We start from the raw sequence: 144,179 nt of genomic DNA, 5'->3' as shown, positions 1-144,179 counted from the left end.
AGGACAGGTGCTGAGCTCCAGGTAAAAAGATTCCCAGCCTCCAAGTGAAATCGCCTGGATTTCAGAACAGAGGTGGTCTGGAAGCAGGAGGGCGCATGGCGAGAGGGACGAGATCCGCAAGAGGATGCAGTCTCCTGCATAGCCCGACAGCATTTATTTTCTTTTACTTCAAAAATACTCTGAATCCTAAGACCAGCAGTGAATTAGGTAGGGGCTCCAGCGCTCTGATTGAAGGACGGGAAATGAGATTTTGGGGCAGGAGTTGGTCACCATTACCTCACCGTGAATCCTGGAAATAACCTTCCACCAACACCTCTGTGCCGCCCACAAATCAGCTGAATGCATCCGACCGCTGACACAGAATCTTGCTTGATCTCCCCCCCCCTTGGAAGACTATTTCATAGAAACGTGTTTGATTTTAAAAAGTGCCGTGCTTGTTTATTCCAACTCCCGCGTTTAAACATTAGAATGACTAGCTTGCAATTTTAATAAATACCGCGTTAAAAATACGCATCCACTTTCAAAACATTGAAACCGGAGACAGTCGTACTTCACCAGTGAGTGCAAACTTTCCAAATTTTTGCCCGTGGAAGGTTCTGAGGAACCGCTTTTCTGAACAGGGTGCGTAACTCACCCAGCTTTGCCAAGCCGCAGACTGAGACAGAACCGGGGACTCTGGACCGCACCACCAGCTCCTCCCCGCCCATTCCCCACCTCCGGTAGCAGGTTCCCCACGCCCCGCCCTCCCCATGGTCCGGCCCTCTCCAGGACTCCGGGGCGGGCCCAAAATGACCATCGCTGATTGGCTATCTTCGCGTAGCTCCGCCCCCAGGGCGCGCGCAGGAAGCGGTGCGGGCACGCGCGGCGCGGCCCCGCAGGAAAGCTTCCGTGACCCTCGTTCGGGTGTCCTGCCGAGGCGTCCTTGAACTGCATCGGGCTAGGCTGGGTCCCGGGGGCCCTCTGCCCTCGCCAACCCCCCGCTTTGCGGACCACCGGGCTCTGGCAGAGGCCGCGGCCCGCGGTGCCCGGATGTCGCAGTCCGGAGAACGTGGGCTTAAAGGGCCAGTGCCGCGCAGCCGCCGCGACTTGCGCTCGGAGTTACCGGCCTGGGCGGCCTGGGAGGCCCGGCTTCCGCAGCCGGCCGGTCCCTGTGATTGGCAGAGGCGCAGAGAATGCTGGACGTCTAAGTCCCGCCCTTCCCGGGTCAAAATGGTGCGGGCGAGGCCCTGCGCCCGACTGCCCCAGCCTTGCGGTCTGGGGACCCCAGAAAGGGAAAGCTAAGTTGTTTGAGGTCGCGGATTTGGGCGAAGGTGTCGAGGTGCGCTTTAAAAAACACACGGTCTTCCAACAGGAAATAAAATTGTTGTGTTCGAGGTAAAGGTTTCTTTTTAAATGGATATTAAGGGAATTAAAAAGGGCCAACTTGTAAAAACAACTCGTTTTGTCTGTAAGGTTAATTAGAACCTGTGACAGTTCGTTTAATTAGGCAAAATTAACTAGTCTATTAAAAAAGCGTGTGGTGTAGAATAGAGGAAGGTTTATCTTGTCTTAATGCTTGTTTTCTACGTGAGTAAAAACTACTAGACTGAATTAGCTTTTTGAGTTTGTTTCCACTGTTAAAATACTGATTCTGATTCTAGATTTAAAATTTTAAGATGTCCTTTTGTGTTTCAAAGCCTTAGAATAGGTGATACCTTTCAAACCGCCCTTGAATTACACTTCTTGTATTTTTTTGAAAAGTATATGGAAATTGTTTTAAGAGTGTTTCTGATTGAGTCTAATATTGGAGTAAAGGGAAATTAGAAAGTACCGAGCAGCCCCGTTTCTGAGCAAACCGAAAGGATTTTCTTTTACCCTACAGACGTTTTCTGGGTACTGGAACAATAAGATAAAGACTAGTTTAGGGAGAACACGGACTAATAACAAGGTATGCTATGTCTGTATGAAATGCAGTAGTGAAATTCAACACAGTGCCTCCTAACTTTGTAAATTAATAAAAGTGCTTGTTCTATTTTACTCAGTGTAGAAGATTTTATTTAAAATGAAGGAATGAAAAGACAACGAAGAAGACAAAAAACACAGGAAATAAGAGATAAGCAAATGGAAAATGTTCAGAGAACTTTGAACAAACTCAGTATTTGCTTGCTAAGAAGCTGGATGGAGGAAAAGTATTCTGAAGTTAAAACGGGCTTGTGTAAACGGTATTTTAGCTTCATTGTCATGCCTTCTTCACAATATACAATAACTGGTTTCATTTAATAGACTACTCAATGAGTATGTTAAGACTAGGGAATGGCAAAGGCAGGGACAGAAACCTCCAAAAAAGAAGATGAAGTTAATGACATGCTTCATTTCAAGAGACATGAGCTCATTTCCTGTTAGAGGGATTTCTACCAAATGAGATTTGGTGCTAAATAAATTTATCTTACAGACCTTCCTTAAATCTGTGCTAGTGTGTTGGGGATGGGAGGGGACAGGCATGGGAAATGGACCAGATAAATGTAAGGGAAAATTTAAAATGTTGTAGCTTCCTCAAATGACAGCCCTGGCCACTGCCGCCTCCTCCCCCCTCTCTCTCACTCCCTCTCCTCCCCCTCCCTCCCCCCTCCTCCTTTTTTCTTCCCCCTCCCTCCCCCCTGCCCCTCTTCTCCCTCCCCCCTCCTCCTTTTTTCTTCCCCCTCCCTCCCCCCTGCCCCCCTTCTCCCTCCCCCCTCCTCCTTTTTTCTTCCCCTTCCCTTCCCCCTCCTCCATTACAATATAGGGATGAAAAAGCAGAAGTGGGCAATGGAGATGGCTCAGTGGGTAAAGGCACCCACCCACCACTAAGTCTACTAAGTCTGTTGATCTGAGTTTGACACTCGGGACTCAAAAGGTAGAAGAGAAAATGGACTCTTCTAAACTTTTCTTCTCTTCCACATGCACACCATGGTATGTGTAGTGCTCATGCATACACACACACACACACACACACACATATCATAATGCCTTGTTTAAATATTTAGTTTTTTAAACTTAGGTGGTGTATGGGTATTTTGCCTGTGTACCACACACATGCATGGTACCAGAAGAGGTAGGTCAGAAGAAGTGTTATATTCCTGGAACTGGGGTTACAAATGGCTTGTGAATTGCAATAAAAGTGCTGGGAATTGAACCTGGGTCCTCTGGAAGAGCAGCCAGCTCCCCAAATAGTGTTTAAAATTCAATTGATATGGACTAGAGAGAAGACTCAGTGGTTAAGAGCACCAAGTACTCTTCTGCAGGTCCTGAGTTCAATTCCCAGCCACTACATGGTGGTTCACAACCATCTGTAATGAGATCTGATGCCCTCCTGTGGTATGTCTGAAGATAGCTGCAGTATACTTATATACATAAAAGAAATCTTAAAAATCAGTAGGTATGCACTCATTTCTTTATATTAAAAAAAAAAAAAGCAGTTGAGTATGGGGTAGTTCACACTTGTAATAACCCAGACATAAACAACAAAATGTTGTAGTTATCCCCAGGAGTGAAACAGGAGGTATTTGAAGGAAGCAAATTTATAAAAATTTCTACCATTTAAATGAATTGGCTTTCGTAGGTGAACTGCTTTTCACTTGTGAGCTTTTGAATGAGTGACTGAATGTAGAGCTGAACCCGAGGGAAATAACCATTGGTAAGTGCAAGCAGCAGCTGATAGGCTACGGTCTACAGTTCGCCCTGAAAATAGGTCTGGACTTGGGTCAGGAACTTGGCCTTGGCAGCTCACATATAACCATGAGTTATAGATAGTAACTTGTATGGAAACTTCGCTGAGTGCCAGATCCTGTGCTAAGCACCCTTTTATACTTCGTCAAGCATTTGAGAGGGCACGCAAGGATTACTGCTCTGCCCTATTGACTCTCAGTTGAAAAGCCCTAGCAGGTAGGTGTGTACCCATGGTTTCGCAGTCAGCGGGTGAAGAGCTGGGATTCCTGTCTCAGGTCCCCCCTCTGACTATATTTTCAACCATTCGCTAAGCAGACATACCTGTAGGAGGGAAGATTTATTTCCCAGTTTAAAGGTTAGCAAATGCTTTAGTTTGGTTTTGATGCTGGACGTATACTCAGGGCCTACCCTTGCTGACTTTACCCTTGATCTCTCCCAGCCAATGACTATGCTTCATTTGGACCTATTGGACAGTTAATACCCTCTGCATTAACCCTTTCATTATTATCTCATGTTTCTATAGAAAGTCAAGCTTCCATATCTTTTGTTGTATTTTCAATTTCTCATTTGTCTCTCTGTATGTATGTGTGCATGTGTGTGTGTATATGATACATATATGTGGGTGCAAATGCTGGCACACATGCAGGGGTCAGAAGTCAACTTTGGAGTGGCTTCTCTCCTTCACCTTGGGTTTTGGTGATCTACTAATTTTCATCTGCTGAACTATTTTGCCTATGACTGAACCTGTTACTGTTTGAGACAGTCTTATTCTATGACCCAGCCTAGCCCAAAACCGTAATCCATGCCTTAAACTTGAGGTGATTTTTCTACATCTGCCTTCTGAGTTCTCTGATCGGGGGAATGTACTGCCACACTTGGCCCTTAGTCATCCATGTTTTTTTGTTTGGCTCTTTGTTTTTAAGAAGTTTGTTTCATCTTCGTAAGGGTGTGTGTGCATGTGTGCATATGTCTGTCACGCACATACTCATGGGAGCCAGTAGTGAAGTTACAGGCCATGTGTAAGTTCTGGTGTCTAAATTCACTTCCTGTGTGAGAGCAGCAAATGCTCATAACTGCTGAGCTCTCTCTCTAGGTTTGTTTGTTTGCTTGAGAGGGATTTATGTAGCTCAGGCTGGCTTCAAACTTTACGTAGCTGAGGACAACAGTGATCTCCCTTTCTCTTGCTTCTGTCTCCAAAGAGCAAGGGTTACAAGCGTACACCACTACCTTTAGTCCTCAAGCATCCATGTAATTTTTCGTACAGGAAGTCCCTTCAGATTAGAATTTTCTAAGATCTTCTAGCACATGGGTCATTTACATGAGTAGAGGCACGCACCAAGTCTTCTTGGTGTCTGGTCAGTTTCCCACCTTCCTCCTGAAGGTTTTTCTCCCTCTCGGTATTTTCTCCTTTCTAGAGAACTGCTCTGTGGAAAGCTGTTCCTCTAGGTCATGCTAAGGGTGGTTGAACCCCATCATTCAGTGTAGGCTGGTGCTCACGGTCAACCACTCTTAAGATGGAGAAAGGGGGAAGAGCCAGGTTTGCTAGGAACGAGTTCAGGAACCATTTGCATTAGCAGACAACAAACATATTTCAGCTGACAAGAGTATTGCCGTTTTTTGAGACAGAGTCTCTTGGATCCCAGGCTGTCCTAGAACTCACCATATGATACAGGCTGCCTTGACATTTCTATTCCCTGCCACAGTCTCCTGAGGACAAGGATTACAGACTTGTACCACCAGGCCTCGCATCCCATTTCTTGTTACCTTGTTTGATTCTGTGTGTCCCTTTGACTAAGTGGCATGTCCCTAGTGACCAGACTAGCAGCAGCTGTGCCTGTATTTCTTTGGTCCCCCATGCTCATGCAAAGTTCTGCCAGAGATGCAGTGAAAGAGGTCGTCTCCAGCCCCTCATGGTGGTTATGTGTTTACAGGGTATGAAAATGGTTAGAAATACAATTGTTCTGAAGGAACTGTTAACTCTCGGACTCACGTGAACTTCTGCTGATCACGAGCTCTAGAAAATGAGTGTTGTTTAACTTTCTTCATTACCTACAATTGTGATAAAATTCCCCGACAGAAGCGGCTTAGAGGAGAAAGAACTTATTTAGCTCCTAGTTCCAGGTCCATCATTGCAGAGAAGTCAAGGCAAGAAGAACCTGAGCATGTTGACATCCCCCATCCAGAGCACATGGTCGCTCATACCCCAGCCCCCCAGTACACTACAGAGCCTTCTTCCCCGGGGAATGGGTCCTCTCACTTTAATTAGTATAATTAAGACAATCTCCCACAGACGTGTCCACAGGCCAATCTGATCTAGAAAGTCCTTCACTCTCTTCAGGTGATTCAAGATGGTGTCAACTTGGTAATTAAAAGTAACCATCACTACTCCACAACTCATCGACTTGTCACACAAATATGCTGCTTTAATACATAACCCACTTCAACTTACTTTCTCCTGTCCCTGAAGTCTCATGTTAATTAATATATAATACAGTCCAACTTTAAAGATTTCAATAGTCTTTAAAAATTCTAACACATTAAAATTAAACTCGTGGGGCTTAGAAAGATGCCTCAGTGGTTAAAAGACCTCGCTGTTCTTAGAAAGGACCAGGGTTTGGTTCTCTGAACGCACGTTGACTAGTTCATAACCACCAGTAATTCAGGCTCCAGGGGAGGGGAGGCGGGTGTTTGACTCCCTCTTCTGGCCTCTGAGGCAACCTGAAGATACTCATACATGTACACATGCACAGAAATAAAAATAGATTTTCATTTTAAAGTTCAAATCTCTTAACTACAAGAAGCTATAAAATAAAAACTCAGTGACATATTTCAACATATAAGGTCACAGAGAAAACTTTCTTGTTCCAAAAGGAAAGAGCTTGGCATAAAACATTCGTATCAGAGCAAAAACAAAGCAGGGTAAATACAAATCCCAAAATTTCCATGTCCAGCACCTGGGACACATGATTAGCTGGGTTCCAAAACGCTTGGACAAAAGGCAGTCCCAATTCTCCATGTCTGCTAGCTAAAGTACACACAATTTCTCTTAGGCCTAAGCCAGCTCCATTCAAATTTGCTGCTTTCCTTGTTAGAGATCTGAGTCCTAAGATCTCCAATAGGTCTCTGTAGGCCTCTCCATAGGAATCTGAGCCAAGCCACACAGTGAACGTTCTTAGCTGTACTCTGTGACCCCCCTCAGTCTTGCATCTTTCATGCATTCAGAACTGTGTGGACAGTGTTTATGGCATCACCAGGTTCTGTTGTCAGAATAAGATGTAGCTTGGTTCACAAAGGTCACCATGGTATCGAATTCTGTTACTGATCCGGAGAAAACACTTTTTTTAGGTAGTTGATTTTGAAGATCAGGGAACTCCTTCCGCTTAGGTGCTCCAGCTTCTTTCTAAGATGGAGCCTTTGGTGGGGTGATCAGGACACCCTTCTTGTTGTCTCAGGGCAACACAGGGTTCACTACAATGGTGCTACCTCTTTGTCGATTATAGCCACTTCTTCAGTGCCAGCCTCAATAGCATCCTACCTTAAAACTTCCTCTGCCAGACAAACCATTCACCTTTCAATTCAAGTTTGTTCAGGTTCTTAGGACATGGGCAGAACAATGCCACATTCTTGGCCAAAACATCACAAGAATAGCTTCAGCCTTGAGTCCTTGTTCCCCTCTGTACACTCATGCGCTAGGTCTGAGTGTCTGCACACCTCTCAGCATTGCTGTCTTCTGAGTTCCCACTAGAATGACCCATTAGGCACCGTTGTTTCTGACATCCAATGGCTTTTCTAGCCCAAGGTACCAAATGCTTCTACAGTCCTCCCACAAAACAGTTCCAACGTTTAGAGGTCACATGGTGAGGTTTATCACAGACACGCTGCCACTCTCAGGTCCAGTTTTTCTTTTTTGCTTAAATCTCTTGCTATGATACTATATTTTAACAAAAGCAAACCTTAAATTAACTCATAATTCCAGGTTGCAGTTAACCATTTCCTGGAAGTCAAATTATCAGGAACATGAAGCAGTTAATTACATCCACAGTCAAGAGAAGAGAGAATAAATGCTTATGGTCAGCTTGCCCCATTGTTATTTTTGGAGACAAGGTCTCACTATATTGCTCTAGATACTATAGAACTCTTTCTATGTAGACCAGGCTGGTCTCAAGCTTACGGAAATACACCTGCCTCTGCCTCTAGAGCACTGGGACTGAAAACAAAAACAAAAACCCACTACCATGCCTCCCTCTTTATTTTTAATATAGTTCAGGATTCTCTGCCTAGGAAATGTTGCCATCACAGTGGGTGGGACTTCTCACTTCAATATAATCAAGACAATTAATCCCCCACAGAGATATCCACAGGCCAAAGTGATCAGGGCAGTCCCTCACTGAGACTCTCTTTCCACGAGGTTCTTAAGTTGAGAAAGAAAGCTAAGCATCATGATGATTAAAAATCAGTGTTAGGATTTGGTGTCCTGGCAGCTGAGAGGATGGGGGCTTGCATTCATTCATGGCTGCTGCCACCTGCACTCATAGATGCAATTTTCATGTTTTGATTTGATATATTAATTACACATGACAATAGGTTGAATTATACACATTTCATATGTGTATGTAAGGTAGTTTGTCCTCTCCTCTGTCCCTCCCCTTCCTGTTGATCCCCTTCCTTTTCCCAACTAGTCTCTCTTCTACTTTCATGGCTTTTCTTTATTCTTTTTTTTTTTTTTTCATTGTGACTCAGTGAGTTCCATTAGGGTTGCTTGCAAGGGCACGGGAAGAGGTTATTTATTGGAACATAGATGCTTTATCAGTGGCTGAACTTCTGAAGAAAAATTTCTCTTTACCCTAGCAACTAGTAACTTCTCATAGATCCTGGGGCTGTGCTCGAATCCCTTCCCCATCCACAGCAGGGTGTATATAGGCCCAGTCTTCTGCAGATAACCATAACTGTTAGAAGTCGAGTGCTATGGCCATGTCATTCCCAGAAGACAGTGTTCTGCAACACTCAACCCTACCCTCAAGCTGTTAGACTTTTCCCATCTCTTTCTGCCATTGTCCCCAAGTCTTGGAGGAGTTGATACACAAGTGCCATTTATAGTTGAGCACTCTAAATAGTCACTTACCCTCAACACTGTGACCAGTTATGAGTCTCTGCAGTAACTGCAACTGCCACCCCTGTGAAAAGAAGCTTCTCTGGTTAGAGCCAAAAACAACATTAATCTTTGGGGCTAAATACATTTTTTTAGAAGGCATAATAGTCAAAACATCAAGTGAACAAAATAACGAATAATAAAAAAGTCAAGTAACATATAAAGGCAGACCTACAACAGAGAGTCTCACCAGAGACTGTGAAAGCCTGAAGATCCTGGACAGATGTCATACAGACCCTAAGAGAACACAAATGCCAGCCCAGGCTACTATATCCAGCAAAACTCTCAATTAATATAGATAGAGAAACCAAGATATTCCATGACAAAACCAAATTTACACCTATCTTTCCACAAATCCAGCCCTACAAAGAATAATAGATGGGAAACTCCAGCACAAGGAGAGAAACTAAACCCTAGAAAAAGCAAGAAAGTAATCTTTCAACTAACCCAAAAGAAGATAGCAACACAAATATAATTCCACCTCTAAGAACAAAAATGACAGGAAACAAAAGTCAATGGTCCCTAATATCTCTTAACATCAATGGACTCAATTCCCCAATAAAAAGACATAGACTAACAGACTGGATACATAAAGAGGAACCAGCATTCTGCTGCCTACAGGAAACAAACCTCAGTGACAAAGACAGACACTACCTCAGAGTACAAGGCTGGAAAATATTTTCCAAGCAAATAGTCCCAAGAAACAAGCTGGAGTAGCCATTCTAATATCGAATAAAATCAACTTTCAACCAAAATTTATCAAAAAAGATAAGGAAGGACACTTCATATTTGTCTTTGTCAGGGTTTCTATTCCTGCACAAACATCATGACCAAGAAGCAAGTTGTCGAGGAAAGGATTTATTCAGCTTACACTTCCACATTGCTGTTTTATCACCAAAGGAAGTCAGGACTGGAACTCAAGCAGGTCAGGAAGCAGGAGCTGATGCAGAGAACATGAAGGGATGTTTCTTACTGGCTTGCTTCCCCTGACTTGCTCAGCTTGCTTTCTTTTTTTTTTTTTTTTTTTTTCCCAGTCATACTATAATTTATTTAACGTTGTAGTGCTATGGCAAGGCAGCGTTGGGAAAGAAAGGAATGGAGCAGGAAAGACCAAAGATCTGAGGCTGAGCATAGAGGACTCTCTCTCCAGTGTACCAAACAAAACTATAGAAGTTTCCAAAGGGAGTGTGTAGTCTGTGTCCACCCACTGCCTGCCTGACTCCAATCAGTAAAGCATCCCAGTAGCTTATGCCTAAGAGCCACTGGGAGTTGCTATCCTTCATCTTACCTTGAAGGTTTTGTCCATGGAAGCAGAGAGAAGCATGTGGCTCTTACTAAAGACCGGACACCACTGAATGCTGTTGACCGGGCCCCTGTGGCCTCGAAGATGGAAAAGCACTTTCTTGGGGACCGTAGTCTCTCTGTACTGACTGTTCAAATATGGCTGGATGAACTCGGACACTGTGGGAGCCACGCAGAGTGGGGCCGGGGCACACCCTGCAGGGGACCCCGGGGGCTCGACATCTCTGCCCCCAGTTGCTTCTGGATTCAGCACTTGCAGCTGCCTTAGTCTCTTGGGGATGTAGGGCAGCACGCAGGCCTCACCTCTCTTCCTCTGAGAGGAGCTGGCATTTCCAGCGGTGCTTTCCAGCTTGCTGTGAGTGTGAGAAGATGTGAAGGCATCCCAGGCAGGTTTTAGTGGCTTAAAGCAGGCAGCTGCTAGGGGCACATGGCCAACTGGGGCTCGGTTCATCCACAAAGAAGGACCAGGAGGCTCACTGGTGGGGAAGGTGCTATCAGGTTCCTTTGAGGGCCACTGTAGCCTCTGGCTGGGACATGACCCCGGGTCACTTCTCCAGAGCCGAGCCAGGGGCAGACGCTGCTTCCCTGGGTCTTCATAAGGAGAGTTCCCTGTATGCTGTGCCCCCTCTTTGGTCACACCTGTGCTAGATGCAAACTCCACCTCAGGTCTGCTGATACCAGAGACGTCGCTCATCTGACCAGCAGCGTCCCCACTTCTGGCAGGGTCAGCTTCCGACTCGGGGTCAGAATCATCATACGCCACCAGCGAGGTCATACGGTCACACGAAGGTGGCTCCCTAGAACTTTTAAAAAGGGAAAACTATAAAGTATATGATGTCTGGGCCAGCAAGAAGCCTCGGTGGATTAAAGGTGCTTGTCGTCAAGCCGAAGCTTGGTCCCTGGAACCTGGTTATCTGCAGGGTCGACTCACAAAAGAGGCCTCTATCAGATCTGAAGACAGTGTGGCCCGTCAGCTCCACAGGAGATAGAAAGTGAATGACAGCAAGACTGGACGCCTGATGCACTGCACCGCATGTAGATTTCATCCACTCACTCAACATCTGCCACCATAGGCAAAAACAGTAAATGAAGCCCTTCACTCAGCACACTCACAAGCTATAGGAAGACAAACACATTCCCCGCTCTACTTGTGAACCTATCTAGAAAGACTATCTTTTTTTTTTCTTTCTTTTTCTTTTTCTTTTTTTCGGAGCTGGGGACCGAACCCAGGGCCTTGCGCTTGCTAGGCAAGCGCTCTACCACTGAGTTAAATCCCCGACCCGAAAGACTATCTTTTTTTATGGAGCTGAGAGAGACTATACCAGTGTGGCACTCTGGAAAGGTTGAAGGAACCAAGCTGATCACAATACTGAGACTAAAACAGAACCAACGCCAATTAAGATGAGTCAAGGGTGATTCAAGAAAACACACATGAGGGGAGAAGGCTGAGGGAGATGCACACAGTTTAGGAGATGGGTTGCCATTTTGTACTCAAGTCCAGAAACTGCCATGGGAAAAGGGGGTGTGGTGAGACCAAGAGGAAGAGGCTAACGGAGAAAAGAGTACTGAGTACTTAAGAATACTAAAAAAGCTAAAGGGAGCAAAGTTACGTGGGGCAGGGTGTCCTGTGTTTTTGTTCACTGTCCGAGAACCCTCAACCTAGATTATTTGTAGACTGCAAGCCGATGGGACAGGGAGTTGAGGAAGTTAAGAAAGACAAAATTTTTCCCGTTCAACAAAAGGGTCCTAGTTTTCTACTCTATGATAGGCACTATGATGGATCTGATGTGAGCAGAAATTAAAACACGGATCTTGCCCCAGAGGCCACGGATACACGGTGGGGAAAGGGGAAAAAAAAAAAAAAGAAAAAAAAAACAAACACAGGTTTTGAAGGATGAAGTTAGCCAAGCTGTCAACACTAATGGGTAAAGAGTTCAGAGCACAGCACTCTAGGGATGAACGGGAAGAAAAGGAAGGCGAGCAGCGAACTGAGCCCGGCGCTAAGAGGCGGGAAGCACGCGGCCGCCAGGTCCCGGCCCCCTCCCGCCCGGGCCCGCCGCTCACCACTCTCAGCTTGCTTTCTTATAGAACCCAAGACCACCAGCCCAGGGATGGTACCACCCATAATGGGCTGGGTCCTCCCCCCTTGATCACTAATTGAGAAAATGCCTCTCATTGAGAAAATGGGTCTCATGGAGGCATTTCCACAATTGAGGCTCCTTTTTCTGTGATAACTTCAGCTTGTGTCAAGTTGACATACAAAACTAACTAACTATTATGTTAGCACAATATTCATCAAAGGAAAAAAATCTACCAAGATGAACTCTCAATTCTGAATATATATGCTCCAAATACAAGGGCACCTACATACATAAAAGAAACCTTATTAAAGCTCAAAGCACACATTGCACCTCACACAATAATAGTGGGAGACTTCAACACCCCACTCCCATCAATGGACAGATCAGGGAAACAGAAACTAAATACAGACACAAAGAAGCCAACAAGTTATTTCATCCTAAAACAAAAGAATATATCTTCTTCTCAGCACCTCATGGTACCGTCTCCAGATTTGACCATATAAATGGTCACAAAACAGGCCTCAACAGATTCAAGAAGATTGAAATAATCCCATGCATCCTATCAGATCACCATGCACTAAGACTGGTCTTCAGTAACAACAATAATGACAGAAAGCCCACAAACACATTGAAGCTGAACAATGCTCTACTCAATGATAGCTTGGTCAAGAAAGAAATAAAGAAATTAAAGACTTTTTAGAATTTAATAAAAATGAAGTCACAACATACCCAAATTTATGGGAAACAATGAAAACAGTGCTAAGAAGAAATCTCATAGCTCTGAGTGCCTCCAAAAAGAAACTGGAGAGAGCATACATTAGCAGCTTGACAGCACACCTAAAAGCTCTAAAACAAAAAGAAGCAAATACATCCAAGAGGAGTAGTCAGCAGGAAATAATCAAACTCAGGGCTGAAATCAACCAAGTAGAAACAAAAAGGACTATAAAAAAAAATCAACAAAACCAGAAGCTGGTTCTTTGAGAAAATCAACAAGATAGATAAACCCTTAGCCAGACTAACCAGAGGGCACAGAGAGGGCAAATTAACAAAACCAGAAATGAAAAGGGAGACATAACAAAACCTGAGGAAATTAAAAAAAAATCATTAGATGCTACTGTAAAACTGGAAAATCTGGATGAAATGGACAATTTTCTAGACAGATACCAGGTACCAAAGTTAAATCAGGATCAGATAAACCATCTAAACAGTCCCATAACTCCCAAAGAAATAGAAGCAGTTATTAAAAGTCTCCCAACCAAAGAAAAAGCCCAGGACCAGATGGGTTTAGTGCAGAATTCTATCAGACCTTCATGGAAAACCTAACACCAATACTGTCCAAACTATTCCACAAAATAGAAACAGACGGAGCGCTACCCAATTCCTTATATGAAGCAACAATTACACTTATACCTAAACCACACTAAGACCCAACAAAGAAAGAGAACTTTAGACCAATTTCCCTTATGAATATTGACGAAAAATACTCAATAAAATTCTTGCAAACCAAATCCAAGAATACATCAAAACAATCATTATGATCAAGTAGGCTTCATCCCAGGGATGCAGGGATGGGTCAATATACAGAAACCCATCAAACTAATCCACTAAATAAACAAACTCAAGGGAAAAACCACATGATCATATTAGATGCTGAGAAAGCATTTGACAAAATTCAACACCCCTTCATGTTAAAAGTGTTGGAAAATCAGGAATTCAAGGTCCATACCTAAACATAGTAAAAGCAATATACAGAAAACCAGTAGCCAAAATCAAACTAATTGGAGAGAAACTTGAAGCAATCCCACTAAAATCAGGGACTAGACAAGGCTGCCCACTCTCTCCCTACCTATTTAATATAGTACTCAAGTCCTAGCCAGAGCAATCAGACAATAAAAGGAGGTCAAAGGGATTCAAATTGGAAAAGAAGAAGTCAAAATATCACTATTTGCAGATGATATGATAGTATACTTAAGTGACCCCAAAAATTCTACCAGAGAACTACTAAGCCTGATAAACAACTTCAACAAAGTGGCTGGGTATAAAATAAACTCAAACAAATCAGTAGCCTTGCTCTACTCAAAGAATAAACAGGCTGAGAAAGAAATTAGGGAAAATGATAGCCTTCACAAGTCACAAATAATAGAAAATACCTTGGTGTGACTCTAACCAAGCAAGTGAAAGATCTGTATGACAAGAACTTCAAGTCTCTGAAGAAAGAACTTGAGGAAGATTTCAGAAGATGGAAAGATCTCTCATGCTCATGGATTGGTAGGATTAATATAGTAAAAATGGCCATTCTTGCCAAAAGAAATCTCCAGATTCAATGCAATCCCCATCAAAGTTCCAACTCCATTCTTCATAGACTTAGAGCAATTTGAAAATTCGTTTCGAATAACAAAAAACCTAGGATAGCAAAAACTATTCTCAACAATAAAAGAACTTCTGGGGGGAATCACCATCCCTGACCTCAAGCTGTATTTACGTGGTATGGACAGGAAATGGACATTTCAAGCTGGAACCAATACAGGTAGAACCCTCAAAGACTCAGCTCTCTGACTACCTTGGACAACTGACTGGCCCCACTTCCTAAGGTCTCCACAACCACTCAAAACAGTAACACCTGCTGAAAGCAAGCATTCACACACATGTGCCCATGGGGTCTTTCCCATGCCAGTCGGAGCCCATCTTCTCCCTTTGCACATCTCTAGTGCTTGGCACAGTCTCATGCAGTAGGATGCCATGAAAGACTGCCTGAGAGACAGTGGAAATTCAGGTTTGTTTCCTCAGATGATTCTCAGGATCCCTTTCTAGCTTTGCAGAATTTAGTCAACCCAAAATTGAAGTATCCTTTATTCCAACCGTCTTCATGTTTAAGTAGATCAAATTACAACCTTTAATTGGTATTTACATGTAGGCATGTTTTTATTGCACAGTACACAGCAGATAAGCTCTTGAAAGTTCAGGGAATCAATGTTGGTAATATTTAAAACGCAGGCTATCTAAGCATGTAATGCAATTTCATCTCCTTGTGAGTTACAAGGCTTCTCTTCTCCCTCTGTTGTGTGGCAAGTAGCCATTCTTTAAGTTATTTATCTTAGAAATATCACTTGGGGCTGGAGAGATGACTCAGTGGTTAAGAGCTCTGGCTGCTCTTCCAGGGGATCTGGGTTCAATTCTCAGCACCCACATGGCAGCTCGCAGGTGTCTGTAATTTCAGTTCTGACATGTCCTCACACAGACATGCAGGCAAAACACCAACACATGTAAAATGAACAAGTAAATGAACAAATAAAGAATTAGTATATTGCTTTGAGGCAGGGAAGGTTTATATCAAATTTAACTTCAAAATTTCCACATTGCCCTCTACTACATTAAAAGATTCACTGAAATATATCATCTCGCTGTCTTTGTTTGTTTGTTTGTTTTATTTTGTTTTTTAAATAAAGACAGTGGCGAGCTGTGGTATTTTTCTCCCATGCGATCCCACCGTCTGTGTTTGGAATGTGTGTAGGGTGAACTTCGGTGTTTTACTTCTGTGTTTGGGACGTGTGTCAGGTGAGGACTGACTTCTCCCAGGCCCACCTCTTGCTTCCCTAGCTCCCACCACATTTTCTGTAATTGGCTTTCCACACTTGCCAAGAGCCTCTTTCCTTTCAACATTCAACATATTTGACAGAAGTGTTGCACGTTCCAAAGATAATAAAGCCAGTCCCAAGAATAAAATGACACGCAGCACATTGGTCTGTTTGGGTTTAGCGGGGCAGCATGGCTTCGGTTTTGTTAAAATCTTTAATTTTTTTTTTTTAGCATCACATCATGTGGTATAAATGAAAATATTTTCTTCACAGTAACGCAGCCAAAGAGCTGTGATCAATGACTCGGGCAGCAGCGGAGGAGGCCTGTTCTTGGACGGGTGCTGCATGGGCCATCTTAGCTGTGATCAATGACTCGGGCAGCAGCGGAGGAGGCCTGTTCTTGGACGGGTGCTGCATGGGCCATCTTAGGGATTGTCTTGAAGACGCTCTCAGATGAGAAGTGCAGGGAGAGATCACCCATACCCCGGCTCTTAGAGGAACCAGAGTCTGTGTGCGATGTATCACAGAGCTGCTCCGAATTCAACGAAATCCATTTCTCTTATTGTTAGACAGTAACGTAAGAAGCAGCATTCCATCATGCTCTATTTCACCGGCTGTCACTTTCAGCAAAATAGTCAAATGGTGCCAACAATAAATGTCTGTGCTTTAGTAATGAAACGTTGATTAGGGTCCCTTGAACAATGCTATTTCCTCTGAGGATCACAATCAAAGCATTCGTGAGTGTTCAGGGTGCCTGTGCTTGGGAGCTTTCCCTAGTGCAGAGAGGGGCAGACACCGCTGGAAAGAAGGCAGCTGGGGAGCTAACAGCAAAATCGTTATGATTTCGTGTGAGACTTTGTTTTCTTCCATTTTTATTAAATTGAGTATTTCTTGTTTACATTTCAATGTTATTCCCTTTCCTGGTTTCCTGTCCATCAGCCCCCTAACCTCTCCCCCTCCCCCTGTCTATGGGTGTTCCCCTTCCCATCCATCCCCCATCACCACTCCCCCCAACAATCCCCTACACTGGGGGTCCAACCTTGGCAGGAGGGCTTCCCCTCCCTTGGTGCCCCAACAAGGCTATTCTCTGCTACATATGCAGTTGGAGCCCTGGGTCAGTCCATGTATAGTCTTTGGGTAGTGGTTTAGTCCCTGGAAGCTCTGGTTGGTTGGCATTGTTGTTCTTGTGGGGTGGCAAGCCCCTTCAGCTCCTTCAGTCCTTTCTCTAATTCCTCCATTTGGGATCCCGTTCTCAGTTCAGTGGTTTACTGCTGGCCTTTGCCTCTATATTCGACATGTTCTGGCTGTGTCTCTCAGGAGAGATCTATATCTGGTTCCTGTCAGCCTGCACTTCTTAGCTTCATCCATCTTTTCTAGTTTTTGTGGCTGTATATATATGGGGCATATGTGGGGCAGGCTCTGAATGGCCGTTCCTTCAGTCTTTGCTCCAAACTTTGCCTCCATATCCCCTCCTATGGATATTTTTGTTCCCCCTCTAAAGAAGGAGTGAAGCATCCACATTTGGTCATCCTTCTTGAGTTTCATGTGGTCTGTGCCGTGTGAAATATTTTAAACTTTCTTCAGCAGTAAATTGGAGTTAAAAATAAATCCTGGTGAAGGAATATGGTCTCTTTTGTCACCATCAACGAAGCATCCCAGAGCCAGCGGGAGTCTATCATCTGATCCACCCGACACAGGCCTTTCACAGACCCATCCTTTGACCAGCAGGACCAGGATGAAGTATGACAGCATGGCCTGAAAGCCAGCAGCATCCACACAGTCGCAGCCTCCAATCTCCCCCGGACCCCCTTAACCCGAGTGTACATCTTAAGGAGTTTCAGGGGCTGCTGAGCACACCTCACCTCGTCCACCAGATGGAGTGCAGCCGTCAGGAGTCCCACAGCTGTCTGGGTTCGTTTCTTAGAGTTCCCAGAACAATGTGTCACATTGGAGAACTAAAAACTACAGAAGTTAATTCTCTCGCACTTCTAAATGCTTGCGCCTGAAACCTAGACGTAGGCAGCCCTGTCCCTCCTGTAAGGTGCTAGGAGAATCCTTTCTGGACTTTTGCTTGCTGCTGTGGTCCCCTGCAAGCCTCGTGTGCCATCACCATGGCTACACCGCTCCAGGGCCGTATACCCTGTTGCTCAGTCAGCCGGCCTCACAGGATGTCTATTTTATTTCTATTTTTAAAATAGAGTCTCACTGTGAGGACCAGGTTGGCCTCAAACTCACAGAAGTCAGCCTACCTCCGACTCTCAAGTGTTAGAATTAAAGACCTGTGCGCTGTCTTCTTATGAGAAAACTACATTGGATGAACCCACCCCAGTATGGTCTTTCAGGCAAGGAGTTTCGCTACATAAGGTCATGTGTTTAGTATAGTATGGATTTTGGAACACCAGTATGTCCTTATGGTGAACACAGCTTTTAAGAGCTCTCTCTTCATGTGAACTTCCACTTAATCTCATCAATTATAGGGATGGAGAGATAACTAGTAACACCAGAGAAAATTGTCCCTGTCTCCTCCATGTGAGAAGTGAGGATCTGCTTCCAGTTCCCAGAGGGTCTAGCCAGGGATGGAGGAGAGCAGTTATAGCAGCTCGGGGATCTCTCCAACTGGACACTAGCTTCCATTCAGGTTCCACAGCCCCAGGATGTGTGGGCAGCAGCCGCCAAGTACAGACAGTGAGATGCAGGGTCCCTTGAACCCATGGCATGAGCATTCGGATACAGGTCAGTCTCCAACCCTCATTCCCCCACAATGCACAGACATTGGGATGCAGGAGTAGTCCCCAGCCCTGCCCCCTCCCTAGCCCTTCCCAGCCCTCACTCCCAGGCATTGCACACTTCAAATATCCATGTAGTCAAGTGGTTAGCAGAGTTGAGAGAATAAGAATCAGAAGCAGGGAAGTTGAGAGAATAAGAATCAGGTGCAGGGAAACAAGAGTTTTCAGGGCCACGAGGAACGCCTTATTTTTTTTATAAAATAACAGTAATAAGTCCTCATCAGGTACTGAGTGCCAAGTGCATGGGTGCCACTTGAGTCAGTTCTTTGGAATTTGGGAACATTTTTATTACTTAAAAATACTCACAAATTAAACAGATGTAGGGCATTAATATTGGAGTTAGACATCTATTTTTGTTCTTGCCAATTAATTATAAGGTGCTGGAGTGACCGGTCCATGGGTAAAGCACGTGTACAGAATCACGAAGGCCGAGGTTTGGGTGGGCATAGCAGCTCACTGTCGTTCTAGCATTCAGCAGGCAGAGACGATGATTTCTGGCCAGGCTGGCTAGCCTGACTGGACACCAACCCTCTGTTTTCCAATCCACTGAGCAATCCAGGCTCAATGAATAAGGTGGATCTCGAGGAAGTCTCTTGAGGCTTGCATGCATTCAGGCGTGTTCACAGACACGGAAACGCACACACAAACATGCTTGGACATTCATAGACATTCATAGACATATAAACACAAATTATGGTTTATAAAATACTTATGGTGCCTTGAATTTTATTTTTAATTGGTATTTATTCCTTCTAGAATGGATGATATGACGGAGCACACAGGGTGTTACAGCCAGAGAGCTCCACAGAAACGATATCTGACGTTAGGAAAGAGCCTATTTAATTTCTCAAACTTACTCTCATTATTGGTGTGTGTGGGTGCAGGCAGGTGCGGTGTGAATGTAGAGACCAGGGCGGGGCTTTTGGGAGAGGTCATCAAACTTGCCGAGCAAGCTGCTGGATTAAGAAGAATCATTTTAATGCTAAAAATGGAAGGGCATGATCCTAGAGAAAAAGGAAATTACGAAAGAAGCAGGCGTGAGGGGCGGGCTTGTGCACGGTCGTGTATCCTCATTCCTTCAATCGCTTGACATCGTTTTCCAACTCCAATGAAGGGCATGTTGTTTTGGGTCCAAGAGACAAAGCTATGCATCCCATAGCTCGCTCTCTCAGAGTTTACACTTTCTCTCAGGGGAGGGAGAATGAAAAAATGGAGGGCCTCGTGGAGGAGCAAGTGAGCAGTGAGGGAAGCTACAGCAGGGGTTGACCAGAGATCCGAGTCCAGGATCCCCAACATAAACTCTATGTAACTCTGCAGAGAAGAGGGTGAGTTAGAAACGGACCACTTGTCTGGCCCACAGCAAGTCAGGGACAAGGCGGGCGGGGCAGCGAGCAGAAGCGTGCACCTGAAGGGTCTGTCCCGAGTGACGGTGTGCGTGGATGGGAAGGACGGGGCAGCAAGAGACCGTCAGGACAGAAGCTTATTTATTTCTGTATGTGCTGTGAAGTGGAAACTTCTAGTTTCTTTGAAAAGTTAGTCATGTTAAATATAGTTTGCTGGGGCACGCAGGTGAGAGAAAGTTTTCCTAAAGCAGACTCAGGTGAAGGAATGCTTGATGAAGGGGTATACATATGACTCCACAGACAGCGGGGAGAAGGCACTGAGTATTAGTTTGGTTTGCTTCGCCTTGCTACTCTTCACCAGTGACACACATGTATTGGTTCATCTACGTATAGTGTGGTCGAGCTCAACTAACTTGTGGTAATGCAGCCACTGAGAGAAACTCACCAAAGAGCTCCCCCGAGGTTCCTGTGGTAGCCTGCCACTTCTGAGGCCTCATCTTAGGCCAGCTAGTGAACCTAAGGGTTCCTTCAGGCGTGAACTACAGCTGCCGGTTCGTGCCCGGTGTCTGCCTGCCTAGAGGACTGGTCTGCAGCCGCCGAGTCGTATTTGGTGTTTGCTGTGGGACTGAACTGATGCCAAAGAAGATTGAGCTCGCCAAAGAACTACTGCTGAACAGGTTCCCTTCCCCGTGTACTCATAACTTTTCTCTTCCATGACCTCTGTTGGGTGGTGGGCTAGAGGAGGGGTTGAACCCTTATTAGAAGTAGGTGGCAAAAAAATTTATTCTACAATGCTATGTAGATCAGGTCATGCAATGTAGACCAGGCTGGCCTCGAATGTACTATTCTTCTGCATGAGCCCACTGAATGTGAGGAATTTAGGGTCACCTAAATGGATGGAAATCTCCCTTATCGATAGGCTTACGTCGTTTTCAGTATTGTGCTGTTGCAGACGGTGGGTGACGTCACAGTAGGATGGCTGGTGAAAAGTGGACTGGAAGTCACATGGAGGGGGATTGTGGGAGTCAGGCAGAGGGAGGAACAGGTGTGGTGTGGGGTGAGGCAGTGAGCACAGTACCAATTGTCTTGGAAACAAGGTTTAAAAAGTCAACAAAGCCAGCCTGCTGTGAGGTGTCTAGGTGGGACACCTGCTTAGTAAGTCGCTCTGATGACAATCATTGGGTTTTAATGGTTCCGTTCTCAATATGAAAAACTGTCACAGGGGTTGGGGATTTGGCTCAGTGGTAGAGCGCTTGCCTAGCAAGCGCAAGGCCCTGGGTTTGGTCCCCAGCTCCGGAAAAAAAGAAAAAAAAAAAAAAAGAAACTAAAAAAGAAAAAAAAAAAGGGTTGGGGATTTAGCTTAGTGGTAGAGCGCTTGCCTAGGAAGCGCAAGGCCCTGGGTTTGATCCCCAGCTCCGAAAAAAAGAAAAAAAAAAAAAAGAAACTAAAAAAAAAAAAGAAAAACTGTCACATATTATCAAACCGTATATTAGTATATTTGCCTGGTGAATGTTCAGTATTTGTTAAATGTTGTTTATTTTAATTGAGTCAAACACACACTAAGACAATAGTTGCTGTTTATCTTATTTAAATTTTGTATGTGTGTGTTTCTCTCTCTCTGTGAGTGTGTGTGTGTGTGTGTGTGTGTGTGTGTGTGTGTTTCAGGTGGGCTTCCTCTGTGTAGCTTTGGCTGCCCGGAACTAGCTTAGACCAGGCCGATTTGGAACTCGGAGACCTTCCTGCCTACCACTTCCTCCCAAGTGCTAGAATGAAAAGCATGCGCCACCACCCCCGGCGGTGTTGCTATTTATTTTTTAGGTACATTTTTATAGCAAAAATAAGAGAAAGTCTATTTTTAAAATTTGTTAAATTACAGTTTTGTGAGGGGGTGGAGGGGTGGGGTGTGAAGAGGGTTTGGGGTGGGGGAGCGTTGGTACAGCAGTCAATCTCAATCTCTTTTTACTGTGTAGGTCCTGGAAGTCAAACTCAGGCGCTGGCCTCGGTGGTCTTTACTCAGAGAACTCTCTAGTAAGGCTGTCTTAGGTAATGAACCAGGAGATTGACAAGAAGATGACTAATGAGACCAGAAAGAGCTGGTGAAAACAGACGTTAGCAGGAACTGTGAGGGGCTTCAGATTCAACCCGACCAAAAAAATAAATAAATAAAATAGTCAGAAATTTCCCTTGTATGAGTGCACTGAACTTGAAAAGGTAGGAGAGAAACAGGGCTTAAAATGGATTTCCTCCAAACAGATGTAATTCTGGAATGAGCCTCCTTACGGCTTCTAAAGCCCCCCAGTGCACTTTGGTGACATCGTTCCCGGATAGCAGTATTTACTACAATATCACATAGTCCCTAAGTTAAACTGTATTCTTGGCTAAATTTTGAAATCTTGGTAGAATTTTGAGGCTCCGAAATCATGGCAATAGAACAGAAATATGGAAATCTGTGACACAAAACCTTTTATAGAACTGGTCATGGTGGTGACCAGTTTGAAACCCTCTCAACACGTTTTTATTTTCAGGAACAGATCCTTTTATGCATATACAGATTTACCCTAAATTGGCAGCATATAAATGTACTGAGGAAAGGGCAAACTCACGGTACAGAGATTTTTTTTTGAAGCACATCAGTTTGTCAGATCTAACTTTCAAATGAAAATTCCCACTGGTGGTAATGAAGGACAGGAGATAGGTCAGCCAAAAGAGCTTGTGGGGACCGACACCTAACTGGCACGTCTCTGGACTAAGTGATGGAGATGTAAAGTCTTTAAACGGTGCTCATGCTCTGTGAACGAGCACGCTCATTTCCGTGTTATACTTCAAGGAAATTATTACTGATTCAGTAATAAGCATGGTAAGATAAACATGGGTTACTTTTGCTTCAAGTATCTGTCATAGAAAGAAATAATGACACTCTCACATAATGAAACACCAAAAGAGCCACAAACAATAGGACAGCATGTGTCACTAGGATTTCTAAGACCTTGATTTGTAACAGAACATTTCACTTTCCCAACCACTCTGTGAGGCACGTGCTTATTACTCGATAAGCATATCGGAGGAATATGAAGAGGGGGGCTCACTGCCTTGTTACTAACTGGAAGAACCAGGATTTCAACCTAGAAGTCCACTCCTGCCTCAACCTCTTACCCATCACAACTAAAATGACTATGTCAAGGTTCTCTTGGGGGACAAAATTTATCAAATTTATTAGAGTGGTTACAGGTTGGGGTCTGATGGTGGGCACTTCTAAACAGAAAGTCCAAGAGATTGGATGTCTCCAAAGTCCCACTTTGGTGCTGGAGTCCTAGAGAGCTGCTAGTCTTCAGTCTGTATTGGAATCCCGAAGAAGCAACAAGGCAGATGTACTTGCTAGTAAGAGTGAAGGCAAGCAGGCAAAAATCAAAAGTTTCCTCCTTCCATGTCCTTTTTTGTGGGCTGCTACCAGATTTGAACCAGATTTTCCACCTCAAATGATCCAATTGAAAAAAAAAAAAATCCCTCACAGGTGTGTGGAGTTGCTTGGGTTTTAGTTGATTCTAGATGTAGTCAAGTTGATAACCAAGATTAGCCATCACCGTAACAACGGAAGGTCTACAATGCAAGAGGTATGCAAAAGTGGAGGCATTCAGCCTCAAAGCCATTTTGATAAATGTATGTGTGCAGAATGTTAGTAAGAACCAAGAAAGAGAGCGTGACCTCTTCTCTTTGAGTTCTTCATCCTTAGTCAAAGAACTGTAGATCAAAGTATTTTTAAAATGTGCATCTATACTGAGCATATGTAGATATTCTCTTCTCCTCATCCCTAAACAGTCCAGCACAACTACTTACAAAGCATTGGCATTGTGTCTAGAGTTATGGGTCCCTTAGAGATGACCTACTGTGCACGGGTGCTGAGTGAGGCTGTGAGCAAGTGTTGTACCAGTTTTCTTGGGGAGTTGGAGCATCATCAGACTATTTTGGCACCCTTGGGGTCTTGGGACCAATTGCTAAGATGTCAGGAGCATTCACTGTCCAGCCACACACTAAATTGTTTTCTGAGTCATGGGATGCTAGGTTTTTTTGGTAAAGTCTAAATTGCCTCAAGTTCTTCTGGTACAGTGTAATGACAATTTTGGAATTTTGGTTCCTTAAAAAAAAAAAAAAACAGAAATATAAGAATGTGTTTGCTTTAATCCCAGGTGTGGGGTGTGGCACAGCATCAGATTGTCCACAGCAGGAGACTGTGATTTGCCTCGTGCTCTGTGAGGGGTGTGATTTTTCCAGCTGCAGATAGTTTTTGCAAATGAGTGACATTTGGGAACTTTTCATAGGGTATGTAAATTTTAGGACCCTGAGGGTCACGTGGGGGTGGATTGCTGGTTGTTGGTTGTGGTTTGTTAAGTAGTCTTGGGCAAAGAATCAAGAAAGGTGAGATGGCTTGGCAATTAAGAACACTGGCCGCTTTTCCAGAGATCCTGAGTTCAATTGCCAAGATGACCATCTATAAAGAGATCTGATGCCTTCTTCTGGCATGTAGGTACACATGCAAACAGAGCATGCCTTTAAAAAATACATAAATAAGATAATTTTTTTTACAAAGGCTTAAAAGAAGAAGAAGAAGAAATTAGATATCCTGACATTAAAGATCAAACTTGCCCCCCAGAAACTTAACACCTCTAATCAGCAGGAAGCAGTCGAATGGTAATAACACCTCTGCGATGGTTTGCATATGTTTGGCCAGGGAGTGGCACTATTAGAAGGTGTGGCCTTGTTGGAGAAAGTCTGTCACTGTGGGGTGGGCTTGGAGACCCTCCTCCTAGCTGCCTGAGGATGCTCAGTCTGTTCTGGCTTCCTTCGGGTGAAGATGTAGAACTCAGCTCCTCCTGCACCATGCCTGCCTGGATGTTGCCATGCTCCCAGTTTGATGATAATGGACTGAACTTCTGAACTTGTAAGCCAGCCCCATTTAAATGTTGTCCTTTATAAAACTTACATTGGTCATGGTGCCTGTTCACAGCAATAAGACCCTAACTAAGACAACCTCTTTCCAACCCCTGAATTTATTCTGAAATCTCTTTTCTTTTTCTTCTATCTTTTTTCTCTTCTATGTAGTGTTAGGGGATTGAAAGGTGGAGAAGGGTGGAAAAAAGAAGAACTCAGAAAGTAGCAAAAGATAGGCTACAAGGGGTGCCCAGACACAGGCAGACTAAATGAGAAATTTGATTTCAAATGTTGTAGAGAAACGGCAGGGGGGTTGGGGATTTAGCTCAGTGGTAGAGCGCTAAGCTGCAAGGCCCTGGGTTCGGTCCCCAGCTCCTGAAAAAAAAAAAAAAAAAAAAAAGAGAGAGAGAGAGAGAGAGAAACGGCAGGGGACAAAGGAATTTTTTTTCCAACATCAGCAAAATTTTTATTGTGACTGCTACCTCTGGGACATCCTCTGCTCTTTCCCTACTGGGGATTCTCTGGTTTTTCTACTTCTTCTTCCTATATTCTGTTTCAAAAAAGATTGGGAGAAAGGCCGTGCAACTGGAAAAATTTCAGGTGGAAAGGGAGGGGCCTGAGAAATAAAAAGTGGTTGGGCTGGGAAAACAAAAGGATTCCCTCTGCTCTCTCATTCCAGAGAGCAAAACTGGAAAAACTGTGGGTGGAGGTGGAAGTGCTAGGGAGGAGAGGAACAGAAAGGCTCAGTCCGGGAGCTTCCTGCAGGAAGAAAGAAGCAGAGAACTGGCCTCAGAGGGCAGTTGGGTCACAAAAAGAAGGCTGTAGGGGCAGGGGGAAAATCTGATGAAACAGCTCATTTAGAGCAAAAAGATTAATCTGGTTCGTTCACACCAGAGTGGGAGGTGGGGTGGCCCAGGGTTAGGAGATCACTCTCAGCTTTCTCAGTAGTTGTACAGAACATACCTGCTACTGACGGGGAACAAGGTTATGAAGAGATAGGATGGCATCCTATAGAAACAATAGACCTAAGACATTTTTTAAAAAGATTTATTCATTTATTATATATAAGTACACTGTGGCTGTCTTCAGACATACCAGAAGAGGGCATCAGATCCCATTACCAGATGGTTGTGAGCCACCATGTGGTTGCTGGGAATTGAACTCAGGACCTCTAGAAGAACAGTCGGGTGCTCTTAGCCACTGAGCCATCTCTCTAGCCCGACCTAAGACATTTTAATCAGGCCATGGTTTCATATAGAATACACACTTGGGAACTCTAAATAACTGGGCTACTCAGAATAAAATTATTCCCCAGGACAAGAAGGAATGGGTGAGAGGGGAACTAGAGACCGATCTGAAGTTCGGATGGTTAACATGGTGGGAGGAGGAAGCTGCCAGTATTGGACAGTGAAACAGAATGAGAAGAATGGATATAGTGAAAGATGGGTTGCTGAGTGAAGGGCGGTGCTTGGACAAACAGGAACAGATCCGATTTGATGGCAACTGCTGTAGAACAACATCACTTAGCGGTTTTAAGAGCTCGGAACAAAGTCGAGTTCAGGAAAAGGTCTCCCTTATTTGTAGAGGATTGTACAGGGCTCTAGAGAAGCCTTTACTGATGTTTTGCAAAGATTAGTCTAAGCTGTGAACAAAGCCACATCAGACCTCGACACAAGGCAGGTGTTGATTCAGACCTTGGCATACGAATATGCAAATACAGAATTAAAAATGTTATTAGACCATTAAAGGGGTACCACTGGTATAGATTCTAATGTGTATCATACTAATATCAGGTCAAGTCATAGCTAGAGGTCTCTGATATCAAAATGCCTGGTGCTTCAGTCGTGGGACATACCCTCATTTGCAAGAAACTAACCAATTTGCTAAAGGTCTCACATCTCAATGCCCAGTGCTTTAACTGTGGAAAATATGGTCATTGCAACAAAACTGTGAACAAGGCATCTCTAAGGGCAATGTTTCTTATAAATATAAACCAGAAAGAAGGCCTAGGCTTCCAGGGCGGTTGCAGGTGATGTGTCAAGGGTTGCCATTGGAGCGATGAGTGTAGGTCTAAGAGAGCAATCCAAGGAAATTTCTTCTGTTTATAGTTTTTTACTACACGCAGCACAATTGACTGTTTAAAACAGAAGTGGCGTGTAGCGACAACTTTAGAATTTTTTGTTTCTTTAACTGAGCTATCGTAAGAATATGTTTTTGATTTAATTCAGGTGTGGGCTGTGGGACTTTTTCAGGCTGTCAACAGTAGCTAACCATGATTTACCTCGGGCATGGTGATTTCTCTGGCTGCAGATCGTTTCTGCAAATGTGTGACATTTGGAATTCCGAGGACTTCTCAGAGGGTACGTAAATGCTAGAGCCCACGAGGTGGGCTAGGTCGTTGGTTAGTTGTTTCATGGTTTGTTAAGCAGTCCTGTGCAAAGAAACAACAAGAAGAAATGGATGGTGAAAGATCAAACTTGCCCCAAGCAACTCAACAATAATGTGGCCTCCTTTCCCACCCCTGACATTATTCAGGGGTATCTTCCATTTCCCCCTCTATCCTTTTTTCTCTCTTATCCAGTATTAAGGGGCTGAACAACTAGAAAAAGGGTGGAGAAGAGAGGAAGAAAGAAGAACCCACAAAATAGCCAAAGACAGTGCAGGCCAAGGATCTCCTGGTCTTTCTGCCTAAGGAAGCTGAAGCCTCCATGCCAACTTTGGAGAAATGTGTAAAAGGAGGAGGGCTGTTACTCTCCGGCAGAGCTTTCTCAAAACTCAGCCAAGCCATTGTAAATACGGAGAACGTGCTCTTTCAGGGTCTCTCTCCAGCTTCTAGCTCATGTCATATGCAGTCTTTCCCAGTCCCACCTTCACCACAATACCTGACAGGGCTCTGGACAAGCGAAGCACCCGGTTTTCCTCGAGAGGCTGCCACCCATAGCCACATGTGCTGTGGTCCAGGCTTAGCCAGCCCCAGACAAAACTCCATGCGTGCAACGCTCACCATTGGTTCCTGAGGGTGACTGGGCCTGGAGGCAGGACTTCGATGGCAATTAAATGAAAAGGTTGTCATTAAGATGGTTGTCCCTAAGCCACTGTGATTGGTACCAGGAAGAGCGGGAAAACTGGATGTAGAAATACATGTAAGGTGAAGATGCTGTGAAGAGACAAGAGATAGGAGGGCAGATGCAAGCCAGGGAGAGGGAAGCTGGGGCAAAGGGATATTACATAGCATAATGCTTTTTGCTGTTAAGCTCCAAAATGGATTCTACCTGACCAATCCTCCTGCATTGGTTGGTCCTGGGATACAAGGCCACAGTCTTCTGTCGTTACACATTTCCCTAGGAAAGATCAGAGTATTCCTCTGAAAGTTCCTGGCTACACACACACACACACACACACACAGAGAGAGAGAGAGAGAGAGAGAGAGAGAGAGAGAGAGAGAGAGAGAGAGAGAGAGAGAGAGATCATCAGTGGTTATGGTCCTTAACGAACACTTAAGCAGTATTCATTGACGAGACCGTGTGAAGATAGTTGCTTCCACTACAGCACCCTCTGCTTGAGAGAAAGGTGGGAAGGGAAGGATTATACCTCATGCCGGGACAGCCCTCAGTTTGCATCCATCTGCGAGAAGGCAGCGCACGTTGCACGGCTGGCTTTCTGGTCCGTCACTGTGCTCCAGGGTTCTCTGCAGCAGGGTTCTCTCAGGAGGGCTGTAAGGTGGCTATTTTAATTCAAAATGAGTTACCAAACATAAGACTGCCTCAGCGTTTCCCAAGGCAGTCAGTTGCCTTGCCTCCAACCCACATCTCTACTCTTGTCTCCAATGCCTGTGCCTACGCAGCCAGATTCAAATCACCCCGAATGATGTTAGGATCTCCAACAAGAACCGTGATACTCGGCCCACAGCCCCTTACGGTTCATCCTTTCTCCTTTCAGTCCTTACAGGATTGAAACAATTTCTCCACTGTCAATGTCCGTTTCCCTTCACTCTGTGCCCTACGGTCACTAAGAAAACACATGGCAACCAGTGGTGGTGAGGAGATGGGCGAGGAATCCCTTAAACACTGCTGATGGGAAAGGAAACTGGACTGACCACTGCGGAAGTCCGTATTCTTATTTTTGAATGTTTCTTTAAAAATGAACAAGCGGTATGCCATTCCTATTTAGCCGAAAGACTCCAAGTTAACACGTGACAGAGACACTTCCCTTCAGTATGGTCTGCGGCGTCATTCACAACGGCTAAGTTACTGAACCAACCTAGGTGGCCACCAACAGAAAAATGGACAGAGAAAATGTGGTCTATATACACTATGCACAATTTGTTTAGCCATAAAGAATGAAGCTTTATCACTTGTAGGGAAACAGCTGAGACTTGAGGTAATCACGGACGTGAATTAAGCCAGTCTCAGAAAAATGTCGGACGCTGCACCACCATATACAGCCTAACTAGGATTTTCTAAAAGCACTTGCAGTTATGTCTTGAAAGGCCTAAAAGCCGCACACCAAGTCTGTGTGGGATCTAATGCAGTCCTCATCCGGGCTCAGGAGGGCGTGGTTTAGCAGGATGCCAGAGCAGTACATGATGAGTCCGCACTGGCTGCACCAATGGGGAGGGCTGTTCTTGGCTCTGCAACTCGACTCCATGACCAAGTTGCCTGCTCTTTCTGCTTAGTCGTCTTATTAGCACTGCACTAAAAGCACACATATACAGATCTACACGAATATGCATGTGTGAAATCGTATCACTTGTTACTATTTTTCTTCGTTGCAGTACTAGTGATTAATCAATCGTAGGGCCTTGCACGTGGCCGAGAAGTACTCTACCACTAGCTACTTTGCAGACCCCTTAAACTTCTCTTGAAATGAGGTATCAGTCACTTGCCCTGCTGGCCTTCGCCTGCTGGTCTTCTCCTGCTGCAGTCTTCCAAGGGGCTGAGATTACAGGTTTGAGCCAGTGACCAGACAAACTAACAGTATTTTAAAATGTATTTATCAAGGAATCCTGTGAGTGCTGGTTTTGTATATCCAATTTGCATATTCTGGGCAAGTACTGTGCCACTGAGTTACACCTCAAGCCTCAAGTTTATCTGTCTTTTGTTATTGTTTAGAGACAGGCTCTTGACAGGTAGCCCAGGCTGACTTTAGTTTCACCAACTACTTCTGCCTTCTAAGTGCTGGTCACAGGCATACATCACCCTGTCTGGCTCAAGTTTAATTTTTAATTATGCAAATATATTCGATGATGCAAACTGCTGAGTAGTTGACTAATTTAATTAGAGACATAGGAAACATTTTCCGTGTTAGCCTTTCTTGTACCCAACAGGAGTTTATTAATTTTATGTGTATGGATAAACATTATGCTTGCATGCGTGTTTGTGCATCAAGTGAAGGCAGTTGTCATGGTGGCCAGAAGCACGTGTCAGATCTCCTGGGCCAGGAGTTGTGAGCCATCATGTGGGTGCCAAGAATAGCCAGAGCTTTTAACGCGAGTTGGTGCTTCAAAACCCCCCTAATGCTAGGACACTTTAATACAGTTCCTCATGTTGTGGTGACCCCCAACCATAAATTATTTTCATTGCTCCTTTGTAACTGTAATTTTGCCGCCGTTATGAATCATAACGTAGATATCTGTGCTTTCCAATGGTTTTAGACAACCTTTGTGAAAGGATTGTTTGACCCCAAAGGGGTGGCGACTCACAGCGTGAGAGGACCCCTGCCCTGAGTCATCTCCCCAGCACCCGTGTACTTACTTTTTAAGATGTTTAATAAGGGCTGGAGGTGTAGCCGAATAAAAGAGCTCAGGGCTCTGGGTTCAATTCCCAGCACTGAAGGAATAAGTAAGTTAATAAAAAAACACTTGCTACATCTTTTGTATCCCTGAGAGGGGTGCTTGAGTGGTCCTCCTTGTTCATCCAATTGCTAGCATGTCATGTGACTTCTCATCTCCTACCCGCACTCTCCTCACCTTTCTATTACAAGGTATCTCTTCTGCCTGTCTCTGGGGCCCCTCCTAGTCAATGGGGGATTAGCTCTATTTTGCAAGGGGCACTGACCCACATGTGTCTTGGTTTTCTGGGCCTTTCCCCTCCATTTATTGTGAGGGACCAGGGCTACATCCACTGCATAGCATGGGTTCCAGCTCCTTTGGTTTGAGAAGCTATTCGTGTGGTGGCACACACCTTAAATCCCAAGACTGGGAAGGCAGAAGCAGGTAGGTTTCTGTGAGTTCAAGGTCAGCCAGTCTACATATGAAGTTCCAGACCCTGCCTCAAACACTAAACAAGAAATAAATTTGCTCACCAGTGGACTTTGAGATGAAAGGATTTTTCTTTGATTACCTGTCTGAATCGATGAGGGTCCTCAGGAGTGAAAGCGAGAAAGAAGAAACAGTATTAGAGAAATGTGGTATGAGAATAATTTAACTGTCCATCAGTGTTTGAACATGGAGGAGAGTATACAAACCAAGAGATGCAAGCTGCCTTTAATACAGAAAGGCAGGAAAATAAACCAGTCCCGAGAACCTCAGAAAGAAACACAAACACCTTGGTTTTAGTTTAATGACAGTTGGAATCTGTAGTCCTGTGTAATGATACATTTGTAGGTATTAAGTCCCACTTCTGGTGATTTATAAGAACAGCAATAGAAAACGACAATACTGGATTTTAACAAAAAAGATGGGAAAACTCATTACACTCTTAGAACAGAATCATGCTAACAATTTAAAGTTCATAAACTCCACTAGGGAAGTACTTTGATTGTACAATACTTGAATTTGTTGCATGTAATTTAAACACACACACACACACACACACACACACACACACACACACACACACACACACACACACTCGCACACTTCCCCCACACTTCCCCCTTCTTGGGAGCTCTGCCTGCGCTCCAGGATAGGCTCAGAGATTTTCACTCAGCTCCGCCAACAGCCAGAGGCCATTTTTCCTCCCTGGAATTGCAACTACTCCCTGCAACCCCTCAGAGATAGCTTCGCCAAGCTGCCAACACCTCTTTCTCCTCCTGCCCACCTCAGTCCCACGGATGGGAGACTACTTTTATTATTTTAAAACTAGCCAGATAGCTCAATGGCTGGGCGAAGAATTTCCCGCCCTAATCTTATCAACTAGATGCCTCCCTCCGTCCTCCTCGGCCCCTGCTCAACAAGGAGGCTACAAACTCTAGGGGCCCTATGACCTACATGACTGCAGCTTCCTCCGGGATCCAAAGCCTGGTCCGAAATCCTCTTTCCCTGTGTCCCTTCCCTTCCATCCTGAAGTCCCACCCTTCCCCCTTCGCCCAGCAATTGGCTTCTGCCTCCTTTATTGACACAATCGAGAACCAATTAGGGAATCGACACCACCTCCCTCTACAGGAACAAGTACTTCCTTTTGTATTGGCCTGTTTTCGTTTACACTGCAGTTCTACTGCACAGAGTGGGGAGTGGGGAGCCCTGAATGAATGATGTCTTGAATGGATCTATGTTGTTGTCATGGCATGACTGTGTTAAGGAATCCCACGCCTCAGCCCAGAGGGCAAATGATCCAAGTGTGGATGTTGATAACATGTGCAGAAAATGTTCACCGTAGCTTTCTCATCCTGATTATTTATTGCCTGAAGACTCCCCTGTATACTGTGCCTACTGAGATTAGCTAAACCTCTCTCTCTCTCTCTCTCTCTCTCTCTCTCTCTCTCTCTCTCTCTCTCTCTGTGTGTGTTTGCATGCGCATGTTGCATTTAATAACCCCACTTCCATGTTTAATTGAAAACAAACACGCTGTCCTTCTGGGGTACTGTGGCTTCCCTATGGGGGAGCCCAGTGTACCGGATCCCAGCTTTTGAGTGTCCATAACTTCCTATTTCTCATTTACTCACTGTGCGGATAGGTCAATCCCTGGAACGGTGTGAGGGTACAGGCAGGAGTCGCTTCTCTCTGCCTATTTACTAATTCATTTGTTTGCATTATTATAAGTTCATAGCTTTTCCTTTCCAGAGTTTACAATCCATTCCCAGCATTAGTTTCTTAACTTGCCCATGTTGGCCAGAAGAAGCAGAGATCACTCCTCCGTCCTTGGGCATGCCCCTCCTCCTCCCATCATCCCTCAAACACTTCCTAATTTGTCCTTCACATCAGATTCCTCACGGTGGAGCCCTACACAGCTGGAGCACCTGATCTCTAGGAACCAGTGGGACTCAAGGAAATACAAATATACCCACTCCTCTGTGCAAAAAAAGGAGTAAGATATTCCAGTGTATTTTGAAAATTTCTCTGCCCAATCCAGGAATCCAGTTTTTTGCTTTGTTTTGTTTTTCCAGACAGGGTTTCTCTGGGTATCCCTGGCTGTCCTGGAACTCTGTAGACCACCAGGCTGCCCTCAAACTCACAGAGATCCACCTGCCTCTGCCTCCCAACTGGGGGAGGCAGCCATATATAAATTCTAATGAGTTCTCTTTACGGGAGGATAATATTTAGAAATTGGCATCCGGACAGGGATGTTACTGGGATGTTTCAGGGGCGTCTTGGTGGACAGAGATGGGAAATGCATATTATTTGCACTTTCGTGGTGTGTGCTCACTCGGTATAACAAAGCTGACGAGTTTGACTAGAAAACTGTGAGAGCCTTCTACCTTCTTCACACTGATACCGCAGGCTCAATTCTGCCCCCGAGTATTTCCCACTCTTCCTGAGAAATCACTCACTACCTGTAATGTTTAATTGATCAGCTATAGGATGATGTCATTATACAGGTGAAGACAGGTAGGACGAGGCCTGTCATTGGACGAAAAGGAAGGATGGGCGGGAGAAAAGTTTTAGTGGGGGAGGAGACTGGAGCAAGGGGAGAGAAGCAGCCCGGAGAACATGGAGGTGGATGTTAAGATTCCAGTCTGTGCATTTACAGGTTGTTATGAATGTTCTTAAGGGATGGGTGTGTACAGGGCTTTGTATGTCTAGGTGGGCAATTACATCTTATCAATTGGATCAGAGGTTACTGTGTTGTGTGTTCTTTCATGTGGCGATTTAAGTTCAAGAGAGTATGTGGTGGCTGGGGACACTGGGCCACCACGAAATTGGGGATGTGTATGTCTGGCATGGTGGCAACCTGCCTTGGGAACTAAGGGGTAGAGAGACTGTTGCCAGGCTCAGAGAGAAGCCATCGGTGTGGTATGGGATGGAGCAGAGCAGGTGAGAGGCTTTGCTGACTGAGATGAAGACGTCCTGGGGCACTGCGGTGCCAGATCTAGTGTGGGGTAAAAGAGTTTTTTTTAAAATGATTTTACAGTAACAGGTGTCGAACCAATGTGGTGGGCAAGAATCCACTAGTAACCCTAAAAGTTGAAAGTTTTATTTTCTAAGTAAGAGGGGGCCAGCGCCATGTTGAATCACATGATGGCCCAAGCTCCGGAACCTTAAACAAAGCAGCCGAGGCTTGCTTGGCTGTGGGTCCCCTGCTGTGTGATAAGTAGTGGCAGCTCAGAGAGTTAGAGATTAAAAATTGCTTTTTTAGAAAGTTGTTTAGAAAGTCTTTCAGGATACTTATATTCCTTCTAACATGGGCTCCACAGGAATTTTGGGTTAAAATCCTAATTAGACAAGCTGCTTCTTAATGGCAGGTATTATTAGAAGGTGATTAAGTTTGTTTTTAAGAAAGAGAGAGTACAGAGATTACCCAAATCACGTGGGGATTTTCACCCATGGTTCAGAATTTAGGGAAAATTAGTCACTGACTCCAAGTAGAGAATTGTGATATTTACAAGTTATTGAAGTTAAATAATAATCTGAGAGACACGCCTGGGAAGCCAGAGGAGACTACTCTCTGCCCACATTTCTGACTCTAGAGGAAAACGCCTAGCGCCATCTGGGCCCCCTGTGCACAGGGACCCAAGAGAAGATGGGGCAGGCCCTTCTGGTTGAAACACAAGGAGAGCTGAAACACAGCTCCCGAGGAGCAACTTCAGGCCCAAGACCAGAGGTAAGACCAACTTTTCTGCTTCAAGTGACCTGCCTGGTGGACTCAGGACACAGGCCCACAGGAACAGCTGAAGACCAGTAGACAGGAACGACTACACGCCTGAAAGCAGAACACTCTGTTCCCATAACTGGCTGAAAGAAAACAGGAAAACAGGTCTACAACACTCCTGACACACAGGCCTATAGGACAGTCTAGTCACTGTCAGAAATAGCAGAATAAGGTAACACCAGAGACAACCTGATGGCAAGAGGCAAGCGCAGGAACCCAAGCAACAGAAATCAAGACTACATGGTATCATCAGAGGCCAATTCTCCCACCAAAGCAAACACTGAATATCCAAACACACCAGAAAAGAAAGATCTAGATTTAAAATCATATTTGATCATGATGATGGAGGACTTCAAGAAAGACATAAAGAACTCCCTTAGAGAAACTCAGGAAAACATAAATAAACAAGTAGAAGTCTATAGAGAGGAATCACAAAAATCCCTGAAAGAATTCCAGGAAAACACAATCAAATAGGTGAAGGAATTAAAAATGGAAATAGAAGCAATAAAGAAAGCACAAAGGGAGACAACCCTGGATATAGAAAGCCAAAGGAAGAGACAAGGAGCCGTAGATACAAGCATCACCAACAGAATACAAGAGATAGAAGAGAGAATCTCAGGAGCAGAAGATTCCATAGAAATCATTGACACAACTGTCAAAGATAATGTAAAATGGAAAAAGCTACTGGTCCAAAACATACAGGATATCCAGGACTCAATGAGAAGATCAAACATAAGGATAATAGGTATAGAAGAGAGCTAAGACTCCCAACTTAAAGGGCCAAAAATATCTTCAACAAAATCATAGAAGAAAACTTCCCTAACCTAAAGAAAGAGATGCCCATAAACATACAAGAAGCCTACAGAACTCCAAATAGATTGGATCAGAAAAGAAACACCTCCCATCACATAATAGTCAAAACACCAAATGCACAAAACTAAGAAAGAATATTAAAAGCAGAAAGGGAAAAAGGTCAAGTAACATACAAAGGCAGACCTATCAGAATCACACCAGACTTCTCGCCAGAAACTATGAAGGCCAGAAGATCCTGGACTGATGTCATACAGACCCTAAGAGAACACAAATGCCAGCCCAGGTTACTGTATCCAGCAAAACTCTCAATTAACATAGATGGAGAAACCAAGATATTCCATGACAAAACCAAATTTACACAGTATCTTTCTACAAATCCAGCGCTACAAAGGATAACAAATGGTAAAGCCCAACACAAGGAGGCATGCTACACCCTAGAAAAAGCAAGAAACTAATCATTTTGCAACAAAACAAAGAGAAGACAAGCACACAAACATAATGTCACATCCAAATTGATCTCTCAACATCAATGGGCTTAATTCCCCAATAAAAAGACACAGATTAACAAACTGGATATGCAATGAGGACCCACCAGTGGAAGGGGAAGCCCTTGGTCCTGACAAGACTGAACCTCCAGTGAACAGGATTGTTGGGGGGAGGGCAGTAGTGGGAGGAGGATGGGGAGGGGAACATCCCCCTAGCCCCTCCCCCTCCCCTTTTGCCTGGAATGTTTGCCTGGAAACCGGGAAAGGTAATAACAATTGAAATGTAAATAAGAAATACCCAAGTTAATAAAGATGGAGAAAAAAAACTACCATGAAATTAATGATTAGTTACTGGATAAAGATAAATAAATCATCTTTTCACTGATACATATGATTATATGTATAAAAATCCTAACACCTGTCACAAAAGAATTTTATGGATGAATAGAAGACATAAAACTTAAAATGAGAATGAAGGATATCTGTTGGGACATCAATATTGGCAGATAATTCTTGTAACTGCCCTGTGTAAAAATGTTAGACCCACTCATGAGCTCATGAGCCCAGAACTTGGTCTTCACTCTCAATATCTATGCCTGCACTGAACCTTCACACTCCTGCTTGGAAGACAACTTTCATTTTTTAAATAAAGATTTGTTTTATTTAAAAAAAAATCTGAGGCTCTGGGTAGAGAGTTTAACAGATGGGATATTTTGGGCTAAAGTCCTGGTTTGATAAGTTGCTTTTTGATATTGGAATTGATAGAAGGTGCTTAGTTTGTTTTATGAATTACCTCACTAAAGGCCATATGGCTCGATGATGCTGGCTAGTGAGGGTTTGTGGTTATTTTTGGTATTTACCACAACAGGAAGCTCCGATTCCCTTAACCTGGGCTCCACAGGAATTTTGGGTTAATTTCCTGATATGACAGGTTAGAACAGCCTAACAGGCTCATGCACTACTGTTTACCTTACTTCCTTCTTTAAACTTGTTAAGTCTTCATAATGGGTGTGACTTTGAGTTTTATGGTTATATTCTTCCTCTGGGAAAGACTGCAAGGTACAAGCTTTTCTGGTTACAGACTGAGGAACACAGTGTTTTGTGAGAAAGGTTTTGTCTTTGTGTTTTTAAAAGGGTGATTAGGCTCTGGACACCTTCCAGAGTTATATTGATCAGATTTGATAGAGGGAGACGGCCTGAAAAACTAGACTCAAGAGAATCAAACAAAAAGACATCTCTATTCTAAACTTTGCCTTGAGAATTATATTTGCAGAGTGTGCCTACTTGGATTGCTGATCTCAAGGACTTTCAGCTGGGTCCAGTCAAGACAGGCACATTAAGCTACAACATGTGCTCCATTTTCCCTACTCCCTACCCCCAAGGGTATCCCAATGCCCACTACAGCTTGAAGAAGTTATGAAAGAGTCGTTGCCCCAATTCCCTGGACTGTTGGGTGGCCGAAAGTGGTTATTCTAAAGCTGTTCTTATGAGGAATTTAGAAATGGTCATAATTTAACATGGAGGAATTCGCTAGATTGAATTGTACAGCTATACTCTCATTTGGTAACTAAACTAAAATCTTACCTTTACTTTGGGATAGAATTTACTTGTTAAAAAATTTTAAAAGTACAAGATTTAGAGCCAGTCCTTCTATTGATGCCATGACAAACTTCTGAGTTGATTACACATGTGAGTTAAGGGCCAAATAGCAAATCCATGGCTCTAAGTTTGTTAGAGTGATTTCAAGATAATATTAAGATAGTTAACAGACAACAGTCCAGATTACCTTATATAGATAGATGGTTTTCAAAAATGTCAGAAATCCACAAAATGTGAGATTTAAAGTTATTTATCTTTGGTTGAGACATATCTGCTCCTAACAGTTCCCCTTTGGTGGATTTAATGAAGAATGTGAACATCTCTATGATCAGGTGAGGCAATACTTTGTGACTAGGCAGTCACTAGACAAAACTGCCTGTTTCATCTGCAGACTAATACTGTCCAAAAAGGGACACCTTATGCAAAATAGTTGATCGATAATCTCTACCGAGCCAGAATTATCAGCTCTTCAGTTTCTGCATTTCAAGAGTCTGCCGGTTGCTTTTGGACCAGGTTGAAGACTTGCACTCACATGTTGCTAACAGAGGACTGTGCTACTGGAGATTTATTTCTACAACCTCAGTTCTGGAAGCCATGTTAGGCTTCCTATGTGTATAGATATTTGGTCATTCTCAGATTTCTGATGGGGTTGAAGACTGATTATAGTCTCATAGCCTATCAGGCTGTTTAACTTTGAAAATACATATTTTATTAGATAGTTATCAGATAGTATACAAGCTAGCCAGAATATAACAGATTTTAAAGCCTTTCTTAAGCTGTAATGAATAACTAAATGTTCTGTTTAACTGATAGTGTTGGACTGGGTGTTAGGTGTATTTTATGCTTTTAATTACAAAATGATAATAGTTGTGCTCAGCTTATATTTGAGAGAAAAAATTTTTTAATTAGACAAAAAGGGCGAAATGTGGGATGATGTCATTATACAGGTGAGGCAGGTACAAGACAGAATGAGGCCTATCATTGGACGAGAAGGAAGGATGGGTGGGAGAAAAGCTTTAGAGAGGGGAGGAGACTGGAGTGAGGGGAGAGAAGCAGCTGAGAGAACATGGAGGCGGATGTTAAGATTCCTCTCTGCATCTTTACAGGTTATGTATATTCTTAACGGATGGATGTGTACAGGGCTTTGTATGTTTAGATGAGCAAATTATATTATCAGTTGGATCAGAGGGTATTGTGTTGTGTGTTCTTTCATGTGGTGATTTAAGTTCAAGAGTGTGTGGTGCTGGAGACCTGTATGTCTGGCACGGTGGCAACCTGCCTTGGGAACTAGATGGGTAGAGAGATTGTCGCCAGGCTCAGAAAGTAGCCATCGGCAGTGTGATATGGGATGGAGCAGAGCCGGTGAGAGGCTTTGCTGACTGAGATGATGATATCTATTGGATATCTTGAGGCACTGTGGTGCTGGATCTGGTGCGGGATAAAAGACAGCATTTTTTATAATTTTACAGTAACAACCAACTCTAGAATTGCCAGCCTACAACTCCTCTGTAAAGTGTTGTCACTGTTCTTAACCTTGTGTGCTAGTTTACTTTCCTACCCTTTCAGTGTGCTAATTCATGCTCCTTTGGACAGTAGCCAGGCTCATACACCTTTCACTTTGCATTCCTGGTGTTAACGTTGGTTTTAGTTATGTTTGGGGGTATCAGAAACATGACCACATTTGAAGTCTGCACTATAGAAAACTGTGAACTGAGATTAGTGCTATTTCCTCTCATCTCCTTTGCCCAGTTCCCAACTCTGACTCTGCACTCTACATGAATCCATCACGTAGGGAACCAGCCTCCGCTTTGTCGTGCTTTTTGCAGAGGAGTGGGTACATTTGTACTTCCTTGAATTGCCTTACTGTAAGGATGGTTCTCACTTTAACAGCGCACACCTGAAGTCACTCTGCTCCCTGGCGATCAGGTGCTCCAGTTGTGGGATGTACTGAGAGAATGCACCTTGCTCAGTTTCCCACTCTTCGAAGCTATTCCCAGTGCCTCAGGGTAGCCTTGTGCATGTGATCTTCTGTGTTGCTAGCACCGTTAAGGTGGGTCTCAGAAGAGATCTGGATTGTGAAGACGACAGCAGTAGACAGTAGCTTTATTACGATTCTCTCCAGAATGGCATAATTTGTTCAGTTTCATGGGAGAAATTGGTAACATGACTTGTCTTTAACATTTTAGGTAAAGGGGCTGGGGATTTAGCTCAGTGGTAGAGCGCTTGCTAGGCAAGCGCAAGGCCCTGGGTTCGGTCCCCAGCTCTGAAAAAAAGAAAAAAAAAAACCATTTTAGGTAAAAATTAAGGCTTAAAGTATATTCTTATTTGTGTGTGCATGTGTGTGCATACACAAATGTGGTGAGAGGGAAAGTTGTAGGAATTCTCTCCTTCGACCATGTGCCACCCGGGGAATGAACTTAAAGTAGCAGGCTTTGTGGTTGGTGCCTTTTTTTTCCTTTTTTCTTTTTCTTTCTTTTTTTTTTCCCGGAGCTGGGGACCGAACCTAGGGCCTTACCACTGAGCTATATCCCCAACCCCAGTGGTCGGTGCCTTTACAAGATGAACCATTTTACTGGTTCTTTTTATTTTAAATAATCATGTGTATACAAGGTATCCAATGTTAGTAGGGTAAAAATGTTGGGGAAGCAAATCAACATATCCATCAACTCATTTTATGCTTAAAAACATTTTCTCTTTTGGGTCCAGGGATGAAAGTCAGGCCTCTGAGCTCCAGCCCTAAGCTCCATTTTGGATTTAATTTTTTTTAAAGGAGTTATTAACGTGTACAGTGTCTCGCTTGCATGTGTGTTTGCAGGCCAGAGGAGGGTATCAGATCCCATTACTGATGGTTGGGAGTCACCATGTTGCTTCATGATGGACTCAGGCAGGACCGCTGGAAGAGCGCCAGTGCTCTTAACCTCGGAGCCACCTCTCCAGCCCTGTTGGCATGCATTTTATGTGCACCAACCTAACGGAGGTCTAGAGAGTATCAGACTCCCTGGGAATGAAGTTCCAGTGGTTGTTAGGGGCCATATAGGTGCTGGAAACTGAATCCAGGTCCTTTGCAGAGCAGTAAATGCTCTTAACTGGTGAGTCATCTCTCCCAACCTCGATGATCACTTTTTAAAAACTAGACTTAATTTCCTTTATGAATTATCTCCTCATTGCTCTCATTTTTCTATCACACTTTTGTTCTTTGCCCTTTTAATATTTAAGAGCAGTTCTCATGACTCCGAAGCTAATGAATACTAAAATGTAGCCGGCATTTCAAATAGTTTCCTATCACAACTTCAAACAAGTAATGTTATCTGCAGCACGGCAAGAGCAGGAGCCCTGCTGGGCTGGCTCTACTAATACCAAATCACATCTAAACTGTGGTCTGTGTGTCTGTCCCGTGTGGTACCGTTTACTCCATTACCTGTTTTAATTTTTAAAGGCTCGTGTGTGAGATGCCGGGGAGCGCTTGTAACCCACAGTCCGTGTGTGAGAGGAGACAGCTTTGGGGGAGGGTGTTCTTCCCTTCCCCTTGTCGAGGCAGCACCAGTGAGCTATCCATGCTAGACGGTCCGTACACTCCCCGGCAATTCTCGGGGACTGAACACAAGTGGTTCCATCTACCGTCTTGTGGACCCTGCTCTTGTGTCTACGGGTTGTTTTAGAATATCCTTAACGACAAACTGAGAACTCCAGGTGAGTGTGTTTACCCGGCTGTAATTCTAGCCAGGCAGGAGGCAGAGTACGAATTCACAGCCAGCCTGAGATATAGTGTAGTGTCTCAAGCAGAACAATGGAAACACTACAGATTCAGTCCAGTTCCGTGCACCACTTGGCTGTCTAAACAGCCAATCTACTGTCTGCTCCTCCTTCATCCGTTCGTCTTTTTTTATTTTTTTTTTATTTATTAACTTGAGTATTTCTTATATACATTTCGAGTGTTATTCCCTTTCCTGGTATCCGGGCAAACATCCCCCTCCCCCAACAAATGAAACTCATCCGTTCGTCTTAAAGTTAGAAGACAAATGGCAACAAGTCTTCATTGAACACTGCCATGTTAGACAGCTACATTTTGATCACTGGAGTTGGATTTGTTTCTATGACTGATTGTTATTCAAATATGACCACATATGCTACAAAAATTGATCCAAGATCAATAAAGCCAGCGTTACAGTCTGATTCAACAGGGTGCCGACACTATATTATCTGCAACAGGACAATAAACGAGCGCTTTCTGTTGAGCCACAGAGTGCTCCTTGGCTCCGAGTTCTGTAGGGAAAATGGCAGCGGATGTTGGCCGGCAGCCCACTGGTGCGCCTGCTGCCATGGCTGAGCCACTCTTAGGCTGTCTCTGGTGGGATTAGATTGCATGCCACACTGGTTCTTGTTCTTAGCCATCACTTCTCTTGTGTCTGATTCAGGAAAGTATTAGGGTTAGAGGAGAAGGGATGCAGAAAAGTATTTCAAGTTGTGATAGTTACCAAAGTTGTTACATATTTGAGGTCCCACTGTCTCCTGGACTACAGCAGAACCCAGGCTGTCTGGACGTTTGCTATACAACAGTAATGGGAAAACAGCACCGTCCATGGGCTGCCCACTTTGAAGGGGAAAGCGCTCAGAAAAAAAAAAAAAATGCTCAGAAAACTACATGTCCTTGCTCCCTTCTCTGTGCCACAAGCAGCCTTATGACAGCATTTGACGATTCCCTGCTACAGCACTGACTGAGCTGTGACAGCAGGCAGCGGGAGTGCAGGGTCTAAGTCAGCTCACATCCTCCTGGCACACACATCTTTTCTGCAAGGTGAACAGCAAGGAGGAGTCCACTGGTGAGTCCTTCCACACTTTCGCAAGGGAGCTCGGTAAGCACTCCGACACTTAGGACAGCACGCCGGAACACACGTAAAAGGGTTAATGTACTTACAAACGATATTTAAAATGTGCTCACCATGAAGAGGACACTTTTATACATAGGATTTTATTTTGCACTGCTGGAACAATTTCATTCTAGACCAAGGGAGAAAAAGAAAGGATAAAACCACCACAGTGAGTAAACAACTAAAACTTTTCTACTTTGAACAGGATTTTCCATCTGGTAGATTTATTTTCGTATCCCCCTCAAACAGACAGTAAGCTTACCATATTTTAAAGATTATAGATAGGTTGCCACTGAAAGAAAAAATTTTACACAGTCACTGTACATCAAGGTTGACAAACTGCCCTGCATGAAAATATACTTAGAAACTGTGTGAATAAAAGGGAACATTATTGTATCTAAGGGAAGGTTAAGTGGCATGGCGTGCCCTCTCCGTGGTCCTCGCTCTAGGGAGTTGCGTAGTGTTGGAGTTTGTGTCTGCCCTTCCCACTCATTACACCGTGTTTTACCCAACAGCACTCATTAAGGCAAACAAATCCTTTTATGAAGTGGTCTCAAGAAACTGTGGACAAAGAGCAAACTTTTGGCATTAACACAGGTTAACACACACAGCCTTAGTAGTACACAGGAAGCGCAGTTTCTTGGACTAGTGACAAGAAAAGATGAACATGCTCGTTAACGATGTCAAAAAGTTTAAAAGTCAGTGTCCAAGCAATTCCTAACAATGCTTCTGTAGCTTTAAGCTCCGAACAGTGGTAGAATTTATGCAAATGCATTAGAGTTCAAGCTTGGCAAATCACACCCAAGCAGGTTATTAAACTATATATACAGAAAGCAAATGATAAATACAGAATTCAAAGAGTTCTGCTTTTCCTTACATCCTTGAAAGTTGACAAACCTTTTGAGGACAGTCCTATAATATTAAACATTAGGTAACCACGGGTGTCGGGAGACCTAACTACACAAACTGATTTAAAATACTCACCATGACTTTGTAGTGTTTTAATACAATTCAGCTCGTAGTTAAGGGCACAAGACAACATTTAACAAAAATAATCACATCAATTGACCTAGAAATCAAATGCAAATAGATATGAATACAATCTCCAAAATCTGTCTTTTTAAGTGAACATTAACCATTTATTCAAAGTTATACAAGAATCTGAAGGATTAAAGTCTCCTGTGACACAAAGCCATTTCAATAGTTTCATGTCTCAGCTGAGCATGAGGAGAGAGGGTGACAGAGTGCGTGGCTCCACTGGGCAGCTAGCCGGCAACAGCAGACTCAGCAGCAGCCTCCCCCTGCCTGCTGCCCTCCTTGGTTGCCTCCGTGAGATGCATTGGTAGCAGCATGCTGAGGGCCAATTTTGATGCCGTTTGCCTGAAGGAGAAGACAGGACGGTAAACAGAAGTGGGCCTGAGCAGGCAGCAGACCAACTAGATTACTCTTTTTTACATTCATGTAATTCTTAGTGACTTAATTGTGCCAACCAACAGTAAAACATATTTTGAGTAGACTTTTGAAACGAGGTGGTTTCTTCTTTAAAAACAACACAGAGGGAATGTTTTGGAAAGAGTTTGCTAGGGAACTGGTCAGCAGAAATCAGATAATGCTGCTTGTCAGGGCTCCATAGTGAGGAGATTACTTGTAACAATTAGTACATGGAGCGATTATTAAAGAATAAAACTACCCAAAGCCTTCACTGCTCTAGCGGATGTAAAATCTTTCTTTTAGACAGCACTTCTGTTCCATGTTGAATCAGCTGTGCAGGCTGAGGGACATAAGTGTTCTGTGTCATCAATAATTTCTGTGATCCCCAAAGACGTGGCAGGTTGCCAAGAACCCACACACAGAGTGGTTCTTTCATTCGTCAAATTCACACTTGTGTCTTAACCCTCACTCCCTCAAGTGGATTTTACCTAAAAATACAACACTTTGAGAAAAGTAATACAGTAGCTCCAGAAATTAAGCTCTTAAGGAAACTTTGCGTCACAGTAAATCTCAGATTTATGGTGCTTGGCAGTTACTCTGTAGCAGTAGGAGCCTTGGGGCTTCTGGCAATAGCACACTATTGACAGTGGCTGATGTGGTTTCTTCTCGCTCTTTTGACTCCTCTTTAATAAAAAGCATGCCCTATGGCTCATTGGTTCTGCCCCCTCTGGGCTGGTAGCAACTTCTTGAGGAATCAAGGAGTCAGGCCTGGCATCAGGCCAAATAAACAGCACGGCCTGCTGGCTTCTGACAGCCATCAGAGCTGCAGAAGGCACGGCAAGGCAGTTAGCTACCGCACGAAACCAGCCAGAAACAGCACACGTGCCCTTTAACCAGAGGGCCAATTACTGTTCAATTTATAGGGTATTAGTCTCCGAATGGTGTCACCTTTAAATTAACTCAAGAAGTGTTGCCATGAAAGTCTAAAGGTAAGATTTAAAGCCACGCTATTCCAAATTTTAAAAATCGAGTGCTTTTTGGAAAGCGAAGGCAAACTGCTGACAGCCTCATGTTGGTACTAGCCAAGAGCATCTCTTAGATGTCTTTAATACAAAGTAACAGAAATGCTTATGTGAAAGTAAATAACATATTCTATTTACTTAAATATTTTGAAATAAGGATAAACACAGAGAGGGGAATTTAGGTCAAAATGACAACTAGCGGACATTTACTATCATCTAAAATGTCACACTTGGTCCTAATCGTGTAGACCAAGTTGGGCTCAAAATAACATTAGAGAAAGCTAGGCCAGCTGTTAGCTATATGTATTTATTTGGCCTTCTGAAAGCTGTGCTTTGCTCTAATGAGACATTTGTGAGTTGGGAATCGCCTTCTCTCTTATATATTTGGTTGTGAGCCTAGCCTTTAACGGCTGAGCCATCTCTCCAGCCCCCCCCCCTTTTTTTCTTTTTTTTCAGAGTGGGGGACCGAACCCAGGGCCTTTCGCTTGCTAGGCAAGCGCTCTACCACTGAGCTAAATCCCCAACCCTGGGAATTGCCTTCTCTCATAACAGAAGAGCGTGCACTGCAGAAGTCCATGGGCCATACATTTACACGCTAGGATATTAACCCCAAAGAATGAGTCCATGTGAAGAAATGCAGGTCTTCTTTGCAACTGAGGGAATTTATATTATTCTCATTGTTAGAGTGAATGCACAGGCCATTCATCCTAACCCCATTTCATAGTGATCCTCTACTGGAATCTGAGCAAACACCAAGCGACATAAGCACCTGCCATGGTGCCATGGACCAGGCTTTCAGACAGATGACTGTTAACTAATGTGGCAATGGATGATCAATTGAACCATGTTAGAAATAAATAACAAAATCATGACTCCAAATCCTAAGTAGATATCAATTCAAAATTAGTGCTTAGTGAACAATATTTGCATATACATACCTCATTATTAATGTCAAAGACCCCTTCTTGGATTTTTTCATAAATTTCTTTTGCTGTGTTAATAAATGCCTGAAATATAAAGTAGAAAAACTGGTTTGTATTATTCGAAATCACAACAGTAAAGGAATATCATATACAAGGTCTATGAGACTGGAGAGATGGCTCAACGGCTAAAAGAACTTACTGCTCTTCCAAAGGACTTGAGTTTGATTCCCACCACTTACACTGGTGGTTCACAACGACCTCAGCTAACCCTAAACCCCAGCTCTAGGGAATGTGATGCCTTCCTCTGGCCTCTGTGGGCACTACTGTCCCACCACGACGCTGATGAAGAGCTCTTGAGGGTTAGATAAGCTGACTCAGACTTAGGGTAAAAGTACTTGCCATAAAACCATGATCTTGGGGGTTGGGGATTTAGCTCAGTGGTAGAGCGCTTGCCTAGCAAGCGCAAGGCCCTGGGTTCGGTCCCCAGCTCCGAAAAAAAAAAAAAAAAAAGAAAAAAAAAACAAAAAAAAAAAACCCTTGATGATCTGAATTTGATCCCCCAAAAAAGAAGACCCCAGAAAGTACCCTCCATATATGTGCCACACGCTAATATAAAAAAATGTTCTTGACAATATCGGAACACTTGGTATATTGGAACACTTTTTGTATATCCTTATTAATGACAAAACCTTGATCATCTCAATAGATGCAGAAAAAGCATTTGATTAAATTCAACAGCCTTTCACCATGAAAACATCCAATGAAGTAGGAATACAATGGAATGCTCTTGAGTAATAAACTATCGAAAGCAGTGGTTCTCAACCTCCCCAATGCTGTAACGACCCTTAGTACAGCTCCTCAGGTTGTGACATTCCACTGCTACTTCAGAACTGCAATTTTGCTACTGTTATGAATCGTAATGTAAATCTCTTATATGCAGCTCTGATATGGGACTCACATAGGGGTTGAGACCCCAAGTAGAGAACTGCTGATCTAGGACAAGGCACACCTGATGACATCTTCATTGCTGGAGACCAAACACTGTCCCTCTAACCCGAGGAAGCAAGTGTGCACACCAAACTCCATTTGAATCATAAATACTGTTTACTCATAATGGCCAAAATACAAAACAACACGAAGGTTTACCCACTAGTGAGTGAAACTCTACGAGCTGCTGATGTAACAATCAGATATGTAAAGGACTGACTGGCAACTAGGATTTCTTTGTGTGGTCTTAAAATATTCTTGAATTATCAGACTGTGGTGATAGCTTTGCAATTCTGTAAGTAATTAAAAGTTAACTAAATGCACATTGGAAAGTGTGGACTTTGTGGAAAGTGAATGTTAACCCCAAAGCAATCATTGCCAAGGAGGGGAAGATGTTTTATAAGTGTGTGCAGGAGAACCCACATCAACTAGGTCCTTCACACACGCCGACATGTTTGCACCAGCTAATTTTAGAGGACAATGTTCCACATGAAACTGCTTTTGCCATATGTAGTCTAAAAGACAGAGTCAGAGTCAGGCCAGGAGATGGCTCAGGAGGTCAAAGTGTTTAATCATAAAATTCTAAAGACTCAAATTCAATCCTAGGAACACATTCCAAAAACCAGATATAGTGGCCCACATGCCAGCATTCCTACAGTAAGGCAGAAGGGAAAGGTACCAACTGGGATCTGTGTGCAGCACAGTGGCACAAAGTGGGACACACATATACATATTGCATGTGCGCTCTCTGTCTTACAATAAATCTTTATCAATGAGAATCAGGGTTTGGACAATAAAGGGACGGACACGGTTCATGTTGAAGAGTTTTGCCGTTTGCTTCACGGTGCACTACTGTACTGCAGAAAATTGGGATGAGTGCGAGAAACCACTCACCAAATTAAGCCTGTAAATTATTCACAAGTACCCCCTATGTTTATGTAGCCTTTTATGTGAATCTCATCAGTGCTACAGAGGGTGCACAAACTGACTGGGTCTAAACTATCAGATTTTGTTAACCAGTATGATGAGGAAAGGCATCTTCAAGTAATCTCTTAGGAAAATTCACAGGAGGTCTTCTGAACCACCGCCAGCACAGATCTAATGGAAATTAAAAAGTAAAGGATCACGGAGAGGTAGAAATCCTAGCACTCCTCTCTCAGACACTGGAAACATTTGACTGCTGACGTTCCTATCATAGCTTTTGCTTCCAATTAACAGGACTGTTACGTTTTCACCTTTAAAGGCCTTACAGCTCCCCAGAGTAATCAATCTACAGCAGCTCAATTACTGTACCAAGCACAGCCCAGTCAGCAAAGGAGACCTGAACGACTGAGCAGGAACACAGAGGTATGAATATGCATACAATCTAAGTGGCCGATCGAATCATCACAGAGGGTCATGAGAATCTGCTGCAAAATAATGAGAAGAATTAACCACTGATGACTCGTAAGGCACTTAGCATGCAAGCATGGTTTTCATGTGTGTCGGCATTAAAGTAAAGGGGAAATGAGTTTTCACCTAAGAACTGATTCAGTCTTCAAAACTGTGGTTATCCTATAGATAAGTAAAAGTTTAACTATTACTAATAACAAGTCGATTACAATAATGGCCTCTGAAACTTGGCTAACTGAATTAAAGACACAGACTTTGTGAGGCTGCAACTCTTCCTGTAGGAGCACCACGTGTGTGCTGACACAAGGCTGGAGTGACTGCGAGGTCCCATATGTAGGCACCATGTGTGACAGTGCTAACATTGCTAGACTTCACAGTAACAAATAGCTCTGACCCTAACCTAGCAACCCTAACACTTACACAAACTGTTGTTCTGCTAACTCGAGAAATCATTTAAAACCTGGCGTAAGAAAGCTATGCTATGTAAAAATTCCATTACTAATTTTATTCCCTAAACAGTATTTACTAATTTATTACACACTTTTAAAAGCATAGTTGTACCACATTCGAGAGGTATTTTATATCTGGAAGGTATGAAATTAATTTTCTTTGAACTGAACTATATAAACGGTTATAAATTTTTCATTGTAATTTGGTCTCTCAATGGAGTAGTTGTTGAATGATGCCACCTCTAACTGTAATTCTCTGATAAAACACTAAAGACATTGAATTTTTTCTCTTTCTGAGTACAATATAGAAAACACTACATAAATGCACTATTTAGATACTTCAAAATTAACATTTACTAGATATTATTAGTCAACTAATGACCGTTTTAATGATTCTTTAGAATGTGAAATCCAGCATGCCTAATGTAGACATCAGTATACCTATTTTAAACTGTAGAACTATTGGCTAGAATGGAAGATTTTCCAAATATAGTGAATATATAATCAACATTATTAAGGGTCAATGGTGGTCAAACTTCCAAGTTAGTACTGGGATCACACACGAATTCTCTCTTCTCAACATTTAAAAATTTCAGTCATGAGAAATATTCAAGGATATAATAATAAACTGGTTGGGATTAAAAACAATAATTTTAATGTGCATGGCTCAATGGTTAAGAGCACTTGGTACCCTTGCAGGGAACCCAGCTTTAATTCCCAGCACATACATGGAAGCTCAGAACTATCTATAATTCTTGATTTCAGGGGATCCAATCTCCTCTTCTGACCTCCACAGGTATCAGCAGCACACATGGTGAACTTACATACATTAATGTAAAATACTCCTACACATAAAATAAGAATATACAGGTCTTTAAAAAATGCTAACTTGACTCTTCATTTCTTACCAATCTTCACAGATATTTTTCAAGTGCTAGTTCATACTGTCAGTTGACAAGATTTAGGGATAACCCAGGAGGCAGGCCTCTGAGCATGCCAGTTAGGGCTCATCCCGATTGGGTTAGACTCTGGAACTGCCTGTGAGGACTGTGTAGGTTAACTGAGGCGGGGAAGTACCATTTTACGGACTATCGTTCTGAATGAAAAGAGAAAGGGGCATAACACATAGCCCTGGTCCGACTCTCCGAGTACCAGCACTGTTCTTTCAGCCTCCTCGTGAGCACAATGTGCCAGGTGCCTCAAGCCTCTGTCACCTAACATCCTCACTATACTGCATTCTTCAACTGTGAACCCAGAAGGTTCCAGGAGGAACCTTCCTCCTTTAAGTTGCTTTTGTTAGGTATTTATTTCCTAGCAGCATGTAAAGTAGCCAATGGTTTTCTTTTCTTTCTTTCTTTATTTTTTTTGAGACAGGGTCTCACTACACAAGCCCAGCAGGCTTCATTCATTCGCTTGCTTCAGCCCCCCTGGGATTACAAGCATATGCCATAGTATCTGGCTGAAATGTTGGTTTCAGTTTATGTAGATCTCTTTGAGGGAAGATTCTTTTAGGACTTTACTAAGAGGAAGGGAGCAAGCAACAAGGCAAAATTGATATTACCATTGGGCAAAACCTTCCTGAGAAACTGATGTCAAGCTGGTTCACCGTAAGTGCTGTAAATCAATGCCCAGGCAGACATGTCTATGAAGCAGAGATAGTTCCTCACAGCCACAGTGGGAATGCAGCTCCTGCGCACTGCTGTCTGAGCACTGTGATCCTGCATCCATCGACACTTGAGCACCAGCCTCCCTTTACCGTCTGTGCTTTGGTAGTTCCTATAGCCGGTCCTTTACATTCATTTTCTTCATAACTCATGAATTTTCTTGCCCTCTACTTCAGGCACTAGGTGCATGGCAACATTTCAAGGCCTGTACAGCCAGCCTAAGTTAAGAGCCCAGCGGATGCAGGGTTGTGGGTGCAGTGACTAGGAGAGAGCATGCCTAGCGTGTACACGGCCCTCGGTTTGACCCTCAGCACCATATAAAGCACATATGCCTGTAGTTCCAGCACATGGGTGGTAGAGGCAGGGGGATCAGGAGTTGAAGGCCATCTTTGGCCTCGTAGTGGGTTTGAGGGCACCCTGGACTACATGAGACCTACAGACAAAACCAACTAACTAACCAACTGCCGCTACAAATGGGGTGTGATTCAAGAGCACGCTCATTGCATCCTATTGCGTGGGGATCACTGACAAGGGGATCTAGTAAGTGCTGAGTACAGGCGTAACAAGAAGGCATAGTTTCCACTGTTGCTGAACTAACACCAGTTGGTTGGGAGAATCTAAGCACAAGAGCTCACATTTTAGGCCAGGACAGAGAACAAGGCTTTCTGCATTAGCTGACAGGAGATGAGTGCTGGGCGGCACTGGGTCCTAACATACAATACACATGGCGCTCTGCGTGTGCACTGGAGAGACGAGGGGCAGGGATGCCGCAGCTCACTTTTTATTATGGCTTTATAGCTTTGATGTGCAAACACTGACAGCTTCAGCAGACTGCTCTGATTTCCTTATGTAACATACTGCCACCTGGTGGCAAGACAGATATGACATCAAGTATCTTGAACAATTTCACTTAAATGTATTAACAAATGCTGGAGAACAAGGTGTTATGCAAGACAAACGGCTTTGTAGTGTTCTCTTTGAGCTGGAAAACATGACATAGGCAGAAGTCTTTAATTTTCTTCTCAAATGCTGAAAGCAACTACAGGTTGCAATAATGTACGAAGTGCTCACTATTGGTACATCACTACACTAAGTATTTATATAGCTTACCCTGTTTCCTCAAAGACATTCAAATTATATTTAGAAAATCAAAAATTTGTTTCTTTCAAGAAAGCTTATAGGTATGGGATGATGTTATGCCTCTGAAACTTGCACACCAGTTACAGGGGAATGAGGTTCTTCTGGTTCAAACTCCGCTCCATGCCTTACTAGTGTGTGGCCTGAGACGCAGTGCTCTCCACAGGAGAAAGGGCGCAGGCAGGTGCGTAAGTCAGCAAACCCTGCAGACACTGCAGAGTAATGATCATGGTCAATGCTCATCAGAAAATTAAAATATCCTGATTTAAAAAAACATGAAAAAGAGCATTAGCCCACAAGCTATGCAGAGTGACACTAAAGAGTAATATATACTGAGAAAACAAGTATACATCCATGGAAAGTCCTATGAAAACACTAAGCAACTCTAGTACTAGGGAGATTAATTCAACACCTCCTTCAGACTCTGTAACTTTATTTGGATGCTATACACTTTACTTTAGTGCAAGAGGCCTCAGATCACAGTAGCTTTCATACCCTATCTCAAGGCAGAGTGCTGGTGGGGCTACTCTTTGGGATGAGGTAAAGCGTAACGGAGGCTAGTCAATCTACCTTAGCTTCTTCAGCTTCCTATGTCACAAGGAGAGGCCCTGCTGCTTGTTATCTGTATCAATAGAAGGGCAGCATGAAATCATGTAAATTAAATGGAAGAAAATCAGGTTGTGCATGGAATGAAAGATACCATGTGGAACTCTAAAGCTGCATGAAAGTCTGCGCAGTCGGTGTTTAGATATATGCATGCTTATAAATAAATGTCCATTTCGGGTGAATGTGAGACACATGAATGCTACCTTGGTTAGCAAAGTAGATGCAACTTCCAAGAGTAACAAGTAGGACCATCTGGGCTGGAGAGATGGCTCAGTGGTTAAGAGCCTTGACTGCTCTTCCAGAGGTCCTGAGTTCAATTCCCAGCAACTACATGGTGGCTCACAACCATCTGTAATGGGATCCGATGCCCTCTTCTGGTGTGTCTGAAGACAGCTACAGTGTGTGTGTGTGTGTGTGTGTGTGTGTGTGTGTGTGTATAAAATAAATAATTCTTTGGATATAAAAAGTAGGACCATCTTTGGCGTTTCCAAGACTGGTGGCCAAACCAGAGGTAGTGAAGCTGAGTCAGCCCTCCTTGATCTGCAAGGAGAGTGGTGGTTATGACAGTAAGCTTCCCTCCAGGGATAGATGATGCTCCAATTGTTTGTGAAGCCATCTTCTTGGGCTTCAGCACAGATCCGTGTGTAGAGGACAAAAACACCTCTAGCTTACAGTCACATGCCAGTTCCCTAAAGTACTTTTTCACTCCCTACGGCCATCACCGAGAAGCACAGCCTCTGATAATTTAAGCAAGGGGCCTCGAAGTGGTCCTCTTCCTACTTAGCACCATCTTCTCAAATCATGTGCTCTCCATGGTCATAGAAATCTGTCTGTCCTGTCTTTTGGTAGCTTGGCAAGTTAGCACCATCAGTCTTAGGAGTCCCCCGCTGTATTTTCAGGTACTTGCTTGGCTCTTTGGTGCCTGAGCAGATGAGCCAAAGATATTTAATCTTGACTTGTCAATAGGTTGAAATATTTTAAGTAATTAATATATTTTTTGTCACTTAATTTTTTCTATTATACTGCATTTTAAAAGTATTTGAAATTTAAAACTTTTAAATTAATTTAGATGAATATGTAAATCCATAAAAATTTCATACACACCACATGTATGGGCATGCTTGTATGTAACACAGTGTAGTGTGGGTTAAGTATGTCAATCTCCTTCTCCTTTCTTGTTTGAGCTGGTTTTAAAACCAGCATATGATGTGATAGGCTTCATGAAATGAACTGTGGAAACAAGCCAGGGAGTTCAGACATCTCCTTGACATGTTAATTTAATTGCCTTTGAATATAGATCAGCAGTAGGATCAATTGCCAGATGATACAGGAGTTCTGCCAAGTTTTTTGAAGACCCCCACCCCCAATATTGTTTGTTCTACAATGGCTACAGTGTCCTACATTCTAACCTGCAGTGTGTGAGGACGCCTTTTCTCCACATATTTACTAGTATCTGCTGTAATATGGTTATATCTATGTTATGAAGATCGAAAGAGATTATGGTAAGTTTGAGAGAGCATTCCTTCGCAGAACTCTAAGGACTTTTGTGCCTTAAGAGTTTTTTCTCCTGGTTTCACACACATCCATAATCTTTTAAGCAAATGAATATAGGGAGAAAAAGAACTATCAAATAGTTCTAAGAAGAAAATTGGGTGGCATATGCTTTTAAATCCAGCACTCAGGAGGTAGAAGCAAGTAATTTCTGAATTCCAGGCCAGCCTGGGTTACAGAGTGAGTTCTAGGACAGCTAGGGTTACATAGAAATACCCTGTCTCAGAGGGAAAAAAAAGTGCTCTTAATCATCCAGCCATCACCTGGCCTCCAAAGACCTCTCAAGTTCTATCAGAGAAGCCCATGTTTACTGGTACACTATTTACAGTAGCCAGGGAATGGACTAGCCTTGGTGTCAATCAACAAAAGAATGAATCACACACACACACACACACACACACACACACACACACAAAAATACAGAATTTTATTCAGCTATTAAGAAAAATAAAATTATGACATCTGTAGGATATAGTTTCTAGATTCAGAAAGACAAATTTTGTGGGTATGTATTTAAATATGCATGGATATGTGGATATAGGTCATGAGGTCAGAAAGGAGACCGAGAGTAGAAAAGTGGTCTTAAGTATGGGGAAAGAGGTTAATAGAATACCTGTGGCACAGAAACCATGGAAAACCTAAAGCCAAATGCTGACTGTGTATGAACTGGCTGATAGTGTGGGGAGACACAGTAAGTATCACAGAGGGCACCCCAAAGAAGGCTGATTGTCTCTGAAGGGTATTTCCAATGAGAGGACACTTCTGTGGAGGAGAGGATACACTTCACAGCTGACTAATTCCTACTTTAATACAGAGAATACATTGTGGGTTGCTGGCAACCAAAGGGCTTTGGCTGTCAAATTATGGAATCCGATGCTCTGACTAGTGGGGTCCACTACACAGTTTTAAAGAAATTGGAGAGCAACAATCATTTTTCACTTTTTGGAAGCTCTCAAACAACAGTGGAAGAGTGAAAAATGAAGACAGGATGTCTTATTAGGAAGCAATTAGGGTCAATAAAGCAACAGGAAGGCAATACAGATTAATGGACGAGTGACTGAAGGGCTAAGCAGACACATAGGCTATTTATAGGAGTAGTCAAAACTATGCAAGAGACTGTTTATGGTAGGTGGAAACCCACTTGTTCGCTATGGCAATCATAACTAGGATGAACTTACCAATGGGGAAAGAATGCAGATGAGAAACTCAGTACAAACAAGGACTAGGAAACTCTCATTGGAAACTGGAAGAGAGCACACACTGAGAACTGGAGGGCAGGTTTTTATTCTGAAGACAGCTGAACCCTGATTATATAATTACATGCTCTTGCCAGGAGTGAATAAAGAAAGGGATGAGGATCACGAGAGGGTGGGAACCCTGTGCTTTGGAAGGGTGGGGGTGCTGTCGGCCTTTCCTGTGAGGTAGCCGAGTACAGCCTGCACTGCAGCAGGAGTCTGTGCAATGTGTGCACAGGATCACGGAGAGCACTCATCTGACAGCCCATTGGAAGAAAAGCCTTCTGCCACATGTCAGGTCAGAAAAAACCTGGAGATACTGGGTGGGCTGTGCTAACAGATGAGCAATTTCTCCAAAATACAGGGGTGGGGGTTGCTTAGAAAATTAGAAGTTAAATAAAACAGCAATTTACTCTGTGCCTAGACCAGCCTCAAACACACAGCAAGCCTCCTGCCCTCAGCCTACTGAGTGCTGACATCACAGGCAAAAGCCACCACACCAGCTTTTTCAGGAGATTTCTCTACAGTGGTTTCTCAAACATTAATATATTACTGTAATTTCTGGTTCTTGAAGAGGAAGCACATCTAATTTCTCCTATACTTGTTTGCCCTTGGAATCCCAAGCCAAACAATCACTATAGGCATTCTCAACTGTGTGGCAGTATAACAGAGAATAAGAACCTGCCCCGCCTTGGTCTGAGCCCTGTGAACAATGACTCTTACACATGAAAGCACTTAGGAGAACACTCTGGATCTGCCTGCAGTATTACTGTAAGCATGTACACTACTTGGGACTTATGTTTAAAAAGACTAGTGACATTTACCAAACTCATCAAAGGTGACTTATTAGGGGCAACAGAACAAGAATATTCTGGTCGAAACTGGTTGTCTTAGGTTTCTTCTGTTGTGATAAATGCCATGAACCTGGGAAAGAACAGGAATCATTTTTTCTCACACTTTCAGACATCAAGCAGCCCATCACTGGGAAGGAGTCAGGGCAGGAGAATCTGGAGCATAGGCCACAGAAGAGTGCTGCTTACTGGCTTTCTCCCCACAGATGACTCAGCTTGCTTGTTTCTGCAACTCAAGTCCACAAGCCCAGGGGCAGCATAGTCCCTTGTGGGCCTAAGGCCCACCTGCATCAATCAGTAAACAAGAATATAGACATGAAAATTTGCCTACCCGCAATCTGATAGATTTTCTCAACTGAGGTTCATTTTCTCAGATAACTTTAACTTGTGTCAAATTGACAGAAAACCAACCAGGACACCGGTCCTTAGATTACACTGCCATATAGGGAAATGAATATGGGTGTATTCCTTCAGTGTTCAGAGTCACCACCACAACCTGTATAGAATCTACTTAATAAAAGCAATGTACTCTCACTATAACCTGCTATATAGAAGTTATAATGTATCATTTGGAAATAAATCCAGAAAACTAGTAGCTTGCTAACAAATACATGTTTATAATAGAAAAGGCTTTCCATGTTTGTGTAATTAATGTTTATGTGTACAAATTATGTGTATGTTAATGTTAATATGTGATTTCTCTACTTGCCTTTTCATATCCATAGATATGTCTGAGAAATTCTTACCTTCATTAGTAATAACTAATTTAGGCAATGGGGTTTCACTTGGTTTCATATTCTTTATAAATTAACTTCAAGTATTTGAATTGTTTTGGCACTGTTTTAAATTTAAGATCCTAGTTCAAGAAAGATGGCCTTAATTCTGGCAAGAGCAAAATGGCTCATCAGAGGCTGTTACTAAAGAAAATACGTAAGAGTAGGGAGGTGCTGAGGAATGACGCTGACGGCTCCTGCACCGGAAAGGGTGAGTGCAGGAGGGCGGGGAACACCAGGGTGTCAGAATACTGAGGTTCCTCACTGTAGCATTTGTCAGAAGCAGCACTGAACACAAGGGATGCTGTCTTTACTTCTTCTTTCAGGCAACAGATGAAAGAGAGCATTTTTAATATCAAAATTATAGTACCACACCTCCTGTTCACTAAGAAGAGTTGCTGCTAATTCAGTTCTTGGAGTTTATGTTCTATTATTCTAACTCAGTAGTTGTCAACCAGGACTAATGACTCTATGGACCAGATTCCCTAATCCTGTTTTGTCCCTAAATACATCTTTTATGAATGAAATCATTAAGCTGACTAATAGTAAACAGTAAATGTACAGATTATATAAGCTTATTTCCAGCTAATCCTGAGACAACAGTGGTATGCTGTTTTAAATAGTCTACTCCCTTCGAGGGAGATATAACCCACATCTCTTGGTTCCTACTTTTATTACAAAAAACACATCTTTGTTAAAATATATAAAAGGAAACAACAGGCCTATTCTAAAGACCAACGGCATTCCACTGGGACTTAGCCAATGCAAAATCATGTAGCCTTAATTTTCTAAAAAGAACTCATAATTAGATGGTCCATTAATCAAAAAATAGGCACATTTATGAATCACTTATCTTTTATCACACATATCTTTAATATACACCATACATGTTAAGGGATGATTCATACGTGAGATATTTACTCATCTGGCTGTTTTTACAGCTGGGACTTTGAGCACAGGGTCTCACAAAGCTAGGACAATGTTCTAAGCACGAGACATACCCTGAGCTTGATGGTGTTACTCTTCCTGTAACACATGAGACTGCTTAGATGGCTGCAGTGGGAATCTACCAAACTGAGCCAATGGGTGAATGTGTTTGGCTTTAAACTGCCTTTTACTGAATGATACAAATAACTGTGCTTAAAAAATCTTATACGTATGGGGGTCGGGGACTGGAGAGATGGCTCAGCAGTTAAAAGCACTTGTTTTTATAGAGGACCTGGGTTTGGATCCAAGCACCCACAAGGCACCTCGAACCATCGAACTCCAGCACCAGGGACACATGTGGGAAATATACATATATGCAGGCAAAATATCACACATAAAAATGTAAAACTGACAATAAAAAAAGTCTGCCATGTAGACAATGAATAAACAGTTGGTTGTTTTACCTTCAAATTAGGTCTCTCTTAGCCATACATACTAGTCCTCTTTTTGTTTTTACGAATTAGTCGTCAAACTTCTTTAATTACTTTGGAGACAGTCTCTCTCTGTCTCTTTCTGTCTCTCTGTCTCTTTCTCTCTGTCTCTCTCCCTCCATAGACATATGTGTGTGTGTGTGTGTGTGTGTATACATATATAAAACAGAAGCCTGAATATTAACTCCATTATGTTTGATACATGGTAAACACAACAATTAAGAGACTGAACTACAGAAAAAGGTACTCTTTTTGCAGAAAGGATACATGAAAACTCTTTTTTTTTTTTTTTTTGGTTCTTTTTTTCGGAGCTGGGGACCGAACCCAGGGGCCTTGCGCTTCCTAGGCAAGCGCTCTACCACTGAGCTAAATCCCCAACTCCATGAAAACTCTTAAGTGTCACACTTAATATAATTTTATTAACTTAGTAATGTGAAAAATAAATTTAGTATTCAAGAATCAAAGTATAATTTAATCTTCAGAGTCTACTAATAAAACTTTATAAAGGATTAAATTTAAAGTTGTTAGTACTTTTTAAAAAGATTTATTTCTATTTTATGTGTTTGTGTGTTTTGCCTGGACGTACATACGTGTACCACATGTGTAGCTGCTCACTGAGGCCAGAATATGCCATCAGTTCCCCTATAACTGGATTGATAGAGGACTGTGAACCATCCTGGGTGTAGGAACTGAACCTGAGTCCTCTGGCAGTGCAGCAAGTGCTTTTAACTATTAAGTGACTTCTCCGGTCACAAAGTTATTTACTTATTTTTTTGAACAACCTTTTTATTTTGAAACAACTGTCATTTGGTATGCAATGTATGAAGTCATACAATCACCCAGTATGGCTTTTCTTTAGTTTTCCCAATGGCGACTTCCTAGAAAACTATAGTACACTGTTACAAAGTATCAAAAGTAAAGTAAAACAAAGATCATCACTGCAGCACACTGTGCGGGCTGAACAGGAGCAGTCCCTCAGGCTCACATATTTGAAGGCTTAGTCTCCAGGAGTGGAACTGTTTGGTAGGATTAGAAGGATTAGATGTGGCCTTCTTGGCGGAAGTGTATCACTGGGAGTTTGAGGTTTGGAAAGCCCACACCAGGCCTAGAGTCAGTGGCTCTCTTCCTGTAGCCTGTGGATCAGGCTTCTCAGGCAGTAGAACTCATGCACTCTCCAGCACCATGTCTACCTGCATGCTGCCGTGCTCCACCATGATGAGACAGACTGAGTCTCTGAAACCATAGCAAACTTCCAATCAACTCCTTTCTTCATGAGCTGCCTCGGTCATAGTATCTCTTCACAGCAATAGAACAGTGACTAAGATAGACTTTTAAGTGTTGTCTTTTTATAGTCTTAACACTTCCTCCCATGCGACACCTTCCTGGGCCCTGGCAGTGATTCATCTGTCCTGTGGACTCTGAGTTCATCACCTCAAGGAAAGGGGGCAGGAGGAAGCACACAGTGGACAGAGCGTGGTGTCTGACTAAGCTCAGTTACCTGGAGCTTCATCCACTATTGTCCATATAACAACATTTTATTTTTTAGTAAGGAAGCGTCCTTAGACTCAAAGGGTGCTAGGTTATTTCTAGCTTGAGACTATTATGAATAAAGGTGTTATGATTATCGGTCTACAGAGTGCTGTGCAGACACTTATTTCTCTTAAGTGCCCACAGGTATAATTGCTAGCTTCTGGTAGCTGCGTTTTAGTGTAGATTGCTGAGCTGTTTTCTAGAGAGGCTGTGTTACTCAGTCCTACCATCCATGTGTGAGTGATGACTCCCCACCAGCATGTGCTGCATGCTGGGCTTTTGTCTGGGCTACTTTGATAGGTATGCAGTGTTATTTCCTTGAGGCCTTATTTGTTTGAGACAAGGTCTCGCTGTGGAGCACGGGCAGGCCTGGAACTCACAATATAGACGAGTCTCGAGAAAGGACCTGCCTGCCTCTGCTTCCTGAGTGTGAGGATGAAGGTGAGCACCAGTACCACATGGCTGAGCTTTTGGTTTTAAGGTCTAGATTTTAGTCTTTTATTGGCCTGGCTTACAGAATGTTTTCTCTTGGTGTGTAGAGCTGTCTTTTATTTTTTTTTTTAAATCTACATAAGAATGCTTTACAGAGCACAAGTTCTGAAAGGTCAATTTATTAATTTTCCTTTTAAGAGTTATTCCTTCGGAGGCAAGTATGCCTATGCCCCTAGTGTCCTTTTTTTTAATCTGCTAAGAGATGAAACAGTTGAAGCTTTTATACTTGCTTTCACAGACCACTTGGAGTTGATTTTCTCATCTAACACGTGAGAATCCTGGGGTTTGCCTTCAGTTGCAGTAGCACTCTTTGTTATTAGGTGGTCTCATCGCTGACGTGCCCTGCGCCTTTGTTAAGTCAGCTGCAGCATCCGTGAACAGATTTCTATGCTACTCATTACTGCTCTCTCCAAATGCAGAGCTAGCCTGCAGGAGCTTAGTGGTCATGGCTATGTGAAACCTGAAGCCAAGTACGAGACACACCCTGTTTTTCCTTCCAGGTTGTTTTAGCTACTGCTGTCCTTCTGCATGTCTGTATGTATTTTATATTTTCTACATTTATTAAAAATGGAATTTGTTTTGATAGAAATACTGTTAAACCTTTGTGCTTTATGTCAATCTGTAAGTGTCATTGTTTTAGTCAGTGTCCTATCGAGAGACTAAGACAAGTCTGTCCTTTTTTCTTTTTGAGGCAGGATTTCTCTATGTAGCCATGTAGTACTAGTTGTCCTGGAACTTGCTCTGTAGACCAGGCTGGCCTTGAACTCCTCTGGGCCTAGTGTAGGCTTTTGAAATCTCAAAGCCCATCCCCCAGTGACAAGGCCATACCTACTCCAACAGGACCAGACCTCCTAATACCGCTCCCTATAAACCTATGGGAGCCATTTTCATTCAAACCACCATAGTCACCACTAAGAAGCTGAACACTTCACACAAGGAACACCCTGTTTCTCCATCTCCTTCTGCCTTTTCCTTCTTTCATTAGCTTTAGTAGTTTTCACTGTATGTTTTACATGTACACAAACTATGGCACATTTAAGTTTGTGTGTTTGGTAATTTACATGTATGGTTACATGTGAGTGTGGAAAGCAGAGGTCAACATTGGCTGTCACCCTTAGTTGCTTTCCCATCTCAGTTTTCAAGTCTTTGTTGAGATGAGGTCTCTATGTAGACCTGGTTGTCCTGGCCTTGCTGTGTAGACCAGACTGGCCTGAAACTGAGATCCTCCTGTCTCTACCTCTCAAGTGCTGAGACTAAAGGTGTCTGTCACCATGCCCAGCTCTACCTTAAATTTGAGACAGTATCTCTCAGTGAACCTGGTACTCACTGATACAACTAGACTGGGTGGCTCCTGGGACCTGATAGTTTTTTGCCTTCCCCAACTCCCAACACTGGGGAAAGCATTTGTGATGTGTCTGGCGTTTTCAGTGGGTGTAGTAATTCCAATGCAGGTTCTTTTGTTTGCAAATCAAGCACACTACACACTGAGCCATATCGCTAGCTCACTATACAGATTTTTAGATTTACATCTAAGTGTTTAATTTTTGTGATTATAGATGGTCTGAAATGTATTCATGTTTTCACTGTTAGAATTTAACAGAAATATAATTGAATTTTGTGTTCATCATGGGTCTAACAACCTTGCTGAAGTACGTTTAATGATTGTAGATGTTTACCTTGTAAATTCCTAGAGATTTTCCTACTAATGTAAAAAGTTTTAATTTTTCTGTCCTGAGCTGTACAGCTTTTTCTTTTTTACATTAGTGCTTTAGTGTGCACACTAGCTTATCATCTATCAACATATTCAATAATGCAATTATGACCAAACACATCTTTTCCTTGTTCCTGAACGAAGGGGCAAGGCATTCAGCTTTTCATTAACTTTAGTTGTAGGGTGTGTGTGTGTGTGTGTGTGTGTGTGTGTGTCCGCGCGCGTACACACATACATACTCTTTACCAAGGTGAGGAAGTTCTCTTCAATTTTATTTTCTGAGAATAAAATGAAAAAGAGCATAGGCAAGTAATGCATTTTTCAAATGCTTTCCATGCATCAACTGCAATGACCAGGTTATAGTGATTCAATTTTGGATACCGAGCAAGCACTGGTTACTTTGCAGAAATTCATTTGGTTGTGATGTATATATCTCATATTTATACGAGTATATGTATGCATACTGAAATTTTACTTGCTAGGATTTTGTTACCCAGATTGATTGTGATCCTCCTGCCTCACTCAGCCTCCCAAGTAGCTGGGATCACAGAAATGAACCACCATGCCCAGTGTTACTGCTTTCTTGTAATTTAAATATTTTTAGACTTATGATTTATAGATAGTTTCTTGTGTATCTCTATAACATCTTTCAAGTACAGCACAGGTACTATATTATACGTACATAAGTAACCACCATCTACTAGTGACCTTGTTTTACCAAACTGAGTGACATTTAGAGACTTTCCTTCCCATGACATTCCTGTGTAATCTTTGGTCCCTCTGACTACACAAGGTCACTTCAACCATCAGACACACTTTACAACATACTCAACAGAGCATCACATTCATCTTTATATTCATCATGATTTTCTTTCTTTTTTTTTAATCATTTTATTTCATATAGATATTCTTCTATGGTAGATCTGCAATTGATAAATTTATTTATCTGACAATGCTTTCATTCCTGAAAGACATTTGTTGTAGCTATAGGATTCTAGGTTAATAATTGTTTGCTTTGAACTCTTGAAAAATGTGTCATTTTCTTCTGGTTCCCATGGTTTCTTGTAAAAAATTCTTATGTGTTTTGCCTGTATGTATGTATGTGTACCACATGTGTGCAATCCTCATGGAGGCCAGATAAGGGCGTGGGAACCCCTGGAACTGGAGCTACAGATATTTGTGAGCTGCCACATAAATGTCAGGAACGGAACCTCAGCCCTCTGCAGGGGCAGCAAGTGCTTTTAGCCACACAGCCATTTCCATCCTGCCGGTCTGATGGTTTTTGATGAGAGAGCGGTCACCCGAATTGCTGTGTCCCAAACTCCAACCCAACTGGGCTTTAAGGTTTCTTTTTCTTTCACTTGCAGAAATTTGACCATATGCAGCTTTCTTTGCTATGGATTTATCTGGTATTATTCTGTTTGGACTGGTTTGACTTGTGTCTGTACCTACCTTTCCCCCATCCTTATAATCAGTCATTTTTCATTTGTTTGTTTTAAATATTTCACATAACTACCTTTGATATGATCCCACAAATCTGTTTGGTACTATTCATTCTTCCTCCCAGGCTATTTTTCCCTGCAGTTCAGAAGCTGCTTTAAAATTTACCTTTTGGGATGCTAGGGGTCAAATCCAGGGTTTAATGTATGCAAGGGAAATGCTATACCATAAGCCACACCCCTAGTCTATCACTGTACTTTAAACTGGGTAGTTTCTATTGTTTTAAAACCTAAAAAAACGGGCTGAAGAGCACTGACTGTTCTTTCAGAGGTCCTGAGTTCAAATTCCAGCAACCACATGGTGGCTCACAACTATCTGTAATGAGATCTGATGCCCTCTTCTGGTGTGTGTGAAGAGAGTGGCAGTGTACTTACGTATAAATAAATTAGTCTTAAAAAAAAAAAAGGAAAAAAAAAAAAAAGAAAACCCAAGAAAAGCCTATGTTCCATTATGTAGAGACGCGTTGCCTCCTTCTATGCATGCACATGTGCACACACTGTCTACAAAGGCCAGAGAGGGTAGCACATTTCCCGGAACGGTAGTTAAAAGGTTAGCTGTCTGTCATGTAGGGGCTGGGAATTGAATCCAGGTCTGCTGGAGGAGCAGCCAGTGCTTGTAAGGCCTGAGCTGTCTCCCCTGATCCAGCTTCTATCATACTATCGCACCATTTGCTATTTCTTTTCTCAGTCCTGCCTCTTTTGGATTTACTAATTTCAATTATTATAGTTTTAAGTTCTAAAAATTATTTTTATAATTTCTAGTAGTCATGCTTCAGGTTTATTTATATAAAAAGCACAGGATTACAAGTGTTCGCCAACAAACCCAGTCTATCCTACTTACTCAACGTGGATCTTCCTGGTGTAGGTATGCTGGGAATCTTCCACTTGGTGCTAGGGATTCTGAGGACTAAGTTCTAAGACTCTGGATTGCATTTAGGCCATTTCTCTACTGGTAAGTAACACTGGGAAATATAGTCTGGTAGTGGATATGGTTCATCTTTTTTCTGTAATGTCTGGTATAGTTTTAGATGGTTGTGGTCTGCTAGCTGGGTGCTGGGAACTGAACTCAGGATCTCTCAAAGAGCAGCCAGTGCTTTTAACCATTGAGCCATCTCTCTAGCCCTGTGTAGCCAGACTGGCTTGAATCTTACCAAGAGCTTCTGTCCCTCCCTTTCCCTTTTCTTTCTTGGTGGTACTGGGGATCTAGCCCAGGCCTTATGTAGGTCAGATAAGCCCTTTATCATACCCCAGCCTAGAACAGCAACTAAGGACTCTCCAGGGTCTGCTGCATCTAAGGGCCCCTCCCCCGACACTTTGGGCTTTTTCTTAGTTGTACATGACAGCAGGAAAAGTTAAGCTAGTCTATCCTCTCAGTAGCAAAAGTTAGCTACTAAGTTAGTATCAAACTCATGGCAATTCTATTTGAAGCAGCGTCCTGAGAGCTGGGATTGCAGTATCAATCCCTGCACCCCTCGATTCCACCTGTTTTTATGTTACAATCATCGTCGTTCATCTTACAATACTTCATCATGACATAGTTAGCTTTTGGGAGGCAAATTAGTTTTCACCATTGTGTAAAAGTGCTATTTTCTTTAAGGCAAATTCCTGCTCAGATGAAATTTAAACATAATTTTAGTCTATAAATCATAAATATAGATTTATAGTCCTGTTCATCTACTTCAGGGACACAGCATTCCTTCAAATACTCAAGCATAAGGACAACAGCAATTTACTGCTTACAAATAAACACTGTATTCGTTAAGACAAAAAGCATGCAAAGGCATTAGAGGCAGAATCAGAAGTTAAAGTGTTTCCATGAATCGATGCCCTGTGTCTGACCTCACAGTGTGATTCTTCATTAATCAGCTACGCCTTAGATGTCTTGAAACCCTTCCTCACCAAAGACTGGCCTTATGATTTCAAGTACACCTCCAATAGAGGAGAAGCTCTCTGAAACAGACAGTTTCTCCTTGAAGACAGACAAAAGTGTGGAAGAGGTTTCTCACTTGGTGTTCTGTGTGAAGAGAGATGTATGTTATCAAGCTGTAAGAAGCACTAGTTAGTGCCTGTAGGAAATGCATTTAGGATCATCACAGGGTTCCTCATCAAGTACAGATCAGCCTATCTCACTAAGGAAGACGTCTTCATTGAATAAACCAGCATCACAGAATCACTACAGTTCATTTTTGCATTCAAGGGTTGTGATGGTTTTATATATTCTTGGCCCAGGGAGTGGCACTATTAGGAGTGTCCTGATTGGATTAGGTGTGTCACTGTGGCCGTGGGCTTTAAGACCCTAGTCCTAGCTGCCTGGAAGTCAGTCAGTCTTCTCCTGTTTGCCTTGGGAACAAGCTGCAGAACTCCCAGCTCCTCCCTATACTCCCACCTTGATGATAATAATAATAATAATGGACTGAACCTCTGAACCTGTAAGCCAGCGCGCATTAAATGCTGTTCTTTATAAGAGCTGCCTTGATCATAGTGTTTGTTCACAGCAGTAAAACCCATACTAAGTAAGGGTTAATTAAAAAACTTAATATTTAATAATAAAATACTTTGTCTAAAGCACTATGCTAGCTGGTGCACAGGGCCTGTCCTCAACTATACTTAATAAGCTTTGCCAGCCACTATTTTCTAGGGCCCCGTTCAGTCATTTTTATAAGCTGTTCTCATCCATGACGAAGAAATTCAAATTCAGCATTATTTCAAGTAAACTTTCTTAGCCTCATTTCCTCTTTTGATAAAATACAAAAATAGAGTAATTCTAAAAACTTCTAGTGCAGTGCATCCAAATAATATAGCATAAAAATGTACTCAGAAAACTAACAGTTCAGGATGATTAGAGCAACAAAAATGAGATAATTTAATTTTCATTCATTAAAGACAGCAGGAGTCTCATGAAGTGACAACTGAACCCAGATATACTGACACATGCAGGCCACGGGCTTCAGAAGACCATGCAAGAAGTCAGATGGCAACTGTTCTATTTTAATATTCAACAACTACTACAACTTAATCTTACAAAACAAAGACCAGTGAATACAGTGTTAAGGTCTGTGGAACAGACTTACAAGCCAATGATGGGCCCTCGCTAACTTACCTCCTCTACATTAGAAGCAGTCTTGGCAGAAGTTTCCATGAAGATAAGTCCATGCTCTCGTGCAAAAGCTTCACCTTCTTCCTTTTTCACTTCTCTCCTAGATTCTAAGTCACTGAGCACAGAAGAGAAAGAGCTGTGTTAGTAACAACACAGTAGAGATAGGAGTCAGGCAGTGGGAAATGTGCCATGGAACTCAACATCATACAGACCGTTTTTATCAACAGTTTCATACATAATAATTAGCTCCATTATTCAGGGTGCTATGAAGGTCAAAATGTTTGAAATACATCGCCTACTTTCAAGTGACTAGAATTCCAGCAGAAAAATATTCCAACTCTGAGCTCCAGACTGTTAAGATGCTTATAGGAGTAGTGGGAAGACAGCTCGGTCTGGAACCCCATCTTCAAACATAGTGGGTTACCAAAGCAGAAAGTTCCTTGGCTAAAAATAATGGTTTAAAAGAGGAGGACTAGCCCATCTCCTCACCCACTGTCCACAGTGCCTGCGCTTCTGAAAAGGAGATAAATAATATCTGCTATCCAACTCCCCAAAGTTGTAGGAAACTGTAAAACCCAAGGTGTTAAAGAAACACAGATTAGATTATTTATCTTGGTTTAATCCTGTTTGTTTTTAAAGCCAAACCAATAGGAAATGGGTAGGGACAAACAGAAGTCTAAGCTACGAGCCTGGGTGGTCTCCTTGCAGTTTCTTTCATAGAGAACTGGATTAGTGCAGGACAGAGCAGGCAGTTCCTGGGAATCCACAGGTCAGGCCAGACAGGGAAGCAGATAGGCTAACAGCAGATCTTCACCTCTCCCTCAGCTCCTCTAAATCCAATCCCTGAGGCATATCCAGACCTCTGTAGCACATCACCTGCTGCAGCCTCTCCTCATTCTCTGACCCCTTCCCCAGAGGATCACACAGATCTTCCCCTCCAAACTGCCCTCTCTTCACTCATTGCTTTATGCCAGCCTCCAACTCCAGGAGGCACTCCTTGGGACCCCAAAGTCCATTCCAGCATGAGAAGCAGAGCTTCACCTCTCCCTCCATTCCTCAAAATCCAATCCACAGCTCCTTAGCAGTCTACCTGTTGTGGTGTCTCCTCACTCTCTGCTCCCATCCCCAAGGAACTAAGTAAACCCTGGCAGAACACCACGTTCCTCCCTTCTATGGACTCCCTCAGCCCTCCACTAGCCCATCCCCATTCCTAAGGGTCAGTTCCCAATACCTAGAAACACATTCTACCTGGAGCCTACAGTGCCATGCCTAAAAAAAGTCCTAAAATTTCCTACCAGGCACCATAAAGCTGCCACTCTTCTAAGAACCAGAGGGCAATAAAAACCAAGGAATAAACACTCAATAACAGTAAGATCTAAATGACATTCAGGATTTAAATAAAACTTTAAATTTAAGAAGCCAGGAATGTTCACACAGACGAATCTACAGGAAAAGTAGTCACAGAGACTAACCACACCGCTCACCATTAATGCAAGTGAAGCTCTCAGTTACCTTTTATTTCCAATAAGCATGATGACCATGTTGGAATTGGAATGCTGACGGGCGTCTTCTAACCAGGTTGTCAAGTGGTTGAACGTGTCTCTCCTAAACATGATGGTATGTGGTTACAGTTTCACCATCTCTCTGCATAGTACACAGTAAAGCAGTCTACACTCCCCAGCATTAGCCATGTTAGCCACAGCCACCCACACCATGAGAACCAGATTTAAAGCACAGTATTTGGGTTTAATGCTCACTGATTACATTTCAGTTAGAATAAGCACAACTGCTAGCAGAGTTTAGAAAATTTATATTATATATTATAATATAATATTACAATTGTAAATATACAATATTATATATTTAAAATATTATATTATACTTATTGTATTATATATAAAATATATAATATTGATCGATCTGGGGTGCTTATTTAAATAAGAAAGAATTGAGATGCAGACTTTGAGAATACATTTACATTTGACTCAAGACACAGTTTTAAGGGTGAGTAGCTAAAGTGTAAAGGTAATACAGTTTTATTATTGGTAGCCACACTTATTTAGAAATAGTCTCCTTGTAGTGAGCTGAAAAACTAGCATATACTTACCTTGTAATATCATACACTAGTAAAGCCCCCGCTGCACCTCTGTAATATGACCTTGTGATAGAACGAAAGGACTCCTGCCCTGCCTGTGAAGGAACAAAAGGTTGAAAAGTTTCCTTTAAAATGATATTCTTCTTACATTTCCATATTACGTGCTAACATATTACATATTAAATATAAAGGAAAGACAGTCATAAGCAGAGGGGAAACTTCACTGGTCTTAGGAGAAATCATACAACAGCACTATTGCTCCACTCACCAGGATGCACAGACGGCAATTCCCACTACCCTCCCTCTCCCAAACAAGACCCCTAACCCTTTTTGGCAATCCCTGACAACCCAATTTACTGAATGGCTTCACAATACATGAATCATTATTAGAGCACAGAATGGACTCCTAGCAACTAAGCCCTGAAGACAAATTTGAAAGGAAGCAAATAACCCAGAGCCTCACATTTGAATTCAATAACCCACTCCCTGGGGCAGCTGTTGACACTAGAATAAATAAAGCCCATTGTAAATAAATGATGAATGACATCTTTACGCCCACCATCTGCTGGTGGAAAGGTTGTCAGAAGGCCAAGGATGCAGATTTTATCAGTTATACCATAAACTGCAGTGGGCTCTCAACAGCCACAAGATGGAATTCTCTGAGCAATCATTTTATTATGAAAAACAGAAAAAGGTTCTGAATTGAATTTATATAATTTTTCTTCACACAATCAATTTCCTCTGCATCTGACATATAATGCTTGTCAAGAGGCAACCGGATGTAAATGTCATCTTTATATCCTGTGAAACAGGCTCCAGAGATTAAGTCCAGTTCAATAATTTTTCTATCTCATAGTATTAACATTCTGCTAAGCAAGGCTGAGGAAGGTTATAACTATAAAATAATTTTTGCACTTAAAATATATGAACGTGAAAATATTTAGGTTTTCATGCTCTGAGTCTTGAGTTTCTGATGCAAATATAAAGTCTTTTTTATCATGTTCTGATTTGTTCCAATAACTTCTCTTGTTGATTCTTCAAGAATATTCCCTGCCTAGAATGTCACTTACTCTCAGTGCCTAGAACTGGGACTGGTCCTCATATGGCACTCAGAGAAAGCATGCTGAAGGGAACTGTGTAATCAAGTGTCTTAGCACATCAATAAAATAGTCAGTATTCCACTGCACACAAGTAGACTCATTCAACAACAATAACGACCAGATCTAAGTTAACAAGCCCTCTCCCAGAAACCAGTTCTAATATTTAAAATGTCTTAAGCTGAATGGGAGCATGGAAAAACAAACAAAACCCAACCAGTTCCTTTCACATAGTATGAGGGTAAACAAACCAACGGAACCAACCAACCCCTAGAAAGTACGACAGCCACGCAACTCATGCCTGCTATTCGAATACCTAGAAGGTTGAGGTAGGAAGATGGCTGTTGAGCTTAGGCTATCCTAGGACAAAAAGTAAGTTCTAGGTTACCCTGGGCTACCCCAGACCATGTCTCAAACACAACAAGAACAAGCAACACACAGCACAACACACACACACACACACACACACACACACACACACACACACACACACTCAGAGCTAATTTTTTCCTACTGGTATCACCAATATTCTATATCTCTCTAACGTTGTTTCTCTTATTCCTTTCCTAAAAACCTATTCTTTGCCTTCCACCTATCCATCCACTTTCTATTCCTTAGAGGATCAGTTCAAACCCTCCAGGGTTTCAAAAAGTGCAAGGGCTTGGCTACTACACTCCACATTCAACCCTTTTGTCCTCACAGATCCAAAAGCACTTCCAAGTGGTTTTGTCTTAACACTATTGATTAAATGAAATGAATCCAATGCTCAAATGCACTTCTTCTTTAGTCCCAGCAGGGCTAACCTAAGTGTGTTTATAGAAGGCACTTTAATGTGTTATCTTGATTGTTCCCAAAGAGCTAGCCATTCAATACTTTAGACTTGTGAGAGTCAGTATTACAGTAATACTTATTTCTGATTGTTAGCCAGTCATTCACCTAACAATAAAACTCTAGCTATGTAAATAAGAACAACATTTTAAAAGGAAGATGAAAATTTTGTAAGAAAAAGTGATTTAGAAGCTGTATGTGTGACCCAGCTGTCACACGACAGGAGAATGGATACAGAAAATGTGGTTTATTTACACAATTGAATACTACTCAGCTATTAAGAATGATGACATCATGAGTTTTGCAGGAAAATGGATGGAACTAGAAAATATCCTGAGTGAGTAACTCAGAGCCAAAAGGACATGCATGGTGTGTACTCACTAATAAGTGGATATTAGCCAAAAAAGTCAGAATGCCCAGGATAAAATCCACAGAACTCAAGAGGTTAACAAGTCGAAGGGCCCACGTGAGGCTACCTCAATCCCATTTGGAAGGGAGAAGAAAGCAATCATGGGGTGGCAGTGGGAGGGGAGAGACCTGGGTGGGAAAGGGGACAGGGAGGGGAAGAGGGGAACATGATCAGGTACTGGAGGTGGTGGTGAGTGAAGCTCTGAGGGCCAGCAGAAAGGATGGAAACAGGCAACCTCAGGAGGTAAGAGGTGGGGGGACCCTCTAGAATATACCAGAGACCTGGGAGGTCAGAGACACTAAGGACTCAAAGGTAGGAACCTTAGATGAAAGGCCCTACAGTGGGGAGAGGGAACTTGTAGAGTACACCTCCAGTAGAAAGATAGGGCATCAAGTGACCCAGAATTGTTCCTGTCTAAAAGAACTGCAGGGACAAAAATGTAGAAGAGCCTGAGGAAAGGAGGTCCAGTGACAGGCCAAGAATAGGATCCAGCTAAAGGAGAGGCCCCAACACAATTAATGATGTCACGGCGTGCTTACAAACAGGAGCCTAGCATGACTCCAAAAGGCCCAACAAGCAGCTGAGTCAGATGCAGATATTTACACCCAATCCATGGACAGAAGCTTCTGGCCCCTGCGGTTGAACTAGGGAAAAGCTGGAAGAAGCTGAAGAGGAGAGCGGCTCCACTGGAGGACCAGCAACCTCAACTAACCTGGACCCCCAAGATTGTTCAGACACTGAGCTACCAACCAGGCAGCATACGCCAGCTGATATGAGGCCCCCAACAATATACAGCGGAGGACTGCCTGGTTCAGCCTCAGTGAGAAGAGATGCGCTTAACACGCAAGAGACTTGGGGTTGGGGATTTAGCTCAGTGGTAGAGCGCTGGCCTAGCAAGCGCAAGGCCCTGGGTTCGGTCCCCAGCTCTGGAAAAAAAGAAAAAAAAAAAAACAAAAAAACAAAAACACTCAAGAGACTTGAGGCCCCAGGGAGTGGGGAGGTTTGGTGGGGTGGGAACGTCCTCTTGGGAGACGGGGGTGGGGGGTGTTGAGGGGGAAGAGGTATGAAATGTGAACAGTCAGAGGGTATACTAAATAACAACATCCTAACACATGGTGACTTAAACACAGGGTGTAGGCAGAAAAAAATTTCTTTTGATTATGAGTCAGTCACCCATAGCCCAGGCTGGCCTTGAACTTCTGATCTTCCTGTCTCAGCTTTCTGCATGCTATGATTATTTTCCTTTCTTCTTTAAGGTATGAAGGCATGCTTAGGAAACACAGCAAGTAGTCTTGATCACATTAAACAATGCCTAATGATGTATGTTGTATAAGGATATCAGTTAAGAAAGCAACCTATTTTATGTAACTCTTTTAGTGAAGCAGAAAATACTTCCTTTTAGTTGGTGTGGTGGTTTGCATATGCTTGGCCCATGGGAAATGGCACTGTTAGGAGGTGTGGCCTTGTTGGAAGAAGTGTGTCACTGTGTAGGTGAGCCCTGAGGTTTCCCAGTGCTCAAGCTCTACCCAATGCAGAAAAGAGACTCTTGGCTATAGGCGGTGTCCCTTCTGCTTCCTGCAGATCAAGATGTAGAACTCTTAGCTCCTCCAGCACTATGCCTGCCTGCATGCTGCCATGCTTCTGACCATGATGATAATGAACTGAACCTCTGAAACTGAAAGCCAGCCCCAATTAAATGTTTGCCTTTATATGAGTTGCCTTGGTCATGGTGTCTGTTCACAGCAATGAAATCCTAACTAAGACAACAGGAGATCATACTCTTAAATGTCTAAGAGAGAAAGACTTTACATATATTATTTTCCTCTTAACATGCTTTTTCTTTCCTGCCTTCTGCCTTTTAAGATGTGAGAGGAAGATTCGAGACTTTTATGCATGCTAGGCAAGCACTTGATCTATGAGATACATACTTTCAAGCCCTTCCATGTAGGGTTTTTTCCTTTCCATTTGTTTCTCTGAGACAAAGTCTAATGTAGTCTATATTGGCCTCTAATTCATATGTAGCCGAGGATGATCTTCAATTCCTGATCTTCCTGCTTCTACCCTCCCAAATGCAAGGTGTAGAGGCATGGGCCACTGCGCCCAGATTATCCATGTAGTTTTGATTTGAAGTCAGGTTACTTGAGAAAAATCTAAGTCAAAAAATGTGTTGGGCCAGGGACACAACTGGTACAGTACCTGTCTCACAAGTATGAGGACCTACACTCAAACACCCGGTCTTCGGGTCAAAGGCTTGGCATGGTGGTGTGCTTATAACCCCAAGGCTTTGGAGGTAAAGTGGGAACTCCCTGGAACTCACTGCCAGCCTAGTACAACTGATGAGCTGAAGACTCTGACACAAACAAAAGGATACCAAGGTGGACCATGATCAAGGAAAATACCTGACATTGACTGCTGGCATCTCCAAACAGTCATATGTACACCAACACATACATGTATCATAGGCAGTGTTAACACATTTTAGGCCGACTCTTTTAGGCTGGCTGTAGAAACCCTTATGAAATAGACACATGCTGGGTGTGTTGGTGCACACCATTAATCCCAGAACTCAAGAGGCACAGGCAGGAAGACCTCTGAGTTCGAGGCTAGCCTAGTCTACAGAGCAGTTCTACAGTTTAGCTCCAGGACAGTCAGGGAGACTCTATCTCAAAACAAAGCACAAATCCAACCGACCAGACAGACAAAAAGGACACGGGTAAGTCAGCTTTCCACTGAGAGGAGGTCAGAAGGCAGAAGAATGCAGTGCAATGGACAACTCCAAGGCAGAGCAGAGCAGAGAGATCTAGTCACCGTGTACCATCTGAAATACAACTGTGGCACACTTGGGAAATAACAGGTAATCCATATACGGCAAACAACCCCCAGCAACCTGCTTGTCCTCAGCAATGCAGTCTGAGAGTGGGTAACTCTCTTTGATTATTTTCTCAAGAGCTTCTGCATGCATTGTCAAGGGAGAAAGTAAAATGAGTGAATGGAGGAAAGGAGAACAGGGCCATATGGAGACTACATCCCCTTGTACTGCGTACGGGGATGCGATCCTCAACTAGCTACTTGCAGGACTTTGTACCCTTTAGCTAAACACATGTGGGACTTGATGTAGGAGGAAACTAGGGATTCCAGTATCTTGTGCTAAGCAGACAGGAGAGATTTTCAAAACCATAACACTACATCAATCTTCTTCCTACAAAAATATAGCTGATTATTTTTGCTTTGGAAAAGTAGAATTAATTTTCATTTATATTGTATTGTTTATGTGCCTTAAAACACTTATTAATATTACTTTAAAATGAATTAGAAACCGAGGATATAGCTCAGTGCTTATCACTTCTACTAATATACTGATGCCTAATATACATCAAGTCTTGTTAGATCCCCTAATACCAGATATGAAAGCAAAAGACCCAAGTATCTAATAAGTTTCCCAATTTTAACTTTTAATATAGTATACTACTTATACTAATAACCCATAAAAGCTGAAGCTCTTCATGGTTTTTTAAATACGTAGGATTTGAAAACTGCTGCCTTATGGTAGCTACTGTAGTTTCACTTTATGCATCTAAAAAATATTCACTCAGAAACAATTTTTTAAAAAGGAAAAATAAGGGCTGGAGTGATGGCTCAGTGGTTAAGAGCACTGACTGCTCTTCCAGAGGTCCTGAGTTCAATTCCCAGCAACCACATGGTGGCTCACAACCATCTGTAATGGGATCCAGTGCCGCCTTCTGGTGTGTCTGAAGACAGCCACAGTGTGCTTATATATAATAAATAAATAAATCTTAAAAAAAAAGGAAAAATAAGTTTCTGAGTATAGTGTAAGATGGTTCACAAAGGTGGGCAGTAATTGGAATAGTGTTTGCAAGTTCAAATCATTTTCTTATTCTGGATTCATATGAGAAAACAACATTTAAAACCATATAGCTTACATGTAGCATTAGTTCATCGAATGGGAAGTGATGGAAATAGGACGGGTTTGTTAAGAGGCTTACAGTAATAAGGACTGAATCAAACAAACTTATAAGTGCTCAGGATCAATATCTACATAATAGTATTTTTATTTTACATCACATTTATTCCTTCTTAAAAATCGAGACTTGGTGATTCTTTTTCTTAAAAATACAGTTGTTAGGAGCTGGAGACATGGCTCCATGGCTGAGAGAAGTTGCTGATTTTACATATGACCCTGAGGTTGGTTCCCAGCACCCATGTGACAGTTCACAACCACCTGTAACTCTAGTGCTAGGGCATCGATGCCCTATTCTGCCTCCATGCGCCCTGCACCTGTGTGGGGTACATAAATACTCATGCAAATACACAGAGACACATAAAAGTAAACATTTAAAAAACTATACATATATACAGTTCCTGGAGTGTTTCTATTCAGATCACAAGGCCTAAGGATTCCCACAGATTTGTCTACCAATACTCAGTTCCTGCAGGCACATTTACCTGTTGAAATCACTAAATATTAAGAAAAATCTTTTCTAGGTCCATTTCATTTCAGGGTTATAGAAATTTGGTGACTGACACATTTAATCTTAACCACAAATGCAAAGGTACTCTCATAAATGCTATACTTACTGTATCCCAGATCTGGAGTTTTATCTGTTTCCCATCAATGGTTATCATTCGAGCACCAAACTCTACACCTGAATAGAACAGAAAACAATGTTAAAAGAACCAAGTAAATACCTCACACCTGACTATTGAACACGGAATGCTTGGTTTGGAGATATCTGATATACATATCTGCTAACCCTGGAAAATATGTAAGTTAAGTCACAGGTACCCTGGAAGTTATCACTGAAACCAAATTGTTATCACCTAGACTCTAGATAACCAAGGCAAGCACATGCCTTCAATCATCCATGGGAGGCAGAAGCAGCTCGACTTTCCTGAGTTCAAAGCTAGCCTGGACTACGAAGTGAGTTCTAGGATAGCTAAGGATATACAGAAAGACCCTGACTCAAAAAAGAAAAGAAAAACAATTCACAATTACAGTTAGGCATGATAGCATATGCTTGTAAAGCCAATATTGAGAGGCTGGAGAATCAAGAGTTCAAGGCCGGGGTTGGGGATTTAGCTCAGCGGTAGAGCGCTTGCCTAAGAAGCGCAAGGCCCTGGGTTCAGTCCCCAGCTCCGAAAAAAAGAACCAAAAAAAAAAAAAAAAAAAAAAAAAAGAGTTCAAGGCCATCCTCAGTTACAAAGTGAGCCTGGAACAGCCTGCGTTAGAAGAGACCGTTTTCCAAAAAGCAAAGCCAACAAGAAAATATATACAGTTTACCACCTTACAATCCTTTATCTGTGATCAGGAGGTAGACAGAAGGAGAATTGATATACAGCGTGCTACGGTTTTCACTTGGCATTTTAATACTTATTCTATTCTTGGGGATACATAACCTAGAAACTAATGGTTATGCTCATGATTTTCAGGTCAGAAATAGTGGAAATCTAGAGAAAAGAGACACAGGAGTCATGAGGTACTAGAATAAAAAATGTAAAACTAAAAATTACGCTACAGAAAACATAGTGTTTTCACATCTGTTCATCTACACACAGATGTACATTCATAGCACGAATACTTTTAAAAATATCTCTTCTGACTAGAGATACACATATACCACCCACCACCCAATGGCATAAAAGCCCTTCAAACAAGTGAACAGATAAGCCAACATCTTTATTCACGTATGTATGTATATATGTATGTATGTATGTATGTATGTATGTATGTATTTATGCATGCATGCACGTGTGTGTGTGTGTGTGTGTGTCTGGATCTCACACAGTGCATGGAGAGGACCAGAGACAACTTCCAGAAGATACTTCTTTCCTTTCACCATGAGTCTTTGGGATCAAACTTGGATCGCTAGGCTTGGCAGCAAGAACCCTTAATTACTGAAACATCTTACAGGTCTACGGAGTATATTCATATTCACAATAGTTATTTAAAAATTGGCAACAACCACTTTTTGTTATTTTGATTGATAAAATTGGAAGAGAGCAAGCTGAATAAAAGCGAGGGTGAAAAGAAAAGGGTTCTTTTACCACACTGATATGGAAGCCATTTGGGATGTGTTAGCTATCTATTCAACATCTAAGAAAGGGACATATTTAGATGTACAGCTTAATAGGCACAGTGGGAGGGGTTAATGAGAGAGTTCAGGAAGGAAAGTGGAAAACTGGATGTAGTGGTACAAACCTATGATTCTTTCACTTGGGAAGTGGAGACAAGACCAAGAGTTCAAGGCCATCCTCAGCTACACATTGAATCTAAGACCACATTGGGCTATATGAGACCTTGTCTCAGAAAAACCAACACTAATACCAAATAAGAGAGGGAAGTAGGAGAGAGGAGGAGGGAAGAGGAGACAGACAGAGACATTAAGGGTAGAAAATACGGATAATTTTTTTGTGAGAAATTTTGTTAAAATGAAGGCAAATTATTGAAAGAAAAAGAGTCATAAAAAGCAATCACTTAAAATGGAAAAGTTAATGATAACTGGAAAGAAAATGAGCCACTAAGGTGGGCAGACATCTGTGAGCATGCTAATCTGCAGAGTTCCTCTACGATGGGCGCGGGGTGAGGGAGGGTAGGCAGTTCCTGGGCACAGGCTTCTCAAGGCGGAGCTGCTGGGAACCTATGAAAAAGTTTCTTGACTTGCCCATTTTTTTTCTGAATGAAATACAAATCAAGGTAATCAAATTAGAGTATTGCATGGCTAAATATATAAAAAAAAATGGTACAGTTTTACAAACGAGGAAATAAGGTACAACTATCAGGCAATACAGCAAGTTCCCTTGAGTTGGGGTCTAAGAAATTAAAAATGAGACTTGCAGCATGTTTGTCTCCAGCCATGTCTAATGGTACGGGAAGATGGAGCAGAGAGTCAGATTTAATCCACAGTTTGCTCAGGGAGGGACGTGAGAGGGAAGAGAAGTGCACGCAGGAGTGGTAATGAGCATGCTGAGCCTGGCAAACAGGACGTGAGCAGACCAGTGACAAGGTAGTGTCACTGTGTCACTGGATTACAGGTGGCACTGGAATCCGAGAAGCTGACTTAGAAGACAGGAGATGTGTGAAACTGAAACTGTTGAGTGGTTTTAAGCACCGGGACGAGCAAGGTCCTGGCTGTGCTTTGGACACTGGGCAGCTGATGTAGAGTATCCGGGTCAACTGCAGTGGAGGAAAAGAGGAGCCGAGAGTGGCAGACCTGATGAAGTCTGTAGTCAGTATTTAACTTATGTTTAAGTTTCTACGTCACATCCACGATGATGGTCCATGCTGGCCTCTAGATTTTATAATGCAATTACATTCATGAAGCTATTTATAAATCGCTGTTTGGGTTTATCTTAACAACTCCCCGAGACAAAGGATAAACAACATATGAGAGTATTCCCTATCTGTGATAGCCATTTTGGTTGTCAATTTAACAACATTTGGAATCAACTAAAATCCCAAAATGGCTGGGCACACCTGTGAGGAAGGAAGGAAGCCTTGCTCTCTCCTACTTGCTCTTGCCCTCACTAACAAGGCCATTCCTTCACTGGCAGTAGAGCCTACCTCTTTGAGATTCCAGCACAGTCTTAAGACCAGCTAAGACACCCAGCCTTGTGGACTGAACAACTACTGGATTCTTGGGCCCATTTGTTGGGTTAGCTGGATCACAGCCTGTAAGTCATTTTATATGTATATATGTGTGTAACCTAATCTTTTATTTCTTTTCTTCTATCACTTAATATTTAACGAAAGACTTGTGTGTGAATGAGTCTGTGAGTGTATTTTGAATAAAACAGATGCACATTCCTGTGTGGGCATGGAGGTCCAAAGAGGCTGTCAGATTCCTCAGAGCTGGGGTTTATGGGTACTGGGATAGAACTCTGGTCCTCATGATTGTACAGCACGCACTCTTCACTATGGAAACACCTCTCAAGCCCTCTACCATTTGACACTTTCTTGGTCACTGTCTTTGTTACTGTTTTATTGCTGTGAGGAAACAGCATGACCAAAGCATCTCTTGTAAGAGAAAGCATTTAACTGGAGGCTTGCTTAATTTAGAAGGTTGGTCCACTATCATCATGGTGGGAAGGAGACACGCATGACATTGGTCAGTAACTGAGAATGTTACATCCTGATCGACAGGCAACCAGCAGGGAGAGGAAGACTTGGCCTGCCATAGGCTTTTGAAACCTCAAAGTCTATCCCCAGACCCACTCTAACGAGGCCACGCCCTCTAGTCTTTATAGTCCTTCTCAAACAATTGTACTCTATGGTGACTAAGTATTCAAATATATAAGCATATGGGGGACATTCTAATTCAAACCACTATAGTGACAGCCTAAACTTAAGTATGTCATATCCAAAGGGCAAACCCACCTGTGCGACAGGATGAAGATACTTAGCAAATATTCCAATCCACTGAATGCAGTTTCCCTGAACAAAGCTCAAAAGCTGAAATGACCACATCCTTCTTCCATAAGGCTTGTTAGCTTTTTAGGAAAAACAATCCTAATCATAAAGTTTTAAAGCAAGACTTACTCATTCACTACCTAAATTGATACTGGGTATCACACCAAAATTCATTTACTCTGGCTGTTTTCTAGCATTTCTGTGTCTTTTCTGAATAAAAATACTTACAGAAATAGATATACAATTTCATTTCCTATAACTGGAAGCTACAGTGTGAGATATGAACAATTTGGAAACAGCAGCAGTGGCAAGCCAATTCCTACTGAGAAGAGGAGCTGTGAGGAATACAAGCTGCTGGGTATTCAGTGGAGAGCAAACAGCTAAGCTTCAACAGTGTACACTGCCTCCATGGCTCAGAAAAAAGCAAGAGACAAGGTTGAGAAAGCAAACTGATAGAAACCATATGCTCAGGAGACAGGGTGTATGAAGAGAATAGAACTGCTTGTCATAAAACTAAGTTAAAAAAAAAGATAGCTAGTGTGGTGGTTTGAATGAGAATGGTCCCCTAAGCCTCATAATTTGAATGCTTGGTTCTAAGGTGGAGGAACTATTTTCAGAAGAATTAAGTGTGGCTTTGTTGAAGGAGGTGTCACTGGGGATGGACTCTGAGGTTTTAAAAGCTACTCCAGGTCTAGTCTCTCTCTCCCCACAACTTGAAAATCAGAATGTAAATGTTTAGCTACTGATCCAATATCATGCCTTCCTGTCTGTCACCATACTCCCCTCAATGATCGTCACAGACTCATCCTCTGACATTCTAAGCAAGCCTACAATTAAATGCTTTCTTTTGTTGTTTTGTTTCTTTTGTTTTTAAGGGTCTATGTAGACCAGGCTGGTCTTGAACTCACAGAGATCCACCTCCCTCTACTTCTCAACTGTTGGGATTAAAGTTATTTGCCATTAGATCCAGCTAAATATTTCATAAGTTGCTTTGGTCATGGTGTCTCTTCACAGCAACAGAAGAGTAAGTAAGGTAAGCAGCTAACATTTAAGGGCTAGGAATTATGTGACTAAGCATCTAAACCCTACTACCAGGACAGTTGGTAAGACGAGCAAGCTGACCCTGGGCCTCTTACCTGAGCTGACCCACATCTGTAGCTCCCAGATATAAGTGGGTCTGTACCAATTGAACCAGTGAACTTTCTTTTGCAAAGAACTTGGATTTACATTTACAAAACTCTTTAATCTTCTGAATGATACAACTTTGGAACTGATTATAGTAACTATTTCTTGTCATAGAGATAGGAAAAAAAACCCCAAAAAACCCCCAAACCAACAACAACAAAAATCCTCCTCCTCCTCTTCCTCCTCCTCCTCCTCTTCCTCCTCCTCCACCACCACCACCACCACCACCACCACCACCACCACCACCACCACCACCACCACCACCACCACCACCACTGCTGCCGCCACCAAAACCCCGAAAATCAACCAACCAACCAACCAACCAACCAATCAACCAACCAACCAACCAACCAACCCATACTCCACTGGGAACAGGCGGAGAAAAATAAAGCCTAGGGGAATGGGTGGCAGAGGCAGACGTTCCATCTCCTTACAGGCTTAAGCTCCTCTTCTGGTGAGACCCAGGTTCTCCCTTCTTCAGTTTTTATGGGACACAAAGAAGTACTTAAAACAATAAAGTTTTGATCTGCTTAATCTGTTAGGTGCATTTTGTTACTTAAGAGGCAACATGAAAACACCCAGTGCCAACAACTCTACTTTCCTAAAGTTGTTGGTAAGGGAGGTGCCAGACCCTTAAAACAGTACAAGCTATTGCCACTGCTCTAGGTACTAGATACTTTGGTCACAGGACATGAATCAATCCAGCTAGAATTGACCTGGAAGCTTTCTTCCCACTGGTTAGCTTACATTGTGCCAAAAGGTGCTACAGAGACCCAGCTGTGACTACTGTCAACTATAAAAATCAACTTGCCTGCCAAGATATGTCTATTGGTAGTGCCATGAAAATTATGTAGATAACTAATTGCTTTTTTGATTGGATTTAAGGCTCACTGCACAGGAGAACACTCACGGCAGGTTCTGTAAACCTGGCCAAGCATACATGACAAAGGAGGCCTAAGGCTGTAAAGGGGAATCTACTCTTATTTAACTGAACGGACAAAACACTTACACTTCTACCTACAGGACAGTGTAGCTTCCAGCCAGCCCTGAACAGATATGCTTCTTTTTGCAGTGCAAAGGGTTAATACAGAGGCTCACGACTGGTCAGAGTACAGAGAATAAATGACTATGGAGTCCCTGATCATAAGTGAGACATATATATCACACCTACCTTCAAGCCTTAGGGAACACTGGCAGAGTGTTGGACAGACAGAAGACAGCTGAGAGACTCACGGACTCACTGCAGCTGTGCTCACTATACATCTATCAAATTTCATCATGGAAGAAGGAAGGGTTCAGGAGGCTCTGCTCCTCCTTGAAGGATAGTTAATGGTGCCTGGAGGCAGGGGTCGCTTTCTTCAGTTTTATCCTAGCAAGTTGCCCATGCTCCAGTAAGTAGCTTCCCACCCATGCTTATGCAGGGAACCTTATTATAACATTAAAAAAGAGATGTGAAAGGAAGAGAGGGGCTTGCTGAGAAGAGTTTCAACGAAAGAAGAGGAATTAACAGTGTTATGGGCAACTGGTGCTAAAATCATACATACATACATACATACATACATACATACATACATACATACATACATCTGACAAAGAATAAAAACAAATTCTAAAATGAAATAAAAATTCTGAGAGTAGGATGTGAAGCAGGAAGGTATACTAAGCAGGGTCTTGGTCAGAAAGGCGGAGACCACACTTAAATACTTAAATGTCTGATATAAAGAATTTGTTATAACACAGAAAGAGGCAAGAGACTCAAAGAAAGGTAGGAACTCCGCTCAGAGATGAACCATAAGAAGAAACTGCTGCTGTTTCTTGACCAGAGGACATGGGGAACATAAGTCAACCCAGGCTAAGAGTGAAATAGAAAAGACCTCTAACTTCTCTTTTCCTTTAGCCTCCAGTCTTCAGTGTCTGCTATCAGCCAACAACCTAGCGTGAAGTCAGCTGGCAGCGTGTGAATTTCCAACAACTTTCTTAGTCTCTCTTCACAGGACAGGGTATGCCATTTTGTGATGGGTTCAGGTCTGTTTACTCTACTGGGTGCACTGCACCAATTTATGTATCTATGCACAGGAGTCAGGCAAGAGGAAGAACAAGTTTTAGAAATACTCTATATTGAAAACAACTGTTTGGCTAGTCATTTTAGGACATACTCTCTCCTACAACTAGTTACCAGGATTCCAAAGCCATTGAGGAAAGAATTTCTTTTTTAAAGCCATGGAACTAGATTTAAACAATATTGCCCATTCCACCCATCATCACTGTATATACTAGAGATTATCCAAACAAGTAGATTATGGGTATATCTGTTGATACAGTCTTTCTGTTGTGATGGTTTGAATGAGAAGAGCCTTCACAGGCTCATATCTGAACACTTGGTCCCTGGTTGGTGTAACTGTTTAGGAAGGATTAGGAAGTAAGGCTTTGAGGTTTATAAAGCTTGTGCCACTCCTAGTGTATTCTCTGCCTCCTGCTTATGATTCAAGAAATGAGCTTCCTGCTGTTCTTGCTATCATGCCTTCACTCCACCATCCGCGACTAACCCTTTGGAACCATAAGCCCAATCAAATGCTTTCTAAGTTCCTTAGTCATGATATTTTATCACAGCAATAAAAAAAGGCAACTACTACATCTTTTTAAAAGTATCTTTTACTCTTTGACAGTTTCATAAATGTAAACTGCTAGTATTTCCTCAATGCTCCGTTAGCTAGCCGCAGCCAGGTGGCTATGCCGTGCCTGGCTCACATTAAAAGGACTGTTTGGCCTGCCTGTCCCCCACCCACCCCCAAGCTTTCCTCTCTCCATCTATTCTCTTTCTTCCCTTGTATCCTCAGCCGGCCTCTTCTCCTCTTTCTCTGTTTTTGTCCTTCTCTGTCCCCTTCCTTTCTCTGCCTCTACTCCCTTCTCCAGACCCCCTTTCCAGGTCCCAAATAAACTTCCTTTTACACTAGTCCTGTCATATGGCTGATACCTCAGGGAGAGGCCTCAGCCAGGGCCTGCTAAGGCACCCTCTCCCGGGGTCTCATATCATGTTTTATAAAACACAACATAAACAATGTATCTTGATCATATACACCTCCAATTCTGTTCCCACTGCCAAACGCATCCCCATTTCAGACGCATGTCCTCTTTATTCTTTAATCTCTAGTCCTAGTTTTAGTGCTGCCTACTGGAATGCTGACATCTTGTTTCTTGCTCTTGTGTAAGTCACCATAGCTGCAGTGAGTTCATGAGTGAATTGGTCATATGGTATCCAGAAGATACCGCTTCCTAGCAATCTTCTCCATCTTCCAATTTTTACCTTCTTTGTACTACCTCTTTTATCGGAGCTTGGGGGTGGATGCCTGATATAGATGTCCTACTAAGGACTGGAAGCTGATAGTCACTTACTTATTCTCAGCACTTGGACCAGTCGTGAAGCTCTGCATTAACTGTTAAGGACAATACTATCTGTACAACTATTTGGAAGGCAGCTTAACATTATGTTCATCTAATAAGACAACAGTAATATATCCAAGGCCTAAGGCGCCTAGGGCCTATGACCTCCCTAGCCATGGGCTTTTGATCAAATTTACAGTTTCAGATATGTGGAGCAGGCCTCACATCTAATCAAAAGGCATTTAGTTGCTGACATAACATTTGTGCCACCGTTGCACAAGTGGGCACACATTGCCTGAAAGGATATTGTAACATGCAGGGTTTGATGCCCAGTAAGAGCCTTGATAGCTTGTCTCCCCCACACAAGCTGCAGCATCTTCCCGCATTACAAACATTAGCCAACACATAAGAAATTTCCAGATCAGTTCTATTTGATTTCTTTGTGTCCTGTAATAATACTGGGTTGTATTTTTAGCATCAGGGTTGGTCTTGTTATTAAGTTCTTGTGGGTAACCAAGAGCAATGGTAACAACCTGAGTTATTGTAGGTACTTCTGGAACTTCCTTGACGAATAAAGACACACAGTGAGAAATCCTATGCCTAGTACTAAGATTTACATTTAATCGCCATGTTGTCTGGGGAAAGCACTATCCATGTAGAACAACTCCAAAAACAAAACCAACCAAACAACAACAACAAAAAAAAAACCCCACAACCACTAAAACAAACAAAAACCAAACCCACACACAAACAAAAGACTTTACAAAGTAGAAGGTTTTAAGAGGTTTTCACACATCCTTATTTTTTTGTTAACCCTCCTCTCACCAGTCCTTTGGTTTTGGTTTTTTGAGATAGGGTTTCATGCTGTCTAGACTAGACTTAAACTCACTACATAGCTGAGGTTGGTTAGCCTTGAACGCCTAGATCCTCCTGTATTCACTGTTAGTAAAGTGTGATGAGTAAATAAAATAATAAAATGAAGAGACTGAGTGTGGTAGGACACAACTGTGACCCAGAATTCAGGAGGTGAAAGCAGAGGACTGCAAAGGACTGTCTGTTTATAATACCTGGAGATCTGTCTTAAACACAACTCACCAGCAGGACCAGGCATCCAGTGAGAGAATGTCACTAAACAAAAGAACTACAACTGCCAAGTACTCCCCCTTTCTCTATTTAATTCAATTCCAGTTGTTAGCAGGTTGCAGAAGAATCATCCAGCTAGATTACTTACCTGTCAGATCCCCCACATCTCCCATGGGTCTCAACCTTCCTAATGCAATGACTCTTAAACCAGTTCCTCAAGTTGTGGGCTGGTAACCTCCAACCATAAAATCATTTTATTCTATTTCATAATTGTATTTTTGTGTGAGAATCCTAATGTAAATGTCTGATATGCAGGATGTCTAATGTTTGAATCCTGTGAAAGGATAGTTCAATCCCCAAAGGGGATTCAAACCACAGGGTGAGAACCACTGCTCTAGATTATCCATCCATCCATCCAACACCCACTCACCCACCCATCCATCTAGTGATAGATAAATTTAATTAATTTTTTAAAGAGACATTTTGCTACATAGCTCTGAACTTGTGGTGAAGCTCCTGTCTCTGTTTCCCAAGTACTGGGTTTGCAAGATCATGCCACCATGCCTGACCAACAATAGAATTTTCAAACAAACTGTGTCTATCTAAAACGTTTAGTTTTTCACTCATTTTAACTTCGAAGCTTTGTGTATTGATAAAAAGTAGTATTTTACACTATGTAAAGTAGTAACTAACACCGATTGACTATTTGTTATTAGTACCTGTCTCATTTACACTTCATAGTGGGCAGTGACTACAGGCCACATGCAGTATGGCCACACTGAGGGCACTGCTCTAGTGCCTTCCATTACAGCTCATTTACTGCTATGGTAACGTGGAGAGGTACTGTTGTTTTCACTGTAGACAAAGAAAAGGTGAAATGGGAAGTGGAGAAATAATTTGACTTGTTTCAGTTTCCAGTAAGCATCCATTGTGGTGCAATTTTGTCTCTTAAAAATATAATTCATAATTAAATAGAACTGAAATTTTAATATTAATGTCCCTCATACTCTAATCCTGTATGAAAAGTTAGTTAATATTTATTTTTATTATGTATTTATTTGTAAAAGGAATAGAGACTACATTTTGCACAACAACAAATCTAGTTTCACTGCTTGTTCAATGGACCCCTAGTATATTATACATAAGTTATTCAAAACATTTAATGTGTTTTCTTTCAGAAAACTTACCAATTGTGAGGTCATGCACCGGCTGAAACCTCTTGTCTGTAAACTGTAGCAATAAGCACGATTTACCAACACCTGGAAATTAAAACATGAATAAACAATCAGAAAAAATATCTCACAGAAATTAAGACTGACTTTAGAAAAGTGGCAGCAAGGGCTTTTGCTGCTGTGAACAGCCAGTCATAATTTGCAGTTCTCAATTTCTTAAAATAACCCTTTGCTCTTACTCACTAGCTTTCTATGCAAAGGAGGCATGGCGGCTGAAGTTCTAGAACAGCAACTAGGTCTTAGCAATCCTTCCACAGCACCCCCCCCCCCCCTGGGAAGATGGATAAGACGTGTGTTGTCCTCTGTGTCATTTATAAAATGGGGATAAGAATGCATGTTTATCACAGAGTTGGGCAAATTAAATCAGTTAACACATAACACACTTAGAACACAGAGTGACTCTAGAACTCATTATCTAATTTAATTAAAAAGTCTAAATCTAAGAGTTTTTTTTACCAAATGTTTCACTTCTTTATGCCAAGCTTCCTTCATGCATCTGCGCTGTCCGAGTCCCTTCAGTCCTAGAGCACCCAGCATCCCTTTTCTTCACAGGTAGGCCCAGGCTTTTCTGTAGGTTCTGAGCAGTAGCCAACCCCGATTACCCCCACGGTTACGCTTCTCTCTGTACTGAATCCTTTCTTCGGTGCACAACCGTCAAGAACCTCACATCTTTCAAGGAGGGTGACTTAGTTTTGTTCAGCAACCTCGCAGTTATCACACAGCAGTTAGTAAGCCAGACTTCCACACTGCCTTTGCTTGAAATGGCTTCAGAAAAAGGAGAAGACCAAGGCAGCGGTATTTTGAGAATGTGGAAACGACAGATGTGTTTAGAAGGCAAAGACTCCTTTCCTCAGCAAACAATTAACGACCATCGTCTCCTACCTCTCCCTGAGCTTGGTGAGGCTGATCACCTCCATTTGTGAAGGCCTTTTTTCCATTAGCTAGATGTGATCTTTAATGGACTTCTATTTCTGAAAAGGCATTTATTACTAATTTTAATTTATACTATCAGTTATTTAAATGGCTATTTCATCTCTTTTATAAACAAAGTTCCTTGGGGAAAGATCTAAAATTTAGTCATCATTTCTTCTTCCAAAACATCTGATGTGGAAAATACTCTTCGTGGTGTGTATGTGTATGTATGTAAAAGTGTGTGCTATGATGCATGGGTGGTGGTCAAAGGACAACTGCAGCAATTAACCAATTCCACCAGAGGGGCTCAGGGCTCAGGGCTCAGAGTCAGGCTAGCAGGCTTCCTGGCAGGGATTCCCACTGCTCCAACTTGACAAGCTGATAAGAAATACTACACTTTAAGGCCTTCATTAGGCTTATGACTTCTCTGTGAACACACATGATGCATGTAATAGTGCTGCGGCCATCTCGTCTGCTTCTCTTCTTTTTTTCCTGTCCTGGTTTATGTAGCAGAGGCTGTCCTTGAACTCAAAACAAAGCAATCCTTCTACCTCAGCCTTTTATTTTAATTTATTTTTTATTTAACTTAGGGTCCAAGTCACTGATTGTTCCCTTTGTAGGACAAAGCACTGTGAGAATCAAGTCCCTAAAGACCGTGTCTGTGGCAAACAATTAACATCAAGGTACATTAAAATTCAAATTCCTGAAGCTCCATCCCAGAGAATCTATAAGGTCGGTCTTAAAGCTTGACGTTTCATCTACTTAGTCCTCAAGAGATTTGGGGCAAGAAACACTTTGCAAGAAACTCGGATTCCTAAGAAATCAATGGGTCGTTTTAGAATTTCTGGTAATTTCAAGAGTCTTAAAAATTGGTGATGATCCTATTTTTCCCAAGCCAAACAATTTACATTCAAAACATGACAGGGGGAAAAGTCACCGGTCTGGAAAGCGCCAGGGCTACTGCTAACTAGTACAGAACAGCATGGAATACTGCTAACTAGTACAAAACAGCATGGAATACTGCTAACTAGTACAAAACAGCATGATATACTGCTAACTAGTTCAGAACAGCGTGGTATACTGCTAACTAGTACAGAACAGTGTTGTACAATGGTCCTACAGGGGAAGAGGAAGAGGGGGAAGGGGTAGGGGTGGGAAACAAAACTCCAGTAAATGAACAGTCTAGGTTTAAGTTTGCTTAATTTTGGTTTTCTAAGACAGTGTCTTGCTATGTCCTTGAACTTACACCAATCTTCCAGTCTCAGTCTTCTGAGAATCTGTGATTAGAACTCTAAATGCTGATACAATTCAAATACAGATCCTATAGTAGAAATTCAAGTATAACTTAAATATTAAAAGTTTATTTTGCAACCAGACAAAAGCTTTTTAGAAACCATTTTGCTATAAACAACTTCATTATAATATTCACTAGTCTTTCCTTTTAACTTTAATTAAAATCTCTTTTAGCTTTTAACTCATAAATCTTGAACAAAAAAGTTATAAAAATTCAGCTCAATTTTTCTGTTTGTAAAATGAGAAAAAGAAAATCCTACAGGACTGTGACTTGAGTGGCTCAGTGGTAGAGCGTTGCCTAACATGCACAAAGCCCTGGTCTGGTACTCCATAATACTAACATACACATACACGGACACACACATGCACAGATTATGCAAAAGAAAAAACGAAAACTAAACAGATAAAGAGAGAACACTATTCCTCCCTCAAAGGAATATCACAGGTTCAAATAACAAAATTTAAAAGTATTCTGAAAATTCAAAACCTTAATACAAGCATTAATAATTCTTCAAGATGAATACAGAAATATAGAAAATAGAAAATGTCTATCAAAATTTATCTGGCCTAGTCAAAAGTTTTAAAGGTATATTTTAAGAATATCTTTAAGCATATCAGCTTCTGGCTAAGGAAAGTGACTTCAGAACTGTTTGCATGCTGTTGGCAGGCCAATATTGTCCAGAAAAGCAATCTTCATTTTTTAAATTAATCTTTTTATTTATTTACTTTACACCCCATTCACTGTCCCCTTCCTGGTCATCCTCTCCCACAATCTTTCCCCCATTCCTCCTTCCCTGGCACTTCAAGTCTCTGTGAGGCTAGGCGCTTCTTCTCCCAGTGGGGCTAGACAAAGCAGCCCAGCTAGAAGAACATGTCCCACATATCAGCAACAGCTTTGGGACAGCCCCCATTCCAGTTGGTCAGAACCCACACGAAGACCAAGCTGCACATCAGCTACATATGTGTGGGAGGCCTAGGTCCAGCCTGTGCATGTTCTTTGATTGGTGGTTCATACTGAGAGCCCCAGCTGTTTTTAAAATTTAACATTATTATTGATTTTGTGTGTCTTTCCATTGTCCCACTGCACACTTCTCTGGTCGCTGATGACAGCAAGCTGAGCAGACAGGGACCCTAAAGACATATGACAGTTTCAATCCACAATCTCATTTGGAAAGAAGGCACTGCAGATGTGTCTTAAGAATTTCAAGATAAACTAATCGGGAACTGAGATGTGGACTAAATCTAAGGGCAGGTGGCCTCATAAAGAACTAAGGCAAATGCAGGATGTATATACATAATGGAGTATTAGTAAAGATTAAGAGGATGACATAACTGGAAAGGACCGTGTTAGACAGAATAAAGCAGACTTAGAAAGAAAAGCTTCACTTCTTTTCTGGAATGCCCTATCTATGGAAAAGAGGGGTGGGGAAGAGGAGGGGGAGGGAGGAGGGAAGGATTATTAGAGAAGAGGAAGAGGGGAACAAGGTAATAGAGGGTGAATATAATCAATGTGTGTTCTATACATATGTGAAAATGCAACAAAATCTGATATTTTATACATTTCTCTGTGTTAATAAAAAGGACAAGGCATGGTGACATACATCAGAAATATCAGCACTAGAGGCAGAAGCAAAAGGATCATGAGTTTAGTTCACTCTTGGTTACAGAGTTTGAGGCCAGCTTGGGTTATAAGAGGCTTTGTCTTAAGGTTAAAGAAACAAAGACATAGGGAAGAAAGTCAGGAAGACAGCCATGCTGCTATAAACAAAACAAAAAACCAACCAGCAACCTAACACCCTGAAAAGGCAATAACCCCACAAAAGGAAGATGGCAGCTGTTTATTGAATGTTCACCTGCTTATGTTCTGAATACTACTACTTGGGCACAGAAATAAAGAAATTAATGCCACATTACCAAAAAACCATAGTTTGAACAATGCAAGACACTCCCCTGAAAAACGGAAAGCAGTAAAAACAAGCACTTTGACAAAGCTGAAAGACTGCTACACAATCAATAAAAAACTGTGCTGGTGATGCCTGTAATTTCATTTTTGTCATGACTAGGTTCAGGTCATGAGTGCTTGAGAGGAAGGCCACAGAGAAGATTTCTATTTTCTAGAAGTAACTTCTATTTCTATGAAGTAACTGTTCATCTTGGTTGAAGCAATTTGTCAGGTTTGTCCACTGCAGAGAAAGTCCCCCACCTACTCCATGCTGTACTCAGTAAAGACTACCATGTGGGCACATGCACTTCGGGAGCTCTATACCTCTCCTGTACAGCGCCATTTTTCATCTCCACAGACAGTTTTCAGACCTTTAATATTTTTGTACTAGTATACACATAACTTTTATTTAAAAATAAAGAGCATACATTTGAAGTGTCCATTCTTTAGAAATTTATTAGCTTACGCAAACAAGGTATTTTCTAACTTTTATCAGTAGTATCCATTTTTTTTATCCAATCTCTACTAGATACAACTGTGCCAGAAATATGGGAGTAAAGAAGTAGAAGGGGAAGGTTATTTTAACATCTGATACTCCTGCTATGCCATTACAAGTATATATTCACTCATAAGCTGGTGTTTCAGAAGATAGTCTATATCCAGTTCCTTGACCAGAGACCTTATCATGGCTCTGTTGACTCTCCTCCACCCCCATCCCCATGTTAAGTACTAAATCCAGAGCCTAATGCTTGCTAGAAAGGCGTATCCTCCACTAAGGTAACTCCCAGTTTCCAGCTCTGTGGATGTTAACTCTGTAGAGCAGGGGGCGTATCTAATTCTTCAAAGTAGTGTCTCTTGTTACTTTTTAAGCATTTGGTGAACCTTCTGTATTTCAGTGATTACTACCATCCAACAAATGTGAGAGGTGCCTACTATTTACTGGACTAGACTTGAATCCTGTACAGCACTGACAAGAAAGACTGCTTTAGGTTTTCAAGCCTTGTTTGCTCATATTACAGTGACCACACTACTGACCTAATGACATCTACTGAGACACATGAAGAAGACACAAAGTGGCAGCAAGCTGGTACTTTTCCTAGAACCTAAAGACAAGCCTGACATTTTGCCCATTCAGGCCTACTTTATCAACCTTTAGCAAACTGTACCTTTACTGTCTGAGTGCAATCGTGCTTCCTTCTTCAGGTGCAGTTAAGATGTACTCTTTGGTCATTTGAAAATTATTCTAATAGTCAACAGCCTCAGAAAGCAGATGCTCAGGGAACGCTGAGTTAATGTTGTGTTTGCATAAAGAGAACAGAGACTACTCATTCCTCTATGATAAATCTAGTCTACACTTCAAGAAAAATGACTACTTTTTCAACTTTTTTCTATGTATATGAGTACACTGTAGCTGTCTTCAGACACACTAGAAGAGGGCATCAGATCTCCTTACAAATGGTTGTGAGCCACTGTGTGGTTGCTGGGAACTGACCTTAGGACCTCTAGAAGAACAGTCAGTGCTCTTAACCACTGAGCCATCTCTCCAGCCTCCCAACATTATTATTATTATTATTATTATTATTTTTTTTTTGGTTCTTTTTTTTCGGAGCTGGGGACCGAACCCAGGGCCTTGCGCTTCCTAGGTAAGCGCTCTACCACTGAGCTAAATCCCCAGCCCCTAACATTATTTTTTAAATGGGACGTTTTCAGACAGGATAGTATTCTAGGGAATAAAGTGTGACTGTGCTACATTAGAATCTCATGTCTGCCATGATCTATCCTGAATTTACATGTGATTTTCCTTTGAAAAGGTAAACTCACAGGAGTATACTAGGATGATAGTCAACTGATAATTGTCTGCTAGTGAGATCAGAGGATCTGCAGCAGGGCACAGCCTAGCTTCCGGACAGCAACAGCATTTGTGCCTCTCTATGGCCAACTCCCCCATTATTGCTTCAGCTGCCTCTGGAGTTCCAGCAGGATCCTACCTATCTAAGCTCCTCAGTAAACTGCTATGGGCTGACCTGAGCCGCAATCCCTCCAAAGACACCTAGGTGCCAGATCTGTTCCATTATGCCCTGCCTCACTACAATGGCAGAGGGAGGGCCTTCTCTCAGTTTTCCCCCACCAGTGTTCTTTCTTTCTGTATTTTTATTGAGGCTGAGTCCAATGTAGTCCAGGCTGGTCTCAAATTTGGTATGTAGATGGGAATGACTTTAAACATTTGGTTTCCTGCTTCTATCTCCTACATGCTGAGATTACAGGTGTGCTGAGATTACACCATGCCTAGCCAGCTTTTATGTGGTGCTGGGGAGTAAACCCAAGGCTTTGTGCATACTAGGCAGCTTTAGTCACCCTCAGTCCTTTCATTGTGTTCCTTAATTTTTTTTCTCTATCCCTTAGCCAGTCTTCTCCCCATCTTGACTCTAATTTCATTACAGTTTAGGATTGCTGATTTTGTTTCTGCTTTGTTCAAATTTTGGGTGATTTCCTGTCAGCCAGGTAAACTCTGGCTAATATACTTGGCATAATTAACAACATCCTCCAGTAAGATAAGCCAAATTCAATTGCTGAAATAGGAAGATCTAGAATATAGGTTAAGTGTAGAAAAGCTTAGCTTAAGTGTAATGTATTCACAAATACAAAGCTAGATATGTTAATTCAAAATCAGAAAATAGGACTAAGAAGGATGGCTCAGTGGTCAGGAGCACTTGTTGCTCTTGTAGAGGACCCAGGCTTAGTTCCCAGCACCCACACAGCAGCTCAGAGCTGTAACTCTGATTCCAGAGGCTCCAATACCTCTTCTGACCATCACAGCCCCTTAGCACGAATGTGATGCAGACAATATACTCAGGCACACACATACACATCTATATGAAATAAAAACAAATGAATAAAAAATGGAAAACAAAAGAAAACATTTAGTACTTTTCTTAGGGAGTAACTTATGTGTTAATCTAATAGCAAGTAGGGCAAATAAGTATTTTCAAAATAATACTATGCCTGTTCCTTTCTTCCTCGCAGCTCATTCTGCTTTCCCCTCTGGTTTGCTTCAATCATAGAAAGTGACCAGTGCTGGGGTAAAATCCGGACAAAGCACACCCTACTTCTCAACACATATGTCTGTCGCTGGAACCAGAGAGTCACTCAGGATAACTGTGGTGGTTTGAATAGGAATGATCCCCCAGAAACTCATGTGTTTGAATATGCTTGGCCTATAGGGAATAGCATTATTAGGAAGAAAGTGTGGTCTTGTTGGAGGAAGTAGTAGGAACAAGGAGACTTTGAAGTCTCCTATGTTCAAGCTACACTGTGTGGCACACAGTCTCTTTCTGGTGAATGCAGATCAAGATATAGAGCTCTCAGCTCCATTTTCTGCACCACAACTGCCTGTACACTGCCATGCTTCTTGACATGATGATAATGGACTAAATCTTTGAAACTATAAGCAAGCTCCAATTAAATTTTAATTAAGCCTCAATTAAATTTCTTTATAAGAGTTACTGTGGTCATAGTATCTCTTCACAGCAATAAAACCCCAAGATAATAACTTTTAAAAATATTTTTTATTATTTTAAATTGTGTTTGCTGTGTATCTGTGTGCAGGTGCTTGAAGATGCCAGAGTTATGAGCTAACTCCTGGAGCTGGAGTTACAGGGAGTTGCAAGCGACCTGATGTGAGCACTGGGAATTACACTTGGGTCCTCTGGAAGAGCAGTATGTGCGCTAACTACTGAACCATCTCTCCAGCCCCAGGATAATGGTCTTAAATTCTGAGTATAGCTAGCTAGGTCATGGGCTCAACTCAGTGAGTCATAGCTAACACAAAATGAACTAGACCAAAACACAGAATGTTAAACCTGACTGCACAAGGTTAGAATATGCTTGCACATACTTCTGAGCCTGAGGCTACTATGTAAAATGTAGCACACCCTGTGCCTTGTCTAAAAGAAACCTTGGAGGGGCTGGGGAGATGGTTCAGTAGGCAAAGTACTTGCAATGGAAACAGGAGAATCTGAGTTCAATCCCAAGCACATACGTAAAAAGTCCAAGTATAGTGGCCTGTGCTTGTAAACCCAGCACTGGAGAGCTAAGGCCAGGAAGCGCTCTGGAGCTGGCTCACTGGATCACTCGCCTAATCAACAAGTTCCAGGTTAGTGAGATCCTTTTTCAAAGGATTCAAAACAAGGGAAGCTCCTGGGGAAGAACACCCAACATTATCCTGACCTTAAACACACACACCATCACAAAGCACAATGGAAATACTTGGATCTAACCCAACTCAGGTACTGGAAGATCTCAGCTACACTACTTTTGCTATGGTTCATGATAAAATGAATCCATCATGAGAAATTCAAACACTTTTCTCTTGCTTATCTGAAACATAGCTGGAGGGCAAAGTACCTGTGAGTCCAGTACCTGGGAGGCAAGGTGGCAAAATTGCAAGTTTGAAGTCTGCCAGGTTACACAGAAAAACCCCATCTCAAAAATAATATGGGGCCAATTAGACAAGATGGATGAAGCAAAGAAAAAAATAATAATATGGGGGCTGGAGAGATGGCTCAGTGGTTAAGAGCACTGACTGCTCTTCCAGAGGTCCTGAGTTCAATTCCCAGCAACCACATGGTGGCTCACAACCATCTGTAAAGAGATCCGATGTCCTCTTCTGCTGTGTGTGAAGACAGCTACAGTGTACTTATATATAATAAATGAATAAATCTTTAAAAAAAATAAAATGGAAAAAAGTGAGGCCAACTGCACTCTACTATAAACCTATTAAATAAAGGCTTCCAGAGTTGGGAAATAAAGCAAAAGTAGACATGGTGCTGCGTTCCTGTAACTTTAGACTACAAGGGACTGGGGTTGAAGGGCCACTGAGGACTTATGGTCAGCCTGGACTAAAGTAAAACACTGTCTCAAAATCAAGTAGTTTAAAAAGAAAACATCCTTTCACAATGCTATGGAAAGAAGGTAGATCATATATTATAACTATGGAATAAAATCTATTATACATAACCTATAAGAAGTATGTTAGGACATAAATGCTTTATTGTAAAGTTTAAAAGCTGTAAGCAAAATAAACTATTTTATGTAACTTACAGATTAAGCTAAGAACCAAAGAAGTAACATTAACAAAAACAAACTGCTAAATTAGGAAAATATAGAGTAGTTAATTAATCCACAGAATTAATGTTAAAATTAGCTTGTTAAATTTAAGACCATAAAATATACAGGGAGTTTAGATTAAACACCCTCAGACTTATGCAGGTCTTCTGGCAACATCTATAAAACTTCAAGTACAAATAGCAGCTGATCCAGAAATGACTTTTGACACAAATGTACAAATTACCATAACAACATTGAAGACAAAAGGTAAAGTGGCTGTGTGTGCTGGCACAGACCTTTGATCCCAGTGCTCTGGAGGCTGAGCATCACTGAGCGCCTTGGAAGCTAAGGTAGAAAACTGACAGAGACCGGGCCAATCAGATACTGCTGCTCAGAACTTGGAATCTTGAGAGGGTGCTACAACCCCAAGGGTCACCGGGAGAACCATCCACAGTTGCCACAGCACAGATGGAAGAGCCGGACAGAGTCGCTGGCACGAGCCCACCATCTTCTTAAGCAGGCTGTATGACAGACCCCACTGTGTCCTACTGTCCTCCATCATGTCCATTTTGAACCTTGGTTCTACTACCTTCCTCCAAATTCTGTGAACTAGCCAAGGTTTTTGCTAAAATCTTGTTTAAGGGGTTGGGGATTTAGCTCAGTGGTAGAGCGCTTGCCTAGCAAGCACAGGGCCCTGGGTTCGGTCCCCAGCTCCGAAAAAAGAAAAAAGAAAAAAGAAAAAGGAAAAAGAAAAAAAAATCTTGTTTAAGTAGAGCTGGTTTCTAATAGAACAGCACAGGGGTAGACTAAGAGCATCAGAAACAGATTTAATTATGATTTAACTATGCAGAGATTTTAAAAACTAAGACTTATACATGGTGTTACAAAGGATTCTGAAAAAAGTATAATAGTAATTACTGTACAATTCCATTGATGAAATTAGGATACAAGGATCAGACATAAAATTATTTGTTCTAATGTCTAACTGGTGGTGAGTCATTCTGTTATTTTAATCTACCGACTGAGGTAAAGTTTTAAGTAGCAGTGATTAGGGCCATGCACACTTTTACTTCCCCCTTTGAAACTGAGGGAATATTACTTTATCTAAACAGATGTGATAGCTCTACCAACAGATTCATTTTTACAAAACAGGTCTGTAAAATTAGCTACAAACCTCCTTCTTTAAAAAAAGGGGTTTAAAAAAAGGGAGAAATCCCTCATGTGATGTCTCATGGTTTCTATTGCTTTAATAAAACCACAAGCAAAAGCAACTAGAGGAGGAAAAGGGATTACTTCATGTTCTAGATTGTTGACACCCAATCTTACTTAAGGTGTTGTCACGTAATCCAGGGAAGGAAGGGCATGAACACAGGTAGGAACCTGGAGACAGGAAGTCATGCAGAGGCCATGGGGGAGCGCTGCCTATTAAAAGGCTTTGCTCCCTCATGGCTTGCTCTGTCTGCTTTCTTACAGTACCCAGTACCACCAGCCTAGAAGTGGCACCATGTAAAATGGGCTGGGCTTGCCCACATCAATTGCTAAGAAAATGCACTATAAACTTCCCTATAAACCAACTGTGTAGAGACCTTTTTCTCAATTGAAAGTTCTGCTTCCTGAGTGATTTTAGCTTGTGCTAAATTGATACAAAAGTAGCCAGCACATCATTAAAATAAGTACAGAAGTCCAGGGAGAAAGTTACTACTGCCCTACCACTGGTTTCCAAAGACTGGTAAAAACTGGGATATCTTCCTCTGATACTCTTTCCAGTCTTGGTAGTTCAGGGAGACACTTGAGACAGAAAAGAACCTTTTCAAGTTTATTAAATACAAAGGACATCAAGATCAAAATAATTTGTGATCATCTTGTTTTCAACTCAAGGAGTTAGACTGCAATCAGTAAACTAGTCTTTTTAAATAGGCAAGGCCTATCCCACTAATTTAATTTTAGGAAGTTCAATGAAGGGAACAATTAACTTTAAGTACTATTATTAGTAAGCCACTTTGTGGTTTATAAAGTACATGTATAGTTTTATATCAAGCTCAAAAGACAAAAAAACCCAGAGACGTATGTAAGTTTGGCATTACATAAGATGCAGAGATCTGAGCTTAAACAAGATCATACAGTGAAGATACCACACCAATCAAAATCTTCTAATTATAAATACTAACTCTTGAAAAGTGTCCAAGAGTGTGGTGTAGGCCAAAATAACCAGAGGGGCTTGTGATACCATTTGACTTCTAGATGCATAGCAGTTAATGCTAAAAATGGACAAATGCCTGTCTTCAACAAAGTTTATTTAATTAACAGTAGCTAATTAATTTTGAGTAAGACCTTGATATAGTCAGGCTTGCCTGACTTTTACTATACACCCTAAACTGGCTTCTAACTCAGAATGTTCCTGTATCAGCTTCTTAGATGTTGGAATTACAGGCATCTGTCAGCATACCAAGCATGAACACACTACTTAGAACAGCATACCAGCAGTATATAAATAAGAGACACATAATTGACACTTGAATTTCAAATACCGCTATGAAGTTAGAGGAAAAAAATGGGACTTATATCAGTTTTACAAACAGAAAATTCAGAAATTTATATTTTAGTCCCACAGAACAATAGCCTTTATAATGTTCTATAATATACAGGTGAAATATCTTGGCAAATGTGATATTCCTATTATTGCTTCCTGTGTGAGATATGTGAAAAAAGCCATATGCTTGTCATCTATGTCTTAATCCCTGTCTATCTAACAGTGTCACCTAGCAGCAGAAATAAATTTAAAATCTTCATTGATTACTATGTATACAAAACATTTCATTTTTCAAATTATAGGCTCAAAATACATTTTAAAATATTGTAATGGGTTATATAAATTACAGGAATCCTTGCAACTTGTCAAAATGAAGACAGCAACTGACCATGAAGTACTCAGTCCCAGCTGATAATATCCACAACATAATCCCTATACCTGAGGCTCAGGGAACATCAAGGAAGAAGGGAGTAGAAAGACTGGCAAGAGCTAGAGGACCAAGAACTAAACCTCCTGGTATGGTGAGAATATATGCAAGGCTGGGGTTGGGGAGAGAGAGACAGCAGAGACGGAGGATTCCTGGAACTTTCTGGCTAACCAGTCTAGCCAATCTGGTGAGCTCCAGCTTCATCAAGAGATCCTGTGTCCAAAAAGACAAACCTAGAAAAACCTAGGTGGACAGAAATGAAGACATCCAATGTTAACCTCTGAATTCCATGTGCATGCGTGCATGAATCTACACATATGTACCCACAGGAATAAATGCACACATACATTGAAAAAAATCACCAGTGGAGTTGTAGATGGATGGATGGACAAAAAGACTATTAACCATCTTAATATAAGGAGATTTATTAAACCATGTAGATACAAAAAAGGAAAAATGCCAAGTACAAGAAAATACACCAGAGGCTGGGAACACTAAAGACGAGCCGCAGCAAACCACTTAAAAAGTGGTCACAAAGAAGGTAAGCAGCAATGTCCTGGGGGCTGGAAAAGGAAATCAATATATCAGGACACACAGAGAGTAAACAATGAACTTGTTTGGTTTTTTAATCTGTATTACTTGGACACTAGGCAGCATGGTCAAATCTGGGTTGGTTTTAAAAACAAATGTAAGATAATTACGGAAATCATTCAAGGAAACAAGACAGAATCATAGTCACACACTGTGGTGGTCTGAATGAGAATGGCACCCATAAGCTTGTATGTTTGAACACTTGGCACCCAGTTGGTGGAACTGTCTGGAAAGGTTTAGGAGGTCTGGCCTTGTTCTTGTTGGAAGGTGGTGGGTGGGGGTGGGGTGGGGGTAGGAGCTGGGGGTGTGTAGGCTCTGAGGTCACAAAAGAAAGACATTCTCAGTGTTCTCTCAGTCTTTGTCTCATAGTTGTGGATCAAAATGTAACTTCCCGGCTGCTCCTGTGGCGATGCCTTTGCTCTGTCATCATGAACTCTAACACTAACTCTCTTAGACAGTAAGCCCAATTAAACGTATTTTTTTCTTCTTTTTTTAAAATTGGTTTTTCAAGACAAGATTTCTCTGTGTAGTCCTGGCCGTCCTGGAAGTCTGTAGACCAGGCCGGCCTTGGCCTCACAGAGATCTGCCTGCCTTGGCCTCCTGAGTGCTTGGATTAGAGGTCACTCCTGGTTTGTATGAGTGCAGATACTGTTTCTTTAAATAAAGGAACTAAAGGACTATGCTGCACCAAACAGCAACTCAACAAACCAAGAGATCAGCAAACTCACGAAAGACTTTGATAAGGAGCTTGGGAGACGCAAAGGAATCTTCACAATACAGGGGAAATGAGAGATTCTGGAGTCAGAAGGCCGGAGTCTAAAATCCAACTTAGTTCTGGGCAGTGTTGTACTATGACACTTCCTAACCCTCAACTAATGAAAACAGAGTGTCTCCATGGACACTTATGTTCAGATACCGTGAGTTACAAAAGCAGAGACACTGCCCTATACAACAGCACAGCAGCTAGATCTGGTGATGAGTGTTAAGGTCAGCACTTGAGCAGCTGAGAAGGCTGAACTGCTACAAGCTCCAGACCAGCATTGACTACATAATGAGACCTAGAAAGTAACATCCAACGACCAAAAGCAAAAACAAAACTCAAGACTGGGAGAAGGAAAGGTTATTTTGGTTATCCAGGTGGACTCATGTAATTATATGCATCTTTAAAAGTCTAGATTAATCAGACATGGAAGACAGAAGAAGATTTAGAAAGGCAGTGCATGGCCTGGCAATGGTGGTGCATAGCTTTAATCCCAGCCATCAGGAGTTAGAGGCAGGTGGATCTCTGTGAGTTTGGGGCCAAGTTCCAGGACAGCCAGAGCTGTTACATAGAGAAACTCTGTCTCAAAACAAAACAAAACAACACCAAAAAAAAAAAAGACCAAAACAAAACCAACCAACCAAAACAACAACAAAACCAAACCAAACAAAAAACCGACCTTCCCCAAACCAAACCAACACACAAAAAAGAAAGACAGGACAGAAGAAAAATGTGGACAACTGTCTGTTACTGCCTTTGAAGATAAGAGAAAAAAACAGTGCATGTACTCTCTCTATCCTATGAATATAGGTATGGTATATCCTATGAATATATGCTTATGGTTATGGATATGAAAAGTTGGGGAAAGCCCTCAAATGACAGCCATCAAAGAGCCCTCCAGCTACCGCTATTGGAACTAAGTTCTGCTGACAACCTATATGAGAAAGGACTTTCCAGAACAAAACCCAGCTTTGCCAAAGGCTTGACTTTTGCCAAGACTTTTGCCATACACCTGAACTGTTGAATGCTAAGATAAATTTATTTTATTTGAGCTGCTAATTTTCTGGTAGCATGTTATAGTAACAACAGGAAATTAATATATCCTATATTCCCCATTTACACAAAACTCACCAGTCTCTGTACCCTTTACAATTTCTAGAAATGAAGAATGGTGAATGCCATGCTGCGTGCCCAGCAAAACCTACATATCACACATTTACCATTCCTGGAAGCTCTGCCCTTGTCAGGCACATCCTGCCTTCAAGGAGTTGGCTGCAACAGCACAGCTATCAATGTTCATCTTCGCTTCCTCTCCCAATTTGCTCACAGACAAAGTCACTAATCAGCTGTCCCCCTGAAGATGAGAGTATTTAAGATAATTGGGAGAATCCTAACTTTATCACAGCTATAAAAAGCAAAATTGAGGGGGCCTAGCATGGTGGTGCACCCCTTTAATTCCAATACTCGGGAAGCAGAGGCAGGCAATCTCTATGAGTTTGAGGTTAGCCTGATCTGTACATCAAGTCCCAGATTATCCAAGATGTATAGTGAGGTAAAGGTAAAACTGAGGTAGGTGGGGATAGATGCCAAATGGGAAGGAAGCAGGCCACCAGTATTGAACAGCCCAAGGTCTTTGTACCACGATTACTAAAAATAAGTCTTTCTAAACATAGCTTACCTTTTTTCATCTGTAAAATGAAACCAAATGAATGTGTTGAAATATTCAAAGCTAACAGACCCAGTGGTACAAGCCAGTAAACCCAGCATTGAGGAAACAGAGACAGGAGAATCTTATGTTACAAAAGGGAGACCTTAACTAAAGATAAATAAATAAATAAATAAATAAATAAATAAATAAGATAAAAAATTGGGCTGTGCAAACTGGTACATGCCTGCTTTGTAATCCCAGCACTTGAGAAGACTAAGCAAGAAGATCATTTCAACATCATCCTTCCCCGTACCAAGAAACTGAGGCCTGCCCGGACTATATAAAATCTGTCTATAAAAACAAATGGCAAAAACAAAATTAACACAGGACACCCTCCCAAAAAAACAGACAGACAAACAAAAAAATAAGGACTAGATAAGTCTGTAATCCCAGCACTGAAGAACCAGGAGCAGAAGAATCATTTCAGAAATGAGAATCTATCTATCTATCTATCTATCTATCTATCTATCTATCTATCTATCTATCTATCTATCTATCTATCTATGCAAGCGAGCAGGCAAGCAAGCAAAAGTGAATAGCCCTGGGGCAGACAACGGGGCACTGATTATACAGAAACCACAAAAAGCCTTAAGAATTCTTTATGGCAATCTACCACCCAGACAGTGCTAAGGTTGATGTGATAGAAAAGTCCATACAAACCAAGTCTTAGTATTCCTCAGGGATTACTTAAACAAAGAAAATAGTAAGAAAAGTGTCAATTTAGAAAAACTAGCATGGGGAGATGGCTCAGCAGTTAAGAGCACTGACTGCTCTTCCAGAGGTCCTGAGTTCAATTCCCAGCACCACATGGTGGCTCACAACCATCTGTAATGGGATCCGATGCCCTCTTCCGGTGTGTCTGAAGACAACGACAGTGTACTCACACACATGAAATAAATAAATCTTTAGAAAAATTAGCATTAAGGACCACCACTGAGCAAGTGAAAGAATAAAAAGTCACCATGGAACTAATAAAATACCATCTCAAGAGATGAAAGGACTCAAGTGCTCTGAATTAAAAAACAAGAAGTAAAAGAAGGTGACCTCCTGGAGTGGCAGCCCAGGGAAACCAGCATCTTTTACTAAGCAAAGAACAGCAGCTAAAATGTAGAGTATTTTAAAGCTTGGAAATAAGCAAAGTGAATGAAATCAAGTAGGTATGTTTAACAGAAAACTGGTAGTTAGAGGTGAGATGAAGAGGCTCTATGTGGCTCTGTCTTCTGCAGTACAGGACACAGCCTCCAAGCCTGAGGAGGAGCAGCCAAATGAAATTGCAGGAACTTTCCTGTGGTAGTAGGTCGTAGCCCATGAGATTTACACAAGGAGTCATTATTGCTAATTGAAAACTTCCCCAAACACTCCAAAACATGAAATACAGTTGACAGCCACTATGGAAACCTGGCTGGGCCATGCACACAGGAAGTAACATGAAGACCAATATTACCGTATTAAAACTTAAGAAAGAAAAGGGGATGCAGGTATAGATTACACTTGTATAACTTGCTTTTTGCATCCATTCATCTCCTAATCCAGCACTCAAACCATTCCACTCCACCAACAGTCCAATTTCTACTGAGTTTAACAGTGGAGACACCTCTGTGGAATCAAGACACCTTACTGCTAGGTGGCTCTTCCTCTCTGCAGGAAGAAGACCTCAGTGTGCTTTCCTCTTGGCTAAAGAAAGAAAGGTCACCACCCACTTCATTCCAGAAGGGCAACTGTCAGATCCCCAGGTGTCAATAGTTTTACATGTGAACCAGTGCACCAGAATAATTTTCACCAAATAAATAAGACCTTGCATTTTGGGGTGCATGATCTGTAATTCTGCACTGCAACTGTCTGACCCATGGTACAGCCATCAAACCTTGATATCAAAGCAGGAGTGTGGAGACAAATGAGAAACTCTGAGGAGTTTCTCACACTAGGAGCTTATTTATAAATGTATTAAGATTTAAATGTATTTGAGACTTTTTTTTTTCTTCCCTACGAGATTTCTTAATTTGGGGACTTAAGAGAGGGCCCAATTGTTGAGGGCACTTGCTGCCCTTTCAGAGATCATGGATTAGCTCCCAAAAACCATATATGGTAGCTCAACTCCAGTTCCAGGTGATTTGATATGACACCTTCTTCTGGCCTCTACAGACATCAGGCAAGTACATGGTATAAACACACACACACACACCCATACACACCCCCAACACACATGCATATACAGTATATGCAGTTACTCATGCACATACATAAAATTTCAAAAAATTAAGACTTCACAATTTTAACAGTTCAAATAATAAAATCTTGGACAAAGAGGACTGCATTCGTGATTAGTTCTCAAATCTCTAACCTAGGTCACCTAACCTGTGCTCATTATTTAACTTCAGCTCAAATGTTACCTCTGCAGTAAGAAGTTCCTCACAAGGTACACAAACTTTTTCACACAATAGTGAGAAGAAAAGCCTTCTAATAAAAAGGATCATTTAAAATCTAGTAGAGTGGGGAAGAAGGGTGGAGGACCAGAGAACGGGGCAGGCGAGGACAAGACCACTGTAATCCAACAGGGAAGGAAGAGAGTTGGTCAGGAAAGGCAGTTTTACCACAATCTAGGCAAAAGAAAAGGGGGCATTTTTAGCTGTGAGTAAACACAAGTGGCTTGTGGACTTTTGTATCTGGATGAGGGACAGAAGGATTGATGATGAGGTTAAAAACTCACAGATGTGTTCGGTTCCTGAAATTGGCTTTTTCTGATAATTATTATGTACTTACATTACTCAGCTAGGCTTGCTCAAAGCAAAAACACTTTACACTTTATAAATCGCATTATACTTGTTAGTACACTCTATGAAATAAAATGGTAGAAATTTTCAAGCAAAAGCACTAAGCAAAAAGGTAGCAGAATTGGAGTTAAAAATTGAAATTATTAATGTATAGTAGTCGAAGTATAGTCCATTTGGCTCCTGATTAACGTAGTTAACTATATAAGGTCTACCTTTGACTAGGTTCATCCTAACGCACAGAACCATACAGCAAACCTTTTCTACCCTCAAGAAGTACATAAGCAAATGCAGATGCCCACACAAACACCTATAAAATAAGTCTGGAATAAACATCAGGAAAATGATATAAATTGAGAACTATAATCCAGAAAATAAGCACTCACTTCTAACCAAGGTACCAGGAGAATACTGGTGTATATAAGAGGTCAAGAGATGTTGATTCTGCAGGCATTATGGAAGGCCTGGGCAAGGCTTTAATTAAAAGACTAACAAAATTTCATAGGGAAAGATAATGGCAGAAGGCAGGCCAACAGAGGGAGAAGGACCGACAAGACAAGCCTCAGAAGGCAACAGCAAGGTGATGCGGTAGGAAAGAATGCTAGAGAAGCAGGAGGTACTTCAGTTCACTGAGGATCAAACTAAAAAGGCAAAGGCATATGAAAGCAAGAGCTTGCCTCTTGACAAGGTAGTTCAGGGTAAACTGATGTTAAACTACACTAGATAAACTGGAGTGTGGACGAAGTGTTACCCTACAGCCCAGTGTCAAGCAGTCAAATGCCAGAACTAGGTCAGACCAGAATGCCAAGAAAGTGTCTTCCCTTCTAAGGCACGCACAGGGACTGTATTTGGATGGGGACGCATTTCCTGAGAACACAGCACCAGCTTGGTAGTATCTGTCCTCCCATTACTCCCTGCACATTACTTTGTCAATCCACAATAGATCCCTCATCAAAACAGGATACCTTGCAAATTCTCAATCTAAATTGTGCTGCTGCTCAGACAACCAAGTGCTTAGTTACTCCCGTTTCACAAACCCAGGCATATTGCAGTTAATCTGACATCTCCAATTTTGCTTTTTTATAACTCAGTGCTTTTATTTTAGATACCACTTTCCCAGTTTACAAAATATGGCTTTACCCAGTACCTTGCATAGAAAACTATCCAGTTTCCTTACACACACACACACACACTCACATCCCTTGCTGAAAAACTGTATTTACAGCAGGAAGTTTTTATTGGGCAGCAATCAACATACTTCCAGAGTTACTTATAGAACCTGCTACATCATAGGGCAACCTCAAACCTGCTTCTACATTTACAAAGTTGTGTAAGGGGTCTAGGTTGTGCAACAGTCAGCACTGAAATCAGACTCTGATGTATTAATAGTTTTAACACCTAAACAAGCTTTACGTTTATTATTAGATTCGAAATGAGGCCCAAATCGCAGGTATTCAAAGTATTTCATGAACAGCTTGCTTATTTGCTTGAGAAACTTATTAGGATGCTATTTTTAAGTGGGGACTGATTTTTTTTTCTTTTTGCTACAAATGTACACGAGGTCACTTGAAAATTAGCAGTTGTGATCTTGGACTTGACACAACTGAAAAAAAGAAAAAAATCAGTAGTCAGTCAGCATACCCACTGTATGCTCACACCCAGAGCACTGACCTGCCTTGCATTACTATCCAATCAAATAATCCCAGCATACACGTGGCAAAAGTCGCCGGAGTCTACAGTGCTTTAATGACCCCGAGAAGAATTGCCCTGCCACTGAATCATGTGACCTGACTTATTAGGACTTGGAGGTTGAGGATGTTTCAAAAAAAAAAAGATTTTTTTTTTCCTTTTTCAATTTTTTTTTCTCCTCAACAGGCTGTCCCACTTCAGGGTGCGCCTTGCCAGGGCCTAGACGGAAGCGTGCAGGTCGGGGAGGTGGGACCAGGGAGAAAAATCCGGACTGGGGCCTGTCACGCTCTAATTCGCTCGGCTTTTCTCTCACTCCCCGGGCCGCAAAGACAGTCGAGGCGGGGCCCCGGGGACAGCCATCCTGCTGTCACACTCTCCGGGAGTGGCAAACGGCTGCCGCTGGCTGGGCTGCAGCGGGCCCGGGCGAAGCGGGGAAGGCCCAGCCAGGCCGCGGCCGCTCGCAGCGCCCACGTCACCAGCGCCAGCACTGCGGAAATGGAGCGGCGGCCAGGGGACCGAGGGAGGAAGGGAGGCGCCGCGCCGCCCGACCCGTGCCTACCGGCGCCACCGCCGTTTGCCCCTCCTGCCCGCTCTGGGTCTCCCAAGCCCGCCGCCGGCCTCACCTGTGTCGCCGATGATGATGTACTTGAAGAGATAGGCGTACGCCATGGCCGCGGCCGCTCCGTGCCAGGCTCACGGCTCCTCCTCCCGCTGTGCGCCTCCTCCGCGCCCTCACCGGCGCCGCTCGGCCGCGAACCCGGGCCCCGCCCGCCGTCGGTCGCCGTCAGAGCCAGCAGCAAGGGCCGAGGGGCAGCGGGACGAACTGACAGCGCCGAGCGCGGATCGCAGCGGCCCAGCCCTTCGGAACAATAACAGCCGCGGCGCCTCCGCCCCGCCTCCGCGCCGACCCGGAAGTGCTGCCGCCGCCGGCGCCGCCGGAGGAGAGGGGAGGAGCCGCGGCCGCGCCCTCCGGTCGGAGTCCCGCCTACCCCGGAGCCCCGCCCACCAGGCTGGGTGTCCGGGAGTCGCGAGGAGCCCAAGCAGGCTAGGTTCAGCTCCGCTCTTTGTGTGTGTGTGTGTGTGTGTGTGTGTGTGTGCGCGTGTGCGTGTGTGTGTGTGTGTGTGTGTGTGTGTGTCTGTCTGTCTGTCTGTCTGTCTGTCTGTCTGTCTGTGTGTCTGTCTGTGTGTCTGTCTGTGTGCGTGCGTGCGTGCGTGCGTGTGTGTGTGTGTGTGTGTGTGTAGTGTTTGGGGAAACTAAATCGGGAGCTAGTAATTGTGGTATGCCCCTATAATGGAATACTATGCTGTTATGCTGTTCCTTAAAATATGTAAAACAAAAAAATCTGTATAAATATTGAAGTAGATATACCTTTGCATGCCATTTATCAGACCATAATTCTAAGTGCCGTGTTGTATATTCATGTAATGTATACGATATGTAGCTTAATCGTGTTCTGTATATGTATTGTATGAAACACTGAAATAAATACCTGATATTAAGTTACACGATGGAATTGATAAGAAGTGTATGTGTGTGTGCAGTTCAAAGTTTTTGCCTTTGACTCTATCCTGTATATATTGTTAGTGGTACCAGCAAGAAGCAGACTTAGTTCTTTAAAAGCCCAGGTTTTGAAGAAGGTGGAGGACAGAGTTTAACTATCTAAACAGTTTTCTGGAGAGATTGCATCTGAACCAGTTACCGGAAAGCCTGTATCAAAAGGACAAAGGTTATTACAAGCCTGCCATGCATTTATAATCTCAGCCCTCGGGAGATAGATAGAGGAAGGAGGGTCAGGAGTTCTAGATCATTCTTTACAACACTGAGGGGTCAAACAAGGGACCCTGTCTCAAAAAAATGTGTCCTGAAAATGAACAGATAAAGCACCTGCCAGGCAAGCCTGTCTTGAGTTCATTCTCTAGAAACCACAATGGAAGGACACACACACACACACACACACACACACACACCACACATCACACCACACACACCACACACACACACACCACACACATACCACACACACAAAACACACACACTACACACCACACACACACCACACACCACACACACAAAACACACACCACACACCACACACATACCACACACCACACACACACATCACACACCACACACACAAAACACACACACTACACACCACACACACAGACACACACACACACAACACATACACACATACACACCACACACCACACACACACCACACACACACACCACACACACACACACACACAAAACACACACACCACACACCGCACACACACACACACCACACACACACACACACACAAAACACACACACCACACACCGCACACACACACACACACACACCACACACACACACACCGCACACACACCACACACCACACACATACCACACACCACACACACACATCACACACCACACACACAAAACACACACACAAAACACACACACCACACACCGCACACACACACACACACACACCACACACACACACACCGCACACACACCACACACCACACACATACCACACACCACACACACACATCACACACCACACACACACTACACACCACACACACAGACACACACAACACATACACACATACACACCACATACCACACACACACCACACACCATACACCACACACACACACAAAACACACACACCACACACACACACACCACAACACACACACACAGCACACGTGTGCTCGGAATAAAGCGGAATGGTGCTCATGGATCTGTTCAGGGAATTTAAGAGTTGTGTAAGGAAGCTAATTTAGTGCTTCAAACCCTCTTCTGTTGGCAACAGAAAGAAACACTGCTGGAGGAGGAATGAGTGGGCTTTGCGGCCAGCCTCCTGCTGACTGTCATTGCTTTCCTTTAGGAATCTGCCATTCTGTGATTATAGATCATGGCATCATGCTAGGACGAGTGAAGTTGGTTGCTACTTCATTTGCATCACTGACAAGCAGAAACCCACTAGGCTTTTCTTCATTACGTGGGACGTGGTTTGCTAAAGGTTCAGGAATTTGATGTGAAAATCTGAAAATCTGGTCCACTGGTCTTTAGGGCCTTCCCCGGGTCCTTCAGGTTTCAGGCTGTTTTGCCCTTCCTATCTAATTGACTTCACCCAAGTCATCTTTTCTGAGACTGTTCAGAAACTCAGGTCCTTACTCTTAGAGTGTGGTCTTGACTATCTCAGTCCCTGAATGACAGTTCTCTAGAATGTCTGTAAGAGTGTATCCTCCTTTGGAATCAAGAACATTCCCTAGAGCAGACAGCTAAGGGAAGACAAGTTGCCTGAGTCAGGCCATGTAAAGCTATACACATATGAAGTTTATATAGGAGTCCCAAGGGAAATTATGAAGGGAAAGAATTAGGTATGCAGGAAAAAAAACCCAGAAATATATACACAGTGCTAGAGGCAATGTGGTATAAAGAGCTTAGATTCACTTTTTCTTTTTTTTTCTTTTTTTCCCGGAGCTGAGGACCGAACCCAGGGTCTTGAACTTGCTAGGCAAGCGCTCTACCACTGAGCTAAATCCCCAACCCCATAAAGAGCTTAGAAAACCTGGCTTCTGGTCTTGGCTCTCTCCTGATTGGATGACTGTGACAAATTGTTTTTGCCTCTCAGTGTATGGATCTGTACAAGGCTGAAGTTGGTCATTTAGGAGGCCTACTTTACCTTGGAATTTGCTCGGCTGGGTGTCTGTCCATTCTCCAGATGTAAACGTACCAGTTAAGGCATAACCCTCCCCCTCCCCGCGAGGATACCAGGGCCACAGGCGTCCCCGGTATAGTGTTCATGTACAGGGCCGTTGTTTTTTTTATGCACAGAGATCGCAGTGGCCAGCTTCAGCACAGGAGTATGATCAAATCAGAGTGGGGACACGGTTTTCTTTGTTTTTGAGTGTTTTGCTAGATTATTGTGGACCTCTTCTGGTGTGTCTAAGACAGCTACAGTCTACTCATATACATTAAATAGATAAATAAATCTTTAAAAGGAAAGATCAAGCAAGTTTTGGAGCTGCTCATTGTGCTACCCACCTGTAATTCTAGCACATCAAAGACTGAGGAGGAAGCGTGGATTGGAGGCCAGTCTGACCCCGGTCTCAAAAAGAGGGCGGCGTTCTTCCCTCTATGTTTTTCTGTCCCTTATAATAGTATGTTTTATTTTCTCCAATCATATACATTGCCTTGAATTTTCTTGTAAGGAGGGATACAAACACATGCCATTTAAGACATTTTAGTTAGCTTATAAAACCCAAATGTACTTTTCAATAAAAATTCCCCAAACTAAGTGTTAATAGACTTCCTGGGATTTTCCACTTGAATTTGATTTTCAGCTACTTTTGTTCTCATAGGAATGAGCTCCAGTCACCTCAGCTCTCAGTCTTACATCATATCTGGTGGCTTGAGGGTTGAAACTGTGGGATTTAAAGATATTCTGACTATGTGTTTAAATAACTCCTTGTTCAAGTTTCTTTAACATTTAGAAGTATACTGTTTTTGAATTTTGTAGTCAGTGTCCCAACACAAATTTTCGGCCTCCATTTTCTCTGGTTTTTGAATCGAGAGATTCTGAGAGAGGAGGAAGGAGTGTAGGAAGGAATATGAAAGACTGTAATTTTTTCTTCCTAACTGGTCTTCTGAAATGCTATGAAAGAGATAATGTATATATTTCCATTTGTACCATTTTATGGGAGGCATTCTTTGGAGGACTACGACCCAGAAATAACCAAGAACCACGTGAAATAGCCTCTTCCAGCCATTTCTAAGCAACCTATAGAAATGATTTTCTAGCAAATACTTAATAAGCTCAGCAACAATTCTGGAGGAAGAATGAGCTTCAAAGTACTTTACCACTGTATCTAGTGAAAAGCTTGGGTATATGTTGCTAAAAACTATGTCTTAGTCTCAATCTAAACTGTCCAGTGAGGCGCACATGCACACAGCAGCCAGTAGTCAACATTGAAGGCAAACCCACACACCTATGTTCCTTCTCACTTTTCTCAAAGAACTGCAGGTGTGAAATGAGCCCACTAAGGGGTTTCTTGGAGGACATCAGGGTCTCACTGCACTGAGCGTGAGTAGAATTGGCTAGTAAAGGCTCCAGGAGAGGGGCTGTGTTATCTTAGAGGCCTGCACTTTCTCCTGGGAGATGGGAGTGGGTTGTACAGACAGAGCATCTTCAGGGCATTAGTTTCTACAGTGGCTGCCAGACCTAGTCCTCCAAGTGCATCAACCCCTTCAACTCTGCTTGGCTGCTTTGTTCATTTGCCTTTTCCAGGATAATGGAGGCGACATTCTTAGCATTCTCTGACTCATTTAGAATCGTAGTTACTTTTCTACTGCTGTGAGAAGACACCATGACCAAGGCAACCTAGTAATAGTTTGCTGTGGGCTCGATTTCTGTTTCCAAGGGTTTCATTCATGACCATCATGACAAGGAGGGTGGCAGCGGGCAGGCATGGCACTGGAGCAGTAACTGAAAGCTTTTCTCTTGGAACAGTACTTACAAGGTAAAGAAAGGGAGCTAACTGGATTTTATGTTTTAACCTCAAAACCTGCTCGCAGTGACACACCTTCTCCAACAAGCCTGTACTTCCTAACCCTTCCCAAACTGTTCTAGCCACTGGGTACCATGTATTCAAATATAGGAGCCTAAGGGGGCCATTCTCATTCAAAGCCCCACTTCTCTTTGCATGACCCATTGAAACCACTTTTCTATCTACTGTCCCATTCTGTTCATTCTTTAAAATATATATGAACTGGGGTTTGAACTGGGGACTGAACCCAAGACTTTGAACATAAAAGCAAGGCTCTACCACTGAGCTACAACCCCAGGTTCCAAAATTTGAAATGGTAAGTTCATATCCTTAGTTAGTGTGTAAGAAACTTACTTTTATTTGTAAGCTAGAAGTTCTGGGGAATGATCTAAGTGAATGGGTCGGAGGAACAATTAATTACTGAAATGACAACAATCTCATTTCCATAAGACAGCACTTCGTACATATTTGAAATAATAATTAGTAAAAACTTAAAAGCAAGTCAGAAACCAGAATAGTGTTAGCTCCCCCAGCCCCCACAACTCAAAGAAGTTGTCAGGAGGTGGTCCACTGTTGGATTCTGGGAGACCTGAAATGAAGTCTGTTTTTTTTCCCAAATGACTAATTGACCTTGAAAACCTCCTCTTCAAATCTTCCATCTGTTCAGCAGAGATAGTCTAGCTGCGAACCTACTAGAGTTCCTGCAGATAGCACATTACTGAAAAGCACATTACTGCTTGGAGAAAGCATGCATGCTCTATTTCACATGTATGGTTCTCTACAGTGTATCTGACAACATTAAGAGACCCAGTCCTTCCAGGGATCTCAGCTGAGGTAGGGGACTTGATTTTCAAGCTGGATTATACAGTGAAGTCTTTAAAACAACCACAGCAACACTGACTGCTACAGAACCTTTATTTTTGATTGATTGATTGATTGATTGTAGTGTGTGTGTGCATGTGTGCGTGCATGCCCATGTGCACACGGAGGCCAGAAGTCAACTTCAGATGACTTCAGGTGCCATCCACCTCATTTCTGTAAGACAGGGTCTCTCACCGGGACCTTGAGTTCACTGTTTTGGGTAGACTAGCTGGCGGGAAGCTACAGAAATCATCCTGTCTGCCTCCCTAGTGCTGGGATTCCAGTCACACCACTTCTTACATAGGTGGTAAAGATTGATACGGGTCCTCATGATTGTGTGGCAAGCACTTAACGAAATAAACTCTCACCCCAGCCCATTCTACAGAACTTTGTAACATCAAAAAAAAAAAAAAAAAGAGTTTACTTTATGCCTTGTAAGTTGGTGTCAGCAGATATAAGACTTCACCTCCTATTTGCCTTCTAAAACTGTTGTCATTTTTAGGATTTGGTGCCAAGGATGCCCACTGCCCATCCATGTTAAGCACATGCTCCATTGTTGAGCTGGCCTCCCTCATTTAGCCACCCCTACTTTGTCTTGAGGACGTCCTGTGTTTTGTGTTAAACTGTACATATTCCTTGATTTGGAAAGTTAGGGTTTATGATGCAGCACATAAGGGACATACCTCATATGTGTTCCAATGTGTTTTCTTTTCTCTCTATAGAGAGTCAAATGTTGTAAGGAGGGAGCCTTTCCTGTTTCTATTCTCAGGGCACATGAGAAGCTAGCTCTGTCCCTGGGAGAAGTGAGCCCAGAGAGACCCGTCCTTGGTGTCTTCTGTATGAGACAAAATAAATGTTACAGAGGACTGTGGCGTCACAGGTTAGCACTCTTCTATATCCTCCCTTTGCTGTATAATCTCTCTGCTTCAAACAATCTCTTCCTGATTCTCGACATAGGGAATGAGAGGAAAATGGCGATGGCAGAGGCAAAAATCCTTGTAGCTTGGTCAAAACCAGGCATGTCTTCAACTTGTCCTCTGACCTCCATATGTGAAATGTGGAATGGCATATATAAGCACATAATCTCTCTCTCTCTCTCTCTCCTCTCTCTCTCTCTCTCTCTCTCTCTCTCTCTCTCTCTCTCTCTCTCTCCACCTCCCCCTCTCCTTCTCCCTCTCTCCCTCTCTCGTTTCCACTCTCTCACTGTCACGCTTGTCTAGCTATAGTAGGCCAGGCTAACCTCAAACTTGTAGCCCACCCGCTTCTGTTCTGAATTCTAGGACCATGGACATTTGGCACCATGCTTGTCTTTGATCTTCACTTGTTTCTTAATTTAGAGAACCTAGAAGTCATTTCTTGAGAACCTAGATAGGACGAGATATGCCTTTGATCCCAACATCTGTGAGGTTAAGACCGGTCATTGTGAATTCAAGGCAAACCCGAGGCTTCATAGTATTAGGCCAGCGACAGCAATGTAGCCAGACCCTGCCCCATCCCCAAAAGGAATCACAGATGAATAGATTATGAAAAAGTAAAGCATAGCTCTAGACAACAAGAGCATTTTTGTGCATCAGGAGTGCAGGCTGGTGGTGTGCCTTCATATTCCTACATCTTGGGTGGTAAAGACGCAAGGATTGAGAGTTTGTGGCCATCCCCAGCTCAGGGCGAGTTGCAGGGTGCTCTGGGTTACAAGACACCCCATCTCATAAAGAACAACAAGCAAAATAAAATCTAAAACAGAAATCTAAGAGTAGTTTTGGTGGGAGTTCTTGTTTAAGGCACCACTGGGCGACATTTCTTTCCTCAGCAAAGGTCTCAGTTCTTAGCCAGGTGACTCTCTCCTTGGGACCGACTGAGTGTCCTCATGGCGAGGCATCAGATTCTTCCAAAGTGCGCATTCTAAATAAACCCTTTAAACATGCTTAAAAATGGCTTTAAAACATGCTATTAAATCTGTGTCCAGTTGTTCTCATAGATCGGCCACTTGACAATGCAGGTGGTGGCGTTAACACCAGAGGCACAGGTCGAGTCGTCTTGGTACCTGGCCATTATAAGCCCAAAGACATAGAAGAAGTGGCAGGTGGTTCCAAGCTGCCCAGTGTGGGTGCTGGAAACTGAAGTCAGGTCCTCTACAAGAGCAGTACACGCTTTTAACTGCTGAGGTCCTCTCAAGCACCTCACTGTCAATATTTTAAATAAAAACTGGAAACTAAAAACCCGAGATACTTCACTCAGTCCTATCTGCCTCTTCTTTCTAACGTATTTAATTTTTTAGTCTTCTACTGATGGGTTATATGTGAGTTATGCACATGCCACAGGCTCTAGAACTTGGACTCAGATCAGAGGACTTGGCAGCAAGTGCCTTTATCTGATGAGCCATCTTGCCAGCCCCATTCTAACATCTGTCACTCCTCATGTGATTATGTGTACGGGTTTTTACCGATACTGAGGAAAGGCTGAGTTGGGGATACATTTAGATCCGTAGACTATATTTCCCCGGCCATTGTATGTAGAGTTGAACTATTCTGACTTAGTCAGTATATGAATGATTTTCAGACACTCTGACCCCATGTGCTGGTTCACATGACACATTAGGGGGGGACCTATCACCATATGCACATGCCGTAACATTTTATTTCTTACCTTTGTTCTTTCCTTTCTTCCTTCCTTCCTTTTTTCCTTCCTTCCTTCCTTCCATCCATCCTCCCTCTGTCTCTTCTCTCATCTTCTTCTTTCTCTCCCTTGTGGTTTCCTTTGAGATATGGTATCTCAAGTTGCCCAGATTTGCCTTGTGCTAAGGCTTGAGCTAGGGCCTAGCTTAGCTGTGACCTTAAATTCATTTTCCTTTTCCCTCCATCTCTCAAATGTTTGGGTCACAGGCACTTGCCACCTTGCCCAGTGAAGGATGCAGACTTTTTTTAAGGACGCAACTGATTAGGTTTGGCTCACTTAAGATAATTTCTTTACAATGAATATCCTAGTAAGAGCACCAGTGGAAGGGGAAGCCCTGGGTCCTGCTAAGACTGAACCCCCAGTGAACTAGACTGGTGGGGGGAGGGTGGCAATGGGGGGAGGGTTGGGAGGGGAACACCTATAAGGAAGGGGAGGGGGGAGGGGGATGTTTGCCCGGATACCGGGAAAGGGAATAACACTCGAAATGTATATAAGAAATACTCAAGTTAATAAAAAAAATAAAAGAAGCAACTTCCCTGTTAAAAAAAAAGATAATTTCTTTAATTTAAGGTTAATTGATTAGGAAATACTTGCAGTTTACAACGGCACCTTATTTGATGTTTGAACAGTGAGAATAGCAGGAGATGGAACCCATCACATACAAAGATGTGGTCATATCCTGGTATAGATGGTATGGATGGCAATTTGGTCCCAGGACCCTCAGGGATACCCAATCATACAGGCACTCAAGTCTTGTTTATAAAACAGCACAGACTTTACATATAGCCCATGTACATCTTTGAAGTGGGAAGTGCTGGTTTGATTGTCGACTCAGTTGTGTCACGTGATGTTTTTCTGGAAGCTGTCTTATGAGAGGATTTTTGCTGAGAGTAGACACATGGTGTTTTTCTGGAACCTCCCTAGTGAAAGGGCGTGTGATGTTTTGTTAGAGTGGATACTTGAGAGAACATGTGAGGTTTGGAAAGAGCATAAGTGTAACTCAACAGACAGAGATGACACTCTGGCATCGGTTTGCCTTGCTTTATTCCCTGATCCTCACTTGTAGCCAGAAATTCACCAAAGAGGTTTTGGTGGCGTTCCGACTGCTTATTGCTGCTTCAGTGGACTTCTGCGTATTGTCAGGGCCTCGCAGTTTCTTCTTGCCACTGCTGCTGGTTCATGTTTGCTGTTTTGCTAGTGGACTGGACGTCTGACAGTGAAGATTGGAATTGCCCCAAAGATCTACTTCTAAACAGGTTCACATCCCCCTTGTTCTATTAGCCATCTTTCTCCCTTACCTCTGGTGGATTGTGAGCTGTGAAGTGTTAAGAACCCTTATTAAAGTAGCTGTTGAAAAATCTAAGCCTACATACCATCTTGTCTACTTTATATCATTTTTAATTATATATTATATTATATTATTTTACTTATCATTTGTTCTATATAAATAGTTGCCATGTGCAGTGGTTTGAATATGAATGACCCCCATAAGCTTATATATTTGGATAGGGAGTGGAACTCTGATATAAGGATTAGAAGGATGGCCTTGTTAGAATAAGTGTGTCACTAGAGGTGGGCTTTGAGGTTTTAAAAGCCCATGCCAGGCCTAATCTGTCTGTCTGTCAGTCAGTCTGTCTGTGTCTCTTTCTCCCTTTCTTTGTCTTCAGATCAGGATGTAGCTCGTAGCTACTGTACCTGCATCTTACATACCATCATGCTCCCTGCTGTGATGATAGTAGACCAAACCTCTAAAAGTGTAAGCAAAGCTCCCAATTAAAAGCCTTCTTTTATGAGTTGCCTTGGTTATGGTCTCTCTTCCCAGCAATAGAGCAGTGATTAAGACACCATGTAATATTATTTACAGAATAAAGACAAGAAAAACGTCTATTCATTTGATACAGATATAGCTTTTTTTTTTTTTTTTTTTTTTTTTTTTTTTTTTTACTTCCCCCAAATACTTTTGGTTCACAGATACTGAGCCCAGGGATATGAAAGGCCAACTGTGTTGACCTTTCCAGTCACAGGAGGCTGACTGAGAGCAGGAAACACAGCTTAAAACTCAGTTGGCGAGTCGTTATCCATCTCCCAGGAAAGCCACAGCAGGAACTTGAGCAGAATCTTGAAGCCCAAACCAACCCACCTGCCTAGGGATGGTACCGCCCACAGTGGGTAGGGCCTTCCCCATCAGTTACCAATTAAAACGTGCTTCATAGCCAATCCGATGGTGGCGGTTCTTCAACTGAGGTTCCTTCTTCCCGTGTGCGTCAAGATGAGAAAAACTACGACATAATTAAACAATATTTTATAGAGGAAGAAGCTTAAAGAAACTAAATCACTCCTCGTGTTGTCACAGCCGGTGAGTAACAGCATGGGTTGCTGAATCTGTGGGTCTCGTGGCAGCTCCAACCTCCACAGACAAATTTAGAAGTTACCAGCACATAACAAATAGCAAAAGCCATACTTGTCCACCACAAGGAAACGATGTGTGCTTTATGTTCACAAAATAGGGATATATTGAGGCTTTGGGTGTTCAGGCTACATGTGGTAACTCGGTCTCAGAAAGCTGACCTCTCTGCACATCGAGAGTAGCTTTAGCCATCAGGAACAGACTCATATTAACCGGAGTTCTGAGTCAAGCGACAGTGGGAAGTCACCGATCTAGACCTCCAGATCTGTAAAACCTAGGTGAAATATATGAGGTATTTAAAGACTGACCGAACAGAGCATGAACGTGCCCCTCTCCCGCCTTTCCTCTCCTCCCTCCTCTCCCCCATCTATCCCCTCCTTTCCTTCCCTCTCTCTCCTTCCTTTTCCATTACCTCCCTTAGTTGTTACTGTTCCATTGCCGCGAAGCAACACCATACATAACCAAGGTAGATTCCAGATTTAAAAAAACACGTTTAACTGGGGCTTGTTTATGTCTCCAGAGGTTTAGAACCTTCTCATCATCGTGGTGGGGAGCAGGGCAGCAAGCAGACAGGCGTGGTGCTGGAGAAGCAGCCGGGAGCTTTACATCCTGAACTACAGGCAGCAGTCAGAGTGAGAAGCTGAGCTTGGTGAGAACCTTTGAAACCTCAGAATCCACCATCCCCCCCCCCCCCCCCCCCCCGTGACACGGTTCCTCCAAGGTCACACTTCCTAATTCTCAACTGGTTCACCAACTGGGGAGGACGCATGCCGCTATATGAGCCCATGGAATGCATTCTCCTTCAAAGCAGGGCGCCCTCCTTCTTCTCCGTCCTTCTCCTTTGCATGCAATCCATGTGGGCATTGAAATCACACTTGTAGCCTAGGTTAGCCTTGAGCTTTGATCCTCACATTTCCACCTTGTGAATGCTGGCCTGCTCCAACCATACTCAGCAAAACTGCTTTACTTTGGCAGCGGCATTTCCGTGGTAGAAAGTCTAGGAAGCTCACTGCCTGGACCTGGTTTACTCGATCTCTTGCTTCGTCCATCCTGACCACACCCTATTCGTTCTCTTTCGGCCTTTGAAAACACTCGTTCTTTTGGCACAGTGGTTTCACACAACACTGAAGAGCTAGTAGGTGAAAAAGTCTCCTGAATTGAGTTTAGTAATTAATGCAAATTATTTATTATTTATTTGCCACCCTAGGGCTGGAAACCAGGGCTTTTTCGTTCATGTAAATCCACGCCACTGAGATATGCCCCAAGTCTGTCCATATCAATTGCAAAAATAATTTGATAGGTTCATTTTTTTTAAGGTCTTGAGGGACAGAGAGCCTCTGAAGGAAGGATAGTCCCATCAGGCTCTGGCAGGGGCTCCAGTCTGAATCTTCAGTGTTACAGTCTGTAAAGCACCCAGTTTCAATTACTGACTTAGCCACACAATGGAGCCCATCTGCACCTCAGTTTCTCAACCTGAAAACTAGAGATGGCATCATAGTCACGAGATTAATGTTCAAGGCCTCTGTGGTGGGACCTCTCAGTCATGTATGTTTAGAATTTCCCTCTGCTGGCTTTTGAGACTGATGGGCAGAGGACAAACTTACTGCCAAATTAGTAGATAAGCCCTTATATAAAATCCAACGACCAGGGATGGGAGCTAGCGCAGCAGGGACAGGGCACGCGGCTAAGTCTGACATCTTAATTCAACCACCCAAATTCACTGGGTGAGGAAAGCTGATTCCAGTAAGTTGCTTTCTGACTTCCACTATGTTCTGTGGCACCTGTTGCATTTGAACATGGCCCCTCCCCCCACACACACCAAAAAAAAAATTGAAATGAAATCCGAAGGCTATATTGCTAGTTATAGATTTTCTTGGAGCCCCAAATAGGAGATCAGTGGTTCAAAATTGGACTGTGGCGATAGGGTGGTGATACAAGTGGCTAACTGCATCGCTCACCAGGCTGGGCAGGGGGATGGAGAAGTCAAGGGTAGTAGCCTGGGCCATCTAGCAAGATGTTTCCCAAAGCAAATAACTAGACTGAGAAACAGTATAAGGTTTTTTTTTCTTTGAAAATTTAAAAAGACGTATTGATTTTGGGTATGAGTATTTTGTTTGAATGCATGTATGCTTATCACATGTGTGCCTCAGGGACACGGAGGTCAGAAAAAGGCACTGGATTCTTGGCAACTGGAGTTACTATACATGATGGGAATCATCAATCATGTGAGAGCTAGGAAGTGATCCTGAGTCTTCTGAAAGAGCAATAAATGCCCTTCTGAGCTATCTCTTCAGCCCGGGTTTCTTTAACCGTGGGATTTGGTGTAGATTAATGGCAGAACATATGCCAGGTGCTCTCCCAGCTCTGGGTTCAAATCACCAGAAAGAAACAGCAAGCAATATCTTGTTTATTTTCTCTCATGCTCTCTTCCTTCCTTTTTCTTTCTTCTCTCCTTTCTTCCTCCCTCTTTCCCCCCATCTTCCCTGTTATAGTGTGTTTTCTGTATGGTGTGCTTTTCCTCCTGGCCCCAGGAAAATGACTTTGAGATGCATATACCTAGGTCGTATAGCTAGGCACGTTCCTTGACTAGCTCATAAGCAATAATCCATTTATCCTATGCTATGTAAGCCACATGGTCAGTTACCTCTGCTCAGGTCTCATGCATCTCATCCTTAGGGTCCTCCTATGCTTGACTCTATCCCAGAATTCCTCTCTCTGTGCCAAAACTCCCACCTCCCTATTTCCTGCCTAAGCTAATAGGATAACAGAATTTTATTAATAGGTAATGCTTCCATACGATACAAGAAATTCTCTTTACATTCTCCTCCCTCTCTCCCTCCCCCTCCCCTCCCATTATATGTAGTCTGCGCTGGCCTTGAATTCCTGATCCTCCTGCTTCTACCACCCAAGTGAATACTGTTTTCCTTTGTAACAACAGACTCTTTAGCAACTTGATAAAGCTTCTGGCTGCCTTATCAAAGCAACTGATATGCAAAATAAGACATGAGGAATCCGATGCGGATTATATTGAAATTACCAAGACGTTCCAGATGCAAATGTTATCTAACGTATGTGTTGCTTCTTAGACTCCCTATCCTTCCCTGTCCTTCCACATCTACAGATCCACCCCTGGGCCTTATATATACTAGGCAAGTGCTGTACCACTTCCAAGGGAGGCCTTTAAAGATACATTTGAGGAAGGATACATCAGATATTTTGAAACAGTAATCTTTGCTCATGTGATTAGTAACAGGGTTGGTATTGGTTGGAGGTTGAACAGACAGTTGCTAGGCAGATGTATTTTTTTCAGAACTCCTTTTCCTACAAGGTTTCTGTGGCCTCCCTGTAAGCCTGTGACTTTTGTTTGTTTGTTTATTGTTGTTGTTTTTTAATACTCTTGTGAGTCACTATAAACAACTGGGGTAAGCAGCCTTACTGCATAACCCTCCCAGCTTCACCACCTCTTTTGTTTTGGTTTGGTTTTTTGAGGTGAGTTTCATGTTGCCCAAACTTGTCTCAAACAGAGGAGCTGAGGCTGACCTTGAACTCCATCCACACAGCTTCCCTCTGAGGTTATAGGAAGGTACCACCAAACCAGGCTTTACTTTTTATTAAAATTTACCAAAAAAATTTACATAAGTGACTCTGATGGCTTCCATGTTAACTTCCACAGTTAAGCTTCAGTTAGAGCTAAAGAAAGGTTAAATTACCCCCATCCCATCCATGTGGTCCCAGACTTTGATTAGGCAGAACCTATTGTTAAGGGACAAAGTTCTATCGGGTTGGCTAAAAGATACCGATTGGCTTGATTTTTGATTCCAGAATGAATAACATGTTATTCCCTGTTGTTGGTATCAGATGCCAGCTTTATGGTTGTTTGCAGATAGCCTCCGACCCCAGCGATGACGTGACCCATAGGCGACCAGGACTGGCGTTTGTTGCCATGGCAATCGCCATACATTCCCAGTGTCCATTTAGTTTACTTCCCACTTTTACGTCACAGCCTAAATAAGAGGCAGACCCTTCCTGATCTTTGCCCCTTCCGTTCTCTCTTTCTCCCTTTGTCTCTGTTGTCCCTCTTTTGTCCCCTTCCCCCACAATAAACCTCTCTCACGAGGAACTGCATCGGCTTGGTGTGGGCTGTCCAGACAGGAGTCAAGATTCTCTCACAGCACATTTTACATGTAATAAGCCTTTTCTCGAGGAAGCAGAAAGGGGTGGTTTTACAGTGCTTAATCTGGGCACCGTGGTCCGTGGTCCAGCACTTGGGAGGTAGTGGCAGGAGAGTCTAAGTTCAAAGCCACCCTTAGCTAGGAGACAAACAAGTAAAAACAGTAGCCTATTCCTGCCAGAGCCAAGTGTCCATTTTAGCTAGTTCTTTACAGAGTTTAAAAAAAGAAAAAAGAAAAAAGAAAAAGAAAAGCAACTGGCCACCATTTCAGGTTACTTTTTGTATCAGGATTACAGTAGTGAGAATTTCCTTGCAACTATTGTAGAAACGGGGTTGTTTGGAAGATCTGGCTGCTCTTTCTCTAATCAGGATATCTTAGAAGTTTAGATAAGCAACTTAGTTTCAAGTTGGTTCTGTCTATGGTTAGAAGGAGGGACTCCGTTTTGATTTTCAGTTTGTTCTGTTGAGAATCACGGGCCACATTCTATACTTTATATTTAGCCTCATGTAAAATGTGATAGAATGTTTGTTTGTTTTTTAGTGATGCATATCAGTCTGGAACTCACTATGTAGCCCAGGTCATAGTGAGAGGACAGAAAAGAGCATTAGGTCCTCTAGAACTGGAGTTACAGACTTTGTGAACTGCCATGTGGGTGTTGGGAATTGAACCTGGGTCTTTAGGAAGAGCAGCCGGTGCATCTCACTAGCCTTGAAAAAAAAATAGTTTTGGAAGAGGCACTGGTTAAAACATTTAGTATAGAGAAGACACGTGCACTGTGGTGGTCGAAATCCAGACAGGTTTATCATTTAGAGAAAACTCGTCAACACTGCTATGCACTTCATTAGCGAGCTCAGGGGTGGCGATGTTGAAGGGTGGATTGGAAGAGCTGCAAACAATGAAAAGGCAGAGGAGCAGGCCCAGGTGTTGTTGAAGAAAGTCCGCTGTGGAGGACAACAGGGACCGTCTTAGAGAAAGACATGTCGTGTCAGCCTAGAACAGGGCAGCCTATGTTGCAGACAGGTTTGACCAAAGGGAGAGGCTGGAGGAGGCAGGACCCAGACAGCATGCATAGAAGTCCACCTGGACTAGAAGGGAACGTCTTCTGTGGAGAAAACGGACTAAGACAGAAAGCCCATGCATGCGCATACCCCCTCCCCCCAACAAAGAAACAAAACCACAAAACAATGACTTTATTCATTTTCCCTGAACAAACGCAGTTCAAGGGAGAAAAGGCTTGTTTCACGTTCCTGTTTCAGGCTGCGGTTCACCCTTATCCAGGAGTCACAGAAGCAGACACGCGAGACTGCTTCTCCAGTTTAGAGGCCGAGTACTGCGGATGTCAGGGCTGTTCCATTTAGTCAAGGCTAAGCCCATAAGGTGGCGCTGCTCCTGTTGTGGGCGGGTCTTCCCACCTTCTTAGAAGCCACAGAGTGACCCAGCCAATTAAAAAACGTCCCTCACAGGCGTGTCTAAGGGCCAACCTAATCCAGTCTGTCTCTCATGAGACTCTCTTACCGATTGATTCTACCAAGTTGATAGCAACTGCCAAAGCAAACGAAGGCTCACACAAACCCTCCAAACAGCCACAATTGAGTATTTGAACAGAAAGTTGTGAAAGTTATGAGATTTTGGAAGTATAAACATTTTTATTTATAGATCCCAGGCTGGGGGCACCCCGAGCTGGGAAGAGAGACTGGGGAATTGCAGCACTCAGAAGGCAGAGACAGGAAAACAGAGTTTGAGGCTAGCCTACTCACAAAGTGCAGAAGGGGCTAGAGTAATGGAGCGTTTGTTAAGAGCACTGGTTGCTCCTTCAGAGGACCAGGTTCGGTTCCCAGCACTCAACTCAGGTTGCTCTTAACCACTTTGTAACACAAGTTCCAGGGGATCTGACACCCTGTTCTGGACTCGGCAGGAACTGCATGCATAGGGTACACATACAGGCAAACAAAGCAGACCCACATACGTGGGACGATTTCATTATGCAGGTGAAGGCAGGTACAGGATAGAACAAGGCCTGTCATTGGACGAGAAGGAAGGATGGGCGGGAGAAAAGTTTGAGGGAAGGGGAGGAAACTGGAGAGAGAAGCCTCCGAGAGAACATGGAGGCTGACGTTAAGATTCCACGCTGTACCTTTAAGGTTGTTATGAATATTCTTAAGGGATGGATGTGTATAGGGCTTTGTATGTATAGGTGGGCAATTATATCCTATCAGTTAGATCAGAGGTTATTGTGTTGTGTGTTCTTTCATGTAGCGATTGAAGTTTAAGAGAGTGTGTGTGTGTGTGTGTGTGGGGGGGGGCTAGAGACACTAAGCCGCCACGGAATTGGGATGTGTGTTTCTGGCAAGATATCAACCAGATATCTTGGGGCACTGTGGTGCTGGATCTAGTGTGTGTGTGTGTGTGTGTGTGTGTGTGTGTGTGTGAAAGACAGCAATTTTCTGTAATTTTATAACAACACACATATACATAAGTAAAAATGAATTTTAAAAGGTTTTAAGCCAAAGCAAGCAGACGCAAATCCCATAGAGTCACACTGTGACTAGGTGTGGTTACTACATCACTCTGTGTGTGTGTGTGTGTGTGTGTGTGTGTGTGTGTGTGTGTATGTATGTGTGTGTCAGAGTGGCAGAGCCAGTTAAGCATGTATGTATAGCTTTCCCTTTGTGGGGTAGTCACCAGAAACAGCTTGGTGGAACACGTGAGAGAAGTTTTACACAGAAATCCCTGGCTACTTTCTGCGCCATGAAGTTGGTGACTCAAATGAGCGTGGTGATCCCTTGGCAGAAAGACTTTAGGGCTTGAACCACACACACCTCAGTCTCATAGCACAGCCTAGCATCCAACTAGCTATGTAGCAAAGAATGACCTTGAACTGATCCTTCTTCCTCGGCCATGCCTGGTTTTCTGTGGTTTTGGGGGCTGAGACCAGGAATTCATGTATGCTAGGCAAGTGACTTAACCAATTGAGCTACATCCCCAGGGCAGGCTTAAGGGCCATAAAGGAGATGGTATCAGGTAAGATATTTACCTTGTTAACAACCGAAGGGGAGGGAGGATGGGGGAAGGGTCATGGGAGGGGAAGACCAGGAGAAGGGCAGTGAGGGGGAAATGTAAAGTGAAGTAAAAAGTAAATAAATAAAAATTGAAAGTCAGCACTGGGAATATACTATTCATTTTCATTGCTTCAACAATAGTGATCAATTGCTCTGTCTTCCACCTAAACATGGATGTGTGAGTGATGGCTGCATCTGAGCTGCCTTTCTGAAAGGCTCTGCTTGCTTCTAGTATTTCATTTGCAGGTTAATGATGGCCTCTCAGAGGAATTGTGTGTTTCTTACCACATAGAACCTCCCAGGGCTGAAGAGGTGTTTCTTTCAGGCATACTCTGCCAGAGTGCTCAGCTTCCTGCAGAGACCCTCCCAGCATACTTTCCCTGTGCATCTCATTGGTCCAAACTTCTTGCTTACCCTGAACCGTTCTTTCCAATGGTTGCCTTACCAACCATCAGGTAAACCACTGATCTCATCTCTCACAGGAAGCACACAAGACGTCCTGGGATCCAGGCATCCTAAAGCAAAACACTGGTGTGCAGGAATGACTGGGTGTCTGGGGCTGGTTCCAGCAGAGTTCAGGATGCTAAATATATCAAGGAGCATGGGGCGTGCCTGCAGAGGGAAGAACTGACCAGCCTCAAGTGTCAATTGAACACGTTGCTAAGAAACAACCCTGTAGATAAGACCTATTCTAGAAGGTAGCCCACTGGCTGCATGGAGAAGCTGAACACAGAGCAAAGAACAGAAGAAGCCTTCAGGGAAGGCAGCCAGCAGCACCTACCACAGAGATTTCAGGGTTTGGAAGAAGGGAGCCTGGAGTTTAAATCGTGGTTCTGCCTTATTTTTATTTTTATTTATTTATTTTTTAGCTGTGCAATCTTGGGGAAGTTAATAAACTTTGAAAGTCTTATTTCTTGACTAATAGAAATGGAATAATATACCTGCTCATGAGATTACCAAGAGGATGAATAGATAAGAAACAGTAAAACAGTAATAGATAAGACCCAGGTCTGTAGAAGGGGCTGAGGGCCTGCTGTTTCATTTCTTCCTGCCCTTAAGGAGATTCATTTATACTGAGCTGTTTTATGCAATGTAGAGTGATCAGTATCTTGCCATTTGCAACAAATGTTTCTTTTTGAGATGTTGACATCTTCTAATGAGGGCATGAGCCATCATTTAAATCATTAGATCAGGAACATTACAGATGGTCTGAACACAATGAGTTCATGGCACAGATGGCTCATAACAGCAAGTCTATATTAGGACGCAAAAATAGACATAGCAGTTCTAGCTCTGGGCTTTCCATTCCTCCTTAAATATACTATTACTACAGGGAATAAATGCATGTGTGCAAGCATTTGTCTGTTTGCCTTTCTATACGTTTCATTTAGGTCATATGACTTTTCTTGCTTCCCGTGAGAAGGCTTCTTACCTCTCCCAACAAGCAGCTCCCGTAATGTTCCTTAGGCTTCTGCTCTCACAGTCTTGTGTCTGGGTTATTCATTGGTGTTTTATACCACTAGAAATACCGTTTCTTATGATTCTCATGGTTGGTCATGTGGTCCTTGTCTTTTGCTGTTGGCTGGTGTGCTGAAGTAGTTGATTAGAAGACTGGTAGATGGTGTTGGCTACCTGCTGGGAGCTCTTGGGGTTGCTGGCCATTGCTGTCAGGTTATTCTACACAGGGACCTGCACATGGTTGTTGGGCTTCCTCACAGCATGAAAGCTGACTGTAAAAACAGCATTCCAAAAGCCCAAACACACAAGCTCATCAAATTTCTGCTTATATTTGTTTATATAAGTGGTAAGAGTTGGCTATATGGCCAAACTCTCTGGATTGCCGAAAGGTAAAATGCTAGGAGGTGTGGGTCATCAGGGGACATTAAAACTGATCACGACTTTATACCTTCCTTTCTACCTACCTTCCTTCCTTCCTTCCTTCCTTCCTTCCTTCCTTCCTTCCTTCCTTCCTCTGTCCTCTCTTTCCTTCTCTCTCTTTTCTTCATTCCTCCCTTCTTTGGTCATTGTAGGATAGAATCTTGTCCTGGCTAGTTTTATGTCAACTTGACACAAGGTAGGAGTTATCTGATTGGAGGGAACCTCATTTGAGAAAATGCCTCCATTAAGACCAATCTGTAAGCAAGGCTGTAGGGCATTTTCTTAATTGATGATCGATAGGAAGAGGGCCAAGTGCATTGTGGGTGGTTCCCTCCCTGAGTTGGTGGTGGTTCTGGGGTCTATAAAAAGGTTGCAAGGTTGAGCAAGCAACCTTCAAGAGGAAGGGGAAGAAGTCAGTAAATAGCACCCTCTGTGGCTTCTGCACCAATTCCTGCCTCCAGGTTTCTGATCTGTTTGAGTTCCTGTCCTGACTTTCTTTGATGATGAACAGTGCAGTGAAAGTGCAAGCCACTATTGAACCTAAGATGAAAAGAAAATATAAAATATAAAGTATATATATTTTATTTGTATTTATATCGTATTTTTTTTTCAGAGCTGGGGACCGAACCCAGGGCCTTGCGCTTGCTAGGCAAGCGCTCTACCGCTGAGCTAAATCCCCAACCCCCCTATATCTGTATTTTATCACACACACACATACACACAAACACACACGCATGCACACATGCATGCATGCATGCTGGAGAGATGGCTCAGCAATTAAGCATACTGGCTGTTCTTCCAGAAGACCCTGGTTCAATTCCCAGCACCTACACGACACCCTCACACAGGCAGACATGCAGGCAAAATAACCAATAAGCATAAAATACAAATAAATTATATATGTATATACTTCATGTGTATTTAAATATGTATATATTTCATATATATATATCATATATATGAAAGCATAAACCAAATAAGTCCTTTCCTCCCCAACTTGTTTTTGTCATGGTGTTTCATCTTACCAATAGTAACCCTAACTAGAACAAACTTCAAATGCAATCTGCATGCTTTGAAGGTGTCTGTGTGGCTGAGAAAGTCATAAGGTGCCACTCTTTATTGTGCTTGACAGGGATTAGCCCAAAGCTACTCTAGTCGGTATGTACTGACACCTACCTCTTCACTGTTTTGGGAAAGTTGCAGATGTAAGGAGACTGGGGTGCTTCATTGTCACGTGGAGACACCAATGTCCCTCTGGATATTGGTGCACCTTGACTGCAGAGAGGAAGTCAGAGGTAGGAATCCGTATGTGGTTATTGATGTAATCAGCCATGAGTTTCATAATCTAACCACAGCAATGTGCTGAAAGGGTGCTGTTTCATGTTCTCTGGGTTTCAGTTGCTCTGAGCATGTTCCTTTCTCTTTTAAAAATTGTATTAAGTGTATGTACACATATGTGGGCACACATGCCTTGGTGGTACAAGGCGGAGGGTCAGAGGACAATTTCTAGGAGTTAGTTCTTTCCTTCCACCACTGACTGAGGTCAGGCTTGGCAACGAGTGTCTTTACTGTGCCATCTCATTGCTCTTACAAGGCTGGGGGAGCGGGGAGAGGGAGAGTAGGGAGAGAGACGGGAGAGGAGAGGGGGGGAAGGGGAGAGGGGAAAAGGAGGGAGGAAGGGAGAGGAGAGAGAGAGAGAGAGAGAGAGAGAGAGAGAGAGAGAGAGAGCCTGGCTGTGTAACACAAGTTGGCCTTGAATTCCTCTTCCTCAATCTTCCTGTGGATTTATAATTAAGCATCTCATGCAGCCACATGCACTCTTCATAATAAAATGTTACTACAAATACCATGTTCTAGCAAATGATCAGATCTGAGGTGAGGATGTTACAGAGCCTCTGTATTTACTAAGTCAGTGAGAAGTGAGGATGTCCTGGGGAAACCTGACTGTTTGAAGTGAGGGCTGTCCTGTAGAGGACTTTGTCTTTAACCTGTAAGGGCTCTCTGCTCTGCACAATTAGTGTCAGAAATGGATTATACACCCAGATCATATACTTCAGTTGGAGTAGAAATGAAATGGAGTATAATTCACCATCCAAAGATGGCTGTTTAAAATAGTTTGAAAATAAGATTCTCAACTGAGTGTGGTTGTTTGAGCCGCCTAGTTGGGTCCCCCAAACTATGACCTCATGTGTGGATTAGAGAAGAGCTCTTCTGTGTAAGGAACGCTTGCTGGGTTGGTTCATTGTCCTTTGTTGTGTGGTGAGTGAAGAGCTTGCCCTTTGCCTGCCTCTTCACCCTGTAAGGACGCAGCAACAAGACACTCGGGAGTTGCAAGCATTGGCTGTTGGACTGTTGAGAAATACATTTCTGTTCCTTGTCATTTGCCCGTTCTGTGATATGTACTTATAGTCACTCAAAATGGGCCGAGACAGACGGGCTCTTCTTTTCCCTGCTACGTACATACCTCCTGCACTTGCCTTTCCTTACTCATTGCAATAAAGATCGTCCCCATTCCCACGACATCAGTCACCACCATAAAGCTGGATCCCCTGACTCTGTAAGGTTATTCTACCCTTCTGACTCACAAAGCCAAGGACCCTTCACAGAGCCTGTGGGAGGTGGACAGACAGGCTTTGTGCTTCTTTGTGCTCCCTCTCGCCATGCTCAGAGCTGTAAATTCTGTAGTAAAGTTGATCAGTTCTTCTTTAGGTTGATGTTCTAGGAGTCTCCTGTTTCCACCCAACCAGTATCAACATGTCACAGAACACAAAAGGATCCGAAATTATGAGAAAGCAGATTGGGTATGGGAGCAAGCTACCCTCAAACACTTAAACATTTACCAGCTTTTGATTTCTAGGTCTTTCAGCTGTGTGAAGCACGGTTCTTTATCATAATGATCTGACCAGATCCTCCCTCACAGTGAACTCACATGACAGTCAAGCTGACGGTTATCCCTGTAGACTGAAAAACAGACATTGATTACAAAGACCTGCTGACATGAAAACCGAAAAAAAAAAGCAGTTTGAATATTGTTTAAATACATCTACCTCTGTTATATTTAAACTGGAGTTGGGTGGTGTTGGTAGGAGGACTTATGTATTAGGAAGAACGAATGTGCTTCCTCTTCCGTCATTGGTTTGTATCTGGGGCTAATCTAGAAACGGCACATTGTATAGTCACCAAGTGCACCAATGTATCTTGATTTGGCTTTTCTCAGGCTGTTGCCAAGGTCAGCCAGGTTCCGTACTCAGTGCTCGGGAGATGTGAAGAACCCTAAGTAGCTAAATTGAGCCCTAGAGTCGGAGCAGTGCAGTGGGTGTGTCAAAGGGCTCCCGACAGACTGGTAGAATACTGGGAGGTGAGGGAGGGGCAGGAGAACATTCCAGAGGGCCAGGAAGGAGCAGGGCTGTCCAGGAAGTGGTTGCGATGAGTAAGCCCTGAATGCGTGGGCGAGTGCCAAGGAAAAAGTGAGCAAAAGCGTGGGGTGGGATCACCAGGCTTGGAGAGCATCAGCTTGGATGAAAAGAGGCCCTGTATACCCGGCCCCGTGCAGTCCCAGTGCTGCTCTCAGCAAGCGCTGTGTCAGCACAATCATGCAAGGCCATGGGCCTTATTTTTTCTTAAAGGAAAAGGCTCTAAAACCACAAACAATCCTCTGCCCTGCCCTTGATTCTCCTCCTTCTTGTACCTTTTAAAGTAGCTGAGCTCCGAAGTACACACTCACAGTGGGTCCTCCTATCACAGTTAACCTGACCTCGGAACTCCTTCACAGACATGCCCAGAGTTTTGTATCTTAAGAGACCCTGATCTTATGAGGATGGCAATCCATCCATCATAATTCTCTCACATGCATGGTTTTATACTATCAAGCGTTTGCTTTTTTCTTCCTATTTTCTTTCTGTTATAGTTGTTGTTTTATAGTAAAGAACAAATTCCAGGTTGTGGGTGCTAGGGTCTGGGCTACATTCTCAGTTGTGGGATATATGCTTCAAATATCCTGCCCTTGGGGCTGGATCATAATATTTAACCATCAGACATTATATTGGATATACTCTAAGTGTTTGGGTTTTTTTTCGTCTACTTCTTGTACTCTTTTTTTTTTTAAAGATTTATTTATTTTATTTATATGAGTACACTGTAGCTGTTTTCAGACACACCAGAAGAGGGCATCAGAGCCCATTACAGATGGTTGTGAGCCACCATGTGGTTGCTTGGAATTGAACTCAGGACCTCTGGAAGAGCAGTCAGTGCTCTTAACCGCTGAGCCATCTCTCCAGCCTCCTTGTATTCTGTTTTTAATCTCTATGCATTCTCTCTGTCTCTATCTGTTTCTGTCTTTGTGTCTGTCTGTCTGTCTGTCCCCTTCTCCCTCCTCTCTGTCTCTGTCTCTGTCTCTGTCTCTGTCTGTGTGTGTGTGTGTGTGTGTGTGTGTGTGTGTGTGTGTGTGTGTGTAATGCTGTACCTCAAACTCAGGACTTCAGGTACACTAGGATCTGGACTATATTCTGAGTGACTGATATGCCCTTTAAACGCCCCCCCCCCCCAAATTTGGGGCTAAAGCAAAGCTGAAAAGTAGAGGATGTGCTAAGCATGCTTAAAGCCCTATAGTTAATCTCTAGCATCCAAACAAAGTGAACTACACGCCAAAGGACTTTCAACCCTTTGATTGATAGGGTTGAAATCAAAATAAAAATCCACTTTAAATTTTTATAACATAGATACTTATTAAAACAAATGTATCTGGGCGTGGTGGCACACACCTCGTTTTAGCACTTGAGAAGTACAAGGAGAAATATGAAACATTTACATGATGACTTCAAGGCTGGTCTGACATATCTGAGACCCTGTCTTAAAATGAACAAAAAAAAAAAAAAGAAAAAGAAAAAGAAAAAGAAAGAAAGAAAGAAAAAATTAGAAAATACTAATGATTAAAAGGATGTTAGAATTCACGGTCTTATTTACTTTTCTATTACTATGAAGAGATACGAAGCAACTTAATAAAAAGAAAGCATTTCACTGGGGGCCTGCTTACTGTTTCAAAGTCGAGTCCATGACCAACATACTTGGCAGCATGGTACCAGGCAGGCACGGCACTGGAGCAGTAGCTGAGAGTTTACACCCTGATCTACAGTGGGAGGCAGAGAGAGATTAGGCCTGGAGTGGGTTTTTAAACTTCAAAGCCCATCGCAAATGACATACGTCCTCCCACAAGGCTACACCACCGAATCCTTCCCAAACAGTTCCACCTAGGGATTAAGAATGCAAACGTATGAGCCTGTTGGGGGCCGGTCTCATTCAAACCACCATGCTCACCCATCACCTAATACTTCAAAAATTATTCAGCTAACATGTTGGTGTATGTTTTTTATTTCTGTGTTAATGCAGTCATTTCTTATCGCTGTGCAGAAAAGGCTTGGTCTGTGTGCTGGCTAGTTTTATGCCAAGTTGACACCAACTAAAGTCACCTGACAAGGAGGGAACCTCAAGGGAGAAAATGCTTTCATAGGGTCAGGCTGCAGGCAAGTCTGTAGAATATTTTCTTAATTAGTGATAAACGTGGGAGGGCCAAGTCATTGTTGATGGAGCTACCCCTGAGCTGGTGGAACTGGGTTCTGTAAGAAAGCAGGCTGAGCAAGCCAATAAACAGTGCTCCTCCATGGCGTCTGCAGAAGCTCCGGTCTCCAGGTTCCTGCCCTGACTCCCTCCAATAGTGAACAGCGCTATGGCAGTGTAAGCCAAATACATTCTTCCCTTCTCAATTTCTTTTAGTCACAGAGCAATAGTAACTCTAAGGCGGCTTGTAAAAACAACTATAGATGATTTTATACCTTGCACTATGGTTCGAGGGGAAGTGTTTCCCACACGCTCTTGTGTTTGAACACTTGGATCCCCGGCTGAGAGCGCTGCTTTGAAAAGTTGTGGAACTTTAAGGACTTGGTCCAGGCAGAGCTGGGCACTGATACTGATTCTGTTCTCGGATCCCATCTGGTGTGAAGAATTCCATCGCACTCTTCCACGGCCAGGGAGCCGTTCTGTCATCTTTTCACCATGAAGCTGAACCAAAGAAACCATAAATTGGTCCTCTCGGGGGTTGGGGATTTAGCTCAGCGGTAGAGCGCTTGCCTAGCGAGCGCAAGGCCCTGGGTTCGGTCCCCAGCTCCGAAAAAAAGAAAAAAGAAAAAAAATTGGTCCTCTCATGTATTTTGTAACAATAGTGAGAAAAGTAATAAAACTTGCTCTGTTTATTAATCTATCTACACTATGTAGTTCAGGGCAACTTTAGACTTACTGAAGTCCTCCTGCCTCATTCCCCCTCGTGCTGGAATTCTCGTTGATGGCCTTGAGTCTGGCTCCGTCACTTTTAAATCTGTGTCTGTCAGGATGATTAACTCTGATTGTCAATTTGGTTGAAGTGGGATATGTCTCTTAAAGCAGGTGCACTTCTGCCTTTGTCTGTCAGGGTGTTTCTAGGTTGCTGACGTATGAGAGACAGCATCTGTAGGTGAAGGATCCGCCCTGTACAGGAGCAGTGCCACCCGCCCACGAGCTGCAGGCCCAGGGGGAGCAAATAGCAGCAACGGGAAGCCAGATGTGCAAGCCCCACTCTTGCTGAGTGAGCACATCTGGAGCTGTCCTGTCTGCCTGGGGGCAGTGGATGCTTTGGATGCCTTTAGACACATTGCATACCACTTCCTCATGAGAGAACTTCCTCGATTTTCTCCATGGCTTGAAACATAATCGTGAGTCCTCTTGTTCTGAGGCTTTCTGCCTTTCGGACCGAGGAGCTATCAGGATTTCTGGCTCTCTATTGATCACAGGGTCAAAGGTCACATGGTGAGTCAGTGAGCTAAATGCTCATACATGTGTGTGCATGTACATATACAAACTCATACATGTACCTCATACTGGTGTTGTTCCTATAGAGAAAGCGGGATAGTATAGCCACTGTTTAATGCCATTCAGTATTTTTCTACTCTTCGATTTCATTCTTTGAGACGAAAGCTCACATTGTAGCCCAGGCTGGCCTGGGACTATTGAGGCCATGGTAGCCTCAAAGTCTTGGCAACTGTCTTATATCTCGGCCTCCTGTCATAGTGTGTGTGTGTCCCATTAGCAATGCTCTTGGGTGTATTGGTAGCTCCTTTTTACTTATCACAGTGTAGTATTCCTTTGTGTGGACATGCCTTATACTATTTATTCATCAACATAACAGTTGTTTCCAGTGTGAGGAGATCATAAAGTGGCTATAAATATTTATGCAGAGGCTTTTGTACCAACCTACTTCTCATAAGAAGTTGCTAACTCTTTTTTTCCAAAGCATGCCAATATTTTGCATCCCCTCCAGTAATAGAGAGCAGCTTAATTGCTCTACATTTCCATCAGTGTTAAAAAATATTAAAAATATCAACTAGCCAAGAGTGCTCGCCTTTAATCCTGGCATTTGAGAGAAGAGGAAGGTTGATGTCTATGAGTTCAAGGCCAGCCTGGTCTACACAACAAGTTCCAGGCCAACCAGGACTACACAGAGAAACCTTGTCTTAAAAAAGGGAAGAACGATTTTAAGGACTACCTGGTTAGGGAAGCCCTCAAGGTCCTCCAAGCAATACAGGCCACTGCTGTTGGTTGTCCACCAGAACCAGATGCTAAGAACTCTTGGTGGAGATGTCACATGCTTTGGGTGTGGAGTACAGAATCAAGCTAGGATTGAACCAGAAGCTTCCTTCCTGCTGGCTGTCTTTGACAGCGCAAAAAGGGGCTGTGCAGGCTTCTGGGAGAGAATTGTCATCAACCACTTGGCTCAGCTGTGGTTTCTGCGTGTCACACTAACCACCTTCCAGGCGAAATGTGCCCACTGGTACAATAGCTACATGGCTGTCATTTGCGGGAATAGCCCAACTGCTTTTGCACCGAGTTTGAGGCTCACTCCACAGGAGTGAATTCCTAGCTGGTACTATAAACCCAGTGAAAGGCCTGTGGTTGGACGTTATAGACCCTGATTGGGATGCTACTGCTGTTATTGGGACATAATATGCCATCAAATTGCCTTCTAAATATCTGTTTGTATACACAGGACAGAGCTGTCAGCAGTGGTTGGAGAAGCTTTTGGTAGTGAGTGGCAGTTACTGCGTAGAGACTTGCTGGTTAGTGTGCTCAGAATAAGGGACTGTGGGGTGCCCAGCTCTAGACAGGATGTATATACCACCCCTCCAAGGCTCGGTGAGCACCCTAGCAGAGGGAGGAGTGTTGGGAAATGCTACTTTCTGGTCATGAGACAGCCACTATACCCTTGAACTTTCAAAAGCTATGATTACTTGCTAAGACCTGCACAAGATCGGGCTCATTCAGTTACAGATGGGAAAAGGACTCACAGAGGCCTGTCCCTTCCTGAAGACTTTTAGGCAGTCAAAGGTTGCTAGCAGGAAGGGTTTCATAGGGACCTTAGGCAGTTAATGGCTGCTGGGAAAGGAAGGGCCACTGAAAAGTTGTACATGCTCCTTCCTGTACATAACCCTAATTAAACTTCCTTGGTCACCAAAACATTACATTAAATTAAAAAAGAACATGAGAATTCTTGCCATGCAAGCATGAAGACCTGGGTTTGATCTTCAGCACACATGTCAGAGGCAAGGCATTCAGTTTCTAGCACCCTTGTTAAAAGCAAGGAGTGAGAATGGGCACTTGTAATGCCAGGGCCAGGGAGAGGGAGACAGGAAGATACCTGGGGCTTGTTGGCCTACCTACTCAGTAGGTCTCAGGTCCTAGTAGGAGACCTTTTCTCCAAAACTAATGTGGACAGCTCATGAAGAACAATAACAAAGGCTGACCTCTGGCTTGTACACATGCTTTCATGTATGTGTACCCTCATACATACAGACATGCATAGTAACACATACTTGCACACATAAACACAGATGTAAAATACATTATATACATGCATAAACTATCAGTATAAAACAAACTATTACATACATTTAATAGATATTAATAAAGGAACAGAAGGCTAACCTATGGTAGGTGGATATGGCATCACATGGTGCTTTGATGTAAAATACATTATATACATGCATAAAATACCAATATAAAACAGATTATTACATACATTTTTTTAAAAAGATTTATTTGTTTTATTTATATGAGTATACTGTAGCTGTTTTCAGACACACCTGAAGAGGGCATCGGATTCTATTACAGATGGTTGTGAGCCACCATGTGGTTGCTGGGATTTGAACTCAGGACCTCTGGAAGAGCAGTCAGTGCTCTTAACCACTGAGCCATCTCTCCAGCCTCCTATTACATACATTTAATATATATTAAGAAAGCACAAAAGGCTAACAATTATATCCTCCCAATTTTATACCCTCTTTTTCCCCTCTTCATAACTCACTGAGCCCAGCTAGTATGCACGTGGTATAGGACCAGCCATGAGAGCATGAGTACCCATGAGAAGTCACACTCCTGAAGAAAACTTCCTCTTCCTCCTCCAGCAGCTATACAATGCCAATAGCTATCAGTTAGGGGTGGGGTCTTGTGGGCATCCTTCCATTCATGTTGAGTACCTGTCTTAATATAATTTATTTGTTTTTAAAACAGGGTTTCTCAGGTGATCCCACAGGGAGAGTTGGTCTCCCAGGAGTCCTGACACCCCTGAGAACACAGGTGTGACCATCACTTCTGCTTCAGGGTGCCCACCTACAGCCCTCAGGACACAGGAACCGAGGAGCAGTCTGGGACAGGATCCTTTTGGTTTCCGTCTGTGCCTGGACCTGACCCTGTGCCACAATTCTTTGTACCCAGATTCCTTTGGGAGAGAGCTAATCTCCTAAGAGTGCTGACACACCTGAGAGCACAGGAGAATCAGGCCACTGTCAGAGACAGCAAGACAAGCTAACACCAGAGATGACCAGATGTCAAGGGGCAAGAACCTAAGCAACAGAAACCAAGGCCACCTGGCATCATCTGAACCCAGTTCTCCCACCACAGCAAGTCCTGGATAACCGAACATACCAGAAAAGCAAGATTCTGATTTAAAAAAAAAATCTCATGATGATGTTAGAGGACTTTAAGAAGGACATAAATAATTCCCTTAAAGAAATAAGGGACAACGCAGGTAAACAGGTTTTAAAGCCTTAAAGAGGAAACACAGAATCCCTTAAATATTTACAGGAAAGCACAACCAAACAAAACCATTCAGGATCTAAAAATAGAAATATAAACAATAAATAAATCATAAAGGGAGACAACCCTGGAGATAGACAACCTAGGAAAGAGATCAGGAGTCATGGACATAAGCATTACCAACAGAATACAAGAGATAGAAGAGTGAATCTCAGGGGCAGAAGATATCATAGAAAACATTGACCCAACAAAGAAAATGCAAAATGCAAAAAGCTCCTAGCCCAAAACATCCAGGAAATCCAGGACACAATGAGAAGATCAAATCTAAGGATAATAGGTATAGAAGAGAGTGAAAATTCCCAAACTTAAACAACCAGTAAATATCTTCAACAAAACTATAGAAGAATATTTCCCTAACCTAAAGAAAGAGATGCCCATAAGCATACAAGAAGCCTACAGAACTCCAAATAAATTGGATCAGAAAAGAAATTCCTCCTGACATATAATAGTCAAAACACCAAATTCACTAAACAAAGAAAGAATATTAAAAGCACTAAGGGATAAAGGTCAAGTAATATATAAAGGCAGACCTATCAGAATCACACCAGACTTTGCAACAGAAACTATGAAAGCTAGAAGAACCTGGCAGATATCATACACACCCTAAGAGAACACAAATGCCAGCCTAGGCTACTGTATCTAGCAAAACTCTCAATTATCATGTATAAAGTAACCAAGATATTCCATGAAACCACCAAATTAACACACTATCTTTCCACAAATCCAGCCCTACAAAGGATAATAGCAGGAAAACTCCAACACAAGGAGGGAAACTACACCCTAGAAAAAGCAAGAAAGTAATTTTTTAACACATCCAAAGGAAGATAGTCACACAAATATAATTCCACCTCTAACAACAAAAATAATAGGAAACAACAAATATTGGTCCCTAATATTCTCAACATCAATGGACTCAATTTCCCAATAAAAAGACATAGACTAACAGACTAAACATGTAAACAGGACCCAGCATGTTGCCGCATATAGGAAACACACCTCAGTGACAAAGACAGAGACTTTCTCAGAGTAAAAATTTTCCAGCAAAAAATCCCAAGAAACAAACTGGAGTAGCCATGTTAATATTGAATAAAATCGACTTTCAACAAAAGTTATCAAAAAGATAAGGCAGGACACTTCATATTTGTCAAAGGAAAAATCCACAAAATTGAGCTCTCAATTCTGAATATCTATGCTTCAAATGCAAGGGCACCTACATTCATAAAAGAAACCTTACTAAAGCTCAAAGCACACATTGTACCTCACACAATAATAGGGGGTGGCTTCAACACCTCACTCTCATCAATGGACAGATCATGGAAGCAGAAACTAAACAGAGACACAGTGAAATTAACAGAAGTTATGAACCAAATGGATTTAACAGATAACTAAAGAATATTTCATCCTAAAACAAAAGAATGTACCTTCTTCTCATACCTCATGGTACCTTCTGCAAAATTGACCATATAATCAGTCATAAAACATGCCTCAACAGATACAAGAAGATAGAAATAATCCTATGCATCCTATCAGATCACCATAGACTAAGGCTGGTCTTCAATAACAACAACAATGGCAAAAGCCCACAACCACACGGAAGCTGAACAATGCTCTACTCAATGATAACTTGGTCAAGGAAGAAATAAAGAAAGAAGACTTTTTAGAAATTAGTGAAAATGAAGGTACAACACACCCAAATTTAAAGAACTCAACTCTGAGTGCCTCCAAAAAGAAGCTGGAGAGAGCATACACTAGCAGTTTGATAGCACACCTAAAAGCTCTAGAACAAAAACAAGGAAACACACCCAAGAGTAGATGGCAGGAAATGTTCAAACTCAGGGTTGAAATTAACCAAGTAGAAACAAAAGAACTATCTATACAAAGGATCAACAAAACCAGGATCTGTTTTTTTGAGAAAATCAACAAGATAGATAAACCCTTAGCCAGACTAAACAGAAGGCAGAGAGACAATATCGAAATGAACAAAATTAGAAAAGAACAGGGAGACATAACAACAGAAACTAAGGAAATTTGAAAAGTCATCAGACCTACTACAAAAGCCTATATTCAACGTAACTGGAAAATCTGGAGGAAATGGACAATTTTCTACCCAGATACCAAGTACTAAAGTTAAATCAGATAAACCATCTAAACAGTCCCACAACTCCTAAAGAATTAGAAGCAGTCATTAAAAGTCCCTCAACTAAAAAAAGCCCAGGACCAGATGGGTTTAGTGCAGAATTCTATCAGCCCTTCATAGAGACCTCATACCAATATTCTCCAAACTATCCCACAAAGTAGAAACAGAAGGAACACTATCCAATTTTTTCTATGAAGCCACAATTACTCTTATACCTAAATGTCACAAGAATCAACAGAAAAAGAGAACTTCAGAACAATTTCATTTAAGAAATTCGATGTCAAAATAATAAGATTCTTGCAAACCTAATCCAAGAACACACCAAAACGATCATTCATTATGATCAGTTAGGCTACATCCCAGGGATGCAGGGATGGTTCAGTATTTGGAAATCCATTAACATAATCAACTGTATCAAAGAAAAGAAACCACATGATCATCTTATTAGATGCTGAGAAAGCATTTGGACACTTCATGATAAAAGTCTTGGAAAGATCAGGAATTCAAAGCCAATACCTAAAAACAGTAAAAACAATATACAGAAAACCAGTAGCCAACATCAAGTTAAGTGGAGAGAAACTTGAAGCAATCCTACTAAAATCAGGGACTAGACAAGGCTGGCCACTCTTTTTCTACCTATTCAATATATTACTTCAAGTTCTAGCCAGAGGAATTAGACAACAAAAAGAGGTCAAATTGATACAAATTGGAAAGAAGAAATCAAAATATCACTATTTGCAAATGATATGATAGTATACTTAAGTGACCCCAAAAATTTCACTAGAGAACTCCTACAGCTGTTAAACAACTTCAGCAAAGTGGCTGGATATAAAATTAACTCAAATCAATAGCCTTCCTCCACCCAAAGGATAAACAGGCTGAGAAAGAAATTAGGGAAAGGATATCCTTCACAATAGTCACAACAATATAAAATACCTTGGTGTGACTCTAACCAAGCAAGTGAAATATCTGTATAACAAGAATTTCAAGTCTCTGAAGAAAGAAATTGAAGATCTCAGAAGATGGAAAGATCTCCCATGCTCATGAATTGGCAGGATTAATATTGTAAAAATGGTCATCTTGCCAAAGTCAATCTACAGATCAATATAATCCCCATCAAAATCCCAGCTCAGTTCTTCATAGAGTTAGAAAGAGCAATTTGCAAGTTCATTTGGAATAACAAAAAACCCAGGATAGAAAAACTATTCTCCACAATAAAAGAACTTCTTGGGGAATCACCATTCCTGACTTCAAGCTGTATTACAGAGCAGTCATGATAAAAACTGTATGGTATTGGTACAGAGATAGGCAGGTAAATCAATGGAATAGAATTGAAGACCCAGAAATGAACCCACACACCTATGGTCACTTGATCTTTGACAAAGGAGCTAAAACCATCCAATGGAAAAAAAGGACATTTTCAACAAATGGTCCTGGTTCAACTGGAGGTCACTATGTAGACTGCAGATCAATTCTTTCTTATCTCCTTGTACAAAGCTCAAGGACCTCCACATAAAACCAAATACACTGTAACTAATAGAAGAGAAAGTAGGGGAAGAGCCTTGAACACATAGACACAGGGGAAAATTTCCTGAACAGAATACCAATGATCTTCTTTAAGATCAAGAATTGACAAATGTGACTTCATAAAATTGCAAAGCTTCTGTAAGGCAAAAGACATTGTCATTAGGACAAAACGGCAACCAACAGATTGGGAAAAGATCTTTACCTATCTTACATTCAATAGATGGCTAATATCAAATGTATACAAAGAACTCAAGAAGTTAGACTCTAGAGAATCAAATAACCCTATTAAAAATGGGGTACAGAGCTAAACAAAGAATTCTCAAAGACTATAGTATGGCTGAGAAGCACCTTAAGAAACATTCAACATCCTTAGTCATCAGGGAAATGTAAATTGAAACAACTCTGAGATTTTCCCTCACACCAGTCAGAATGGCTAAGATCAAAATTCAGGCGACAATAGACGATTGCAAGGATGTGGAGAAAGAGGAACACTCCTCCACTGTTGGGATTGCAAGATTGTACAACCACTCTGGAAATCAGCCTGGCGTTTCCCCAGAAAATTGAACATAGTACTACCTGAGGACCCAGCTATACCACTCCTGGGCATATACTCAGTAGATGCTCCAACTTCATGAAATTCTTAGTCAAATGGATGAAACTAGAAATTATCATCTTTAGTGACATAACCCAATCATAAAAGAAAACACATGCTATGTACTCACTGCTAAGCGGATATTAGCCCCAAAACTCGAGATACCCAAAATTCAATTCATAAACCACATGAAGCTCAAGAAGACGGAAGACCAAATTGTGGATGCTTCAGATCTTCTTAGAAGTGGGAACAAAGATACTCACAGGAAGCAATATGGAGACAAATTTGTGGAACAAATTTGTGGAGCAAATTTGTGGAGATTGCCCCACCTGGGGGATCCATTCCATATACAGATATCAAACCTAGATATTATTGCAGATGCCAAGAAGTGCATGCTGACAGGATCCTGATATAGCTGTTTTCTGAGAGGTTCTGCCACAGCCTGAAAAATATAGAGGTGGATGCTCACAGCCAACCATTGAATTGAGAACAATGTCCCTAATGGAGGAGTTAGAGAAAGGACTGAAGGAGCTGAAAAGGTTTGCAATCCCATAAGAACAATAATACCAACCAACCAGATCTCCCCCCTCCCCGTTCCCAGGGACTAAACAACCATCCCAAGAGTACACAGGGATGGACCTATGGCTCCATCTGCATATGTAGCAGAGGATGGCCTTTTCGGGCATCGATGGGAGGAGAGGCCCTTGCTCCTGTCATGACTTGATTCCCCAGTGTAGGGGAATATCAGGGTGGATAGGTGGGAAGGAGTGGGTGGGTGGGTGAGGGAGCACCCTCACAGAAGCAGGGGGAGGGAAGATGGGATAATGGGTTTCCTGAGGAAAACTGGGAAAGGGGATAACATTTGAAATGTAAATAAATGAGATATCCAATAAAAGAAGAAAGGAAGGAAGGAAGGAAGGAGGGAAGGGGGGAAGGAAGGAAGGAAGAAAGAAAAAAGACAGGGTTTCTCTGTGTAATGATGCCAGCTGTCCTGAAGCTCACTCTGTAGACCAGACTGGCTTTGAACTCACAGAGATCCTCCTGCCTTTGCCTCCTGGGTGTTCAGATTAAGAGCATGTACCACCACCACCTGGCAATAGTGAATAATTTAAAATATACATTTAATGCTAGATAGACTTTGGGGAAAAGGGCTGGCATTTGTGAAGTCATAAAGATATGTAGTCTCTGGTGGAATTCTCTTTAAGAACAGAGTATAAAATTATTTATATGAACTTGGAAGGGCCCCTCCCAGTATATTGAAAGAATTCAGGTAAACGAGAGACCCGGAGCTTAGCTTTCCTCATCTTGATGGAGAATTTCCCAGGATAGAACATACTTGGTAGCCTGATAACCTGTGATTGTACATCTGTTTTCTCTTTTAATTTTTTTTGAATGGGGTCAAGCTGACCTAAAACTGTCACCCAATCTAGTCTCACACTTGTAGCCATCTTCCTACCTCAGCCTCCAGGTGCTGGCATTAGAGCCATGAGCCACCACACACCGAATAAGGAATAAGGCAGGGTCTTGCTATCTGTGGCACAGATTTCTATTTCTCCTGCCTCGGCCTCCCATATCTTGCATTTCCTAGGATGTACCACTTCATTTATTTTAAGCCCTTTCTTTTTCTTATTTATTTTAAATCTTGTTTTATTTATCCACTAAAACTCATATTCAGATGGACAGCTTATAACCTCATCATATGTGTGTATGTTATGTATGCATAACATACATGCGTGTATGTATGTTTTTATTTTCTTGGGATTACCTTCTAGAAGTCGGCTTAGTTGGTCAAATGGTATGATCATATTAAAAGCATTTATCACTACGTTGCTTACTGCTTTTGTGTAGGACATTGGCATCTTTTCCTCCAGTCTGTCACCTTGCATCTGCTTTATGACTTTTTTTTTTCCATTTGACTCCCATCAAGTCAGAGCTTGAGGTTCCCCTCCCCCTCACTCACTCTCCCCCAAACTGCCTGGCACAGTACTAAGGACCTGCTCTTGTGTACTGAGTGTGGTGTTCATCATCCTCTCCCTAAATATTCATCACTCACTTGTCTTTTTAAAAGGCATTGATTTTATTTTATGTGAGGAGGAGGAGTGTTTGTCTGCTTGTGCGTATGTGCACCATGTGTGTACCTAGTACTTGAGACCAGAAGAGGGCTTTACAACCCCGGAACACAAACAGATATTTGTGAGCTGCAATGTCCCAAATCTAGAATCTCTTAACTGCTGAGTCATCCCTCTAGTCCCTTGCTTGTCTTTAAAGTCACCTCTGGTACCGAACCCGAACCTTTTCTGAAGTTTCCAGAGAGAACCAGCATTTCCCCATATGCTTTGATCCCAGCGTCTGAAACACCATATTGTACTTTTTTTTGTTGAGATAAAGGGTACGATTCTTTACAAGACTGGAAATAATTTTTCCAGCGCATAAAGGACATAGAATGTAGATGTACATTTGTGCAGGTCGAGTAAGTAAGCAAATTAATTACAGTGGGAAGACAATTGCTTAGAAATCCGGGTTACCTGTGCTGTGTTCTCGCTCAAACTCTCACTTATTAATTGAACTCCAGGTGGGTCACTAGTTTACCTCTTGCACTACAAGTGGTCTTGGGACTCACTGGAGATGATGTGTCAAAAGTTCCAGCAATTAATGACAGAATTGGCAGGCAGGGTGTGTTGTGGCTGTCCTGGCTGTCAAAGATTTCTTGTTGTCAGTATTAAATTTAGGACATTAGTTCGTCGTGCTGAGTTGATATCAAAAGGTTTGGGTATCCATGAGAGGTGGAGAGTGCTCATGCTGTGGCTTCTGTACAGATTCCCCTCCCCCACAAATCTGGGAGGTAGAAGACAAACCAGTGTAGAGAGAAGTCAGGGAGCTGTATCTAGCAAGGGATAGACCTGACCTTAGCTTCTGGTGACTGATACAGGTCCAAGAAACGTTGATTCCTTTATACCAGGGAAGGTGAAAGTTTTCTTTTGTGTAGATCCCCGACAATCCCCACATCCCCTCATCCATACCACCACCTACAGGAGTCCTGCTGATGAAGAGGATGCCTGGCATTGATAGATAAGAAGAAACCCTGCTGGTTCTTGGGTTCTGAATCTATGTTAGAATTATTTAGGGCCGATCTTTCATTTAACAAGAATTTTGGACTCAGTTTTCTTTAACTCTGCTCCTTCTCTTCCCCTCTTCTCCTCTTCAACTTCCCTCCCTCTTTGCTTCTGTGATGTCCATTCTTGGTTGTCAACTTGACTATATCTGGAATTA

The 144,179-nt window shown here is 42.5% G+C and overlaps 1 protein-coding gene and 1 long non-coding RNA gene across 2 annotated transcripts in view; one reads left to right on the top strand and one right to left on the bottom strand.

Annotated features, from left to right (window-relative positions):
• LOC134486917 (uncharacterized) overlaps positions 1–2,443 on the top strand; it is a 4,810-nt gene extending 2,367 nt beyond the window's left edge. Inside the window, exons 1-2 of the long non-coding RNA XR_010066483.1 lie at positions 1–1,374; positions 2,022–2,443. The exon at positions 1–1,374 is cut by the window's left edge and continues 2,367 nt beyond it. This is a non-coding gene — a long non-coding RNA (uncharacterized LOC134486917). The remainder of the gene's footprint in view (positions 1,375–2,021) is intronic.
• A 40,278-nt stretch (positions 2,444–42,721) lies between these two features.
• Rab2a (RAB2A, member RAS oncogene family) lies at positions 42,722–106,739 on the bottom strand. The gene is made up of 8 exons (NM_031718.2): positions 106,492–106,739; positions 86,098–86,169; positions 75,433–75,500; positions 68,515–68,597; positions 67,920–68,012; positions 66,411–66,522; positions 46,031–46,099; positions 42,722–44,019 (listed from the first exon to the last, which is right to left on the bottom strand). The coding sequence occupies exons 1-8, from the start codon at positions 106,535–106,537 to the stop codon at positions 43,924–43,926; spliced, it is 639 nt and encodes a 212-aa protein (NP_113906.2). The 5' UTR covers positions 106,538–106,739; the 3' UTR covers positions 42,722–43,923.
• Between the last annotated feature and the right edge of the window lie 37,440 nt (positions 106,740–144,179).

Source organism: Rattus norvegicus, chromosome 5 (assembly GCF_036323735.1).
Source record: "Rattus norvegicus strain BN/NHsdMcwi chromosome 5, GRCr8, whole genome shotgun sequence".
Classification (NCBI taxonomy): Eukaryota; Metazoa; Chordata; class Mammalia; order Rodentia; family Muridae; genus Rattus; species Rattus norvegicus.
Note: the sequence above shows the minus strand (reverse complement) of the source record. Positions and strands in the feature narration are given on the sequence as shown.

Excerpts from the sequence above, each read along its gene's own strand:
- Rab2a (NM_031718.2), bottom strand. The coding sequence starts at position 106,537 with ATGGCGTACGCCTATCTCTTCAAGTACATCATCATCGGCGACACAG. Across the intron at positions 68,598-75,432 it reads AACTCCAGATCTGGGATACA|GCAGGGCAGGAGTCCTTTCG; the intron begins GTAAGTATAGCA and ends GTTCCTTCACAG. Across the intron at positions 66,523-67,919 it reads ATGCTTATTGGAAATAAAAG|TGACTTAGAATCTAGGAGAG; the intron begins GTAACTGAGAGC and ends TTCTGTGCTCAG.